Source organism: Manis pentadactyla, chromosome 5, assembly GCF_030020395.1.
Source record: "Manis pentadactyla isolate mManPen7 chromosome 5, mManPen7.hap1, whole genome shotgun sequence".
Taxonomy (NCBI): domain Eukaryota; kingdom Metazoa; phylum Chordata; class Mammalia; order Pholidota; family Manidae; genus Manis; species Manis pentadactyla.
Window position 1 is genome coordinate 167,932,456 of NC_080023.1, and position 142,793 is coordinate 168,075,248.

General features: G+C 48.8%; 3 protein-coding genes across 8 annotated transcripts; 1 reads left to right on the forward strand and 2 right to left on the reverse strand.

Moving 5' to 3' along the window:
- Positions 1-22,494: 22,494 nt before the first annotated feature.
- Positions 22,495-49,844, reverse strand: UBE2V1 (ubiquitin conjugating enzyme E2 V1). 6 transcript variants are annotated; one of them, XM_036901998.2, is made up of 5 exons: positions 49,719-49,817; positions 47,334-47,452; positions 34,496-34,644; positions 25,239-25,364; positions 22,495-24,016 (listed from the first exon to the last, which is right to left on the reverse strand). In XM_036901998.2, the coding sequence occupies exons 3-5, from the start codon at positions 34,538-34,540 to the stop codon at positions 23,870-23,872; spliced, it is 318 nt and encodes a 105-aa protein (XP_036757893.1). In that variant the 5' UTR covers positions 34,541-34,644; positions 47,334-47,452; positions 49,719-49,817; the 3' UTR covers positions 22,495-23,869. The 6 variants fall into 6 exon arrangements, with proteins under 6 accessions (XP_036757893.1, XP_036757891.1, XP_036757894.1 ...); XM_036901996.2 differs by lacking the exon at positions 47,334-47,452 and having other exon boundaries at positions 49,719-49,844; XM_036901999.2 differs by lacking the exons at positions 47,334-47,452; positions 49,719-49,817 and adding an exon at positions 49,345-49,485.
- A 6,947-nt stretch (positions 49,845-56,791) lies between these two features.
- PEDS1 (plasmanylethanolamine desaturase 1) lies at positions 56,792-78,269 on the reverse strand. Its single transcript, XM_036901992.2, has 6 exons — positions 78,051-78,269; positions 70,159-70,278; positions 63,133-63,224; positions 61,857-62,001; positions 60,300-60,512; positions 56,792-58,197 (listed from the first exon to the last, which is right to left on the reverse strand). Exons 1-6 carry the CDS (start codon positions 78,172-78,174, stop codon positions 58,076-58,078), a joined length of 816 nt encoding a protein of 271 aa, XP_036757887.1. The 5' UTR covers positions 78,175-78,269; the 3' UTR covers positions 56,792-58,075.
- Positions 78,270-99,817: 21,548 nt separating this feature from the next.
- On the forward strand, positions 99,818-101,876 carry CEBPB (CCAAT enhancer binding protein beta). The gene has a single exon (XM_036901991.2). The coding sequence runs from the start codon at positions 100,213-100,215 to the stop codon at positions 101,254-101,256; it is 1,044 nt and encodes a 347-aa protein (XP_036757886.2). The 5' UTR covers positions 99,818-100,212; the 3' UTR covers positions 101,257-101,876.
- The last annotated feature ends 40,917 nt before the right edge of the window (positions 101,877-142,793 follow it).

Consider the following 142,793-nt stretch of genomic DNA (forward strand, 5'->3'; position numbering starts at 1 on the left):
GAAGAGAAAACTAACCTGATGTCAGGACTTAATGAGGTAATTAAGCATGTAAACCACCCATGGCAGAGCCTGGCACCCAGTAGGCCTTCAATTAATGGTAGGGCTTCTTCCCAAAGAGGAGGCTGTGCTCACCATCTTGGCTCCATTGGAGGCTGGGGACGGGTGCCTGGCTGGGAAGGGTCAGGATCCAGCTGGGGTTCCTGGGAGAGCGAGGGATGGCCGCTGACCCACGGCTCCATGTGAACAGGATTCGGCTCTTCTGCATCTCGACCCTCCTCGCAGCTGGCGTGCTGGCTGCAGCCTCTGCCCTGTTCGTGCCCTCGGGTACCTGGCCCCGATGGCCATTCCCAGCTCGCCCTTCATCGTGCCTGCTCACTAGCCCCTTTCTGCTCCTCCGTTCTCCAGGCTCACGCCGGCCTCAACAGCCTTTGCACCTGCAGATCTCGCTCCTGGATCCCTTTCCCCCCACATTTTCCCTTCTTTAACAGAGATCTTATTTTTAGTTTCTCTCACTAGAATCTGAAACAGAACCTAGAATATTTAAAAAATTTTTATTTTGGTATCATTAATGTACAATTACATGAACAACATTATGGTTACTAAACTCCCCGATTATCAAGTCCCCACCACATACCCCATTACAGTCACTGTCCACCAGCGTAGTAAATGTCTTCTCTGTGTTGTACAGCCCTCCCCGTGCCCCCCCACCCTGTACATTATGTCTGCTAATTGTAATGCCCCCTTTTCCCCCTTATCCCTCCCTTCCCACCGCCCCCTCCCTGGTCCCTTTCCCTTTGGTAACTGTTAGTCCATTCTTGGGTTCTGTGAGTCTGCTGCTGTTTTGTTCCTTCAGTTTTTGCTTTGTTCTTATGCTCCACAGATGAGTGAAATCATTTGATACTTGCAGGACCTAGAATATTTTTGACATTTAATAAATATTCGTTCCATGCATAGATGAGTGAATTTTGATTTTTGACCTAAGACTTTCTTCTTTTTAAATAGACACATTCAACCCATTTATATTTATTGTTTACATGGATATGTTTGGTTTTATGTCATCCTGTGTTCTGTTGATCAGCCAACTGAATGAATGACTGAATCAGAGTGAATTCTAGGTTGCTGAGGTGGGCTGGAGACGGGCTTTTTGAAGCTGCCCTGGGTCATCCAGGGTAGGAAGAATGTGCGACTGACCCCCGACCCCTCCCTCTTGCCTTGGCCCCAGATAAGGGCTTATCTCTGCTCTCTCCCAGGTGTCCCTCATCCCTTCCCTCCCACCCCCATCTCCTGCAGGAGGTACCAGCTTTATGATGCGGGGCTCTGCAGCGAGGTCTGCACCACCATCCCAGATCCCCCGTTGACCTGTGGTAGGCTGTTGACTTCCCTCTCCAAGTCTTCATTTCCTCACTTGTAAAATAGTGCCTTAGTTTTAGCCTCCTACCACGGTGACTGTTGAAAGGAATAAACGAAATAACTTAGGTCAAAGGGCTTAGCACAGTGCCTGGCTTAGAGTAAGTGCTCAGTAAGCATTAGATTTTATTATTGTGGTGGCTGTACCTCAGTTGCCTTTAATTGTAAAGGAGGTTGCTTGTCATTTCCTTCTCAGCACCTCAGGATCCTGCCACAAAGTCTGGAGCTAGAGAACTGTTCGGTCCATCGTCTCATGGCCTCTTCCCCAGCCCCCAGAGAGAGTCACTGCCTGGGACTCTGGAGGGGCTCCACAGAGGCCTGACTGACCACCCAGAGGCAGGGAGAGGAGACAACACAAAGTATAAACAGCCTGCCTTCCTTCTCCAGGGCCACAGCATCATCCCCATCACACAGATGAGGAAACCGAGACTCCCTGGTCCATTGAATCCACAAACACCCCGAGCATCTACTGTGTGTGGGCTGTGCTGGGCCCTCTCCCACAGTGCTCACAGCCCAGAGGGGGAGACAGGAAAGCCAGCCCACACTGCAGGATTTAAATCCAGGGCCTTGCTCAGCCCCTGAAAGGCTCCTCGAGAACCTTCCAGCATCCCTTCCTGGCGCAGGGCACTGGCTCCCTTATCACAAAGGAGACAGCAAGGCCAGAGCTGTGCGCTCCTGAGCAGAGCCACCAGCTTCCGAGGGCCGTGCAGCCTTCCTGCCTTCGCACCAGCTGGTGCCCCTGTGGGGATCTCCTTCCTCAGCAGTCATCCCGCCTGTTCTGTGTTCGGGGCACTGCACGGGCGTCACTTCCTCCGGGACTCTTCCGGCAGGACCCTCTTGCTCAGACCCTGCGGGTTTCCTCTTTTTATAATGCGTTTCCTACTCACTCCCATAACTCTCCGAGCTTCTCAAGAAGGCACAGGCTCTGCCGCCTACCTGGCACTTAGTAGGTACCCAGTCCGTGTGTGCATGAGCTGCTCCTCCTCAGGGAGAGCCTCCCCAGAGGTCCTGCCACTCCCCTGCAGGTGTGTACAGCCCAGGCCTCTCTCCTGCCCCATCATAGGGGCTGCTCTGCATTGGTCTGTGGGCTGGCTGCTGTTGACCAGCATCCTCTCTAGAATGTCACCATCCAAGGACAGGGCTCTTTGACTGTTTGGTTCACCGTTGTGTTCCCCACACCTAGTACAGGGCCTGGCATGCAGTATGTAGATAATAGCTGTCTGTGGAGAAAGGCAGGAAGGGAGGGAGGGGAGGTTATAGTTCACTTGTCTCATTTTTCATTTGTTCAGTCAGCAAATCCTTATTGAGTGCCATCTGTATGCCAGTTTGGGGGAGAGAGTGTTAATGAAGACAGACACAATTCCTGCCCTCGAGGTACTGACCTTCTGGCCACTGCAGCCATGATGTCACGTAGTGAGACACCCTGGGAGGAAGGGTACGGCTAGAGGGTGTGCAGGCACCTCGGTCAGGCTGCCAGGAGGAGGGGGCATCTGGCAGAGGCAGGGGAGGCCCTGGGCTGCCCCTGCCCCCAGCTGGCAGATGCCGGGGCTGTCGTCACTGCGGGCAGTCTGGTTGCCAAATGCCACCACAGCTGCGTCACTGAGAGCCGGGAGGGCTGGCAGGCTGGCTGCAGCCCTGAGTCAGGAGGAGCTGGGTCAGAGGCCTGCCTGGTGCCCAACGCTTGCCACCCTACGAAATGTGCCCATGTGGCCACTTGCTGTTACGGACTACTTCCCACTTGCAAGAAGAGTTCAGAAATGGTGCCTGAGTGTCCATGTCCCCACCTCCAAGAGAGAAAAAAATTGTGGCCGAAACTGTAGAAGACCCCTGGGGTCCCCAGCCCATCCCCCAGAGGTGACTTCATCCTGAATTTGGCATCCATGACCCTGTGTGTGATTTCATAATGTTACTTTCCTGGGTTTACCTTTGTGTGTCCCTGTGTAAGTCAGTCACCCTCTCTGGGCCTCAGTTTCCTCACTGGTAAAATGGGAATGATGATACCCGATTCCTTCAGAGGCCTGGTAAGAATTAAATGAGCTCCATCCATGTCAAGGGCTTAGACGAGGGCCTGGTACACCGTAAGCTAGTTATTGTTCCTGCACACCCAGGCCAGGGGGCAGACAGACATCACTGGTATCAAGAATACAACCTTTTAAGCAAGCTCTGTGTGTGGTGTCAGGTTCACGCCAGTGGTGGCCTTGCAGTGGTGTTGGAAGGTGCCAAGGCACCAATTCTAGTTCATTCTATTCCGTTCCTAGTGAGCTTGCCTGCCCTGGCAGATCCGACAGACCAGGTCCCTGCCTGGCTTGTTCTCTGTGGTCACCCCAGCTCCTGGCTCAGGGTCTAGAGACTTGCAGGATGGGTTTCTGGAGTGAATGAAGGGACCCAGTTTCCTCATCTGTATGATGGGTCCTGCAGGCCATAGGAATGGGAAGGTGTCTGATGCACAGTACGTGCTTATAAACTCTTCTCTGTTTCCTCCTCCTCTCTCCCCGGAGCTAGGCCTGCACCCTGCCACTGCCCTCAGTGCAGCCATTACACCTACAGATCCAGGCTCCCTGCTGACTCATTCATTCATTCACACATTCATTCTTGCATGCAGTCAACATTTTTTTTGAGCACCTACTGTGCACCAGACTCTGCTCTCATCTCTGGGGATACTGAAATGAATAAAACAGACAAAAATCTCTATCATCCTGAGATTCTGTCAGGGGAAAGAGCCGTCAGATAACTGGGATCCCAGCTAAGAGTCACCAGGCCTGGGCAGTGGGAACCAGGGGAGGCACCTGCTAACCCAGTCTGGGGCTTTGGGGAAGGCTGTGAGCTCAGCCCGAGAGGAAGGATGAGAAGGAGAAGTTACTCAGATGGAGGGTGGGGAGGATGTTCCAGATGGAGCCATCGGCCTGCGCTGAGGCCTGCGGGGGAGGGAGGCGTGGCAACTTGGGGGCCTGCCGTGGCTTGGCCTGCATGGAGGGGAGGAGGCGGTTGGACCTTATCCTGAGGGTGGCGGTGGGTGAGCGGCGAGTCTGGCCTGACTTGGCTTTTGCAGGGCTGGCTTCTGCTATAGCGTGGAACCGGGGCTGAAGGGGTGAGGCTGGAGGAGGGAAGACTGGAGGGCAGACTGGTCTCCTGCCTCCCCAGCAGCCGAGAAGGGGAGGGCAGGCTTAGCACAGGCTGAGGAGCTAAAAACCCCAGATGTGCTGGGCCAGGCCTGGGTTTCCCTGGAAACAGGCCCAGGATGTGGCTGCTGAGGAGGCTTCCTCCCGCCTCCCAGGGGACTGGATCGGGCGTCAGCAGCACCTCCACCACAGAGGACATCTGGACAGTGGCCCTGTGACTGGCCAGGTCCTTCTTGGAATGGACCCCCCAAATCTACACAGCATGACATCCCACCAAGGGTGTTCATGACACAGTCGGCACCAGCCTAAGAAGGAAATAGCCCAATGGTGTGCCACCCCAGGCTTTGTCAGATCTGCCAGGATCCTTCAGGACGGCAGAATATTCTGGAGCCTTGGGAGAGGCAGGATGGCGCAGAGGCTGGGAGCACAGACCCGGGAGCCCAAGAGCCTGGGCCTGAATGCCGGCACTGCCAGCCACTGCTGTGTGATGCTGGGCAGGCACCTCACCGCTCTGTGCCTCAGTTTCCCCATCTACAAAAATGGGGGTGATGAGAATAATAGAACCTCCTAATAGGATCACTTCACCCCTATGATTAATGAATTACTCCATGTAAAGCATTTGGACCTGTACCCAGTACAGAGTGAGATCTATAGAAACCTTTGCTGCTGCTGTTATTATTGTTAACATGATGATTATTAGCAGTAGTAGTGGTAGAAATATAGACCAACCCAAGGGAGAAAAAAGGAGCAGGACAGAATGTAAAGTGACTTGTAGGATGTGCAGACGCTCACATCATCTCCGGGGGGGCCCCAGGATACTGGCAATGTTGGAGTGTCTGGTAGCGGCCTTGGGGGGATGGGGGAGGGGGCTCTGACTTTTCACTCTATACTCTCCTCACCCTCTGTGCTGTTTGAGGGTGTGTGGGTGGGTGGGTGTTTCCCCTATGACTTGTCTGTATATTAGAAACCAAACACATCAGAAAGCAGCTCCAAAGGAGGTTTCCTTCAGGAAGGTCCCATGTCTCCCCACCCCCCATTCCCTTTGCCCCACCCCCACATCCTGGCCTGTGTGTGGCCCAGTCCTTGCTGTGCTGCTGGTGTTCAGAGCTCTAGGCCTTGGAGCAGGTCCGAGCTGGAGTGCCCTGCAAGGAAGGGGGCTCCTTGGAGACCCCCAAACAGCCTTGGCTCCGGGTGGCGCAGGGTGTGGGGGCTGGGGGGGTCCTGACTGACTGATGAGAACTCCAAATGCTCCCCAGCCTGGGCTGCTAATCGCTTCCAGATTGGCCGGGTCAGGGCCAGGGCCGCCGCCGCCTGGCTCCATAAACAGCCCGTTGCTCCAGATGGCGGCTGGCTCCAGCCTGGCGAGCAGGTTCACGGGGGACTGGGGGGTGGCAGCAGGTGGAGAGCCCCCCCACCCTGCCTTGTTGGGCCAGGGAGGCCCCCATGAGCCAGGCTCGGCTGCCGCTCTTCCGCACTGCCCTGAGTCAGGGCCACTGGGCCACAAGAGGCTGTAGAGGTTGAACCCATTGCTCAGAGGAGAGAAACTGAGATCCGGAAGGGCAAGGGGACGGTTCAGCGTTGACGATAGAGATGTGAGAACGGCGCCTGAGGATTGACACTGGGCCTGCTTCATCCCTGTGAATCCAGGGCACTGGGGCACAGTCAGACCCAAGGGAGGGAGGGGGCTTTATTGCCTCCTATGTTCAGACTCTGGCTCTGAGCAAATACATTATTTTTGCTCTCTGGGCCTCAGTTTCTTTATCCATAAAATGGGGGTGGCCGTGGTACCCCGTCGGCTTGCTGAAGAGTCAGCGGTGTGGCTCACGTAGTAAACGGCTGGGTGGTGTGCCAGCTGCATACACTGCAGGCGCTCAGTTCTCCTCCCCCCTGGTACTCCTTTGATTCCTGCTTCTCCTCCCACCTGAGAGCACAACTGCCTCCTCCAGAGAGCTGCCCAGACTTCCACTCAGACCTCTCCCTTCGTGCCAGGCACTGTGCCCTTGCCCTGCCCTTGGCTTCTCTCATGGAGCCTTCCAACATGGGCATGACTGGTACCCGTGCGATTGGCCCTTGGCAGATGAACAAATGGAGGGCAGGGAGGTGCCTGGGCCGTTGTCCCCACCCCTAGGCCCCTGCACATGAAGAAACTGGTCACAGAGGCAGTAGGACATGGTGAGGGCCCCCCGCCAGGGGAAACATGGATCTGGGGGAGCCAGGGTGCCCTGGGGCTGCTTCTCCTGGTCATGCAGTAGTCGTCTGCAGGCAGGAGACCTGGCTGTTTCTCCTACACCCACCCACCAACCTGAGAGCCCACCTCGTGGCATAGGAGGTGAGGACCCAGGTCTGCTGCCCCCCAGGCTGGTGCTGGGTTGTGCCCCCTTTGCCCCGCACCAGGAAAAGGGCTGTGGATCCCTGGCCTGATCACCTGCTCCCACACCAGCCTGGAGCCCCGGGTGTCCCTGGATGTCCTATGGGTGGCTTGGCAGTAGCTTTGTTCCAGGGGAGCAGGCTGAGGGACAAAGGACAGGAGGTGCCACCTGTTCTGAGGGGTTACCCTGCTGATCATCCCCTCCTGCTCAGCTGACTGAGGATGCAGAGCCTCCATGCTGAGGCTGTTTTTCACCATCTCAGCGCTCGTGCTCAGCAGAGGACATCCTCAGTACAGCTTTGTTGAATGAGTGACTGAGTGGTTACATGGAGCATTTGCAGGCCAAGCAATGTCCTGAGCAACTAACTTTCAGTAACTTCATTAATATTCACATAACCCCTTGGGGGAGTGGTTATTATTATTCCCATTTAAGAGATGAGGAAACAGACTCAGAGAGGTTAAGAGTCTTGCTAAAGGTCACACAGCTGGGCCTGGGATTTGAACCCAGATCTTCTAGGTCCAGAGCATGTACTCTTAACTCCAGGTACTCACTCCCAGGGTAGCAATGACCCTGAAACGCATTAAGTGCCTGGCACGTAGTAGGTACTTTTCCTCGGCTTCCTCCACATCACCCGGTGCAGAGATTCAGATTCCAGCCCACCTCGAGGTCAGCAGCCCAGTCGGCCTTGTGCTGGGAGGAATGTTCGTGGTGGCCTCGGCCTGGGTCCGAGAAGAAAGGCAGCCTTGTGGGCGAAAGGTGAGCCGCTGGGTGGGCGCGGGCATGTTTACCCAGGGCCGGTGTGTGGCTGAGGGTGGCGCCGCCGTCAGCCGCGCCGGCTGCCCCGGGCCTGTGCTGGCCTCCAGATGTGCGCTGGCTCCAGCCGGCCGGGCCCCCCCACCCCACGCACAGAGGGGCTTTATCAAAAGCGGCTGTGAGGAGGCCCGGGAGGCCGCCTGGCTCCAGCCTGCTGGCTCCGAGCCCTGGGCCTGCAGAAGCCAGGCGAGCCGCGCTTGGGCTTCCATGCCCAGATCCTCATCTGCTCGGCAGCCCAACTCCTCTGCGCCCCTTGGGTCCTCTGACGGCGCAGGCAGGGGGTGCAGCCACCTTTTCCAGGAACTCGAAGTTCCTGGAGCAATCTGGAGGGGTGACAATGTAAGAAAACTTCTTTTTAAATGTATTTTTCTACATCCCCAGGGGGAAACGCAACCCATAGGAAAACCAAAAGTGCAAAACTCAAGAAAATTCAAGGGGTGCTAAGTGAGCAGCTGAGTGAAGACACTGGTGGGAAGGATAAATTGCAGACCCAGAAAGGCAGCCGCTTTGAGCAGGGAGGAGAGTAACAGCGTTCACAGGAGCTCAGTTCTCCTTGCAGAAGGGTCTCTCTCGGATTGGGTGAAGAGGACGGTGTTCTTTTTATCTTCTTTGTTGGCCTAAGCCATTTTGTATTAACTAAATATAGTAACTGGAGAAACAAAATACTAAGACTCCCTCTACTCCTGACCCTCAGAAGAGTGTCTTCTGATACTTTCTAGGGATGTGGAAGAACCTCAAACAAATCCACATACATTATTTTTCCTGTTTTATTCTTGTTTAATAAAAAAAATCAAACTGTACACTGTTCAGTACCTGGCAGTTGTTTTCTCTTCAAATACATGCAGGGCTCTCCCTGCAGCCTCTGACCTTTTCGCAGCTGCAAGAATCCCACCGTGGAAGGTGCTTCAGGTGCCTCTTGATGCTCACGTAGGTGCTGCTGCACGTGTCTTTGGGGAATCATGCACGTATTTCCTGGGTGATTGGCTCTCAGAAGCACAGAATAGGTGTGTTTACTCTTCTGGGAGCCATTGCGAATTACCCTTCCCTGAAGTTGATGTCCTTGTATTGCCCTACCAGCCATGCAGCCACACACAGAGAAACTGAGGCACAGAGGCAGTCAGCTTCACAGGAGGCTTTCCTAAAAAGCAAACCAAAACAAAACTTTTCTTGGTTTGTTTCTTTCTGATTGCAAAAGAGAAACATGTTCCTAGCAGAAACTTTAGACAATGATGCAAATTGCAAAGTTGGTTTCTTTTCTCCCAGTGGCCTCCTCAACCCACTTCCCCCAGGTCCCACTCTGATTGCACCAAGGGCTTCCCTCACCAGAGACAGAACAAAGATGGAGGGGACCACAAGGGCAGCTCCTGAACTACCAGCAGCGTTCAGGGAATGCCAGCTGTCTGGCCCACTCCGGACTGGGCAGCATAGAAACTGTATCTCAGTGGATTCCTGGGGGCCAGGAGTGGTGACTTAATCATCTTCCTGGCCCCAGGGCCCAACACTGGTCACTCATTGATTCAAACATTTACGAAGCACCTACTGTGTACTGGTGACTGCATCTACTTGCCAAGAGGGAGACTTTCCAAGTGGTGGATTTAGGGAGGGGAGAAAGTCAGTACACTTTGCTAGTGATGCTTTTCATTTTAATTTTTTTCTTTGCAGAAAGCAACCTTTTTGTAAGTAAATAGATGAAAAGAATTCTCAAGTAAGAAAAAAATACAACCCCACCACCTACTGACAGTGGCAGGAAGTTCCGGGGGCCCTGTGGGCCCAGGGGGCCCCTGTGGGGTCAGGAGAGGCTTCCAGGAGGAAGGGAGGCCTCAGAACGCTCGGGAGGTAGAGTTCTGCAGGAGGCCGCTGTGCAGACCTGCAGGACAAGGCTGGTCAGTGGGGGTCTGGCACCCCGGCCCAGCTGGAGGCCAGGCCTCCTGCCCAAGTGTCCCTGCAGCCAGCTTTTCTTGGTGGAACTTACTTCAGCATCGTTTCTGTACATCTGTCCAGGCCACCCTGGAGCTGGAATGCCTTGAGGGCCGAGCCCACCCTGTCCTGTTCACCATTGTCCCCAGTGGCACTTGAAGTGGTTGAATAGGGTTCCCCCAAATTCATGCCCACCGTGAGGCTCAGAATATGACTGTATCTGGAAATAGAGTCTGTGCAGATGTCATCAGAGCCTTGAGATGAGTTCACACTGGATTCAGGGGTGGGCCCCACGCCAGGGCCCGGGGTTCTAATGAGGAGAGTAGAGGACACAGAGACTCTGGGGAAAGGCCTCGTGAGGATGGAGGCAGAGATTGGAGGTCTGCCTCTACAGGCCAAGGCTCTCCAGGGGAGCCCCCAGGGGCTGAGACAGGCTGGGAAGGACCCTTTCCTGGAGCCTTTGAGGTGGCTTAACCTTGGCTAAGTGACCCTTGGAATGTCCACGCCCACGACTCATCGCCTGCACTCAGAACCCAGAGAAAAGCTGTTGGGAGGGAAGTGCTTCACTTGTCTGCCCTTAGTCTCTCTTGCTGTGGCTTCTGGGAGTTGGAGGGTGGGGGTTGGAAAGAGCCTGAGCCCCACTCTGTGATGGGTCAGGGGTGAGTGGCTGCTTCTCCTGCCGCCTCAGTTTCCGTTCCTATAATTGGAGGAATGTCACCTGGTTTCATAGATGTCGTTGAGGGGATGAAGTGAAGCCGGCCCCACTCTGGCGGAGCACTTGGACCCGACGACTGAGAGGCCCCCCTCTCTCAGGACATACTCATGATTCCCCAGCCTCAGATCCTTTCAAAGCCCCGACCCCTGCCCAGTGCGCTGTCCAGTGGCCCCAGAAGGCCACCCCACCCCCAAGGAGCCTGATATCTTTAGAAGGACCTAAGCTTGGATTTCATGTCCATAAAATACCTGAAATCTAAGCAGGGCTCAAGATATGGAGGGTTTTGAAGTTGGCTCAGGGCAGGAGGGGGCAAGAAATCCCAGCGGTCTTGGCCCCTTTCTGGGATTCACCATGAACAGGGGTCCCTGGCAGAATGTCTGGGCCCCTGGCAGGAGGGTGGTGGCTGGGTAAAGGGGTTACATTACTAAAAACTGGGTACATTACTAAAAAAGTAACTATCTGAATTCCAACAAAGACTTAATCCTACCAAGTTTTAGAGAAGATAATTAGGAAAACTCAACTGAAAACATCTTTTTTTCTGGTGTTAGAGGCAGTGAAGGAGGGTGGGGACTTGTGCCCTGAAGCAAGGATTCTAATTCTTGCTATGCCACTTTCTTGCTGTGTGACATCAGGCAAGTTGCCAAACCTCTCTGTGCCTCAATGTACTCATGTGCCAAATGCAGGATAATAATAGTGCCTCCTCAGGGTGGCAGTGAGGGTAACCCAAGTGATTTTATGTGATGTGCTGGCCCAGCTCCTGGGCGTGGTTGGCACTCAGCCACTGCCACTGTTATTTTCTTAATGATGCAAACATTAGCCTCTCCTGAATTGAATCAGGCCTTTCACAGGCATCATCTCACCAAAGCTTCCCACAGTTGGAGGACTGGTGGGCATCGTGAGTCCCTGAGGCCACAGCTGGTGATCAGAGACGTAAGGACCTTTGCCTGTGACACACAGCTGGTGAGACACAAAGCTCAGGCCTCCTCCGGCAAGGTCCATACTCCTAATCACTTCCTGTAGGAAATACGAGAAGCCAAAGGGAGGAAGGGTAAGTCCCCCACGTGCACATAGGCTGACACAGGCTTTCTCCACCTCCCCACTGCTGCTCTGAGCCGGCCTGTCCTGGGCTCTGCAGGGTGTTTAGCAGCATCCCTGGCCTCCACCCACTCGGTACCAAGCACCCGCCCCGTTGTGACAACTGAAAATGTCTCTAGGCCCCGCCAAGTGTCCCAGGGCTGGGGGGCCCCTGGTTGAGAACAGGGCTGGAGGAGGGTGTTAAAATGTTGGAATGTTTCCTTCTGTATATTTTTGCTGTCCATACGCACTCACACAGACCTACTGAAAAGAGTAGACAGGCATTTTGTGGGAATCCTACATTTTCCCACACAAACACAGCTGGGTGACATCACATGTGCATTTGGCATTGGCAAATGAATCTTTCTGGGGTTAAGAAGAGAGTGAAGTGGTAGGTGAATCAGGGGCACCCCTGGCACTAGTGAGCATGAACTGGGGATAGCACAGGCCCGCTGGCCTTGGCCTTTGGCATCTGCTGTGCTGAGTGAATCAAAAGTTCACAATCTGGGTTTTTGCCTCATATGCTCATAGGCCCTCTGTGAGGTGCAGCACAGAGTCAACCGGACATTGGAGGGCGGCTGCTGGGGGTGTTTGTGGCCTCCCACCAGGGCCTCTCTATGGGGCCACCTTGTTCATGGTGGTGGGGGCAGGGGCACCTTGCTGACCCCATACCCCACACCATGTGCAACGGGGGCCTGAGTCTCTTCTGCTTCTTCTGGACCCCAGAGTACCCCCTTTCTCTGCAGTGGGACCCCAGCTTGATTTCATCCTCTAGGCCAATTCATGGCATCATCTCATGGTAGGGAGGCATCACTCTTGCCATTGTACAGACAGGCAAACTGAAGCTCAGAGAGACCCCAGGGTTCCAGAGGTCAACCTCTGGAACCAAGTGGGGCTGCTGGGGTCCCCACTCTGTCAGGCTTGAGGGTCACATATCTATGATTTCATAGGAAGCACTGGCTTTGGGTAAAAATGTCACAGGCCATCAGCCCCATGGATGGTCCTGGGCGTGGGTGTGAGCAGTGGGGTGAGTATCCCTTGGGGCTGAGTTCTCTGGGGGGACTCAGGGTCCTGGGTCATGGCCTGTGGTCAGGCCAAGGGGACCGAGGTCACCCAGGTCACCAGCACCGCCAGCCCCTCCCACTACCTGAGGGTCAGTGGGGCAGCAGGAGCTGCAGGGGCCAGTGGACTCCCTCGGACAATCAACCCCATTTTCTTCTTCCATTAAATGGGTTTAATAAATAGTCCCTGGGGGATATTTTTTGTAATGCACCCAGCGTGCAGAGAATGCTCATTAAGTCTTGACTATTATTCTTAGTCCCTGGGAGGCCTTCCTGCACCCCCCCCCAGGGGGCCCTGAGGGAATGTGCTAGATGAAGACTGCCCAGGGTTTGGTACCAGCCTGGTGGGGCACCCCGAGATAGCACCTTCACCTCTGAGTCTCAGTGTCCTCATCTGTAAAATGGGGGCCCCAGCAATGTCATAGGATGGTTGGGAAGGAAAGTGACACTGTGGGTGTGACACACATCAGGCGTCTGAATTTGCTCAGTGACCTTGCCAGGCTGGTCCAGTAGCTGACACCCATTGTGCCAGGGTGGAGGTGGGCAGCTAAGGCAGTGTGATGGGCTCCAGGCCACGGTGGGCAGAGTCGAATCTCACTTTGTGCTCAGAGCTGAGTGATCTTGGCCAGTCTCTCAGCTTTCCTGGGCCTCAGTTTCGCCCTGTTAACACGGGACTGCTGCAGAGAGCGGAGTGGGACCCCGAGTTGAGCCCTGGCTGAGCTCCCAGTCATGCCCCTGGTGCGGGGCTGCAGCTGGGAGGGGAGGTGGTGAGGTGGCTCCCAGGTCCCCTGCCTAGGTGGGCTATGCCTGCAGGAAGGGGAACCTTTTCCTAATTTGAAAGCCATGAGCAGTGGAAGGCTTATGGGCCCTCCTCTCTCTTTCCATCCCCAGCTCAGACTTGGGCCCTAAACTCCATTTCCAAACAGGCCACTCCTCAACCCCAGCTCTCGGCTCAGCTCTGGACCCACGAGCCTCCTGATCCCTCTGTCTGGGGCCTCGCAGGCATCGCCGCAGGAAGACACACTTACAGGCACCCCCGGCTGCTTCCTCCCCACCCCGCACTCCACCACACACACAAAATGGCTCCTCCAGAACCTTCCCTGGCAGGAAACCGCAGCTCCAACCTCCCTGGGCTGGGGCCAGACCTGGGGGTCCCCCTGCTCCTCTCCTCTCTCCCCCATATCCACCCCTTGAGCAAGTCCTGTGGGTTCCACAATCTGAACATCCTGTGTTTCACTGAATCCGAGAGACCATGGAAAATGACCGGAGAGTCGTACAGTGTGAAACTCTGCATCCTCCAATGAATGAAACACAGTGCCCAGCATCCAACCACTTCTTACCTGCTCTCTTGGTAACAGCCCCATCCTCTCCTCCCCAGCTCCCCTGCTCCCCAGCTCCCCACCTCCCTGACCCCTGCATCACCCTCCCCCCTATGGTGTGCTCTCTGTATGCAGCTAGATGGACTCCATGAAAACCGGAGTCACATCCCATTCCTCCTCTGCAGGCCTCCTATCTCCTCCCTCAGAGAAAAAGAAGAACCTTTACAAGACTCTGCACCCTCTGTCCCTTGTTACCTGGACTTCAGCCTTTGCCTCCTCACCCTTGTTCACCCTGCTGCAGCCACACTGGCCTCCAGGCTGTTTCTCCAACAAATCAGGCATGCTCCTGCCCCAGGGCCTTTGCACTGGCTGTTTCCTCTGCCCCAAACATTCTTCCCGGAGGTGTCCATGTGACTCACTCCCTTACCTTCCTCAGGTCTTTGTTCAAATGCCACCTTCTCAAAATCAGGACTTCTCTGCTCCACTCCTATCACCCTATAACCCTTCCCTGCCTAATTTTCCTTTATAGCATTTATCACTGGTTATTTTCCACATAATTGAATTTTTACCTGTTTCTTTCTCCCTACCCCATCCACCATTACCACCCCAGAACATCAGTTTCCTGAGGCAGCTGTTTCTGCCTGTTTTGTCCCCTGCTGTATCCCCTGGGCCTAGGGCAGTGCCTGGCACAGAGTAGGTGCTCAGTAAACTCTTGTGGACTGGATGAATCAGGAAGTATGGATGCTGGCATGGCCGTGGGTTAACTGGGAAGCTCTAGGAGCTCTGTGACTTAGAATCAGCCTGTGGAGTGTAGAGTCTGATCCTCCTTGGATGCCACACAGCCAGGTCAGCGCGTTCTCAGTTGGAGTTTGTGGGAAAGGGGCAGCTGAGGGTCCTGGGTGTTTACAGTCAGATTCCCAGAGCTGGGTGCTGATCGGGGGCCAGGACAAGGAGGGGAGGCAAGGGGGCTCCTGGGCCTGACTTTAGGCCTCTGACTACAGTGCTAAGTCTGTGTAGCAAGGGGCGAGTAGGGCAGTAAGGACAGAGGGGCTGGAAGTGGCCAGCCCAGTCTTCTGGCCTCAATTATCTGGAAACAAAAACAATAACATCCCAAGGGATCCATGGCTTGGGCACCAGAGCCACTGCCGGGGTGGTGGTGGGGCAGGGCTGGTTTGAGCGGGTGGTGGCCCTGCCTGAGGCTCAGAGAGGGCAAGCCGTCAGGTCAGCAAGACCCAGGAGAGCTAGGATTTGGACGAGGCCAGGGGAGGTACCTCCAAATTATGAATGGCTGGGGCATGGCAGCGAGGGCCCAGCTCCTGGGGAGGAGAGACCGTCGCTCTAGGCCAGAGTATAGTTCAGGGACCCCTGCAGCTGGCTGAGCCACCACCGCATGCCGGGAGTGTGGATTCCCAATCCTCAGATCCTGGGTGGGGCAGCTGGGCCACCAGAGGGGGCTGCTGATTCTAGAAGCCATAGATAGAGTCTGAAAGACAGGACGGCTCTTCCTAAGCTGTCCTGAGCAGACCTGGGCAGGACGGTGGTTGATAATAACAGTAATAATGGTTCACATTGTGTTTCAGATGCTATCCTGTACCATCCCCCATAAGGAGGTCACACATTTTCCCCATCACAGCAGCCCTCAGGGCCTGCAGGATCTGCCTCCATTTCGCCCATACCACTTCTACCACTGACATCCTTGCATATTTTGTTCCAGCCACACTGAGCTCCTTGCTGTTCCGTCATCCTACCAAGTTTACACCTGCCTCAGGACCTTTGCACTTGCTGGTCCCTTTGCCAATTGTTTCTTCAGTCAGCTCTCAGCTCAGATGTCACCTCCTTACAGGTCTTCTCTGACCACCCATCTAAAGCAGCCCCCACCCTTTCTCTTCTCTTTCATATCTTCTCACTGTACTGTTTTTGTTGCCCCAATCAGTTGTGAAATTATCTTATTTATTATTTCTTTACTCTGTCTCCCCCACACGGAATGATGGCAGTGTGACGGCAAGAGCGTATTCTGCCCTGTCCACTTCTGCATCCTGTGCCTGGCACAAGGAGGCCCTCACAGTATTTGTTGCATGAGCAAGAGTCAGACAGACAGATGTGTCCTTTCTCTGTGCCACCATGCCTGGATGTGCCAAGTAGGCAACCTTTCAGGAAAGATCTCATTTCATCCAGGCTGGACTCCAGCCCAGGACAAGGGTTGGGGTGGTATAGCCCCCAAACAGCTGCCTTCCTCTGAGGAAAGGCCTGATGTTCCTGGAGCCTCCTGCCCATCCTGGCCCAGGGAAGTCAGCTATCATTTGCCCCTCTCTACTCCAGGGCCCTTGTCAAGCCACATGGACTCTGAGTCAGCTTCTAGGCCATAGAAAAGGGGTCTCAGGCCAGACTGGGAGGACATCTAAGCAGTGCAGGGGCCATTCCAGCCAGAGGTGGGACTGGAAAATCACTCCCAGCTGGGCTGTGTACGGGCTGGAGTGTGTGGGGAGAAGCCTGGGAACAAACTGATGAAGCCAGGGCGGCTGCAATGGGACCCCAGCAAACCCTGGGTCTGCTCCTTCCTTCCTTCATCGGGTATCACCTCCCCCATGCCGAGCTTGGGGCCCAGCACAGCACATTCAAATGTGCATGTATCCATCCATTCACAGAGTGACTATTATGGACCAAGCGCTATGGACGTTCAGTGTGATGATGTGCTTGCAGCTTCCCACCCCAGAGCCTTTGCCCTTCACCCAGAACTGTCCACCCTGCCAGGTTCTGGGTGTGGCCGGTTCTCTGCACACGTAGAGCCCTCTCCTGAGAGAGGCCCTCCCTGCCCCGTGCTGCCATCCCATCCTGTTCCTTTTCTGAGGTATGTGCCTGACGCTTCAAAAATGATGTTGTGAGTTCACTCTGTCAACAGGGCATCTCCCCCATTCAAACGTCAGCCCATGAAAAGGGTTTTTTTGTTTGTGTATTGCTATGTCTGTAGCTGAGCAGTCAGGACACAGAAAGCTTGTTTGAATGAATGAATGAATGAATGAATGAATGAATGAATGAATGAACGAACGACCAACCAATGAACAAAAGCCCCCCTGGGAGAGCTTGGGGATGTGGTTTGGCTCCTAACCCAGATGGAGGGGGTGACCTATAAACTGAGGCCTGAAGGACCAGGACTGGGTGGGTAGGTGAACAGAGAAGGGGAGATGGTTTTGTTTCAAAATACCTTCCTCCAAGGGAGCTCAGAGGTGGCAACTGGTGAGTAAAACTATAAAAAACCTTTAATACATTGATGCCATAAAAATCGAGATATTTTACTAAATCCAGGTTGTAGCTTCTTTCTTGAAAAATCGAAAGATGTGGCCATCGGGAGCCTGCATTCCAGAAGCCCTAGCCTGTCCTTGGTAAAAAATGCGCCGGCGGCCGGGTGCGGCAGATGGGGGGCTCTCCCATGCATGGGGGTGTTGCACACCGCCCTCCGCAGCTCTCCCGCAGGGTTGCCCTGCGCCGAAGGCACACGCCCAGACTCCCGAGAGCCCAGCTCTGAGGCGGTCCCTCCCTACACCGGTCCCCTCCTCCGGCCTGTCGCTGGGGGCGGGGCTGCGGCAGAGCCGGCCGTCGGTCCTCAGCGCGCGGTTGCCCTCTGCTGGCCGCAGTGGGAGCAGGTCTCAGCCGGAACCGGAACGCGGGCGCCGGGAGATGTGGGCGTCTCTCTCTACTCCTCGTGGAATGAGGTGATTTAACAGTAACCAGCTAACGTTTACTGAGGGTTTGCAGTATGCCGAGGGCCGTGAGAACCCCACTACACGTAAGGCCTCACGTAATCCTTAGACCGACCTTATGAGGTGGATACAGAGGTTAAGGGTCGCAGAGCCGGAGTCGGCCGATCTGACTCCCCACCCTGCGCTGGGACCCGGGGACGATCTCGTCTCCACTCGCTCCGTCGCTGTCCTTCCATCCACCCACCCGCTCACAAACTTCATCTGGAACTGCCAGACTCAGCCGTCCTTCTGTTTGTCCCTCTACTGAACTAACTACTGCGCACCCACCATTGAGTGAGTACCTGGCGGAGGCAGTGGGAGGCCTCAGGCCATTGCGACCCTTCCCTTACCACCACCGGTGGCCAGCGAGAGGAGGGCCAGAGCCACCTCAGGGAAATAATTAATGCACTTATTTAGCCCATTCTGATTTTGTGCCAGGCCCTGCTTTCCGCGTAAAGGGCACAACAGTGAATAAACCAGACGGCTACCTACCTGCATGAGGCCAGTGCAGTGAGGGAATGGGTACTGATGAAACCAATAAATCAGATTGCTAGATGTTAGTAACCACCAGGAGCAAAATAACAATCAGGTGACGTGGGCAGAAGGACTGGGGGCTCCTTTAGATGGGGCTACAAGAGCTGCTATCCAGGTGCTGGGGAGCAGCCATTCAGAGAGTAGAGGAAGAGGGAAGTCAGTGGAGGGGGGATGCCGAGTTCACGTGTGATGAGTGGCCTATGGGGGCGGAGGCAAGGCTGAGCCAGGGAGGTGACAGTGACGAGGGCCAGGAAGGTAGAACTGGCTCTTGGAAGCAAGAGGTCTCTATAATATAAACTTAGTGTACCCTCTCCTCAGCACAAGGCCTGTGCTTTTCAAAGCACTGCCTGGGGGCAGGACACATCAGAACAACCCCCACCCCCACCCGCAGCCTGCTATGGGTGGTGTCAGGAGTCACTGCCAGCCCCGTGCCCGTCACCAACCCTACTCATCCATGGGACTCTGAGGGGACAGGCCTCCAGGAAGGACTGAAAACGTGGCCAGCTGACCTTTCTAGGACCACTAGGGAAGGGTTTCCAGGTGGAGCTACTTGCACCATGGGCTTGGCTGGTGAGGGTGGCCACCCATCGCCCCACCCTGCCCAGCCATGTAAGGGCCATTTGTTTATGCTTCAGCAAGAACTCCTTTATGTAAGGCACTCTCACAAATCAGTAGGAAAAAGTAACAAAGATGACATAGTTGAGAGGAAAAAATATGGCTTTCAATTCAAGAAACGACATAGCCTTGCACGTAAGAGAGTGTGCATCAAATAGCATGTTAGGCTCAGAGTCCTGCAGGCCAAGAAGTGGGACCACAGACACAGGGAGGGGAAGCACCCTTGATGTTGTGGAGGGCTAAGTTGATGCTTCTTTGGTAGGTGATTTGAGCATGAGAATGCCCTCTTGTCTTCTGGGGTGCCGTGTATGGGGTGCTCAGCAGCTGCTGGAACTAAAGGGTAGTTGCCTTGGTGCAGCTCTGTGGGGTCCTTGAGAGGTCCTCTTGGGAAAAAAAAGGTCCAGGGAAGAGCAAAGTGGAGGCCTCATTCCCAGATATGGTTAAAACAAAAGTGGGTGACAAGGAAGGGGGCACTGCTTGCATGTGTGTGTCCATCTCAGAGGGACCCAAGACACACACGTGCTGGCCCAGAGAAGGCAGGGTCAGAAGTGGGAGAAACTTCACTGTCCATTCTAGCCCCTTTCTACTGTTTGAAGTACTTGCTAGGTTCGCGTACTGTCGTTAGTAAAAACAAAAACGGGGTCTCCAGCTCAGACTTACCCACCACAGTGTAAGGGGCAGATTCATTTTTTTTAGCAGGCATAGTGATGTGGTTGCCATCGTGCATCACCAGTGAGGCTGCCACCGCTGTCCTTACCACCGACACTGCACCATGCTTCTCGTCAACTCTAGAATGGACACTCTTGTATCTTTACGTTTCTGGAACTGGGACATTCCTTAAAATTGGTAGTGTTTTACACTTATGATTGGCAGCGTTTTATTCTGGTGGTACATAAAATAATGGTGCATCTCACAGAGGACAGCATCTGACTCAAACGTGGGTCCACTTCCCAAAGACCCTACAGCAATGCAGTTACTTGGCACCTTCCACCATGTGCCACAGGTGGTGCGGCCCATGCTCCAAGGACCCGCAGTACATCCCTGGGCAGAGCTTCCAGGACCGTGGGCCTCCTAGAGGGCAAAGGCCACCACGAGACAATCTGGGGAGGACCACGATGCAGCTGGGGGCAGAGCCATATGTAAGGCGCTCTCAGCTGTGGCCTGTAAGCTGCTATGGTGCCTTGTTCTACACAGGGAATGAGAGAAGTTTAGTCAGTTGGTGCAGTGCTGGGAGATTTCATATAAAAATCTGCATTCACAGCTTCTCTGGAGATCAGAAAGCTCTGGCCTTCACTGAGCCCGCATCCCTAGTGCTGAGCAGCACCTTCACACTCATGGTCCTCACCACCTGTGTGGTGACACACTCCACAGCCCCCACTGTGGCCAGTGCCCTTTCACCGCCAGTGCCAAGTCCAGCAGCAGCAATGAGGTTGACTCCAGTACTAGGACCTCCCTCTGCTAAGGTCAGCCTGCAACAGCTCTGACTACAAACAGCAGCAGGTAACCAACCTCATGTAAACCCCATAAGGCCTTTAGGTATGCCCAGCTATCATTCCCCAGCCCCCCAGCCAGCATCTCGTTTCTCTCAAACTGGAAAAAAGACATTTGATAAGCTGCCCTTAGAATTTCTCCTCTGCTGAAAAAGGGAGAGAAATCTGTAGTGCCTTGTGCCAAGTCCTTCACAGGGCTGTGATGAGGGAATATGGAGCGGGCACAGGCACAGAAATGGACACAACAGAGCATCTCATTCGCTTCAGGGGACACGGGAAGGGCAAGAGGGCAAGAGGCCAAGCAGGGGCCTGCTGGCAGCCAGGGTGACAGAGAGCAGGCCTGCAGCAGGTGTATTCAACATGGTCCATATTGCTGTATCACTAAGGTACCTCCATCAGTGGTGCCCCCACCCAAAGGGCTGAGGAACTTTCTTGGCAGACACAGCTCAAGGGTCCTGCCCTCACTCCAAGATTGAGGTCAGCAGTCATGGGGCAGCAGAGACCCATCGCTGGTTTGCAGGTGGCCAACCAGAAGGGGTGCTTTCCTCCAAGCTTTGCCAAGTCACTATGGACACCTCTCTGCACCCTCAGGCCTTACAGTTCCACACAGTCAAATTTAACAATGGAACTATCTTCTCTCAAGAGCAGACCTGGCAGGAGCTGGGGGCTGTTGGCCTGTGATCCAGGGGCCCACCTGGCAAAAGAAGAGCTCTCTGTGCACCTCAGAGGAGCGCTTCTTGGCCTGAAATCAGGTCAACTCAGGCCCCAAAGTTTGGACCACCTGTAAACCCAACCACAACAGTGAAGAGTAAATCACACAATCGTGGGACAAAACCCATAGACCATGGATTCAGACAGATGTCACAGGTTTTAGGTGAGCTTCCAAAACTTGCAGCCCAGTCCCACTGAAGCCCACTGAGAAAGTGCAGATGGCGGGTGGGACGCGTTTCCACTCTGGTGAGCACTCAGCAGAGCTGCCACCTTCGGGCTTAGCCCGGACTCCGCTCTGGGGTTTTCCAGCAGCACTTGGAAGTGATTTCAGAACCTTTCCTGTGCTACCTCCCCCTTGGGAGAGCTGACCGGGGGTGAAGAACCCACAAACGTCCGTTGTCCAATCCCTTTGGGGAAGCTGAAATGCAGCAATTCACTCCAGACCACTTGGCAGAGAACTTGGGCGGTGCTGTATGGAGGGCCCTGCCAGGGACAACCGGGCCCCTCCCAGGCAGTGAGGTTCGGACACCTGAGCTGGCCCCAGCAGCCACAAGGAGCAGCCTGGCTGCTGCCACAGGACACCCAGGTTGTGCCTGTCCGCGGTAGGACCACAGCAGGAAGTACAACTCCTGGGTAAAAACGGCCACAGGCAAGTTTCCACTCCTCCTATGGTAAATGGTAGACAAACTCAATCATCAGACCAAAATCGTTTCAAACACCAGAAATACATGTGAAAATCTGATTTTTTACCCTCCCAACAGACTACTTAATCCAGCCAGTAAATAGGTACTAGTGGGTATTCAATAGGCAGAGTCCCACAAAGCTACTTAAAGGCAGGCCCCTCCCCACCTTTACTATCATCTTTTAGGACAGGGGTTGGCAAACCATTGTTCATAGGCCAAATATGGCCCACTGCCCCTTTTTGTATGACCCCATGAATGATGATTTTTACAGATGAACATTTCCAATTGATTTGATAATTGGGAATGTTAACTTTGAACCCCAATTAAGCAAAATGTTATTCTCTAAAAGAATTCTATTCTTTTCATTAGTAAACCTGTAACATTACAAAACATTTGTACAAATTTTGAATTTATCTATTTATATAAAATTTAATATATAAAATTTAATATATAATTTAATAAATATGAAATTTATATATTTCATCAATAAAAAAATTTGTGGAAATTTGTTATATACTTATATAATATCTTCAGTTTTGCCTCTTGGCCCACAAAGCGTCATTAGTTACTAACTCAAAAAAAAAAGAAAATGTTTGCCAACCCCTGCTTTAGGATGCTGATTTGAATCCCAAAGCATCTAAAACATTAAATGCTGTTCCTAAATAAATTATATGCCAAGAGGAAGAAGAGCACAGCTTCTTAAATATTAATGCACACTTTTTTTTATTATATTAAAATCAGGCAATGGTCTGACAATAAAAAGGCTGCTTATGGAATACTGTTATGTTAAACTTTACTTACAGGATGTTAAATCCTTAGAACTAAGGTTTTCCCCAGACAAAGATTAGTGAAAACATCAATTGCTTTTCAGACTTGAGAGTTGCTGCTTCAAAAGGTGGTTTTACACAAACACTAAATTAAAAAAAATACTTTAGAATACAATGAATTGCTTTTATTTCGGTTTGCATCCACATCTCAGCACTTAGTGGTCCTGAACAGAAAAGTGGAAAAACGCAGCAATCTGCCAGGAAGTCAAGCCCGCCAACGTCGGGGATCTGCCGTCGCACCGAGTCCCTTCTTACTCCCTGCCGAGGACCGCGAGAAGCAGCAGCACCAAAGCCAAAGTAGGCACCGAATTCAAGGTTCATTTTGTTCCAGTTGTCAGATTCCAAACTAGACCCAAATGGATGCAAAGATGACCAAAGGAGAGCCCTGTTTAAACTTCTTCAATTTTTAAAAGCAAAAGCAATTACACGAAAAGAAAACAATTCATTCAGAGGGATCATGTGTGCTTACAAGTGTCTTCTGTGGCCTTTCTCCAAGTTTAACCACCAAGGACTTTGACAGCTGGCAGGTCTGAGTAACCCTGGTGACTGTTCTTTCCATTTTATCAAAACCTGAGCTAAAAAAAATGCATCAGCTGATGATGACAGCAGAGGGTGGCAAGGCTGAGGACCCAATATGCATTTCCCAGGCTGGGGAAGAGTAAATAAATGTGGTTTAAAAACTAAACGAGGGAAGTCAGACCCTTTCCAACCCTACCTGATGGCTTCTGGCCAAAGCAAGGAAGCGTCATGGCAAGTGTTGGGTGGTGACGGTGCAAAAATGGATTTGAGGAGGAAGGAAAAGCAGCACCCCTCGTAAAGGTGGAGGGAGAAGATATGGGGAAAGCCCTGAATTCCTCACCAAAGGCCAATTTCAGAGGGGAGCAGACGAGGTTACAATCTATGCTTCGGCCGAGGGTGGTAGTGGAGAGTGAGAGAAGGATGATGGCTTGGAAGGGAGGCATCATTTAAGACTTAAAGGAAACGGGATGCTGATGAAGCACCCCACACCCCCAGCAGTAGTCCCACAGGCTGTGACCTGAAACCTTCACATCTACTCTAACAAGCCACCCCAAGCTGGAGGGCTGCTGCAGGGAGGGAGGCAGGGGGAAGGGGAGGGGAGAAGGCAGAGACCCCAGGCCATGTAATCAGCAGCAAGGTGATTGTGTAATGTGTCTTTTCACAGTTGAGTTAGGTGTGCCCCACCAGTTATGATGGGAATCAATTTAAATATACTTTCTTGATCCCAGAAGTTCAACTATGTGGACAGTGGTTACATTTGACAGGATGATTTGTTATAGCACAACTTATGTATTAGTATCATTTACAGTATCTTAAGATAAACTGCCTTTGAATGGGAGCTTCCTTTCCAGTACTTTGAGGTCTACAAGACATATCTAGAAAATTTACTACTGTGGAAAATGAAGACTGCTTAAATCAAATGTGGGGGAATGGGGAGGGCCTGTGGTTTTTCTTTTTGATTAATTGCTGTAACACTGTCCTTCAGGTGGCTGAGGGAGTTTCATATTTTCTTTAGACATCATTAGGCGCCGAAGCTCTTGCAGGACAACTTTGATGCTATATGAATTCTGCCATTTTGCTAGCACTGATATGGCTCTTGGGTCCACCTACAAAAAGGCAAACAAGAACAAATTACTATCAGGCTCCCAAACAAAGGAACAGCTGTATGCTGGAGTTAAGCTGCAGCACAAACAAGTAAAATCCATTTTTCAAGTTGAACATGCCAGTCACACAATGATACCTGATGTGCAGAGTACCTGCCTGATTCTCTCCCTTCTGCTGCTGGTCTGTTTATCCCTTATTGTGCCCCAAATCCTCAGTTTGAGAGAAGGAAATTAGGGTTAAGTAAAGTCACCTTTAGACAAAGGCCCTGACACCTGGCAAGACTCAGTCTAATTGGCTCTGAAACAGTGACCTGCTCCCGGGCTGGTGCTGCCACTGCCCACGGCCTGTCCTTCCTCGACTCCACACCCAAGTGGTGGAAGACAAGGATCTACAGGACTTTCGGGAGAGCAAAGATGCCACCTCAAGAGTCACACTCTCTCGAGTTAGTGTAGCATTTCCCAAAAGAAATTTCCCAAAGTGTGAGTTGAGTTCTGGGTTCAGAACTTTAGGTGGAACTCAGGCACAACATTAAATACTGAACTTGCAGTAACAAGGCTCATCTCTGTTCAGTTTTCTTTCAGGTCTTCTGAATACCTAAAAAAGGAGGCTTAGCTCGCACGACACTAACACTAATGTGTAACACCCTCTAACCCTTGCTCGTCTCCCCTCTGAACAGGACAACAGGCCTCAAAAGCTCAAAGCCTTTGGTAAACAACATATGGAAGAATAATTTATTAAATTTGCTTTGTTTTTATAATATTTATTGTTGCTATTACTGTCTTATGACAAGTGAGGCTGGTTTTCCATTTATGGTAGTGAAAATGATCGTGAAAATTAGTTAAAAAAGCAAAGCCATTAAAGGAAAAAAATATTACATACCAGTGAACCACAGACATGGCCCAAGGGGTAAAAGTGTGACCTGGGGCAAGCTTTTTCACCTGTGTACCTCATTTTCTTCATGTCTAGCTCAGGGGGTAGAATCATGAGGACTGAATGAGCTCACATGTCAAAGTGACCAACACAGTGCTGGCCCAAAACAGTGAGGAGTGATGGCTAAATACCACTGGGAAAGAGGCTCTCACCCCAAATCTGCAGACGTTCACGCTGCAATAGATTTTATCATCAACTAACCCAAGAACATATGGGGTTAGGCCTAAAGTGGCCCTCATGTTTCAGTTCATTTCTCAACCCAAAGGAAAAGGTAGGGGCAGAAAATTAACTTACCACTCCATTAGAACTATTAACTCCATTCATATTAATTTTTGTTACAAATCTTACAAAGGGGGGTGCTTCTGGGTATTTAGGTCCACATTCTATTTTAAGGCTGTATATTCTGTTTTCATAAATTGTCTGGAAAAAAAGGTACAGAGATGTCAGGCAATTACAATGAATTAAAAGACAGAACTTCTGAAACCCCATTTATTCCTTACTGAAAACTGGTGCATCTGCTTCCATTACACAGTCTACTTGTTATCTGAGAAGTTGGCAGTAATTAGGCCTTACATTATAGTGTATATGAACCCTGGTCTGAGGGGAATAAAAAGACCGAAAATTTAAGGTAGTGTCACTGGAGTTTAGGTTATTCCTATGAAGTCCAATCAGATGCACTTGTTTTTATGTTAATTTCTCTACTTTGCAGACCTGTCCAATGCTCAGGGGACTAGTGTGTAAGAAGCCTTCTTTATTCTGGGAAGCCATACTAAATGTCTACTCACACCAGGATCACAGCCAATGAATTAAATACCACTGTGTGCAAAGCAGTGAACAGGCAATTCTTTACAGAACTTTAAAATTAAGCACATGTATGGGGTGAGGATGCCTTTCTACTTCATCAACATTTTGGAGTTGTACACTGTGTCAGGATATGTACACCTTTCCCTGCAGTCTTAAAGACGACCTGAGAGGCTACTAGCATTTAATGGGTGAGGCCGGGAGCCAAGGATGCCAGGCCTGCATAGGAAAAACAGTCCTTCAAACACCAGCTGTGCCTCTGTTGAGAAACACTGGAAGAGTCCAATCCCCCACACCACTGTCACTTCCACCCAATAAGAGCAAAACATGCTGACTTTGCCAGGCTGTTCCTTCTGCCTAGGGTTCCCTGCCTCCACCTGAACTACCACACAACCTTTCAGATCCATTTCAAAATCACCTAGTCAAATGTCACCCAGTTCAATCATCATACAGGACAGGCTAGTCCATAGCTTTCTATCCTGTACAAAGTCACACTTATCATTTGTGTGTCTGAAGACCACACTGAGAGGTGGCGTCTCCTCATTAGATCGGTCCCCTCAAAGGCAGGGGCCTCCCTCCTGTGGGTTCCCCTCTCAGACACCAGTGCCCCTCCTTCAGTGCTCCAAGCACAAGTAACAGTGCCTGTGCAAACAGTGTCATCTGGAGGTCTTTGGGGGAGGGGGATCAATTGCAGATGTGATTTAAGTCCTTGAAAACGTTATATGCCGAAACAGTAGCCTATCCCTAATAAAAAACCTGGAATATATTTTAAGATTCAGGAGATATTCATAATATACACATAGAAACCTTTCATATCCACTTAACAGGGACCCTCAACTATAGCAAACCAAAACTCAATTCTAGATTTCCACCTACCCTCAACCAGTGCCTCCTCTCTTCCCTCGTAAAAGGCACCATCATCTAGCAGTTAAAGCAAAAACCTCAGGCAGCCATGATTCCCTTTTCCCTTACCCTCTACTTTCCAATCACCAACGCCTCAGCTTCTACCTGCAAAACAGATCCCACACTCCTCCACTTCCCTCTCCACCACTGTTAACTCATCTGGAATTACCCCAAATCTTTGCTTTCTCTCTTACTCCCCTTACAATCTGTTCTCCACACAGCAGCCTGACTGACCTTTTAAAATGGAAAACTGTCCCTGCTGGCTTAACCCCTCCTATGGCTTCCCAGTGACCTGAGGAGGAAGCCCGAGTTCCTGGGTGGGACCCTGTGCACCCCTGCCCTCCTCCTTTTACTCTTCTTCCTCCCCATCCAGCCTCTCTGGCTTCCTTATTACACTTCAAACATGCCAAGTCCTCTCTTCCGTGGGCCCCTGCATCAGTTGCTCCTCTGCGTACTGCAGCTCAACTCAAGTGCACTTTCCTCTCAGAGGTCCTCCTGCCACCCATCCGCAGACACCCAGTCTCATGTGGGACCTCCCTTACCAAACTCAGGACAAGCAGGGCAGGGGTGTCAACAGAATTGGTACTCAAATGTTTGTTCAACTGAATGTTGCTCTTTACAAGTTTATAAAATGAACATCTTGTTGCAATTAAGATGTTTCCTAGAGGAAAAAGCGTCACTCACTCAACATAACAAATAGGAAGCAAACAGGGGCATGATTTCCATACAGCATGGAAAATATGGTAAGGGTCTATCCTCCACACCTAGCGCAGTCTCCATCGCAACCACACAGAGTATCTGGTTGATTGCACTGATCCCAAATTCGTCTCTGGGTGTGTTCTGCGTTCATGCTCAATGGTTTTGTCATACTATTTAAAGACAAGAACGTCTTACATAATAAAGTCCCTGGGAGCATGGGTTCAAGGTAATCACCAAAATCACAGTCTTTAAAAATATATGATACCACACTTTGGAGGCTCTGGTGCACCAATTTATTCATCAGCTGGCATGTTTTGTGGCTTATCAGTGCTGATTAAATTTCACTGATCATTCTACTAACAATAGTGTCAAAATGGCTAAGGTGGTCAGCTTAGTAATAAGATTCTGATTATTACACAGATTAAATTTACCATTACTCTTGACACTGTGAAATCTAATTTAAAAAATACATGCAATGACTAACTTGGAAAGAAATATTGAATTTCTGACTATTGTTGTTCAACTGGCAATTTCAGTGGAACCTAGTAAAAAAATACCTCAAGTCAAGTGAGCATAAAGACACCAGAAGGGTCATTCAAAGCCCAAAGCAAGACTGGGAAAACAGGGTTCTGGTTTTCTCCTTTTGTTTTGTTTACTGGTGCTCCAGGGATCTGCTAAAAAGGTTTCATTGAAGAAAGGAATTGTTCACTGAAGGAGAACTGCTAGAACATTCTGTCTCTGTAGAGAACACTGCTCTTAGGATTCATTATTTGACCACGAAACACTTTCCACTTCACTGATGTGGCCTGAGCCTCAAGGAGCAATTTGGGAATGCCTGTCAAAACGTTGAGGCAGGCACGCACAGAGCAGCAAGACCATTTCTAGGGATTTCCAGCAGACTCCTACTTGTGCACAATATAATAGCAAAAATAGTGGAAGTAAATGTACGTACACACACACACACACACACACACACACACACGTACACACACGTACACACACACGTACACACACGTACACACACACACACACACACAAACGTACACACACACACACACACACACACACACACACACACACACACACACACACACACACACACACACACACACACACACACACACACACACACACACACACACACACACACACACACACACACACACACACACAGCCAAGACATAGCTCTTGGTATAACCAGCAGGCCGCAGAATATATACAGACAGTTCCTTCCAACTTCAGGTACTTGGATGTGGACACAGGCTATTTCATCTGTTAGGCTCTACACGCCTAGAGCCTAGCTAGAGATTACAAACTTTTCCTGGGCCTAAAAATATATGAGATAATCCCAGCTTTATCATGAGAAAAATTCCAACAGAGAGACAACCTACAAAATACCTGACCAGTACTCCTTAAAACTGCCAAGGGCAATGAAAATTTTAAAAAGCCCAAAACTATCAGAGCCACAAAGAGCCCAGGATATGACTGTAAAATGTTATGTGGTTATATTGGACCAGATTCTGGAACAGAAAATAGACATAAGTTAAAAGACTACCTGAATGAAGTATGAACTTTAGTTAATAATAATAATAATATATAAACACTGGTTCACTGGTTATGACAAATGTACCATACTAACATGTTAACAACAGGAGAAACTGGGTGTGTGTGGAAACTTTCTATGCTACCTTTGCAACTAACTTCTTTGTACATCTATAGGTATTATACAACTTACTTTAAAAATGTATGAAATATGAGAAAAGGAAAAGGTATTGGCTATAAAACATGCAAAGAAAATTATAAAATCTTAATATGTAAAAGGGTGATATTAAGTGAACTAGTCAACTGCTACTCAATTTAAATATAGTTAAATAAAAACTAATTTTAATGTACAATGTAGGCACATACTATGTTAGAATGAAGGGTGGGCCCTCTAAAAAGTGAGACCATGCAGAGCCTGAGAAGATCTTAATGACTCAGGATGTAGACAGGTTAATTAGATGCACAGAAAGACATGGGAAAGGAGACGCACCAAACTGCGGCTCTGAGTTAATCTGGGGAAGAAAGTGGGGGTATGGCAGCTAGGGATAAGCCAGGGAAAAAGACACCACACTAGGTATTTTAACAGATAATTTAATATAGGAATTGGTTAAAGAGGTGTCACTGGACTGAAAAATGCAAAAGGGAACCTGAGCTAACACATAAGTAGTAATAAATGCAGGGGGCAGGTTAACCCTTAAAGCTGGGGAACAAAGGGAATAAGTCAGTTTATCAGAACTAGAGGCTCAGAGGAAGGGGTCTCCAGAGCTGAATTCAGACCTCTGAGTAGGGTGTGATTCTGGGAGTGCCCTAAAGAGCTGAAGGCTTGAACCCACTGCTGATGCCAGGATGAAGGGCCGTTGCCAGAGTGGAGCAGACAGACGAGAGGCAAACGAGGAGCAAGTCCCTTCTCCTTGCTTTCAGGCTCTCTCCCTTGCCCCTCACTGGAGGAACCTAACAGGAAGCCAGTTGATGAAAGAAAAATGAGTTTGAAGAATCCTAGCCTGAGAACCCAAAACAGAGCAGAGAAAGGTGGGCTTTGAGCTTACTAACCACCACCTGCAAACACCTTCCTAGATGTGGCAAGGCACGATTTTCCTTTGTACAGACTCTGCCTCCTCCCACAAATCAGGGCATCCTTCTGAGTGAGCCACTGGACCATCTCCAGGCAATATTACTTATTCTTTTCTCTAACTGAAGCCCAGTGCCAGCTGAATATTCTAAAGCCTACAGACTAAATTGTCAGGCGAACCACACAATCCAAATATAAAATACAAAGGAGAAAGGAGGTACTTGCTCCTTCCCATGTGTTTCCTGTTCCTATTGGCATCACCCTAGCATGAGTCCTTCATCATGGCAGCGAGAACTGCTCTGGGTCCCCAGCATCTCAGTGCTGCCTCTCCATCCTGGCCAGCCTCGCAGGAACCACCAGCAGAGGGGTACTGTGTTCCAAGTGCTAGTTTCTGATGGAATCTAGCACTGTCCTCCCAGCCCCAGAGGGTAGTTATTGTTTTCTGTAGTGTTACCACAGTGTGCTCTTGTTGCTTTTTCAGTCCAACACCTAGCTAATCAATGTCCCATATTAAATTAACTTGACTGAAATACCTAGTATGGTTTCTCTTCCTGACTGACACAAAGAGTTAAGAGGAACAAAATGAACTTCTTACCCTACATACTCTGTATTGTTTGAAAACTGTTATGAGGATATACTCATATATCAGACAAGCCACTTAAAGCTTTTTAAAGAGACAGGTCAACATGCACTGATATGGAAAAGAGGTCCACCATCTGTTAAGTGAAAAAAAAAAAAAAGAAGTTGTAACACATCCTGCACAGTAAGGTCTCATTTTCATTAAAAAGGGTATGTGCTCATGTTTGTGCAGCCACAGCAAGAGCCAGCAGAAACACACCACACACCAACTGACCAGTTTTCATCCTGGGGGGAGTATAATGAAATGGCGAAAGGATCTCTTTCCTTTTATTTCACAAATTCTCATAATTATGTTTTGTTCTTAAACATGCATATAGTACTTTTAGATGAATGTGTGTATAAACTAAGCTCTAACCCACACATAAAATCACTACCTTGGAGAACTCTGAAGGCATCACAAAGCTTCTCAAACAGGGCAATTTCTGCCTAGTGCCCCATTCCCCAAGAGGTGTGGGAATTAGGAAATATCTAGAGAGATTTACAGTTGTCACAAATAGAGGAGGTGGTATTGTCCTTGTGAGTAGAGGCCAGGGATGCTGCTAAGCATCCTACAGTACACAAGAGACCCCCCCCCGCCCCCCAGCAAATAACAACCCAGGCCAATGTGTCAACAGTGCTAAAGCTGAGAAACCCTGGCTACTGTTAGCACCTCTATGGGCAGAAATAGTCCCCATCTAATGTCATGGACAGCTGGACATTTGGCAGAATTTTACAAAGGGCACTTGGATAGGAAGCTTTGCTTTTAGGTTTGGAGGACTTGCTTTCCTAAAAAAAAAAAAGAAGTATTCAAATAGTTAACATGCTCATATGATTAAAGCACACTCAGAGAGTATAAAAAGGTGTTTGGTAAAAAAGAAGTCTCTCTTCCACCCTGGCCCCAGCCAGCCAGATCCCCACTGAAGAAGGCAGCCACTGGCACCAACTTCTTTCATATTCTTCCACAAGAATTCTGAGCACAAGGGAGCCCAAGTCTATGTATGTCTTCTTCCTTTTCTCCTACTTCCCCCACCCCAAATAGCAGCATATTCAGTACACTGTTTTGTACCTTACTTTATGTACTTAAAGATCATGGAGATCATTCCATATCAGCACACATGTATCTGTCTGATTCTTCCCAACAGCTGAAGAATACATCATTTGGTCTACTGAAAGACACTGAGGTGGCTTCCAATACTGCTACTACTGAAAACACTTCACGGAATAACCTTGTACCTACAGGTCTTTGGGCAATATATTCAAGAAAACTGAGTAAATACCCACCAGAATTGCTGGATTATATGGTATTTGCCTTTTAACTTTTTATGGAGCAATTTTGAGTAAAAATAATTGCTCATAGAAAGCACCTAGAAGCAGACAGTTCCTTTTATGACTTTGCTTTTAAATTTGGGGAGCTAGGACAATAAAAAAACTGTAAGGTATAAAGACAGACAATAATTAAGTATTGGTGAGGGTGTAGAGAACTGGAACACTCATGTATTGCTGGTGGGAAAGTAAAATGGTGCAGTCACTTTGTGCAGTCACTTTGGGAAACAGTTTGGTGTTCTTTAGAATGTTAATGTAGAGTTACCATATGATGCAACAATTCCACTCCTAGGTATATACCTATATACCTTAGAGAACTGAAACAGGTCCACCCAAAAACCTGTACACAAATGTTCACAGCAGCAGCATTCATGATAGGCACAAAGTGGAAAAAACCCAAATATCCACCAACTAATTAACAGATAAACGAAATCTGGCATATCCCTACAATGGAATATTATTCAGCCATAAAAAGGAATGAACCACTGATAAGTGCTATAATGTGGATGAACCTTGAAAATATGCTAAGTAAAAGCTAGTCACAAAAGGCCATAGATTGTATGATTCCATTTATATGAAATATCCAGAACAGGCAAATTCAGATATAGAAGATAAATTAGCAATTGTTACGGGTGAGGAGCAGGGAGTAGGGGACAGAATGGGAGTGAGTGCCAATGGATTTGTGGTTTCTTTTCAGGGTAATGAAAATATTTTGAAATTAGTGATAGTTGCACAATTCTGAATATAACAAAAATTACTAAACTGTAACTTTAAAAGTGTGTTCCACAGTAAGTGAATTCTACAGTATATGAATTCTACCTCAGTAAAGCTGTTATTAAAAAAAAAAGGTATGGAAAGCACCTTGTATCCTGTAGCTACTCATTAAAAATTAGCTTCCTTTGGAAAGAGATAAACTGAAACTCAGGGTACTCCAAGGTGTTACAGGTGGAACAGAATATTTTCAACAGGACTTAGTGGTTCATTTTGTTTGTTTGAACTGTATAACTCAGTGGTAGTGTATTCATAGTGTTGTACACTGCTTCATTCTTAATTTGTTAGATCCTAAAAAATCAGTCTGTTGATTAACAAATCTACTGAACAACTAACTCACTCTGAGTGATTTCCAGATGCTTTGGGGAGTAAGGAGGAGGAAAGAATGGTTCTCATCCTCAAGAAACCTAGACTATTCTTAGGAAGAGACGAAATGAAGTGAAGGAAGCCATCACCATACAATGGACTTTCAGAGAACAAGAAATTATCTCATGACAAAACAAGCTTTCTAGATCAGGTTTTCCCTGGTATTTAACAGATCCAGAAAATCCTGGTTTTCATCGATTTCTTAAAAAAAAGATAAAGAAATGAGGAAAAGACAGAAAAATGAAAAACAAAAAACAGAGAACAAAACTACAGGGTCATAAAAATGACTCCAGAAGTAACATTAAATGGTAAAGTCAGTTTCTCACCACGAGTGTTTATGACAGTCTAAGATGAACTTAATGAGCACAACCCTCTTCCTTGTTTTAGCCAGAGCCACGTCCTAGATGTCTTCCACTTACTGCAGAGCTACTGCAGAGCCTCATGTGCAGCAGAAGGAGTGAATGAGCACCATCACCTTTAAGCACAAGCAGACACAGGAAAGGTCCTGCTACATTCGGGCAGAATCTCCCACTGCTCATCTGAAACAACTGTCACATTATGGATATCTATTTCTTTGCTCCTACATCAAATTACTACTAAATACTACGGATTATTCTACAATGTGGACAGATGAAAACTCAAAATATAAACAGGAGGGAGACAATACTCATAGTGGTTGGAAGCACAGGGTCCGGGGTGGGGAGTGGTTTGGGAACTATCAGCTTTGTGACTTTGGCAAGTACGTTTACTTCTCTGAGTCTGTTTCCTCATCTGTAAATGGAACACAACCACACAGTAGTACCGCCTAACAATATGTTCTTGTGAGAATAAATGGCATTTCTTGGGGGTTTTACTATGTAGCCTAAAAAAAAAGTTAGCAGGAACTATGAAGACTGGGAACACTCACAAATCATGAAGCTGTAAAAGAGGGGTCCCTTTTCCCAGCCCCACTGTCTACGTCTTCTTTGCAAAGGCTCTGGGGCTAACAGTGCTTGGAAGAGACCAAAGCAGTAAGTCTCTGCTGAATGACCCAATGAATTAGGATACAGGTGCAAAGCAGAACTGGGAAACTGAATAAAAACCACAACTGTGAAAACTTCCCAAAGTTCATTTGGACACTGTCTTCAGAACATTGGCTGTATCTGAAGCCTTGCTATTTGATAAGCCCAAGAGTTTGTTCTAAACTGCATCTGAGGGTGCAGTTACCTCAAGCCTCACTGTCTACATTGTCACGTAAATTCACACTACAAGTCCAAACAGGGTTTTGCTTACCATTTAGAGGGATTAAACAGCATCAGAGGAGGCTCAAATATATAAACTGAAACTGGTCAAAAAAGAATAGCCACATTTCAGAAAATATACCATTGGTAAATTTTTTCCGTGATAAGGCTAGTATTTTTTAAAAGGAGGCACACTGAATTTAAGACATTGACATTTATAGCCGTAGCTCGACGCTTACTCTTGGAGGCCCAATTATCATCCCTGTCCATCTTGTAAGTGTCATGTCTTCGTCATCTTCTAGACCCCAGCTAACTGTGCCATCTCCTACTCCTTTCTGGCCTTCTTCGAGTTCTTCCAACAGTCGGAAATTGCGAGGGACTTTTACGCCTAAAATAAATGGAAAGAAATTCAAGATACTAGCAACTCCAGGGGAACTTGTAACCCTAGATCTAGTTGCTCATTATCACTACCTGGGAATAAAGATGCTAACATGCAAAAAGCTGCTGAAAATTGTCATTCCTCAAACTTGCTGCTTACAAAGCTATGTGTCAATCAGCACAACCAGAAAGAAGGGGCACATGGTTTTGTAACAGGTGAAGTGATGACTACACCAGGGCTAGATGATCGAGCCTAGCGACACCGCACTCCCATCCCCGCAGCTTTGACAAACTTCATGAAGAGTTTACTTGTCTAAAGGTTGATTAATTTGGGTCTACTACTGATGAAAACTACCAGTACCACTGATATTAAGTGCCTTGGAAGAGAAGAGGCTATTTCTTTGGTTCTGTTCTTATCACACATTTCTGAGGCTAAGGATGTGCTCACCTGTTGGAGTGACTTTCAAACTACCTTAGGAGGAAGAGCCACCATGGCCATATCAAATAAAAACAGTGACCTCTCAATTAACTTAGAGTCAACCGAAGCCTCCAGGGATATAATTTTTAATTATTTAAGCCACAGTTTCTCTCTTGGGAAAAAAGTTTTTCTGCTTTACTTGTTTCCAAAAATCTCAAAGCCTGGCAAGTAGCTCATGGAAGCAATTACCACAAACACATCTCACAGGTTCAAGCCCGTACAACTGAGTGGAGGCTGAGGTCTGAGCCATTTCTGGGGCTCTTCCACAACACAGTGTAAGTACTGGGGCCAGACAGGGGTGAGGCTGTCGGGGGGCAAGGACATGGTTTTCTTCCCGTGCTTGGGCACAGGGCGACTCTCCTACAGTTATTCTCCCAACCAGTCCTGCCTGCCTCTCTCTTCTTCCTGACTCTTTCCCTGGCATTTGGACTTTTTCCTCTGGAAAAAACCTGAATCCAGGCAAGTTCCAAGCTCTCTTTTGCCTTGAATGCCGAGTGCCCAACTGGCCAGACTCTCAGAGGCAAACAGCACTTACCATGTGACTGTGAAGAAAGACTCACTGGAGGGACTCAAGATGGTGGGAGGTACTCTCAGTATTTTCCAAAGCGCAGGACACATGCTACCATTAATTCAATTGGAATAAATATCTGAGCATCTGCTCTATGTCAGGCACTTTCCTAAGCAGTGGACAAAATAAAAACGTCTACCCTCATGGAGCTTACATTCTAGTGGGAAATACATAATTGGCAAACTAAATATGCAAATTAATAGTATGACAGATGGTGGTGTTCTGGAGCTGGAAGTAATGGGAGAGCTACAATTTTAAATAGGGTGACCAAGGAAAGCCTATTGTGACCACATGTCATGACTAAATATCTGAAGATGAGGGAACATGACTTAGGGACACTTGAGGGGAGAGTCTTCCAGGAAGAGGGAAGAGCAAGTGTAGAGGTATGTCCTAAAAGTAGGACCTTGCCCAGAGTGTCAAAGAACAGCAAGATGCCAGTTTACCTAAAACGTCAGCAAGGTGGAAAGGAGGTTAGGGACTCCAACTGTTCCTGAGTGATATGAGAAGACACTGAGGTTCTGAACAGAGGACTGACAGAATCTGACTTGTTTTTAATAGGAGCTTTGTACTACTGTATGAATATATGAGCCTACTGCAATAATCCTAGCAAAAGAAAATACTGGCTTAGCTGGTAAGATTTGCTGTTAGGGTGCCTGTGAAGCATGAGAGAAAGAAGAGTCAACTATAGATCCCAGGCTTTTGTCTGAGCAACCAGAAGGATGGAGTTGCTGCTGGCACATTAGATGATTTTAGGTGGTACATGAGTGAACACTTCATTTTGTAGTCATTTAATTATTTCTAAGAATAATTTATTTAGGGCTAGTAATATTATGCTAGCTTCCCATTTATGATGATGGTACAATTTCCCTTTTAAAATAAATGTAAGCAAGAGAGTCAGCTGACTGAAGAAAAATATTAAATAACACAGATGATACTTGAAAGGGAACAGCAAAAACCTGAAAGCATACCTGAATGGCTCGTTTGGAAAACACTGGCCATGTTTCATCCACAGAATAGTGAACTGAATTATTCAGCTATACTGGATTTTGTCTCCTCTAACAAACCCAAAACCAAAGGATGTTTGTGACATAATAAGCAAAAAGCCAGATGATACAATGTCTTTTGTTCAGAACATTAAATCTGAATCTAATAATCCTAACTAATTTGGCTTAGGGGGGAAAATCACTGTCCATTACGACTGCTGTTACTATTGGTTAATCTATAAGCCTGCGCTAGCAAAAATGAATACCAAAAGAGCACAGAATCATAATACTGATAAGAAGCTGATAAATATCTGAAGAACTTGTTTGTAGATGGTGTGACAGACTGAACTGTGTCCCTTCAAATTCATGTGTTGAAGCCCTAACTCTTAGTACCTCAGAATGTGACTATATTTGGAAATAAGGCCTTTAAAGAGATGATTAAGTTAAAATGAGGCCATTAGGGTGGGTCTTAATCCAATTTGACTGGTGTCCTTATAGAGGAAATTCAGACACACACAGAGACAACTGGGATACACATGTGCCTGGAAGAAAGCTCACTGAGGACACTGAGGAGGTAGCCGTCTGCAAACCCAGGGGAGACACCAAACCTGCTGACACCCTGACCTTGGACTTCCAGCCTCCAGAACTGTGAGCAAATACACTTCTGTTGTTTAAGCCACCTAGTCTATAGTATTTTGTTACGGCAGTCCTAGTAAATTAAAACAGATGGTAAGTGATATCTTAAGCAGCTTAAAAAAGTTGGACAAGGTAGGTTAAAGACCAAGTAGGTAACAGTGGTTATCTCTGGTTGCAAGGATTATAGCTGATATTCCTTCAGCCCCCTTCTACATTTTATGATCTGTTTTACCATGATCTCCTGTTATTTGCATAACAAAACAGGAACTGTGTCAACTACGCTTTAGGCAAGGTCCTACCTCTGGGCCTTTGCACTTGCTATTCCCTCTGCTTGGAACATTCTTCCCCCAGATATCTACCAGACATGCTCCGTTGCCTTCTTCAGGGCTTCAGTTATATGACACCTGATTGCAGTAAGGATTAAGAATTCTCTAAGAGTGGGAATCTAACTTAATGGTATTCCCTAAATGACTAACTTTAAGTGATCCACGTTTTTTAATGTTATTAAGACTTGTTCAAGACAAATGAGCAATGGCAAAGTACAGCAGCTTCCACAGCTGAGTCCCTCATTATTGAATATGGTATGACTATTTCTCCTGAAAACATTAGCAAAGACCATCTCTACAGCTGGAAATGTTACCTCTTCATCTAACAACCAGAGCTGATTAGGAAGTCTTACCCAAATATCACAAGCTCATTGCTATTAGTTTTAAAACAGATAGTGAACTCAAGTTATATTTTTCTGATGTGTGATTTTTATTTGTGAAGTAGGGAAAAATATATTAATCCTGTACACTTCCAACAGACATATCTATTGGGTTAGACATTTTATTAAAGCCCACATACATACACCACTGAACCAAAGAAATAAGCAGTTCAACTTATTTTAGGTTATTTGGAACAGTAACCAAGCGCAATAGGCATCAAGTCAGCTTTTTGCTCTTACTGCAGTGTTGTTACAGGATGATTCAATTTGATTCAAGTTATAAAATAGGCATGCGGAACAGTTTAATACATCAAAAACACTGCATCAGCCAAAATCTCTAGGCAAGCTAGAAATATTCCAAGCAGGAGTTGGAATATACATATAAATATTCAAATAACTGTGCTATATACTGATTAATTACAGTAAGCATTTATTCCATTTGAACAGCAGTTCTCAAACTTTTTTGGTCTCAAGAACGTTTTACACTCTTCAAAGCTGTTGAAAACTTCAACAAGCCTTTGTTTATGTGGGTTATAGTTATTAGAAATTAAATTAATTAGAAATTAAAACTAAGAAAATTTAAAATTATTTAATTCATTTAAAACTAACCACAACAAACCACTACATGTGGTTTATAAAGAACATATATTTTTCCTAACAACAAAAGAAAATCAGTGAGAAGTGTGGTATGGCTTTGCAAACCTCTTTTAATGTTTGGCTTAAAACAACAGGGAATATTAAGAACTGAGGTGAGGTGGAGAATACACATCCTGCTAAAGGGGGCAGTCACTCCCCTGCCCTGGCCAAATGTCTGAGAGTCAGATTCTGCATTTGCATATGAGTCAGTTATGAGACCACTTTGCAACATTTGGGGTCATGAAATTGTTCTTAAAAATCCTTCTACGCCCTCACATCCTAAATTTAGCCCAGAGAGTATATTAAACCTTTCCTTTGTCAGAAGGGTAAAGATTGATAAACACTGTGCTAATCTGGCATTGGTGGTTAAGCACTCTTTAACCTTTACTTAGCTAAATCTTGAAGAGGTTAAATCCACAAACTGGTAGCTTTTTAAAGGAGACTGTTACTTTTTAATTCATTTTTTTCTAAGCCATGAACTTTTATTTTCACTCAAAAATTGACTAAAAGCAAAGTTTGGGAAATAACAGCTAGCCAAAACCAAGAATTACAAAGTTTACCAATTATGGAATGGTTCATTTAATTGTTTTATTTTTTAAAAAACAGAAGTGGCTAACTAGTAGCTGGTTAGTTAGTATACTGACCACTACTTTAAGGGACCATTCTGACACTCACTATGTTTAATGTGTGTAACACTGAGCTCACTCCACATTAACAAGCAAAAAATCCACACCTCTCAGGACTGGAATTAAAAATTTACCTGCTTATCAAAATTTTTCTATGCATACAAATATATGTATCACATATGTACACACCTTCTTTCAATGCAATAATTATCTAACACCCAATACCATGTGAGACTTTATAGGGGCCATGAAAGAAATAAAAACAGGGGCCTTTCAACCAGAGTATAAAGTCTATGAAACAACATATATATAGTTCAATAAAACAAAACAGGGTGAAAACTTTGTATGACAGAAGTATAACTTATCACAGAACAATGCTTCTCAACCTTTGAGGGGGTCACAGACCCCTCTGAATTTGATGAAAGCTAAAGGGTGGGACCATGTTACTAAGAGGGACTGGACTTTATCCTGAGGGTAATCAGTGGGGAGCTGCAAAAGGCTCTGAGTAGGGCAAGAGATAAGGCAAATCTCCTGGTAATGTTCAGGATGGGAGGGAAGGAAAGCTTAGAGGCCAGGTTAAGGATGTGCTACCACTAACATGTCAGGATACAAAGCCAGAGGCATTTGCTTAGAGCAAACATTGTGACAGACATGTTATCACACTGCTCATAGGCCTAGATGGTGGAAACCAGAGGGATGTTAAGAGATTTAGGGTAGCATGTATTAATATGCAAGGCTGTGGAGGTAGTTCCCATTTTCACAATGTGACATAAAAACAACTGGACTGTACACAGTACACTTTAGCTAAGTATTTGTTGAAAAATCCATAATTGAGCAAAAGAGAATAAAAAGGTATGCAAACCCCTTTTTATAAAAAAGTCACCCATGCTTCCTTGCATATATATACTTCCATAAATGATCTTTAGTTGCCAGGCATAGAATCATGAGGATACCTGGTCTCCCATTCTATTTTTAAAAGGCTGGCCTGAGTAATAGCCAAGTTATCTCCCATAAAAAGAATCAGAGTACATATACTTCAGAGAAAATTCTATAATCTTCCAGCAGAGGATTAAGAGCACAGACCTGGGATCAAGTCCCGGCTCTACCACTTTCTAGCAATCTTAGCTGTGTGACTGCAGCAAAACTGGGGTACTAATACCCCCTGCTTCTGTGGGTGGCCAAGAAGAATCAATGAGCTAAAACCTGTACAACATTTGTGTAATGACTGGCAGAGTAAGCTTTCTACTGAATCATCTTCATCGGCACATTCTATTGTCCATCATAAAATAAAAAACAAAACCCCCCACTTGACCCCCAATATCCTCTTCAAGCTACCATCTCATTTCTTTGTCCTTTCTTAGCAAACTTCAAAAGGGCTGTCTAAACTCCTTGTCTGTAATTCTTCACCTTATTTGCTCCAATCAGGCTTTGTCTACCAAGTCACTCACCAAAAACTGCTCTCATCAGGGGCACGAGATAGCATCCTCTCACCAAATCCTGGGGTCAATTCTCAGCCCCCACCCCAAGTTCCTGGAGCTCTCAGTAGTGCCTGATTACTCCCTCCTTAACTCTTGCTTCCCTTAGCAGGTTCTCTTCCTACCTCACAGGCTGTTTGGCCTCACCTTCCTCAAACACTGGCGGCCCAGCCTCACCGCACAGCCCACAGCCCTCTGCTTTTCTTCTACTTTACTCCTCAAGTGATTTTACCCAGACTGGGGAAGCTGATGACTCTCCGATTTGTATTTCCAATCAACTGCCTCCTAGACATCTCCATTTAGATGCCTTAATAGGCCTCTCCAACTGAATACACTTCCAAACAGAACTCCCTTGCACTCCTTAAAAAAAACAAGAGACTACCCACTCTTCAATCCCAGTATATGGCACAAACATTTACCAGTGTTCTGGCTGAAATTCTTGGAGTCTTGATAAGAAATCTTGCCCTTACACTCTATACCTACCCATTTCCAAATATACCCCAAATATGGTCATTTACACCACCACCCCACTGTCATCAGCCTAGTCAATGCCACCTCAGCCTCCTAAATGGTTTCTCAGTCTAGTTGGTGTCTACCTAGGTCTGTTCTCCACAGTGAGCCTTTTAAAGTTAAATTGGATCTCATCACTCTACTCAAAGGCCTCCGCTGGACTAGCATACATCCAAACTCCCACTTCACCTACAAAGCCCCACCTGCTTCTCCAGCATCATTTCTTGCCACCCTTCCCCTTGCTCCCTCGCCCTCCTTCAGCCACACCATCCTTCTTTAAGTTTCTCAACAGGCAACCTAACTTTCTGCCTTTGCACTTGCTGCTCCCTCACCCTGGGATTCTCAGTCCGAGCTGTACATAGTAGGCTGGTTTCCTTAATCCTCACCTAAGGTCTACATTTTGATTCCCTTACCTTGCTTTATTTTTCTTCACAGCACTCATGACCACTTGATATTTTAAATACATTCATTTCCACTTCATTAGTTGTTTATTGTCTGTCTCTCCCATCTGAACATAAGCTCCACAAGAGTAAAACTTCAGTTTTGTTCACTGCTGAATCTCTTACATCTTAAGGAGTGTTCTGTCGGAGTATGCACTCAAATGCTTGTTGAATGAATGAATGGGTGGGTGGCTGGGTGTTAGCTAGGGATATTATTTCAGACTGAAAAATGCTCACTGTCACAAAATTCTAACTCTGATTTACTTCTGAAAACATGGCAGAGAAACATTCATAGCACTATTAAAAGGGATTCTAATATTATTAAGATCATCCAAGGGGTTTAGTATGGGTTTTAAAAAGCCTCCAAAAAGTGATACATTAAATTCTTGATGTAATGATCTTAAAAGAAATATAAATCTTAAGTCAGAAGCCAGGCAGTCTACAGAGGCCCTCTCAGCAACATCCTCCCAGCCCCCCAGCCCACAAATACACCTTGTCCCTCACACAGTGTCTGTGGCATATCTTTTCTTTCTTTCTCTTTAATTTTATTTTCTTGCACTTTTATAATCTGACTCTGTGAGCTTCTCAAGTTAGAGAAGTTACAGCTGTGACTCACTTAATCCTGTCTCCCAGAATCTGATATGTTGCCTGGCCTTTAATGGTACTCAACAAATGTTCCAATTGGAGACATGGCAGCATCCCTTCCTTTCCTACTATAAACTCTTTCACATGGCATACTGCAGCCAAAATACTGGGACACTGATACCATATAACTGAGATACCTAAGGCTTTCTGAGATAATTAAAAATTGATAACTAGTTTAATTTCTTAATGAAGTATGATCAAGACTTTCAGGAAAACTTAACTTTTTTTTTAAATGAGGGAAAACTGGTTTTTCACCCAGATCACACAAGTCAAAGAATTCTTCACTACAAAATGAACTTTGTTTCATAAAATATATATGAAAGCATGCTGATATTCCAAACTATTTATAACTACATACACAGTTAATATTAATGCATCAACATTTTTTACAAAGTAAGCACATTTAACTCCAAATGGCTGACCACTCCCTAATTCTAGAATTTCAGGCGTTGTACAGGGAGATAAATCCAGATACTTGAGTTCAAAGATCCTGTAGATCTTGTGAATGTATCAGTCAGTCACTTCATCCCATCCCAAATAGAGAGTATATGCTTAAAATCATGGTACATTAAACAAAAGATCTCAGGTGAAGACACTAAAAAACTAAATCTGCACATACCAAAGAAGAAAAGCACATCAAAAAACTCAAGAATACTCTAATATATGTATTATTTTATAGCCCTTTAATCCATTCAATCAAACTAAATTTCAAGATTCCTAATATTTCTGTGTGTATCTGACACCAAAAGGCAGCTGGAGAAACAGCTTCAAGGGACAATATAGATGATGTAAAAATGGACTCTTGTTAATCTTAACAGACTTTAACTATTAAAAAGTTAACTATAAAAATGTTAAGATAACTTCACCAAGGTGCTAAAATATCACAGTAATCCAAGATTTTTAAAAAGAAAATATTTGTTCTTGTTACTTCAGAATTCTTTCCAGAAGAATTTTTCCTGGATCTGTGTCAGTATCACAAGTCAGCCAGTTATTCTCTGGGCTAAATATAAACTGAAAAGTCAGCAGCCGCAGGATATTACAAAGAAAATATGACAACCAAGTTGAAAAAGCATGAATATCTGATAGCGTTTTACACCAGGTTACAGTTAAGACATTTAATGCAGTAATATGAAACACAGCAACATATTAAAATATTAGTGGCACAAAATGGATTTTGAAGCCCTTTAAAATATCTTTTGGAAAAATCATAGCCACAAAGCAGCGGCTATTACAGCATGCCAATCTTGGAAAACCGTGGCCTGGCTGAGCCTCCCAGGTTTCTTCTGAAAATAAAGCTGCCAGTTAAAACTGGTTGGGTTCCCCATTCAGGGAAGATAGTGAACTGAGCTAGGAGTCTGGTGCTGCTCCCATTCTAGAAAATAAAGAGGCCCTGGGAAGATGATGTACCAGATTCAGTGCTCCTGAAAGTGGGCACAAAGGGAGGGGTAGGTAACTCTTATTCCTCAGCAACCAGCAAGTGCAGTCTGGCTGCCTCCTCGTTAGTGCTTGCCCAGAGGAGCAGATTTTTTCTTTCTCCTACAGCAAGGGTTCTTCCAAGAACAGCCCCTGGACCTGCAGCCTACAATCATCACGGAACTTGCTAGAAATGTAAATTCTCAGGCCCACCCCAGAATACTACTACAAAATTACTCAACCTGAAACTCTGAGGGCGGAGCCCAGCAGTCTAACAAACCCTTCAAGTCATTCTGATGCAGACTCATTTAAGAACCACTGATCTAGGAAAAGAAACTGGCAATCTATCACTCTTTACAGTCCAGACAATGTGTCAACAAACAGCTGGTGACAAAATGCAAGACCTTGTGTTTCTCTGTTGCCTGGGTGACCAAGGACAAGCATCAGATTTTCTTTGACAGGGGTGGAGACAACGAATGAGGTATAGGAAGTACATTAGGGTAGTTAGGGAAGGAGAGGACAGAATTAATTCGATGGTAAAGTCCCTCAAGAAATACTAATTTACCTGGACAAAAAGCTTCCTTTTTGAAAGAAGACTTTTGCTTCTGCGCTACTAGATACATTGTTTTTGCAAATATGGCAAATTTATCTATTTGGCTACATCAAGGTGAGACCAGGGTTAATTTACTGCAACATTCAACAAATATTTATTGAGTACCTACTGTATGTCAGGGAATATGCTGAGTGCTGGGGACATAGCTGAGAACAAAAGAAAATCCTGCCCTAGGGGAAAGGTGTAGAAAATATGCAAGAAGACACGTAAAAACATTTCAAACAAGGTTAAGTGCTTTAGAAGAGAACAGAGGAGAGATGTGATTGATAATGACTGCAAAGACTATATTGAGTGGGGTAGTCAGGGATGGCTTTTCTGGAGAGCAGAGACCTGAAAAACAAGCAGCAGTCAGTCCCGTGAAGATCTGGGGACAGAGCATTCCCAAAGGCAAAGAGCAAGAGCAGAGGTGTGCGTGATACCACGTGAAGTCGGGGCAGGCAGGGCCAAGACCAGAGGACTTTGTAGGCCACAGAAAAGAGACTGATTTTATTCTAAGTGCAGTTTTCTGCAGGGGAGTAGCAGTTTCTGTTTTATGTCTATAAAAGACCAGTCTGTCTCTTCAAGAGAATGTACTGGAAAAGGGCAAAACTGGAAGCAGGAGGCAAGAGCAAGAAGGTTCTGTTTGGACAAGAATGACAAGAGTGGAGAGATGGAAAAGGAGGACTGACATCCTTGGGGTTACGCCTACTGGACTTGTGAGGGGGTGGGTGTGAGGATGAGGAAAGAATGCTAGTTGAGGGTCACTGCTATCTACCCATGAAAGAACTAATCAGCTAAGGTGGAAACGTCAGCAGACCTTCCAATGGCTCAAAGAACTTGCAATGCCTAGTTAGAGAACAGGCAAATGGGGGCTGGAAGAATGATAACATGGCCAAGAGCATGTGTCCTGGAACAAAACTGCCCTGGTTCTGTACCCTGGCTCTGCAAGTTATTGGCTGAGCCTCAGGCAAGCCATTTCTCTTCAGTGGGCCTCGGTTTCCTCACCTTCACAGCAGATACCTGTCTCAAAGGGTTGTTATGAGAAGCAAGATAATTAAAACAGCATCTAGCACACAGCAAGCCCTAAAAGTGCAGCTTAAAGTCTGAAGGGTTTGCATGTTAATGAAGACAAAGACCTACACTGTACATGACATGAGGGGCCTCCAAGCATGATGAATGTGTTATTGAATGTAAGGTATAAGAAAGCGCTTACTTAAAAATGGGACTCCACTCACTGGACAGCACATTAGCTACAGTGGGATAAGCAGTGTCCAGGAATGCTACAAAAAGGGTTTCTGCTACAAAGTGGTACATACTTCTCATTAAAGCCTTATCTTGTCCCAAGATAAAATGCTCCAAACCTAGGAAGTGCATATGTCATAACCCACACGTTTCCATTTCCTTCCTAAGGTCCTGAAGCAGGTTGGGAAAGGAACTGGAATCAAGACCCCTGGGCTCTGTCTGAGTGCTACCACTTCTCAGCCAACCACCAATCTCCCTTAGTAGTACTGTGGGGACAACACTTCTGTATTTCACTGGAGCCTTTCAGAATTAAAGAGGCTTCCTGACTTCACATTTTATATTCCACTTTTTAGTAAACTACTGTAAAGCTACATGTCAGGTGAGAGACAGAAAGGGAGGTAGAGGTAGACAGACAATGTGGTGGAGGGAAAAGGGTGATATTAAAGTTATTGTGAAGGGGAAAATCATAATCAACAAAATTAACCTTGGCAATCCCTAAGGAGAGCAATAGGTTGTACTGACCCAACAAAGCGCTTCCCCCTCCACCACTGGAACAGACTGCCATTTCTTCAGCTGAGCCCTCTGTGAAGCAGTTCTCTTGAATGCAGGGCACATGTGCAAAAGGCACTTTAGCCACAACCAGCACAACAAGGTGCTCACACAGTGAGACACACAGGAATAAGATCAACTGAGGAAGCATAGGTTCTCCAGCTCTCTGGGGAACACCCTTGAATGGAATGGAAGGTTTCTTAACCTCCCCTGCCCATATGGGTCAATTTTCATAAGCTAAATGTGTGTGTACGACACCACTCCAGTGCATGCAAATTTAAAATCATGCCCAGCTAGGGCGTTACCCTTCTGGTACTCAGTTTCTGGTCAGGGAAGCCTGTGGGATGCTGGGTGAGAGGAAGGACCTTGCTGCCAAGGGCTTGAGGTCCTACAATCCTGGGCAAGGCAGGAGGAATCAACTGTCACACATGAGCATCCTGAGGGATACTAGTGGGCTTTTCACAGCACCACCCCTCTAAGATCTAGGCAGAATTCACACACTGCAGAACCAAGGGAGGTGGGAAGGTGTTGAAGCCAAATGTTGAAAGCAGTGACCATAAAAAACTAAGGTCAGTCCTTACAGGAACTCAAAGGCTTCACAACTGTTTCCTGGCAACTAGGGGCATAGATTAATCAACAGGTTTGTTCTAAACCTGAGTAAGGAAGGCCCCATGGCCCCTGGCCACATCTGAAGAACTTCTCAGAAAGCAGAGGCTTGTACAGTCATTTTAGTTTAACTCAAAGTCTTTTCTGCTTCTACTCTTAGCACTCTGCACTACTTCCACTGCCTCAGGGCACAGGTCATTTCTTGTCATTCTTCTCTCTTAATACTCTCATTCATTCAACAAATATTTACTGAATGCCTACTTCATACTTGCTCAATGACTTCCCTTCACACTCAATAAAATCCAAAGCCTTATCATATCTCCCCACCTCATCTTAACAAGTCTCTCTTGCACAATAAGGCCTTTATTTTCTTTCAACACACCAAGCCTGCTCCTGCCACAAGGCCTTTGCACTCACTATATCCCTTCCTCCCCTGCTTGTGACACACATTATAGGGGTGGCTCTGTCCATCATTTGTATCTGTTCAAATACCTCCTCCTCAGAGAAGCCTTCCCTAATCACCTCTCCACACACCTTTTATCACAGCACATAATTTCCTTCATAGAATTTACTATACTACCTGAAATCACTTACTTATTTACTCCTTTAATGGACTTCTCCCTGACTAGAATGGAAGTTCATCATGGACAGAGGCTGCTATGTCCATCTTGTTCACGATTCACAAGAGGACATAACAGGTCCTCAATAAATATCTGTTGAATAAACAAAGAAGTTTTAGGAAACTCATTTAGGGCACCTCAAAGCCTGCTCTATGTTATCTAAACCATGCCAAGTGCTCTTGACACTAGACAGCAGCTGACGATATTTTATCTGACCGCCACAGCATTTATGAAGCACTCTTAAATTGGCAGGGCCTCAAGAAGTTAGAATTAAGTAGCTGTTAAACCGGATTGTTGGTAGCCAATCTCAAGTGACTGCAAAGATGGCTGAGTTGCAATACCACAACGCTGGCTGCCACAGGCATATTGTACTGCAACCTGACAGGGGTGCTATTCTAGTGAGAAGTTTCCCACAGCAGCCTAGCCTGACTCAGCCTCTCTTCTGAGAGTGTCTGTGGCAGTATCTTGGTACACGAATTGACTCAGCACTGTTCAGCTGAAACCAAAACCTAGGAAAAGGATGTGTCGTCTCTTCTATCCTTCAGGAAGGTACCACTGTTTTAAGTGTAAAAGGCAGCTTGTGGTAGATCACTTCAGTCAGATCCCCGACATCTAATTCCTTCTATGTCCCATCCTGACTATCAGACAAGGAGGGCTCCTTGGGATACTGGAGGAGCAACATCCTGGAAAGAGGGATCCCCTCACCCTGCTCCCTTCAGTCCACCCATCCTCTCCTAACAGTGCTGCTACTGTGGCCTTAAACAGCAGGAGGATTTTACCACCCAGGCTGGTGGCCCAGTTTGCATCCTCCATCAGAGGTCGCCCATCGTCACCCCATCTGGGAGGACCTCCTTGGCAACTTCAGTCAGGTACCTCAGGGTACAGCCTCTTCACTAAAAGAGGGACACACAGTCTCCCCCAAATCCTGCACTTCCAGAATGACTCTCCTGTCTCATCAGTCCCTCTGGGGGACTTGCCCCAGCCAATCATCATCTCACCTCAAGAAAGCCACCAGAGTCCATCCCCTGATGCCCATCTGTGGAACATTAACTCTGAACCAGATTCTTCAGGATTTGATCCTCTGGCCCATCTTAGGGTAGTGTAGAGCAGAGGAATCCAGGCTTAAAATAAATGTTGCTTCCCTTATTCTACTAGGGACTAGAAGAATTCCTCCCCTAAAAGTGTGACCCCCTCATACCCTGTTCCCCATCCTGGATTAGTGGGGGTTTGCTCAGCCTTTCTTCCCCTGTCACCCAAGAGTTCCCATTTCATCTGTTCCTCTCCCCACGCCCATCCTGCCAGTGGGGGAACTTCTGGGCTGAACCCATGTATCTATTACCAACATATAAAAGAGTGGTAGGGAGCAACAATCTCCACAAAACACACACTTCTAGGATATGCTTCCCTCACCCAATAAAAAAGGAAACTTTTACTCTCTAAAAGAAACATCTCTGAAAACTGACCTCCCATTCTCACCCATTGCATGGGGTTTCCCTCAGTTGATCTGCTTCTTCTCTTCTCAAAGTTAACACCTCCAGGGCTCCCAATTCACCCAATAGTGCAAGCTTCCATCAAGGGTCCCACTCAGAGCCTGCCTCCTAAAACCTAACAACTGTCTCCTCGATCAGGGGCCTTGATATGATAGGGCCATTTCTCTGCCTGCCGCCCCTGTCATATCCTCCGGAATCTCCTTTCCCCCTTCTCACCCTGTGGAGATGCCCTTCATCTCCCCCAAAGCAGCCACCCCACAGCTCCCCCTTTCTAAGCAAACTACAGACTTCCTCAGCTAGCCGCAACCTCAAAACCGTCGCTGGAGCCACCCCGGTAACCAATGGGCATCCTCCCAGTCACCCCTCGGGAGCCCGTTTCCTTCTCTCATCCATCCCGAGGGGCTTCTCCGAAGCCCCGCCAAACGGACATCCCCAGGTTCCCCCCTCACCGGAGCCCCAGCACCCAGTAAAGGCCTTCCATCCGCTTTAGGGCACCTTTTTCTCTAGGAGACCCCTCGATCTCCTCCAAAGAGTGGCCAGCCCCGGTCTCCTCAGGAGTGCATGGGGCTGGCCCCTAGCCTGCTCCGGCTGCTCGCAGTGCGGTCGGGCCCGGCTCTTCCTCTCAGCAGGGCCCTCACGCCGCCCGGGGGAGCCTCGCCGCGCCGCCCACAGGCCCCTTAGGCCCCCGCCCGTGCTTCCGGCCACCGCCTGCTCCTCCTCCCCCTTCAGGCCACCGGGTTCGCCGCCACGGAGCCCAGCGGACGGAGGCAGCAGAGGCCCTGGTCCCCCTGCAAGGGCCTTTGCGGGTCCCCGGACCCCGGCCCGGGCCCGCACCCCCTCGGCCAGCCGGGCCCGGCGTCCCCGCTCACCCGAGCCCGTGGTGGCTGCCATCTTGCGTCGCTGTCGCTCGAAGGCCGGCCCCTTCTTTACCCCCCCGACTCGGTTCCTCGGGTTCTTATGCGCAGGCGTGCGCGCAGGCGCAGATGCTACCGCTGACGCCCGGTCGGCGGGCGGCACCACCAGTACCGGGAAGGTGTATTTTCTACTCCCTTGGAGAGGAAATATTTGCGTGTGCGAGGCCCAGCAACCTGCAAGTCCTTACGCGCTCGGGTGCGAGGGAGGTACAGAGGTGTTTGGGGAGCAGGGCAAGGTGATAGACTTGGGAGGACGCGATTTGTGAAAGAAAAGGAAGAGGAGATAGCTTTTAAAAAGCGCCCATTTCGCTTCTGGCATTTTCCTGGAAGTGGGATCGTCAACAGCATTTGACTAGGTCAGGATTAATGTGAAAAATGAAGATGAAAGGGATTGAGCAGTTTATCTGAACTCATATGTTTAAGTGGCTGAGTCAGTATTTGAACCCAGGCCAAATCGTCTTGCTTCCAAGGTCGATGGTGCCTGGCCAGAGGAGGATTGTATGGGGCAGCTAAATGATTTGGGGACATTGAAGTGTCAGAAAAAGCATTCACTCATTCACTTTCTCACTCATCAATCCATTTATTCATCCAAACAAATATTTACCAAGCACCTACTATGTGCCAGGGGCTGTGCTGGGTGCTAGGGGTGGATATACAAGTATATCCCTGAGGTAAGTCTCTGCTCTTAATGGGCTTACATTCTAGTCGGAGACAGAGCAAGTAAACAAGTAAATAGGAAAGAACATAACTGTGAGAGGATAGAGAGTAAACCAGGAAAGGGATTGTAGGGGGTAGTCAGGGAGGACCTCCTAAGGTGGTCACATTTCAAGGGAGACCTAAATGATGAGAGGGAGGTGGCAGGAACATGTGGAACGGCCCTGGGAACACCTGTTTACAAATAAATGTTAAATTCCAGAAGCGATTCCTGCTTTATCATAAAGGTCTGAGAAGTCCATACTTGGATGTGGAAATAGGCTGAGAGAGATGAAGGGACTGCCTCCAGGTAACACAGCTAAACACTGGCTGAGGAAGGACCAGGATTTTCAGTACAGAGGAACAAGGAAGTGGAAACTCTCACCCAGCACATCCAATTCATCATCTTGTTCTGATAGTAATGTCTCCTAAGCATTTCTCAACTGTTTACTTCTCTGACTTAGGGTAGGCTGCCCGGTCTTCTGTTGGATGACCCCAGCAGCCTTCATTCTTGGTCCCATGGCCTGTTCTCTGTGTGGCAGCCAGAGTCATCTCTAAATACCCTTCAGCTAAATCAGTGACTCACCATTCCTTTGGGACAAAATACAGACTTTATAAGCTGAGTGACCATAGAATAATATAACAGAGACAATCATCAGACTGAATGGGGACCTGATATAATCTTGCTGAAACAAGTAGAAGCCAGACTCCCCAGGGCAAACCATGGAATGGGTACCCTCTTCACAAGGCCCTGTGTCCAGGGCCAGGACAAGGATGAAGCAAGTGAGTTGTCTAGTGCACCAAATTTAAGGAAGTTTTCACTCTCAGGTCCCAGCTCTACTTGCATGACCCTGGAAGTGAGTGCTTCCCTAAAATTTGCGCCCTGGGTGCCTTACTTTCCCCCTTCCTGGCACTACCTCTGAGACTTCCTCTACTCCCGGGTCACTGGCCATTTTTAAGGCCTCTGTAGCACATGCCTTTTCCCTCCTCAGGGCTTTTGCCTGTACTGGTTCCACTCTTCGGTCTCAGATCCAGCATCACCCCCTCAGGGAAGCTTTCCCTTATTTCTCCAATGAGGTCAAATACAGGTACAACTGACTCTCAAAGTGCCATGTGTGTCTCCTTTTCAGCCCTGGCAACAGGCAGTCATCTTCGTATTAGTCTGCATATCATGTGATTCAGATTCACCTTGAAGAGCACAGAAAGAATTTGCCCTGGACTTTGGGTCACTGTAAAGTATCAGGTAGCAAGTGGGAGGCATTTGGGCTCCTGAGGTGGCCCTGGTCCCACTGCAAGGGCCTTTGTGAGTCCCTTTTCACCTCTGGAGTGAAATTTTCTGGGTTTGAGCCCTTCCTCACTCACTTTGCTGTGTGACTTCAGGCAAGAGTTTTGAACCTCTCCTGGCATCAGTTTCCCTTTCTGAAAAGAGGGCTGGTAGAATTGTTGTGGTAAAATGTTTTGATAAAATCTTTTGGCACTGAAGAAGAAGGGGAGAATGACTAGAAGAGCTGACATTTACCAAGTCGTCACATCCAGCTTTTAATTCTCACAATTCCATGTGGCAAATCCTAGGAGTATCCCCATTTTAGAGATGAGAAAACAGACGCAGAGCTAACAGGCGGAGGGATGAGAATTAGGTCCCAAGCCTCTTATCCATGATCCTTATAAATGTTTACTCGTACACATTCCTTGATTCTTGCGGGGAATTTCTAGCAAGCAAAATTGACAATAGAGCAAATTGCTGCGCAGAGCGCCTCGCAGGAAGAAGAGGTTAAACGGATGTCCCGGGGCATGCCGATTATTACAGTTCAGCGGGGCGTGCTGATTATTTACAGTTCAGCGGCGTCGCGGAGCTTGCTGGGAGTTGTAGTCCTCCCCGCGCTCAAGCTCCCGGGAGAGGCTCCACCCCAGTCCACCGAGGTCATAGCCAGTCCCCGGAGGGATGCCTGCTTGCGCTGGAGCCGGCAACTTTAGCTTATGCGGACGAGAGTCCTGTTTCATGAGATTGTTGGGAAGATTTAAATGCTTCATAGAACCAAAGAATTTAGAAAAGGGCTTGGCACTGAGCGAGTGCTGTTTTAAGTACTGGCTGCTATCATTATTGTTATTGTTACTATTAAATCCTCAATGACCCTTGCCAAGTACCTATTACCTTCGTTTGTCAGATGAGGAAACTGAAGCTTCAGGGTGTTAGAATGCTTTCCCAGGGTCACACAACAAATCAGGTTTGGAATCCAGTTCTCCTAACCCTGGAGCATGTACCGTTTCCTCTGTGGTGAGGGGGAGGTATTATTGCCTGGGAGGTTTTGAACAAATCGTGCATGAGTTTGCATTTTTTGCAAAGTGTAGCCTGGCTGCCTCTGAGGAGATTGAATTTGGCGGCAGCAAGACTGGAGGTGGGAGTTCAGAGAGGAATTGTGTTGGATACTGTTCAACGCCAGTCCAGTCACCCTGTCCTGTGCTCACAGCAGCTGATTTTGTTTAGGAGGCGGAAGGTCCAGCTCCAGGTGCGAATCCAAGCCGATCATTGGCTCTACCATTTCCTTTTGCCAGTGATTGGTCTAGTGGTAGCCTATGACGTAGTTCTTTCTGGTCAATGAGTTGAGGAAGCAGCATGTTTGGAAAGTTTTCCTCCCCTGTTAATAGCTGATAAGAAAGCCTTTTTTGTCCCCTTTCCTCCTTCTGTAATGTGAGGTTGTGATGGTTGGAGCTGTGGCAATGATAATGAAACCATTAGGCAAAAGCCTGAGGCCAAAAAGCTGATATGCTAAGGATGTTAGCGCAGAAAGATGGCAAGAGCTAGAACCTGGATTATGTGGCTGAGCTGCTGAATGGAATCCCGGGGCTGTTAGCTAGAGGCTTCTGAAGACACAAGATAACCCTCTTTATGGCTTAAGCTGCAATTGAAGCTAAGTTTTTGTTATCTCAGCCAATACCATACCTAATACCTAATAGATACTGGAAGATGGCAGTGTTCCAGTCAAGAGTCATATAGGTGGGGACTGTTCCACAGTGTTTATTTAAAAACTGTTCTCAAAAAGGTGGGAAAACATGCAGCAGTTTTAGACTCTCAAGATGTGAAAGATATGAATAGTTTGAAGAAGTATATTCAGAATGTAAAAAATACAATATACTTTATAAAACCTACAATATTATTTTTAGAGCAATAGTTTTCAAACTCTTATGTGCACACAGACCACCAGGAATCTTGCTAAAATGCTGACTGTGTGTGTGTACTGACACTGCATTTCTCACAAGCCCTAGGGGGATGCCGGTGCTGCTCCCCAGACTACACTCTGAGTAACAAGGTTGTAGGTAACATTACATAATTTAATGTTTCTATTTCCAATTTATAGTTAAGAAAAAACCCCAATCTCATGCTATCCCTTTTATAATACACATTAGAGAAAGTAAAGCTAACCAACTATTGACAGAAAGAGTCAAGGGCACCCAGAAGACAGAGTAGAATCCCGAGGGGTCTGTGGTTGATGGGGTGTGTGAGACACATTTGCTTGTGGCATTTCATGGCACATACATGGAGTATGACCCCTGGGCTGTGAAGCATGGTATATTTAATGTTTGATGTAGCTGCTAAAATAGACAACCAAAAAGGGACGGGAGTGGGTGCGTAGGGGGTCATAGTACAATTCATTTACTCAGTCTTCTCTTCATGGACATCTGGGTTGTTTCCATTGGGTTCTTTCTATACAATTTATTTCTGTGATGTCTGAATTTTATATCATCTGTTACTTTTGTGGTCAGGGAAAAAAATCAAAACCAGGAGTCCGGGGGGGGGGTTGTGAATAAAATGGATGAGTTTCCTTAATGTATAAAGAGTTCTTGCAACTCATTAAGAAAAAAAGAAAAACAACCCAAAAGAAAGATGATAATTATAGCAAACATTTATGCAACATTTACTATGTCCCAGGAACATAGTGTTTTGTATAAATTTAATCTTCACAACTACACTCTGAGGTAGGTACATTATCCCATCTTAGAGATGAGGCAACAGACACAGAAAGGTTAACTTGCCCAAAGTCACAAGCTTTTAAGTAGCAGAGCTGGGATTTGAACACTAAGCTCTTAACCACTACTGCACTGTCTCCCGAGAAAAATAGGAAAAGGACATATCCACAATAAGCAATTGCAGTAAGGAAATGGAGTAATATACCCAATCTCATTTAACATATTGTATTTCAATGATTCTAAGATGCAAATTTTTATATTCAAACATCTCTGAAATGAGGATGCATCTTACAATCAATGGTATCTTAGATTCAATAAATGACAGTTAAAGAAATGCAAATTAAAACCACCTATCAGATTGGCAAAGGACAAAACACTAGATAAGACAATGTGTTGACAAGGATTTGGGGAAACCAGTTCTCTCAAAAGTTGTGAAGGTTTAAATGGGCACAAAGTATTAACATACAAACTCCCTTGACCCAGTAATTTGATTCCTAGAAATTGACCCATCATGTCTATTGGCCCTTATGAGCAAAGAATAAAGTCTGTATTACTTAAGAATGAAAACAAGAGACAAGTTAAAAAAAAGGGGCCATTTTGAAGTTGGAATGCTACAGATGTAAAAAATCAGCATTGAAATAACCCTGACTCCAAAATATATCGAGTGACAAAGGCAAGTTGCAGAACTGTGTATACAATATTCTAACTATTGTATGAAAAGTGGGGACAGACATACCTCTATGCCCATATACGGGACTTGCAAGGGTCTTGTCAAAATGATGGCCTCTGGGGAGAAGAACTGAAGGCTCAGGGGAACCTGAGTTGGCAACAATTTACTCTTCACTCTACACCAGGAGTTGGTACGTTTTTTCTGTAAAGAGCCAGATAGTAAATATTTTAGGCTTTGTGGGCCATGTGGTCTCTCAGCTCTGTTGCTATATTGAAAAAGCAGCCATAGACAATATATGAATGAATGGGTATGACTGTGTGTCAATAAAACTTTACAACCAACATCAAAATTTGAATTTCAGGTGTTAGAGAATATTCTTTTTCCCCCCAACCATTTAACAAAATGCTCATCGGGTCATAGAAAAACAGGTGGGCTGGATTTGGCTCACTGGCTGCAGTCAGCTGACCCCTGCTCTAGACCTTTCTGTATTTATATTCCTTATCTTACATGCATTACCTATTACAAAATAATGTTTAAAAGGGTAGTGAAAATTTTCAGTTTATCAATAGAGGCTGGGGTTAAAGTTGGAATAGGTGCCCTGCCCAGACCTCCTCTATGGAGAAGCAAGCAGGGTGGATGCATAACATTTCCAGTCAAGCCGGAAACCCACCTGTCTGTCCCACACTGCCACCTGCCATGTTCCACCACCAGATAGCAGCACAAATCCACCAAACACTGAGCCACCCCTGCACCAGCTGGGAAGTTGACGGCAGAAGTCAGCCCATATACTTGTTTTATTTTGTCCAGTCCATGTTTAAAAAATGGAGTTAGCATTTAAAAATCTGGATTTTCTGGCTCATCTTTCATCTAAGCTGATGTGAGTAGCAGCTGCCTTTTGGGCTGGATGTCTCCAGTGCATCCCAGTCCTTGGGATCAGCTGCTATTTCTCATCTCGCTGCGTTCCTGTTCTCTCGGGGGAGACACACTTCTCACTTGCCATACAATATGTTAAATTATTTTAGCTATGAATTTGTGCTTATGTTATAGTTTCTGCCACATATGAGTTGATTAATTCTAATACCCTTTCCTCAAAGATAGTCACAAATTAAAAGTCTAGTGGTGGGCAAACTTTAAGGAAAATAAAGTTATTGATCACATTAAAAAAATACTTTTATCTGTGACTGCTCTAAGGAGTCTTTTATTACTTCTCTGTCCCCAACAGACTTTTTTTTTCTGGCTAATATAGTAGTAACTATCTAGCCCAGAATGGATATTGATTGTAGTATCTATAGTGTGCACTACTGAATCTTAGTGCTTGGTGCATAGGAGGTACCTTGTAATTATTTAATGAGTAAATGAATGATACTCATTTGTCTAAAATGTCCAGTGTCTCCCCATTTCTCTCAGCCTGTGAGGCTCTATGTAACAAGTCCCTGTTTTTCCAACCTCATCTTTTCACTTCCCCTTGCTCACTTCAGTCCAAATACAGTCTCTTAAAAACCCCACACTTGCTGTCCAGTGAGGAGGCATCTTTCCCCTATTCTTTCTCAGCAGGCTCCATCTCTTCCTTTAGATCTCAGCTCAAACATCACCTCACGTGTCCCTCTCTGATCACCCTGCCAAAGCAGCCCCATCCTGCTTTTCCGACGTGGTCCATGCTGTTAGATTTTCTTTACAAATCACCATCTGAATGTCCATATGCATTTATTTATGTTTATTGTCTCTCTTCCCAGGAGGTCGATTCTACCAGGTAAGTCCTCATTTGTTTGTTCACTGCTGAGCTGTGTCCAGGTCAGAGCCTGGTACCCAGCAGGTGCCAATAACATTTGCTGAAGAAATTCACAAATAGGGATCAGTCTTCATTATGCTATCACCATGATCTCCTGCACAAAGACCATTCCTCACCAAATCATAAATTCCCTTCAAGAGAGTTTGGAGCAGATGTCAACATTAATTCACTGTCTTAGGTGACAAAGCCCCCATCCGAAGCCTAGGGCTGGGAACAGGGTAGAGGTGGGGCCTCATCGTTCAGGATCCTTGCCCCGCCTCCCCCAGCCAACCAGGAAACACGAGGCAGCCGAGGTTAAGTAGGCTCTTGCTGCTTTGTTATAAATATATTATGTACATCCAAAACGTGACATTAAATTATTACTCCGTGTTACAGAAAAGATATTAAGGCTTTCTATTATTTACATTAAACAAGCAAGCACCTTAAAAAAAAAAAACCACACAAAGCCCCACTCTTCCCTCTCTGACATCCCGGACCAAAGGGGACACTGTGTCCCCTTCCTAATGACCAAGACCCTTTGCAGGGACTGTGCCCTGCCAAGACATCCTCTGATTAGGAACAGCAGCTCTGGAATCACATGGGCAGATGGGGAGGGGCGTGGTCCAGACAGGCAGGCAATGCTGGCCTCTTTGGCCAGCCGGCCGCCCTCAGACCCTTGCTGTATTTTGCCATCCTTGGGTGGACAGGCTAGTCTGAAGGTGGTGGCTAGACTTAGGGGTCAGTTTGCAGGGAGATTCTCCAGGGATAATTAGGTGTGCCTGGGGGCTCCTGGACCACTGTGGGAAGACAAGGAGGGACAGATAAGACAACTCAGTGGGCCCAACGCCAGCCATGCTGAAGGGCTGCCCAGAGGGGCTAGGGGTGGTAAGAGTGCAGGGAGTGGGTGGACTCTCTCTGTCTTTACCCAAGGGATGGCTGGCAGGGCACGGCTCCTTTTTCTGCAGAGTCAGAAGTGGCAGACAGAGCAGCTCAGGTGGCTTGGAAGGACCAAGGAAAGAAAATGAAAAAAAGGAAATGAAAAATTAGTGGCTCAAGTATTCTGTGTCAGGAGGGGTGGGCTGGGGGTGCCTGGGCCCAGCCCAGGAGGTGTCCTCTCCACCTGAAGGGGCCAGTGCGAGGAGGCTGGAATTTGGCAGATGGCTTCGGTTTGGGGGGCTAGGGTAGGTTGGCAATGAGCTGGCAGGCTCGGAGGAATTATTTGATCTTCTGGGCCCATTTCATGTCATCTGCCCGAGGTTTCTCGCCTGTCAGGCCCTGGATGAGGTCCTCAAGGCGTCGCCAGAAGCCCACCTTCTCCAGAGGGTAATTGAGCCAGCCTGTAGTGGAAACACGGCATGGTGGGATAGATTGGATGGGAGAGCAGCAGTCGAGGGGATGGAGGGAGAGGCCTGGCCTTGCCTGAGGCAGGATCAGCTGGGATTGAGTCTGCAGAGGGCAGGGGACAAGGACTGACCAAGGAATATGGGTATGGAGCCTCCTACCAATGGGCTTAAGGGATGCTGAGACATGCCTTCATCCACTCACTCATTCACTTTCTTGCTGAGCACTTACTGTATGCCAGGCAGGTGGCCTCATTTCTAATCACTCATCTCCCAGGAAGCCTTTCCTGACTACTGCCTAAGCAGTGCTCCAAGCCTGTCACGTCACCCTCTTTTATTTTACAGCCTCTGTGATAACCTGTAACCATTCTCATTAATTTACTACTTCTGTTTTGTGTTGGTCCTTCCCACCTAGAATGTTAGTGTTGAGCAGCAGGACCCCATGTTCTTTCACTATTGATCCCCAGTGCCTAGAATGGTCCTGGCACATAGTAGGTGCTCCACAAATATTGCTCATAGTCTTAGTCTTACTTTATCTGTATTATAGCCTCCTACCCAAACCATGAGGTAGATACTATTTGTCACATTTTCTACATGAGAAGATTTGAAGGGAAGTCCCCCAATTCATGGGTGGCTAAACTGGGAACTGATTCCAGGCCTGGCTGAGCAGTTGACTAGTCTCAAAATGGCCTAAATTCTAACCTTTCCACCCGTCCTCAAAGAAAGTGATTTAGGATGCGTAAAAAAGATATATTTTTTTGTGGTTCTCAGTTCCGCCTCCAGAAGGACAAAAACAAAAGCCAAACCAAACCAAAGCTACCCCAAGAATAGCAGCTGTAGCTTACCAAGTACCCACGACGTGACAAGCACTTTGCACCTGCCATTAGACCGTCCACTTGCCCACCCTGTGAAGGAGGGATGTGAAGGACGTGGCTGCAGCCCCATTTTGTGGATGAGTAAAATTATACTCACAGAGGCTTGTGAGTCTCCTAAAGGCACATGGGGGAGCTGAGAGCTGCATCTTAGTTGGTCTGACTTGACAGCACCAATATACTAACCTTGAAAGATGCCTGGCTGGGCCCAGAAAACCACCTGTCTTGCCTTGCATCTCCTCACCTCACCTGTGGCAGTGGCCCATTAACTACCCATGGCATGTGGGCCTCCTTACTGTTCCTTGGTCACACCAAGCATGTTCCTGGCTCAGGGCCTTTGTACTTGCTGTTCTCTTTGCCAGGTCTGGTCTGTTCCTTTTTATTTACAGGGCCTCTCCCACACTTTTTTGGATTCTGATCTCTTTATACGAACAGTTACTCCCACTCCCCCACTCCTCACCTCCCTGCCCCATGACTCTCTGCCCTTCACCCTGCTTTGTTGTCCCCATAGCATTTCTCACACCTGGACTTTGTCATCCCTCCGTCATTCTGCTCTGTACACCCTTCACTCTGGCCACACTAACCTCCTTGCTGCTCCTCAAAACAAAACAAAACAAAAAAACCAAAACAGTCATGCGTGTTCCTGCCTCAGGGCCTTTGCAGTCACTATTCTTGCTGCCTGGCATGTTCTTCCTCCAGGTCTGCATGACTTTCTCCCTCAGTTCAGATTTCACCTTCTCAATGAGGCCTTCACTGACCACTCTGTCTAAAGGGCAAAGCCCTTTTTTTCCTTCTCCAGCTCGTTTTATTTTCCTGTGTAGCAGTTTGCATGTTAGATGTACTATTTATTTATTTATTGTCTGGAATGTCCTCTATTAGAATGTAAACACCATGAAGGCAGGGATCTTTGTTTTGTTCAGTGTGTGTCCTAAGCCTGGAGCAGTGCTTGGCCCATAGGAGGTGCTCAATAAATATTTGTTGGATGGATGGGTAGTTGGAATCACAGCTCCATGTGACAATGGGCTGGAGGGCGAAGGGTTGGGTTGTCTGTCTTCTTTATTTCTATGTCCTCTGCACCTAGAATGCCTGGCATATAGTAGATGCTCGATAAATGTGCTCTGAGAGAACATTCCTTTAAGGTAAGAAGTGCATGACCTCCCACTGTGACCTCTGCCCTCCCAACCCTGAAGCAGGAGCAGCCCACTTTATGCCACCGTGTAGCTGTACCTGTGGTGATACAGAAGTAGGTCTCGTGGGGTGAGACATGGTGAATGCGATGGTGTTTACGAGGCAGGATGATATGCCAGTCCTGCAGGAGGGTGACCCAGCATGGCAACCCAAAATACGTGTGTGACCACTTGTGGATCTGGTTGGTGAAGGTGCCGAAGATGGTCAGGCAGAAGACAAAGCACTCCCAGGGGTACAGCTGCTCCAGGGCTTCTGTAGGGTGGGAAGGGGGTGCCCACAGGGCTCACACAGCTGTCACATGGTTGTGGGTGCATCACCAGCCTGGCCCTCACCACTCGCCCTGGGCAGCTCCCACCCCAGGATCCCACCCAGGCCTCCTTCCAGCTTCCTACATGGCCTCAGGCTCCTCATATGCTCAGTGGGCAGATAATGGAGAAAGTCTAAGTAATACTGAAGAACATGGGTTCTGGAGTCAGGCATAGCTGGGCTGGGATCCCTGCTGACATTCCTTGGCTGTATGGGCTTAGGTCAGTGACTTTGCCTCTTTGAGTCTCAACTTCCTCATCAATGAAATGGAAGTCTTTGTCCAGGTTTCTTAGAGGCAGAGACTGTGACAAGGATTCACGTGCCTGTGATTTACCCACGGAGGGTGGGGTGGAACGGAGGGCAGGGGGAATCCTCTCTTCTGGAAAAACACCTGAGGGATTGAGGGAAGCAGGACAGGGCAAGGGAAGACCTAAGCAAACATGGGGCTGGGGGTGTCTTGCTTCAGCGTGATCTGGCAGAGCTCGGGAACCTGAAAGGCTCTGTAGAGTTGGTGCCACTCAGAGGTGAGTGTTTGCTCTTCTGTAGGCTTTTCCTGTCACTCGCTTCAGGCTTATCCCAAGGGGAGGGGGAGACCTGTCCTGGCAGTTCCCAGAAGGGGCAGCTGGAAGCTGGGAGCAGCCACCACACAGAGCAGCCAGGGATGTGGGCGCGCCCTGGGAAGAGGATGTGGGTGGGGCACCACGGATACTCAGCACAGCTACCCCCAGGGGGTTGCTCTAAGGATCCCCGAGGTGTCTGGCTATTCAAATAAGACCTGGCACAGAGGAAGGAGTCACTGACCCATCCCTACCTTCCCTCATCCTGGCAGTTGAGGAAACTGAGGCTCAGAAAGGTGAAGTGACTTGCTTTGGGTTAAGTTTCTCCCCAAAACAGGGAGGGCAGAGATCAGAACTCAGCCCTTACTGAATTCACAGCCTACATTCTTTCCACTAAGCCAGGGCAGCAAAACCAGAGGTCCTCAGGACCAGGCAGGTAATGCAGAGGAGCAAGGTTGGCCCAGTATAAGACAGCAGGGAGTAGTGGGAACTGGGGCAAACTGGGCAGCGGGCATCCATCTAAAGGGGGTGACTGCAGCATGGATCTGCCTAGTGAAGCAAAGTGGAAACAAGGACCCAGGGTAGCCAGGTCAGAGTGTTCAAGAAAAGCTGGAAATAAGGATCTTTACTTCAAATATCCCAGTTCTACCTCAAGATAACTACCTAAAATTTTGTTAAGACATTGTTGAGGGCCTCTGTCCCCAGTTGGCCCACTGTCAGCTGACATGCTCACCAGGGCTCTGAGTGCGGAACTTGTAGGCCATGTTTAGCAGAGGCAACAGTGTCACCAGGCAGTTGTCCCCATTGGTCTCGATGAAGTCGTGCCGTGTAATGGCCGTGGGGTCGATGTGATGCTCCCGAAATGGCCGAATGAAAGCCTGGGGTGGAGGCAGGGGTGTGCACACATCTGCCTGGTCGGCCACCCTCCACACCCTCCTGCACTTACCTCACTGGGGCTCACCTCCGTGCCTGCGGGATGCCGGAATATTCCACCATGCCACCTATACAGATCCCACCCAGCCTTCAGGGTCGAGGTCTAGCAGCTCTAGCAGAAGATGGGTCACAATGACCTGGCAGGGTTCTAAACCTGGTACTGCTCCCCTTTGGGCCTTAGTCTCCCCTCCTGGGCTCTGAGGGGGCCTGGAGACAATCTCCGCCTTCCTCCCCACCCTAACACAGAGGAGGAGGCCCAGCACAGTGGCAGGCAGGGCTCTTATCTTTCCTCCCAGCATGCAAGCCCCTCCGTCTGGCAACACCCTCCCATTCTAGCCCCTGGTTAACTGACCCTGGCCCGCCCAATCAGAGCATCCTGTTCCTCTGGCCACAGTGACTGGCTGAGGGATAGGCGTGTGAGCCAAGCTGGGCCAATGGGGGTAAGCCATGGGAACTGCCTGTAACTATGGCAAAAGAGAGTTTTCTTTCTGGTGGCAGGGTGGGCGTGAGCTGGGAGGATGAAGGTGGCTGGGAGCCATCACATCCAACTCACAGGGAAAGTCTCCATGAAGGTGAAGCCGACAGACAAGAAAGCAGAGACATGTAGAGAGATTGAGTCCGGGAATATGGGCTGACTATCTCTCCTGCTGGACCCAGCCGTGTTTAATTTGGCTCCACTCATGAAATTTTCAGTTACACAAATCAGTACCTTCGTTTGGCTAAGCAAGTTTGTTTTGGATTTTGTGTCACAACCAAAAAATCTGATACAAGATAACAGTTCAATTAAACAGTGAGGTGTAGCAGGGCAGGCAAAGGAGAGTGGACATGGTCTCCAAATGCAGGGCTTTCAAAGGTCTTTGACTATCCCACGCTTGACGTCTACTGCTTCCAGAAAAATCCCATGAGATTTCTATTCTAATCTTGGAGGAGGGGCATGGGAGTCAGGCTGGAATGATGGTTCCCATCTTTCAGAGGGGGAAACAGGCTCAGAGAGGAAAGGGGACTCTCCGAGGTTAGAGAGCCAGCCCCATTCTGGAGGAGACTGGCTGGGCTGCAGGGCTGGGTGTTGTACGCACCTTCCCTACAATGGGCAGCTCCACGGAGCCCCAAGTGTCAGCTCCCCAGTGCACCAGGCCAGACAAGAAGTCAGCAATGAGAGCCCCTGCAACTGTGGAAAAGAGGAGGGTGAACTGGGGGTGAGGGGGACACAGAGAGGGCCATCCCTACCCACAGCGCCACCCCAAATCAGACGCATTCACTCACACGCTTGCTCATTCACTCACTTGTTATGGGGGATGGTGTCCCTTCTCTACCTGGGCTTTCTTCCCTGTGCATGGAGCCTCAGGTGTAACACTCCCGGCTTTGATCTGTCCCTTTGCTCGCTCTGTCCCAGGGGAGATGCGGGGACTCATTTGCATGGTGAATCTGGAGAGAATAAACTGGGCATGCTCAGATCAGCCCAACTTTCCCGTTAGGAGCTGACTGTCCCCTTTCCTCTGACTCCCAGTCACTCCACATAGGGAAGCCCATTCTGCTCCAGTGCTATGGGTGACTAGTTAGATGTATCCTTCTGGGGTTTGTTGTCGGGTTGTACCTTAGGTGCAGAGATAAGCCACCTCCATTCCCTGCTTTATTGACTATAAACATGATAATTGGGCCTCCAACAGCCTTTTCCTTGTCTTTGCTCCCAATTTGTTCAGAACTGGAAGGGGTCTACTCACTTGAGGGTTAAGAGCTGTTACATCAGGACTGAAATTCAGACATTAAGCTCATTGTCTGTTGGGGCAAGGAGACAGGGTTGGGGGTAGTTGTGAAACGTGGCAGGGAATGAATACAGTTCTGAGTCATGTGTAGTCCATTGAGTCATGTGATCTCAGTTTCCCTTCCCCTCCCTGGACTCGGTTTCCCAGTGTAAAATGGTTGCTGAGGCCCTGCTGGGCCATGTCTGAGTCCAGCTAGAACCTTCACCTAATTGATGACAGGGAACCAGGGCCTTGGAGCACTGCGGAGGCTGCAGAAAAGCCCCTAGATGCCTCCCTGGACAGCAGGGCTCATGCACAGGGGGCAAGAGTGAGTGTGTGGGCCAGTGTGAACCTACAGTTCTGATGCCTGGCCCTGTTAAGGGGAGGCTGTGAATGGAGACTTTCCAGAGGCCCTGGAGCACTCAACCAATAGATGCCAAACATGGGAGGGGTGAAGGGACAGAGGAGATACAACTACCTGCAGACACCTGCAAGCTCATGGTGAGAAGGGCAGGCAGGCATGTGGAAGGCAAAGGATAGGTCACCGGGTGACACTGCATAGGTGCTGGGCAGTCCTGCTCCTCTGTGACAATGCTGGGAGGGTGGACCTGGGCCAGAGGAGTGGGGGGACACTAGGGAAATGGATGTCAAGGGCTTTTGCACTTGCTGTACCTGGCACCCCATACCCTCCCTGAAGCCCCTGAATGGCTGGTTCCTTCTTGGCCTTTTAGAGCAGGGCAAACATCACCCAACTCCCCTGGCTCCAGCTATCCTCCCAGACAGGTGCTCTTGGTCACACCTCCCTGCTTTATTCCTATCATAGCATATCCTTTTTATTGCTGAATAGTATTCCACATCTGGATGTATCATGGTGCATCATCTATCTGCCGGATGGATGTCTGGGTCGTTTCCATGTTAGGGCTGCTATGACTTAAGCTGCTGTGAACATTTACATACAAGCCTTCGTGCAAACATATGTCCTCATTCCTTTGGGTGAAAACAGCAGCTATTTACTTATCTTCTTTACTTGACATTGATTGAAACTTACAGGTACTAGGCCCTGTGCCAGCACCTTAAATGTTTTATCTCTTTTAATCCCTGAACTGTAACAACGCTGGTCATAAGCTGGTTGCACATCTTTTATCGCCTTAATTATCCTAAGCACTTAATCCTTATAGATGAGAACAATGATATTATGAACATTAGGGAAGCAGTACTTATGATAAAGGTTAATATTTATGAAGCACTTCCTGTGTGCCAGGTGCTATGTCAGAGGAGTTAAAAATACATACTTGGGGAGCCTAAAGCCCTACACCTTCAACATAGGCTGTGCCCAGTGACTTCCTTTCAAAGGGTGAACAGTAAGGAAGCAGGCAGGAGGGTAACTTTACAGTGGAGAAACCTGACCTACCTGGGCTAGGTGGTGCAGGTCAACAACACGGTGATAAGTCATGTTGGCAGCACCTACCCTTGCTATGATGTGGTGAAAAAATAGTACTCTACCTCTGAGCTATTGCTCCCCCAAACACATAACCCAGTCTAAGAAAACTACCAGACAAATTCCAGTATGGGGCATCCTATGAAACACCAGTACTCTCAGCACTGTCAGGACCCCTGAAAGCAAGGAGAGTCTGGGAAACTGTCAGAGCCGAGAGCAGCCTTAAAGCGACATGACAACCAAATGTGAAGTGGGTCCAGGAACAGAAAAAGGATTTAGGTTAAAAACTAAGAAAACCTGAATGAACTATGGACTTCAGTTCACAACAATGTATCCATATTGGTACACTAGTTGTCAACAAATGTACAATATACTGTACAATATAAGATGTTAATGGGAAATTAGGGGCAGGGGGTATGTGGGAACTCTCTGTACTATCTGCTCATTTTCTGTAAATCTAAAACTGTTTTGAAAAACAAAGTCTATTGTTTAAATCTCACTTTCCATCCATAGTGTTGAGCCCCAACACATCCCAACTTTCCAGAGGAGGAAATGAGACTTAGAGGGGGAGGACTGCCCAGGGTCAGTCAAGGCTGCTGGTGTGGCCAGAGACCATCGCAACGGCAGCTCACGACAATGCTGAGCCTTCATGCCCAAGTCTGGGGAACGGGGACATTATAGTACTTACTTCACTGAACTACAATCAGATACTAAAATGGGTAAAGCAGGTGAAGTGCACAGCAGGGTCCCTGGGCCTCAGTAAGCACTCCCCAAATGTAACTATAGTTAGCAGCTTAAATATGACTCCCCCCACTGAGACTCAGTCTTGTCAGCTGTCCAGTGACCAGCTCCTGGCCTTTTCGGGCTGCCGAACTGGGAGGGATGTTTTGGATGGACATTAGGAATTGTTTTTGGAGAGAAGGGCTCCTCTCCTGCCCTTGGGGAGGAAATGGCTATGTGATCCCCAGCCACTGCAGATGGCTGTTTCTAAAGTGGTGACCCAGGCCTCCAGGCCTGTTGCTTGGGCAGCTTTAATGGGGGCAGGGGTGGCATAGGCGGATCACAGAAGCTTCTTTGTCTCAGCTCCACTGCAAGGCTGGTGGCTGGCTCACCCTGGGGGTGCCTTTGGCCTGGTTAGTGCCCTGTCTGCAGGGCACTGGGACAGGCAGTGGACAGGGGATGACTCACTTCAGGCTACCCTGACTCACTGAGTGAGTATGAGATAGTCCCTGCCCTCCACCCTCTAACCCTTATGCCCCCAGGGCCTCCATTTCCCCACAGGTCACCCAGCTGGGACTTTCTGACCTCTGCCCACCTCAAGGCCTGGTGTGGAGAGAGAGAACAGCTGAGACAAAAGTGGCCAGTGCTGAGGGCTGGTCTCTACAGTCCCAGGGCTGAATCCTATCTTTACCACCTTTCATCGCCATGTGACCTCTGACCTCATCACCAACCTTTGCACTCACTCTCGCCCCTGCTCGGAACACCCTCCCCTCTGCCTGTCTGTCAGGAGACTCCTATTCATTCCTTCCAGGACCAACTTACAGGCCATTTTTCCTCCACTTTCCCCAAGCACAGTACACAGGACTCCCAGGGTCATTCATTGGCTCACTTCTTCATTCACGATAACACTGTCCTAGTCAAAGTCGCTACTGACCTCTACGTGACCAAATTCAGTGGTCCCCTTGCTGCCCCGTCTTGCTGGTCTGCTCAGTGGCTGCTCCTAGTTGACCCCAAGTCTTCTGGAGACACATTCTCCTCTCAGCCTCTGCAACCCCTCCAGGTTCCCTGCATGCCCACCTCCTGGGCTGGCTCTTCTGGCTCCTCCTCCTCCCCTGCTCAGGGAAGCACCAGGCCGCTTCGGGCCTCTTCTCTGCTTGTGGGCCACTCCACAAGCAGCTGAGCTTCAAACACCATCTCTACCATGAGGATGCCCAGATATCTATCTCCGGTCACCTTCCCTGACTCCAGACTTGGATTTCCAATTTCCTGTTCTACACCTCCCCTTGGTTCTCAGGCAGGTGTCTCAAGCGTCTCCCTTCAGCTCTGCTCCTCCAACCTCTTCCCGCCTCTGTTAATGGCAACTTCATCCCTTCCATGACTCAGACCAAAAGCCTGAGAGTCCGCCCCCCAACTCCACAGCCAAACTGATAGCATGTTCTGGCACCTCACCTTGCACAGCTCACCAGAATCTGACTTCTCACCACTGCGACTGCCCTACCCAGGTCTGGGCCACCATCGTTGCCTCCTCCTTGGTCTTCCCTGACCCCATCCCTCCTCCCTGCAGCATGAGATGTCAGCTTCCTGTGGGAAACTCACAGATGGCTTCTCACAGACTATAGATAAAACCCCAAGTCCAGGCCCTACATAATCTGCCGCCCACTGCTTCTCTGAGCTGCCACCAACTGCTTTTCCTTTGATCAATTTTCTCTAGCCACACTGGCCTCTACTCTATTCCCTAATGCACTAGGCACACACCAGCCTCAGGGTCTTTGCACTTGCTGTTACGTCTGCTTGGAATGCCTGGCCCCCTCCCTTACCTCCTTCAGGTCTCTATATAAATGTCACTTTTCCAGAAAGGCCTTCCCTGACCTCTGACTTCTTCCCTGCCTATTCCCCTATCTTGATTTTGCTTCCCAGCATTGCATCATCTGTGTTTATTAACTGGGCACCTTTACAGGCTCCCGCCTCCACTGGTTTCCAGGGCTTGTCAGGGGTACTGGAACCTCTTGGGAGATAGTGTTAGGCTGAGGGCAGGCTCTATAGGTTGGCACATTGCCCTGTCTCCTGCATGCTAACACACAAATCAGGGTGGCTACTTAAATTGATTAGGGACTGTGCAAATACCACTACCAGGGGATTGTCTGTGCTTATCAGCCTAGAGGCAAAGGTGTGGGCGGGGAAGCTGGCATCACATGCTGTGACTGGATAGCCAGAGACCTTCTGGGCTGGGGCCTGGAAGCTCTCCAGTTCCATTCAGGGCACAGAGGTGGTAATCTGCCTGAGATGCCTACCTTCTTGGCTCAAGCAATACAGACCTCAGCTCTGATGCTGTCATCCTTTGCCCAAGCTGGGCCCACTGCCTAGAACCCCCTCTCCTCCCAGTGAATGCTAACTGGAGGCTGCACAGTTCCTGTGGGGGAGGCCAGGGTTTGTGAGCTGGCAGGTCTGAATGTGTGAGCCCAGACTCTGCTGCTGCCGAGGTGAGGGACAATGGCCTCTCAGAGGACGGTGATTAGAATCTCATCAGGTTGCCAACAAGAGTTAAAAGTGCCAGCACGGGCCCAGTGCAGAGTAGGCACTTGGGAAATATCCATTGCTAAATAGATCACTGAGGCAGAAGGTCCACACCCTGGTGAGTGGTGTGTGTGGCAGTTATGCACACCAGCATTTTGCCCTCACAACTGCCCTACAAGGCAGGTACTGATGTGGATAATAAAGCTCAGGGATGTAATGACACTTGCCTAAGGCCGCTCAGCCACAAGGCAGTCGAACTGGGACTTGAACCCAAGTCTGCAGGGGTCTGCTTATAATCCCCAGATGGAGTTGCAGGTCTCACACCATCCATTTTCCTGCCCCTGAATGTGGCACTCTGAGGCAGAGAGGCTGGAGTACCGGTCCTCTCACCCCTGGGCAGGGGGGCACATCTGGCTTCTGCAGGTGGGGCCCAGGCTCCCTGGCACTGGTGGGTTAACCTCCCTCCCCTCCAGCTAGTCCAGCCCCCGACCCAGACCCAGATGGCTCAGTTAGCTTGTCTGAGCAGTACTGGCTTAGGCAGCCAGAATGCTTTTAATAAGATTGTGGGAGCTGAACCTTTAGGGAGGGCCAGGCGGACCAAGGGCACAGCTGCCCCCTCAGCCTGGGGGCCTGGGAACGGGGAGAGGATGAGTGCCTGAGCTGGAGGGAAGAGGGGAGAGGTATTACCAGGGGAGGAAGGAAACTGAGTCACCCCAGGGCCTGTAAGTGCAGACAGTGAGTTAAGACCTTCTGGCTTGAGGTGCGACTGGCCAGTCCCTTCTCTGAGTCTCAGTTTCCTCATCTGGAGAATGTTGACGAGGGTAGCATCTACCTCCCAGGTTGTGGATGGGTGAGGACTGACCACTGGAAAACCCTCGGCAGGTACTAAGTTATAGCTTGCTCATTCATTCATTCACTGATCCAGTAAATATTTACAGAGCACCTACTGCGTACCAGGCCTTATGTTAGGGGCTAGGGACACAGCAGTGAACAGACAAATCTCTACTCTCAGGAGCTGACATTTGAGTGGGGGAAGACATATAATAAACAAATACAAAATATATTGTATAGTGGGTAGGCTGAGGGGATGGTGTAGGATAGGGCTGCTATTTTTGAGGGGTAATCAGGGACAGCTTCCCTGAGGAGGTGACCTCTGAGTACATGAGGGAGTGAACCATGTCAGTTGTCTGCAGGAAGAGAGTTCCATGCAAAGACCCTGAGGTAGGAGAGTAACTGAGCACACGGTGGAGAAATAGTGAGGAGGCCAGTGTGGCGGGAGCAGGATGAGCCAGATTAGTGCAGGGCAATGATGTCTGGGGAGGAGCTGGGGCCAGGCTTAATCCAAATACACAGAGGAGAGCATGGGAGTGGTGTGACCTCAGAGGATCTAATGGGGTCCCTCTGGCAGCCTGTGGAGCAAAGGTGGAGGTGGGGAGAACAGGGAGGAATATCCCATGAGTCTAGGTTTTTAGCCCAAGTTACAGGAAGAACAGAGCCACTGAGTGATATGGGAGGTGGGGTTCCCACAGCACATATTCAATTCCTGTGCACACACACACTCACCCAGGAGCAGGTACAGTCACACACCATTACACATGTGTGAAATTGCCATTAGGGTGGCACAGACATCAGGTAGGTCCCTGACCCTTGGAGAAACTGAGGCAGGGAGCAGGCCCCTGGGCACTCACCGACACCCAGCATGACGAGGGGTGTGTGCTCCCAGCGGGCCAGCAGCAGGAGGTGAACCAAGTTGTAGGCAATGAGGCCGAAGCATACGACCACACAGCACCACTCCTGGAAGCGCTTACCTGCAGGGAGAGGAGATGAGAAGTGGGTGTGGGGGGCATGGGAAGGGGCCAAAGGATAGAGGATCAAAGACAGGCAGAGCTGGACCCCCAGGGACTCTTCAACGAGTCCAGTGCTGAACCACAGATGCAACTTAGGGACTGGCGTGAAAGGCCCCAACCTACCCATTACACCATGGAATCACTGAGGCCCAGAGAAGAGGGGAGCCTGCCGAAGGTCACGTGCTCTTGGCTGCATTAAACCTGGTGTGGCGCCTTTCTGAATGTAGTCCTCTATCAGGTCATATGCCCATGAAGGCAGTCTTCCATATGTCAAATCTTTGGCAGATAGGACCAGATCTCTGGTCCCCTGGGTCTTTTTGGGCTCTTTGGAGTCATGCGAGGGAACTTTAATGAGCTTCTTTTTTTAAAGGGCATCAAGTCCATTTTCATAGGTAACTATTTGGAGGTGGAGGCCACCAACAGCTTTTAATCCTGCAAGATCGGATCTGCCCAACCTCCAACAAGCAGGGCTCCAGGCAGTGAGCCAGGAATTCAGGAGAAACAGGGCCTGACTACCACTTCTAACCAGGGTCCCTGCAAGGAGCAGGGGGCCTGCAGGTAAGCCACAGAGAAGAGGCCGTGTAGATGAGGGGCCAGGCAGTGATGTGAAGGAGTAAGGTGGGCTGGGTGGGGACTCAGGGGCACTGCAGCACACATGCCCTTTCTAAAGGAGTGGCCACTAATGGGCTGACTACTGCCAGTGTGGGCCCTGGAGGCTGGAACTTATTCCTGAGAGAAGCCAGAAATCAGGACATGAGTGTGAAATCTGCTCTTTAAATGCCACCACATATTTTTAATAGGCACATGAGCTTGGACAAACCAATTCCTTCACTGCAGCTTTGAGGTGTTGAAATATTGGAAATAACCTAAGTGTCATCACTTGGAGGATCAGTCAATTTAATTTGGTCCATGACATCTCTGCATGGAAGACCCTTAATAATAATTTTCTTATTAGCATTTAATATCTACTAAGCAGTAACTATGTGCCAGGTACCTGCGAAGGTGATGCCATTTTGCAGATGAGAAATTGAGGGTCAGAGTGGTCTGGAAGTAGCCCAAGGCCAGCCAGCTAGTCACCTACAGACCAGGACCCTATGGCCAGAGGGTCTGGCTCCTGAAACGCTGATCTTACTCAAGCCCGTCTTGCTCCTGCTGTCCCTGGCCCCTCCCTCCCTCCCTTCCCGCCACCCTTATGGCCCTGAGGACATTCTGGGTTAGGCCTGCCTTACATGGACATGGCAGCCCCTTTGAGAACAACCAAAGGGAACAGAGCAGATCAAGAGGGTTCCTCCTGTGTCTGTCTTCTCTCTCTAGAGCTTTGTGCATGCTGTTCCCTTCACCCACTTTGCATCTGGTTGACTCTGGCACTGCTCTGGCAGAACCTCCACCTCCAGGAAGCCATCCATGTTGCTTCCCCTCCTGGGTTCCCCCAACTTGAGGCCCAAAAGGAGGGACTGTAACTGCCTGTATAATGTCCACCTTCCTCTACCCCTACCCAAAGATGAACTCAGGAGGCCTGGGACTGTGTCTGGCTTGCTCACCAGGGCCCTGGCACACAGTTGGTACTTAATAAAAGCTTGTGAAATGAACAAATCCCCAACTATGATCCTAAAGGGAAACTGCCAGGCTTTGTCTCTGGGCACCCCGCACAACAGCACCTTGTGAAGGAAATAATTTGGTGTGCAATTGTTCTTTAGAAGACAACAGGCTCAGAAAAAAAGAAAGGGCCTCGTCCAGGTCACACAACAGCATACTGCACCTTGAGCCAGCATCAGAACAGCTGCCCTCCCCTTATCCAGGAAAAGACCAAGGCTCAGATGGCAGAAGGACATGCCTAGGGTCACATCTCCTTGGCCCCCTCTTGTAGGAATGAGGACCCTGAGGCAGAGAAAGGGCAAGGAACTCAACAACAGTCACACAGCAGCAGAAGTGGACTTAGAGCCCCTCGCTTCCCACTTCCTAGTCCGGGGCTGCTTTTCTTGGGCCGGGGGCTGCTTTTCTTGGGCCGTATGGCCCTGCTGCCTCAACAATGTCCCCCCGCCCCCAGCACCCCCATGCTGGGGTCACCATTTTCATTGGCCCAGCAGAGCCTTCCCCTTTCTGGTTCCTGTTTGTGCCTGGTGATCAGAAGCAGGAAGCCTGGGAGGGGTGGCAGGAGAGGGTAAGGGACAGGTGACTCTTTAATGCCAACCTGCCTGCCTGTCCCCAAGCCTGCAGGGACAGCAATGGGACCAGAAATAATAACAACGGCTGGCACCCACTGAGGCCTATCACACTGGGGAGCCTGGTGCAGCCCATCAGAGATACTACAGACCTGCTCCCTCCAGCATATTTTGTGCTCAGTTAAAAAAAATATATCACATAAAATCCTTAGTTTCCTGCTTCCCTTGAGAACACAGGGCTCTGGCCATCCTGGGCCTGAGCAGCAGGAGTTGTCCCCTTCAGATGGGCCAAGAGCTTCCGGTTCACCCCAGTCTCTTCCCCTCCCTGTGGTCTCATATGGTGTGGCTTCTCTTGGTGGCAGTCCTGGCCAAGCAAATGGTCCCTGTCCACAGAGTATGGCCAGGGCTGACTGAGATTATCCTGGGCAAAGTGCTTGGCATGCAGCAGATGCTTACTGAAGGCTCTTTATTTTTGCACACGTGTTTTTTTTGGTATCATTAATCTACAATTACATGAAGAACATTATGTTTACTAGGCTCCCCTCTTCACGAAGTCCCCCTCACAGACTCCATTACAGTCACCGTCCATCAGCATAGTAAGATGCTGCAGAATCCCTACTCGTCTTCTCTGTGTTGTACAGCCCTCCCCTGCACACGTGTTTTTATAAATCAGAATTGAGGCACCTGGCCTGTTCCGTCCTTCAGAGGGGAGATGAGGCCTGGAAAGAAGTGACTTGTCCAAGTTTGCTCAAAGGTCACCAAGTCACAGCATGGACAGTCAGCCTGGCAGGGTCAGATGGCTAAACGATGTCATGTTACAGAAGGGCAGACTAAGGCCCAGGGAGGGGGAGAGCTTTGCTCAGGACATAAGAAGTGGGGGCTGCCCTAGAGGACTGGGGCTTTGTTCTTCTGAGTCAGCCCTTGGCCTGGCCAGGGCCCATGATCTGGGCTCTTCCAGCAGTGATTGCTTGCTGGCCGAGGGTGGGGTGGGGGTATGGGCTGGGCTCGTGTGGTGGCTGTGGAGGGCTGGGAGGCACAGGGGAGACCAAGTGCCAGACCTTGGCCATCTCTGCCACAGCCAAAGGCTTGGCATCAGGCCCGACTCTTCTCATTTTAGTCAGACAAGCCCTGAGTAACCTGTACTTCTGAAGGCCCTTGGCTACTAGGAGGCCCTCGGCCTCAGGCTGGTAGAGGGACAGGAGGTAGGGAGAGGACAGGGACCAGAGAGACACAGAGGAAGAGGCAGAGACAGACAGAGCAGGAATCAGAGACACAGAAAGAAGAGAAACAGATGGAAGGAGAGAACAGAGTCAGGGAGACATTACAGGGAGTCAAAGAGGAAAAGATGAGGAGGAGCATGGCCAGAGAGGAGAGACAAATAAATGGAAAAAGGACAATATTCAGGGAGACAGAGAAAAAGCTCGGCCCAGAGCACGGCAGGGACCAGGCCTGGCCAGGAATGGGGCCCTGGGCCCCTACCCTCTGGCTCCAGTCAGGCCCATTTGGGAGACTGAACCCAGGCTCAGCCCTGGGACTGCAGGCCAGGACCACTTCCCAGCACCCCTGACCCCCTCCACCTTTCCCCTGACCCCAGGCTAAGAGTCCTTTTGTCCCCCAGGGTAGGGGGCATCTGGGGACAGCCAGAGTGCATGGGTGACTAGCTCTAGGACCTCTCAGGACCCACCCTCGGGCCCTCCCTCCTCCATCCCCAGCCCGCTACAGATCCTCCCACCCCCAATCCAGATCAGGAGGAAGTACTGCCAGGCTTGGGGCACCGGGAGGCTGTCTGCAGCCTCAGATCCCCGGTGGCTGTACTTCAGAGACTGAAGGGCACCTGGGGAAACCAGAACCAGAAAGAGATGCAATCATGGTGGAACGGGGAGACGGCGGTCCCTTGGGGAGGCTCAGAATGCCTGGGTATGATTTGGTTAAACCAGCTGGGGTTTATCCAAGTGGGCAGAGCTGGTCACCAAAGGAGGAGGCAAACCAAACAGGAGGGACCTGAGAAAGCAGCCCCCACACAGCCAGGGATTCGCCGGTGCCTGATGGGAAGCTGGACACCTTCCTCACAGCTTGCCCACTGAGGCTAGGGTAGCCCTCTAGGCCCCTTATAAACTGGGTACCTGCTACAGGGTGGGCCGCTGCTGTGAAACCCAAGCCCAGAGTGGAGTGGGCTGTGGGACCCTGTATGGATGCTGGAACCTCTAGGATCAGGCCCTAACTCCTGGGCCAGACACTCAGGGCCTGGGGGAAAAGGCCACGGCTGTCTCGCCCCTCGCTCCTCACCATTCCCTTTACCCCCACGTGACCTGGATCAGACTCACAGCTCCCCGCGGATGCCAGGCCCAGTCTCTCTGCCACTGACCCCACTGCTCTGCTGACCTGGACCATTGGTCCTCCTCCCGCACCGCCCACCCTGGGCCGGCTCACTTCCACAGTGAAAATTAAGAACACGGAACCTAGGACACTCCCCACCAGTGTTCTGTTCTAGACCTACTACGGGCTAGCTGTGTGACTATGGGCAGTTTGTTATTCTTTGCTAAGCCTCAGGAAATGTCTTAAAGATGGACAGGGTGCTCAGGAAGTGCCAGGCACTTTAGACATACCAAATAGGCAGTCCCTGGCCTTGCTGACCTTCCCCTCTGGTCAGGGAGAAGAAAGCTTAATTCCAACAAGTGCAGCATGAGGAAGAATACTAGGGGGTGGGGGTGTGGCCATGAGGAGGCTGCCGGGGCCTCAGGTTCATCCCCTGTAAATCAGTAGAATCAATACCAGGGTGCATCTCAGACAACTGCAGTAAGGATGAAACGAGAGTGCTGAGGAAAATGCCCAGCACACAGTTAGTGCTCAGTAAATGTCAGCTGCCTTATTATTATCGTCAACTGTCATGGTGCCAAACTACTCTGGCCCCAGGAATCTCAAGAATTCAGTCCTGGATTCCAGAAACTTCTCCCACTCTCCCCTCACTCATTCTGCTCCAGCCCACAGGCCTCCCTGGTGTTCTGCACATACTTCAGGTATGCTCCCACCCCAGGTCTTTGCACCTGCTCTGTCTCTGGTCTAGACCAACCCTTCATTGAATAACTTCATGCCTCTCTCCCTTCAGATGTCTGCTCAGCGAGGCCTTAAACTGCCCCTCCTCTAAAATGTCATTGCCCCCAAATTCCAATTCGCCCTTTTCTGCTATTTGTTCCACAGTGCTTGCCACTACTGGGCAAGTGAGATATCTCTCTTGTTTGTTGGATTTACTAAAATACCAGCTCCATTTTTCTTGTTCCCTGCTCTGCCCCTAGCACAGGGACTGGGACTAAGGTGCTCAATATGTAGTAAACCTGGTCCCTCATTTTATAGGTTAGGTCTAGAGAGGTCAAGGTACTTCCCTATGGCCACACAGGGAAGGGACAGAGGCAGGCAGAGGGAGGCCTGTGGATTTTGGAGAAACCAATCTGGCAAGTCACTCCCTCCTCCATCCCCAACCTGCTATAAATCCTCCCATCCCCAATCCAGATCAGGAGGAAGTAAGGCCAGGTCTGGGGCACCGGGAGGCTGTCTGCAGCCTCAGATCCCCTGTAGCTGTGCTTCAGAGACTGAAGGGCACCTGGGGAAACCAGAACCAGACAGAGATGCAATCATGGTGGACTGGGGAGACGGCAGTCCCTTGGGGAAGCTCAGAATGCCTGGGTATGATTTGGTTTAAATCAGCTGGGGTTTATCCAAGTGGATAGAGCTGGACACCAAAGGAGGAGGCAAACTAAACAGCGGACAGTGACCTCCCCTTTGCTGGGGGCAGAAGAAAGCCTAACTCAGGTGGTGAGTCTGAGGACCAACGAGGTGAGGCAGCTTACTCCAAGACTCACAGGAAAGGCCAGACTATTGGGTTATCAGTAGGACGCACTGTTAATATTTGATCAACAATGGTAGGGAGCACCTACCGTATGCTAGGCCCTGCACCAAAGTAGACGATTTCATTTCCTCTCTCCCAAAACAGTCAGGAGCAGTTAAACTTTACCTTGTACCCATTTTAGATGTGAGAAAGCGAGGCTCAGAGGGAGAAAGTGGCTTGGCCCATGTCACATAACTAAGAAGCAGAGTAAGGATGCCCCGTCCAGCCTGCCTCAGAGAGCACACAAGGTTTTAAGTTCACAGGCTGGCTGTTTGTGTACAGGCTGAAGAAGCCATAGCAACTTGGGCCAGGTGCTCAAGTCAGGTTCAAAGAAATCACACCCTGAGCATAAAGCTGCAAGCCCTGAAAGGCTTCTGGTGATCTAAGACTCAAAGAGAAAGCAAACAGCCCAAGGTCACGCAGCCAGTTTTGACAGAGATGGTATGCAAACTCAGGCCAGTCAGGGCAGGACGCCAAAGGTGGTAGTGGACCCATCCATGCCCACCCAGGCTGTACATGGTGGCTGTCCCCTGGCCAAAGGAAAGATTTGAGAATGTTTGACAAAGCTTGGTGTGATGGTGACATCCAGATGGAGGGGTCTCCTAGAACTCCCAGTCACCTGACTCTATAAGTTCTTCAATGGCACTTCCTGAACCCCTGGGGATAGAAGCCTGGCAACGATATTCCTGGGGTTCACGCGGAAGTCAGAGAAGGGAGTGGGGGCTGGTGCTTGCCAGAACATGAAAGGTAGGCACAGCAGCAAGAAGCCAAGGACTTTGGCCTGAGGGCATTATGGAGGCCTCTAAACTGTGGTCCAATCTGGCAAATGTGGGGGTGCTACTCCAAGTTCTAACGGAGGGGGCCTAACACATGCAAATGGAGGTGGGGCTAGGGTTGAAGTTGGTGCTTGTGTATGGGAGGGGCCTAAACTGGAGGATATGCTATGTCCTCACCTCCGAAACACAGGGTGAGAGGGCTGTTGCTCCTCACTGCGAGGGGGGTGGGATGGGGAGGGGAGTGAGGGCGGAGGAGGCGAGGAGTGTAGAAGACAGTGGTCTGTAGCCACCGAAGCTATACTAGGATGAGACTGGCAGAAGGGCAGCGTCTAGGGTACTTGGTAGCTGGGGCCCGTGAGCTGGAGTTTCCCAGAGCATGGCGGCTGATGTGCCTAGATTTCGAGGTGAGGTCACTGTTTGCAGCCCAGGGCCCTGGCTGGGGCACAGATGGGGATTTAGGGTGTGAATTCCGGATATGGGGAACCTGGGACTGGATGTGATTTTTAGGGAGGTGGGGCAGTGCATGTAACTGAGAGGCTGCCTCCAGCTTGTGCCGGGTGCTGAGGTAGGGGAGGTCCCTAAGTCTAGGGTTGCTCTTTACAGCCCCGGGTGCCCCGGGGCTAGGATACGGATCTAGGAGTGCGATGAGAGCTTTGTTTATGGTCCGGGAAGCTGATATGGCAGTTCCCTGATCTGGGGACTGTCTGCGTCTAAAAGCCCTGGGGCTGGAGTTCTGTCTTGGGCTTAGAAAGGGCTCGCGGGGGTGGTGGTGAATTCCCGATCTTGGGGGAGCTGCAAGTTAGAAGCCGAGGCTGGAGATCTGCATCGGGGCTCCGATCTGGGAGACCCAGGGTAGATGTCCGCAGCCCTGGCTGGTGACCGCAGGCCTGGAGGGGGGCCCGGAGGTCCTACCTGGCGAGTAGAGCGCGGCCAGCTCCCGGGCCCCGGCGTGCTGCGCGCCCCAGCGCCTGGAATACGCCGCCTCCTCCTCGTCGAGCTCCGGCTGCTGACCCGACTCGTCCACTGCACCCGCCATGGCCCTTCGCCCGGCTAGCCCGGAGCGCTCTGCTGGTGGCGGCAGCAGGGGAGCGGAACCGCGGCCAGATCACGCCGCCCAATGACTGCCCAGAGTTGGGCGGGGCGGTGGCGCTAGCGGAGGCCTCTCCCGGCTGTGCGTCACAGCTAATCGGGGCCCGCGCTGGGGCCGCACCAGCCAATCAGAAGCCTCCGAGCCGCGGCCAATCGCGGCGCACCGGAGGCAGGGTCACAGCTGGGCGCGGGAGCGCAGGGCGGTAGCGAGTACCTGCCCGCCCAGCTTCTCCGCGGCGCCGGCTCCGGCTCTGGCTCCTGCCTCCGGAAAATGCGGTCCGCGTCGCCGTCCACCTCAGGCTTGGTTTAGGTGCCTGTGCCAGAGACCGAGGTCGTGCGCTGCCGGACCTAGAGACGGGCATTTCTTCATTACGCACCACCAAGAGCATACTATGTGCAAGGAACGCGAGTGAAGGGCGCTGGGCCGGGACCAGAGACACAGAGCTTGGTGGACACTTTGAACAGTGCTTTCTAGCTGGGGCCGCTTTATGCTGGGCTGGCCTGTGGAGCCCTATCGCGGGCAGAAGCTATGAGGACCGACCGTACACCTGTGTGCCCGCTTTGCGTGTGCCCCCATAGAGAAACATCGAGCCTGACCCCCAGGAGCGCCTGTTCTCCTAAGGGAGAGGACAGTAAACTGATGAGAATGACCCTGAGTCACTGTAAGACTTGGTGAGCGCTTAATATCGGTTAGGCGCCGGGCCAAGAGCTAGCATTTTATTTAGTCTTAATAACCAATGATGTTGCCTCTTCAGAGGCCCCTCCTGACCACCTGCTCACAGTGGCCCCCTCCTCCAGGCACTGTGACGTCATCCTGTTTTATCTTCGCTGTGCTTGTGGGCAATGAACTTGCATGACTCTCTCCCACCAGAGAACAAGCTCCTGAGAGCAGAGACTTGTTTTGTTCACAGCTGAATCCCCGTGCCTGGATCAGGGTAGGGCACATGGTTAGAAGCTCAGCAAATGATTGCTGAATGAATTAAGGCTCAGCCAAATGCTTGTATTCAAATTTTTTGCACGTTTAAAAATTGGGTTGTCTATTTATTGTTGAATTATAAGAGTTCTTTATATATTCTGGACATAAAACCCTTACCGTATATATATGATTTGCAAATACTTTTCCCTCCTGCTGTTGGTTGTCTTAGTTTGTTGGTAGTGTCATTTGAGGCACAAATTTGTTATTATTTTTCTCTTTATCCACTAGGTATCATATTTCCTCATTCTTCTTCTTTTTTTTTTTTTTACAACTTCATCATATCCCATTGTGTGACTGGACCATAATTCATTTAGCTAGTTGCCTATTGATGGGCACAGGTTATTTCCTGTCTTTGGATGTTATGAACCTTTTATGTAATGTCATTTTTCCATGGGAAGCTAGATCAATAGGACACACTCTTTGCTGTGACAAATCTTAAATGCTTTTATTATTTTGGTAGATATAGACAATCAATCAGTAGATAGGTAGGTACAGCCGTTGGAATTACATAGTAATTTATGCTCCCACCAGCTGTGTTCAAGAGTGCCTCTTTTCCACAGCCTTGCTAACAGTGTGGCTATTAAGGAATTTATCTAAAAAATTCAGTTCAGTTATACTACGCACATTTCAAAGAGCTCAATAATCACATGTGGCTGGTGGCTAATGAATTGGATAGTGCAGATACAGAGTATTTCCACCAGCGCAGCAAGTTCTACTGGACAGTTCTGATAAAGAATTGTATAGTCACCTGACTTTACATTTTAATAGGATCCCTCTGGCTGCATGTGGGGAATGGACTCAGGGACCATTGTGAAAGCAGGAGACCAGGGAGAAAGTGACTGCAACTTCCAGGTAGGAGGGATGGAGGGTCCCACCAGGGTGACTGTGGAGGTGGGAGGGGTGGTCAATTCTGGGTGTTTTGAAGGTGGAGTGGCCAAGATTTGCTGTTTGATGGGATGTAGGGGTGAGGGAAAGAAAAGCCAAGGGTGACTGTCAGGTTTCTGGAATGAGCCATTGGAAGGATGGAGGTACCATTGACTGAGTTGGGGAAGAACAGGGTGGGAGCAGGTTTGGTGAGGTGAGAGACCAGGAGTTTTGTTTTGGGCGTATATGTGTGAGATGCATGTTGAATATCCCAAGTAGAGATGTTGTATGGGCTTTGAGTCATTTTTCTGACCTAGGGAATGACATGTGATTTTGGTCAACAAGTTAGAGCCAAGCCAGAAAGGAGGGAAGGGGTGGAATTATATGCCTAAGACGGTGGGTAAAGTTAAGGGCAATGATGGGCAATGGAAGGAGCCCAGCGCCTGAAGCTTGGAGTCTCACAGCTGTGTTTCTGCACCTACACTGGTCCATTTTTCTTCTGTGAAATGGGAAAAATAATGCTTCATGGGCTTGGTGTAAAGTTCAGAGTGAGCACAGTGAGAGATAGGGGACCTGACAGACAGGAGACACTGCAGAAACACTTGTGGCCTCCCCCGTCTGTTGTACTTAACTGTGAAGTGGTGGGATGATGTCCACATCCTCACCTGGGATTCAGATCTCTGCTGCTCTGGGCCCTGCTGGCTCACCAGGTCCATGTCCTGACATCTCCCACTGTTATCGGCCACAGGGCCTTTCCACTGGCTATACCTGCTTCCTGGTGCAAGCTGTCCCCAGAGAGTGAGGCCTCTGCAGGCCTCTTCTCCAGTTCTCCGTGCTCTGAGACTCAGCCTGCAAAACTGTCCAAGATGGACACCTCCAGAGTACCATAGTATCAGGGGTTGGAGTCCCCTTCCTTTACCTCCAGTCATGTTGACCTATATTGCCCCATTCATTTATTCACCAAATCTTTTTTTTAAATTAAGGCATCATTGATATACAACCTTACGAAGGTTTCACATGAACAAGATTGTGGTTTCAGCATTCACCCATATTATCAAATCCCCTCCCACCCCATTGCAATCAATGTCCATTAGTGTAGTAAGATGCTAGAGTCATTGTCTTCTCCATGCTATACTACATTCCCCGTGACCTACCTATATTGTATTCACCAAATCTTTAGTAAGACCTGCTGTGGGTCAGATGCTGTGTAAAATGCTGGCAGTACAGCGGTGAACAAGACAGATGAGGTCCCTGTCCTCCTAGCTCCAAGAGGGACAGACAACAAACAGGTAAAAACATAATCTAATGTCAGCTAGGGACAAATGATGTGGAGAAATGAGGCAGGGTGCAGAGATGGATGGAGAATGGTAGGGAGTGCTTCATTAGATGGAGAGGTGGGGATGTCAGGGAAGGCCTCTCTGAGGAGGTGACATTTGAGCAGAGACCTAAAGGAAGGGAAGGAGCACCATGCAGAAATCCAGAGGAAAAGTGAAGAGGCTCTAGGCAGGAGCATGCTTGGTGTGTTTAAGGGATAGCAAGAAGGCTCAAGTGTCTGGAGAAGAGGGTGAGAGGGAGAAAGGGGGAGATGGGATCATAAGGAGCCTGATCATTATATACCTTTTAGGACAACTATGTGTTAAATTAATGAATGCATGAAAGAAGCAAACACAGAGGTATGGGGATACATATGTTATGGGGGTGACCTAGCCCAGGGTGAGAAATCAGGGAGGGCTTCCTGGAAGAGGGGATGATTGAATTGGAATCTGAAGGTTAAGTGGAAAGGAGGGAGAAGGTGAGGTGTGAGAGTCTTCTGGAGGGAAAAACATGTGCAAAATCCCAGAGGTGAGAGAATATTTTTACTCACTGAATTGGACAAAAAAAAAAAATTTGGCCAGGCTGGAGTATAGCATGAGAGGAAAGTTGTAGACAAATCAAAGTTCCATGAGGGCCTGCACAGACTTGGTGTCCTACACAGGAAGCTAGACTTTGCCCGAAGAGCAGCAGGGAGCCCTGCAGAACCAGAGATCCAATTTGTGCTTTGAGAAGATCCCTCCAGCTTCTGGGAAGAGGTGGGTTAGGGTGGGGTGGACCTAGAGGGAGGGTAATGAGTGAGGGTAATGAGCGGGGTCCAGCAGGGATACTGGGGGCAGGGGTAAAATCAGGACGAAGGCACAGACTTGAGGTCAAGGGAGGCTGTGATGAGGGCTCTTGCTAGCCAACTTCCTTCTCCCACGTTCTTCTCTATCTCACTGTGCATATGCCCAGTAGACATTTTCAACATCTGCTTGGAGCCAGTCCCGTGCTTGGGGAATTGAACCTTATTCCTGGGATGATGCACAGCATCCCCTGTCTAGGAGAATGTTTAATACCCCCACTCGTGCATATTTATGTGGGCTCCAAACTGCAAAAATTCACTGCAGAAATGAGATCAGTATGATTTCAGTGTTTGCCATTTGCTTATTCATTCATCCAGCAAATATTTATTGAGCATGTGCTACATGGCAGGAACTGTTCTAGGTACTGGAAACTAACAGGAACAAAAGAAGACAAAAATCTCTGCCTCTTGGAGCTGACACTCAGGAGTGGAAGGGGGACAATCATCAATAGGAAATTAAACCAGGTGACATGCTAGAAGGTGGTGGCTGCTTTGGGAAAAACACAGAGCATGATAAGGAGGATTGGAAGTTGAGAAGATGAGGGGCAGGTTGAGTTGTTAATGAAAAAGTGACATGTGAGCAGACTTAAAGGAGGGGAAGGAGGGAGCCATGTGAGACTGTAGGGGAATAGTGTTCCAGACCAAGCAACCACCCAGTGCAAAGGCCTTGAGGTGCAAAGGAGATTTATTGGCTTTTGATGATTGACTGTATGTATGAGCTGTTAAGAAAAAGCCAGCTTGGGATCCACAGAGGGCCAGACCATAGCCTGGTGGAAGAATCAGGGGCCTTGAAAAGAGTTTTCCAGGCTGAGAGAATAGCCTTATAGGAAAGTAGGGGCCACTGTGCAGTTATAGTGTTGGATCCCCCATGTGCCCAGCCAGGGCTGCTTGCTCCTCAAGTCAGTCTCTGGGAACATTTGCACCCTGTCTTCCCTATGCCCAGCAGAGTCTCCTACCCATAAGGAAATACCCCAGGCTGTGCTCTGGCCCAGCTGCTAGCTGCCAACACCATGAGGGCGCCTGCTTCCTGACCCCACACCACCACAGGGATGGGTGTGGACAGGAGAGCTTCCTTCCCTGGAGGGTCGTGGCGGGGCTGACCAGATGCTGCCCTCCTGGGCTATGGCACAGCTGCCCAAAAATTAAGCCTTTTTCTTTTTTCCTGCAATGTTCATTTCAGACTCTATTGTACATGTGAGTTGCGGGGATGAAGACATTGGCTTCTGGTTGCCTACATCCATTCCCAATTCTTCATGGAACCAATACCTGAATTTCTGGAGGAATCTCATGTCCTCATTCTCAGCCTGTGGTCTGTACAGATTGGACTCCACTTTGGTATAAGCCAAGCATCATTGCCCAGCTTCCACCATTGTCCAGACATGGGCATATGACTTCATATGGCCCACTCAGAGTGAATTTCAGGATCCTGGCATGGGACTGAGTATATATGCCTCTTTTCTGTTGGATGTAAGTGAGGAAGGAAGATCTCATCAGAATCTGGTGTTGGCTATGAGGTGGTAATGCTTAGGGTGAGTTGAACATTGGAGAAGGCAAGGAGGAGAGCTTGCCGAGAAAACCAGGTCATGGTGAGATCTTTGAGCAGCTGGCCCAAGCCTTACCTGAAAGAGGACCTACCTGTTCAGTCAGACAGATTTAGGTTTAAGCCTCAGCCCCACCACATGTGTGCTGTGTAACCAGGGGCAAATTAGTTTCTCAGGATGTCAGTGTCCTAATGTGGGAAATGGAGATAATAGCAGTATGCCCACCTCATGGGGTTGTTGTGAAGATAAGTGAGCTAATAAATATATGGAGTGCATATTGCAAGCACTCAATAATTCTAGCTATTATTAGCATTGAGCCCCTCTAGCAAATGTTACCTGAATGGTTTGGTCTTGCTCTGGACTTTGTAGTTATAGAAAACCAATACATTCTCTGTTTTTATTGTGCTATCTTCTTTCATACTTGCAGTATTTAGGGGTCAAGATCAGGAAGGGGTTGGAGAGAAAAATGTGAGGGACTGGTGTTTGAAGGTGGCTATTACTGTCTGCCAGGATTTTTACATACACTTGTTCCCATTTTACAAAAGAGAAAATTGAGGCTCAGAAACTTTTATGAAAATGAGTAAGATTTCACTTGGGAAGGTAAGGGAGGGAACACTGGGCAGGCACGGCAAGATCAAAGGCCAGGGGGTGTGAATGTACTTGGTTCCTGTTCAAGGAACCAGAGAATGTGGAGTCCAGGGGAGGCAGTGGGTAATGGGAAGCCAGGAGGCCAGGAAGCCAGGAGGGGTGGGGCCTGGCTCAATCCTGTTGGGAGTTGTTGAAATTGTTATTCTTTTTCTTTTTTTTTTTTTAGATAATTATTTTTTATTGAAAGGTAGTTGACGCACAGTATTACATTACATTAGTTTCAAGTGTACAACACAGTGATAAAACATTTATATACATAATTCTAGGTTCCAGCTATCACCCTACCAAGCTGTTACAATATCTTGACTATATTCCTTATGCTATACATTACATCCCGGTTACTTATTTATTTTACCATTGGAAGTCTGTCCTTTTTTTTTTTTTGTGAGAGCATCTCTCATATTTATTGATCAAATGGTTGTTAACAACAATAAAATTCTGTATAGGGGAGTCAATGCTCAATGCACAATCATTAATCCACCCCAAGCCTAATTTTCATCAGTCTCCAATCTTCTGAGGCATAACAAACAAGTTCTTACATGGAGAACGAATTCTTACATAATGAATAAGTTACATAGTGAACAGTAGTACAAGGGCAGTCATCACAGAAACTTTCGGTTTTGCTCATGCATTATGAACTATAAACAGTCAGTTCAAATATGAATACTCATTTGGTTTTTATACTTGATTTATGTGTGGATACCACATTTCTCTCTTTATTATTATTATTTTTAATAAAATGCTGAAGTGGTAGGTAGATACAAGATAAAGGTAGAAAACATAGTTTAGTGTTGTAAGAGAGCAAATGTAGATGATCAGGTGTGTGCCTGTAGACTATGTGTTAATCCAAGCTAGACCAGGGCAATAAAACATCCACGTATGCAGAAGATTTCTCTCAGAATGGGGGGGTGAGGTTCTAAGCCTCACCTCTGTTGATCCCCAATTTCTCACCTGATGACCCCCCTGCGACTGTGCCTGTCTTAGGTTGTTCCTCCCTTAAGGAATCTTACCCGTCTCTGGCTAACCAGTCATCTTCCGGGGCCATACAGGGAAATGTAAAGTTGGTAAGTGAGAGAGAAGCCTTATTGTTTGAAAAGGTTAGCTTTTTATTTCTTTGCATATTTATGCCCTGTGGCTTCTATGCCCAGCATTTGTCTTGAGGTATCTTTACCACTTGGAGGAGTTCTGATACTCGGTAAATTTGATATGAGGCACGAATTCTATTTAAGGGTTGTAATTAGGAAGGAAGAAGAAAAGCTATAGAAGTAGCAGGCGGAAGAAAACATGGGAAGATTGATTATTTCTCTGACATATCTTCTTGTAGAGTAACTTCAGCATGTACAGGTTTTAAGCTACTACTTAAATTGCGCACACACATTAACATAATAGGAGTATAGTTACATAACCAAAGCATATCTGTAATTACCAGCCATCTCCAGTGAAACCAAGAAAACCAGTTAGGCACCCTAGGCATTTGTGAAAACTTATCTATGATATGGTGGATATTGTCCAACTGAACTTGAACAGTCTGATGAAGTCGTTATTCTTGTGTTGTAGCCACAGCTCCTGTCCCCTTGCACCAGTTTTCTCATCTGTGAGAGGAGGACATGGAAGTACATAGATGTGTAGTAGCTTGAACATAGCCAGATGCTTTTTTGCCTCTCAGGCAGGTATAGGAGCTCAGTGATGGTATGGCGGGTCCACAATCACGAGGCTCTTCCCACCTCGTCGCTCCACCATCCTTAATAGTAATAGGTGGCTTCCACCTTTTGGACCTCATGGTCCTGTAAGATTGTTCCTGCTCCAGCCATTTTGTGATGCTCCAAGGAGCAGGAAGGAATAGAGAGCAACTCTCCTTTGCTTCTACCCATTGGTTAGAACTTAGTCTTAACTACATGGCACTCTTTGCTCTATATGAGCCTAGGAAATGTAGTTTTTCTCTTAAGAGACCAACTAAAAAGCTAGTGTTCTAGTAATAATAAGAAAAGATGAATATTATTTGATACCTGTAGCCTCTGCTACAGTGGCAGACATTAGTCCTTCTTTTTGGCCTCCATTATCTCAATTTCCTTCCAAGGCTTTCCAGCCCTCCCAGTGTTCCTGGGAGTTCCTCAGTATCCTTCTAGTAAATTCCTTGTGTGTTTACCAGAGTTGGTCTCTTGCCTCCGACCATGAGCTCTAATAGTTCCTCTCCAATGGAGGGAGTGGTTGGTGTAGGGGATGAGAACGGAAATGCATGGTCAACAAAAATGATCAGCATTTATTGACTACTTTCTGCATGACAGGTCATGTTATAACTTCACTGAAATTTTACAACCATCCCTAAATAGTCACTTAAAAGAGCTCTGCCTCATTACTTCTCACAGCTGTGCGGACTGGCTGGCGGTTCCTCTGCTGGTGTCACATGGGCTCATGCACTCGGCTTCATTCAGCTTCCCGCTGTGCTGGTGGGTCCACGATGGCCCCCTTCTTACGTCCTGCAGCGGGTGCTGGTTGTTGGCTGGAATGTCTCAGTTCTGCCCTTGGCCTCTCATCTTCCAGAATGCCTGACTGGCTTCTTTACATGGCATTCTCGGGGCAGCATCCCAGAGTCTAGGCTCAGGAGCCTCATAAAGTCACTTCCTCACATTTCATTGACAAAGCACGTCAGAGAGTATTCTGGAGCCTCCTTGTTCTTCCCTGGTTCCCTTGCATCACACGTTCATTCCTGGAGTAATAACCAGCCGGGGGATCAGATCACTCTTTGCCCCATCAGCCTTCCCATGGCTCTGGGGATGGGCCATTTCCCTGTGCACAGAAATCTTACTCAGAGACTCTGTACTCCAAGAACAGTAAGTTCTCAGTGGAGGTGATGTTGACCCTCAGAGGATATTCGGGAATGCCTGGAGACATCTGTGGCTGTTACAACAGATGGTTGTGTTATGCTCCTGGCATCCCGTGGGTAGAGGCCCTCCACCCCCACCCAACTGATGGCTGGCCCATAATGTCAGTAGCGCTGAGGTTGAGAAACTGATCTCTAGGTCGGTTGGGGAGAGATACCTCACCTCTGTTGCAACTGGAGCACCCTATGGGTCTACAATTCACTACCCTGGAAACCCTGCTTCTAATGGCACAGGGAGGGCTAGCCAAGTCTGTTTATGACCACTCCCAAGTGGAACCAACCTGCAGCCCTATTAGGAGGAGACTGATAAAACAAAACAGTGTAATCACTGTTTGTGCAGCCCACCTGGGAAAGGAGGGATTGCTCAGAAAATGGTGTTGGGGAACTGGCCCAAAATGAAACTGGATCCTTACCTCATACTGCCAAGTGGAATCTAGATGGATTAATCTAGATCTAGAATCTAGATCACATGACATGCAAATGATAAGACTGGTAAAGTTATATACACATGATGGAATACTATTCAGCCATAAAAAGGAATGGCATTTTGATAAATGCTATAACACGGACAGATCTTGAAAATATCATGCTAAGGGAAATAAGCCAGACCCAGAAGGACAAAGACTGCCTGATTCCACTCAGATGAAGTGTCTATAGTAGGAAAATTCAGAGAGAGAAAGTAAATCAGAGGTTTCCCTGGGCTGGGATATGATTTAATGGGTACAGAGTTTCTGTTTGGGATGATGAAAAAATTCTGGAGATGGATGGTGGTGATTGTTGTATAACATTGTGAATGTATTTCGCACTACTGAATTTTACCTTTACCAGTGGTAAATTTTATGTAACCTATATTTCACCACAATAAACTGTATAAAAAGCAAAAATTACATAAAAATTAAGGAATTCTGGCCAAAGGATACCATGGACAAAGTAAATAGATAGACTTCCAAGTGAGAAGACATTGCAGTGTCCAAATGCAGTGCTTAGACTATACAAGAAATGCAAATGAACAACAGAAAAGACAGCAGCCCCAAGGAGAAAGGACAACAGATGTGAAGAACAATCCACAGAAGAGGAAAACCACAGTGTTATGAAGCATACAAACTCATTAGTAACAGGAAATGCAAACAAAAACCAAAGAGGAGATATCACTTTAATGCCTGTTAGATTCGTAAAAATGAAAAAAAGTTGGACGGCACCCAGATTTTTGTTTCAAAATGCCATCCTCCACTAAAAAGAAGCAGGGCAGGGATAAGCAAAACAGATACTGAGCCTGGAACATCTTGTGCCAGAAAATAAGGAAATGCTCAAAGAATAATGGGGACATGGTGGAAGGGCACAGAAGCCAGCGGAAAGGCACTTACACCGGCCAAATCTTGGCCAGTTTGAGCATCAAAATAAATAATGATAGTGCTGGATTTATAACCCATGGAATGAAATACAATTCATGAGTCCATACTGATATAAATGAATAAACAAATAAATGGGGTGGGGTCATTTTAAGATATGTCCACCAGTTCTTTGACGTTCTTCTCTTCAAGAGGTGGAATCTAATTCACTTCCCCTCGAGTGGGGGCTGGACTCAGTGATTTGATTCTCAGGAACAGAATATGGCAAAAACGAAGCCGTGTCAGAAAACAAGGTCAGTAAAAGGCGTTGTGTTCCTTTCCCCTGTCTCCCTTCACTCTCTCTGGGGAAAGGCAGTTTCCTCGTCATGAAGACCCTCAAGCAGCTCTTGAAAAGGCCCCTGTGGTGGGGAACTTAGGCCTCACACAACAGCCATATAAGTGAGTCCCCCTGTCTAATGCAATAGCCACTAGCCACAAGTCCTCAAACTTGTGACTTGCAGTGTGGCTAATCCAAATCAGACTGTGCTGTGTTAAATACTGAATCACATACTGAATTTCAAAGAAAGCATGAAAAAGAAAATTTCAAATATCTTGTTAATACTTTTTTATATTGAGAATATGTTGAAAAGAGATTTTTAGGTGTATTGGGTTAAATAAAATATATTACTAAAATGAATTTCACCCATATCTTTTTCTACTTTTTAAACTGTGGCTCCTCAAAAATTAAAAAATAAATGTGTGGCTCACAGTTATAGCTCACATTATATTTCTCCTGGACATTGACGCTCCAGCCTCTGTTGAACTTTCAGATAACTGTAGCCCCAGCCAACATCTTGACTGCTGCCTTTTCAGAGACTCTAAGCCAGAACCTTCCAGTCAAACTACTCCTGAATTCCAGATTCTCAGAAACAGTGAGAAAAATGAATGATAGTTATTTGAAGCTGCTAAGTTTTGGGATCACTTATTACATACCGATAGATTGACTCACTGAGGCAAGCATCATAAGCAGATGTTAAAATTAGTGAAATTGTAAAAAAAAAATAGGAAAAGTTGGGGGAATAAAAGGATATTTAAATCATTTAACCATATCTCCCCAGAAGATATTTATTCACTACAAAGAAAAAATATAGCACCTTAATGCAAATCAAACCACAGTGAGATATCACCTCACACCAGTTAGAACGGCCACTATCCAAAAGACAAGAAATAATAAGTGTTGGTGAGGATGGGGAGAAGTGGGATCCTCCTGCACTGTTAGTGGGAATGTAAATTGGTGCAGCCACTGTGGAAAGCAGTATGGAGGTTCCTCAAAAAATGAAAAATAGAAATACCATTTGATCCAGTAATTCCACTTCCAGGAATTTACCCAAAGAAAACAAAATCCCTGATTCAAAAAGATATATGCACCACTATGTTTATTGCCACACTGTTTGCAATAGCCAAGATATGGAAGCAACCTAAATGTCCATCAATAGATGAATGGATAAAGAAGATGTGGTACATATACACAATGGAATATTACCTAGCCATGAAAAGAAAAGAAATCTATGTTGTTTGTAACAACATAGGTGGAGCTAGAGGGTATTATGCTCAGTGAAATAAGCCAGGTGGAGAAAGACAAATAACATACGATTGCACTTATTTGTGGAGTATAAATACAAAGCAGAACAGAAGGAACAAAACAGCAGTGGACTCATGGACACTGAGAAGTGACTAGTGTTTACCAAGGGAGAGGGGTTAAGGGGGAGGGGGAGGGGATAAAGGAGCACAATAATACATAATCACAATGTAGGTTGGTCAAGGAGACAGTAGTACAGCATGGGGAATAGTCAGTGATACTGGAACATCTTTCTGTGTTGATAGTAACTGCACCAGAGGGGTGAGGATTTGCTAATGTGGGTAACTGTTGAACAACTGTGTTGTACATTTGAAACTAACATAAGATTGTATATCAACAGTACTTCAATAAAAGAAAAAATATAGCATCTTGAGAATGCTGAAATCTGGCAGACATCATCTTGACCAAGTGATCAGTGTTAACATCAACAGTAATGGGATCAATGGCAACCAGGTGCCTCTCCTGGTGGGATGCACAGGGAGGACCCAATACCACTTGTGTGGTTACTGACAAAGGTGCAGGGTCTGAGTCCTTCAGACAGAGCCACAGGAGGGACATTCTGCAAAATAACTGGCCTGTTCTCTTCAAAAGTGTCAAGGTCATGAACGAAGAAGACTGAGGAATTGCTCCTAATAAAAGGAGACCAAAGAGATGGGGTAACTAAAAGCAGAGTAAGTTGCAGACACCAGTATACTTTAATCCAGACATTTGAGCATGTGTAACATTAGCTAAAGCTCAACATTTGTTTCTCTGTAAAACTTACATTCAGTGAAATGCAGAAATCTTAGGTGTACTTTTGATTATTTCTGACAAATCCTTCTACCTGTGTTATCCAAACTCTTTCCAAGACATAGAAGACAAAGTGGGTCAGATCGTGTCTCTCAAAAAGATATGTGCAAGTCCTAATGCTTGGTACTTGTGAATATGCCCTTATTGGAAATAGGATCTTGTAGATGTGACCAAGTTCAGGTGAGATCATATTGGACGGGCCCCAAATCCAAGGATGTTGTTTTTATAAGCGAAAGGAGGAGGAGACACATGTAGGGGAAAGAAGGCCATGTGGAGACAGAGGCAGAGACTGGAATTATGCAGCTGTAAGTCAAGGACTTCAAAGGACTGCTGGCAACCACCAGCAGAAGACGCAAGGAGGGATTCTTCCTGAGAGCTGCCAGAGGGAGCCTGGCCCTGACCTTAGACTGCTGGCCTCCAGAACTGTTGGAGATAAATAGATGCTGTTCTAAGCCACCTAGTTTGTGGCACTTTATTGTAGCAGCTCTAGGAAACTAACACAGAACATTTACCATCATCCCCAAAAAGTACTCTTGAACTTTCCCACTCAGTCCTGCCCACCCCCAGCCTGAGGTAACCACTGTTGTGATATTTTCCATCATAGATTAATTTAGCTTATTCTAGAGTTTCTTATAAATGGAATCATGCAGATGTATTCTTTTGTGTCTGGTTTCTTTCACTTGGTGCAAGACTTTGGAGATTCATCCAGGTTATTGCATCTGTCAGTGGTTGGCACATCTATAGTTTAAGTCAATTTGCTTGACGGGCAAGAACATTTTGAAGTTGAGGAGGGCAGTGGGCAGTAAAGATGGGAAATTTCTCTTCAAAACTGGGCTTGGAGTCCCTGCTCTGGGGTCTGTGACCTCCTGGGTTCACGACCTACTGGAAGGAGCTTTCTAAGCGCAGAGCCACCAACGCAGGTGGCAGTGGTGGTTGGTGGCTGGGCACCATTGCCACCTGGTGGCGATTCTAAGTATTGCAGCCACAGGTGTCCGCACGGGGCACAGTTGGGTGGGGAGATCATGGGTCAGCCAAGTGTGTATTTTTCTGGGTTGGTCCCCCAAATCACTGAACACCTACTTAGCACCTGCATGATTCCATTTTTTTTGTGTGTGTGTGTACACAGATGACCTAGATTGGGCTGAATGTGGGGGCCCCCAGGAGAGGGAGATGACACAAAACTAACTCCAGTAGGGGTGGAATAAGAGACTAGAGGCACAGAATGTAGGGAGCACAGAGGAAGCGGAGGGTAGTTTGCCTTGGGTACCAGGGAAAGTTTCTCCGGGCATTTCGCATCTGGAGGTGGAAGGGAGAGTGTTAGAGGCAGAGGGAACAGCATGAGCAAGGGTGTGGAGGCAGGACCATGTAATGCGTGGCTTTCTAAACTCAAACAAATAGTAAGGGAATGCATATCCATGGTGAATATTTTACAGTTAGAAAAGGATGGATGCCTCCCTCCCACCTCAGGCCCCCAGCCCGCCTCCTGCGGTAGACTTACTTTAGGGGGCTTCCTGGTATGAGTGCCCATGTGTGGGCCTCTGCCTTGCATCTGGGAAATAGAATGTGACAGAAATAGTGGTCCTTACACCTAACAAAGGCCCACAAGCTCTCATTTCTGGGGGAAGCAGGCTGCTATGTAAGAAGTGTAGCTACTGTGCCGGGGAGGCCACGTGGAAAGGCCACGTACAGAGGCTGTGAGGAAAGGCCATGCAGAGAGAAAACCTGGAGAGATAGCTTGGACCATGTGCAGGGCCATGTAAAGATACCACATGAAGAGGCCACCTGTGCAGCGGTCACTTGGAGAGGCCATGCAGGGGGTGGAAACTACCTAACGAGGGACTGAGAACTAAGCTGGCAGGCAGATGCTCCAGCCAAGCCCCTGCCATTCGGGCCATCCTCGCGGAGGTGCCACACATGGGTGTGAGGAAGTCGCCTCAGATGCCCCAGCCAGCAGCCAGCACTGGGCCAGAACCAGCTGTCCACTGTGCCCTGTGCAAATTTCTGACCCACAGAATCACAAGTGAACAAAACGGTTGTTGTTCAAAGCCACTGAGTTTTGGGGGATTATGCAACAATATTCAGAGCCCCCTGGGTCCCGGGCTGCCACCGTCGCCTGTTTCTTACAGCCCTTCAAGCAGGAGACACCCTCAACACACATGAGCAAATCCCCGTCTCCCTTTAAGTACCTTGGGGTTTTCACATCACACACCCTGGCCTGCTCTTGGCTCCTAACAATAGATTTTGGAGATGGTTCTAAGTATGTGCTGTTCAATGCAGTGGTCACTAGCCACAGAAGGCTATTTAATTAAAATTGAATTTAAAAAAATTCAGTTCCTTGAGTGCTCAATGGCCACATGTGGCTGGTAGGTCCCATGGGGTGCAGCACAGATGTGGAATAGTCCCCACCTTCAAGAAAGTTCTATGGGACAGCATGGTATACATCTTCTCCCATAGAGCTGCCTCTTCTCTTTAGCAGCTGCATAGTTATTTCCTGGTAACAATAACCACGGATGTGATCTCACAAGCTTTTGCTATTACACCATGCATTCTTTGTGCAGGAGTGCCTTTGTGATATAAACACCCGGCTTTTCGGGGGCCCAGTGATGCTTCCCATTTTGATAGTTATGGTCAGATTACAAGTAGAGGTTATACCACTTCATGCAACCACCAGAAGTGTGTGAGAGTGCCTGTTTTCCCACACCTTCATCAACAGTATGTGTAATTCATAATAAACACATTTTAACCTAACGGTGAAGTTTTCAAGACAAACACCTCTCTACCAGGATACTGCTCTGCCCCATCCTTCTTTCACCTCAAATTGCCACTGGGCATCCCTCCATGTTGACATACGAAGAACTAATTTGTTCTTTAAAAAAGTTGTGGTAAAATTCACACAACATCAAATTTACCATCTTAACTATTTTTAAGTGTGTAATTCAGTGGCATTAAGTACATTTATATTGTGGTACAGCTGTCACCACCATCCATCTCCAGGACTTCATCTTTCCAAACTGAGACTCTGTCCCCATTAAACACTAACTCCCCATCCCCACCTTCACCCCCAGTCCCTAGAAACCACCGTTCTGCTTCCTATCTCTATGAGTTTGACTACTTTAGGGACCTCATGTAAGCAGAGTCACAGTATTTGCCTTTCTGTGACTGACTTATTTCACATAGCATGTCCTCAAGGCTCATCCGTGTTGTAGCCTGTGTCAGAATTTCTTTTCTTTTTAAGGCTGGATAATAGTCCACCATGTATATACACACACTGTGTTTATCCATTTTATGCATAAATAGACATTTGGTTCCTTCCACACTTTGGCTGCTCTGAATAATGCTACCATGAACATGGGTGTACAAATACATCTTCAAAACCCTGCTTTCAGTTCTACACCTAGAAGTGAAATTGCTGGATCAAGTAGAAATTCTACTTTTATTTTCCTGAGGAATTGCCATACTGTTTGCCACAGTGACTGTAACATTTTACATTCCCACCAACAGTGCACAAGAGCTCCAGTTTCTGCTTATTGTCGGTAATACTTGTTTTTCTGAATAGTAGCCACCCTAGTGGATGGGAGGTGGTTTATTATTGTGGTTTTGATGTGCATTTCCCTAATGATTAGTGATGTTGAGTATCTTTTTATGAGCTTATGGGCCATTCGTATATCTTCTTTGTATACATGTCTATTTCAAGTCCTTTGCCCATTTTTAATTAAATTGTTTTCTGTTGTTGAGTTGTTGGTGTCCTTCCTGGATATTAACCTTTTATCAGATGAATGATTTGCAAAGTTTCTCACATTCTGTAGGCTGCCTTCCACTCTGTTGATTTTGTTCTTTGCTGCACAGAAGTTTTAATTTTTGATGTAGTCCAGTTTATCTACTTTTTTCTTTTGGCTGCCAGTGTTTTTGGTGTCCTTTGTCCTTTTAAATGGCTATGGAGTGGTCCATTGTGTGGCTGTTTTATAACTGGATCTATTAGCAAACTTGATGGTTCTACTTTTAAAAATAGATTCAGAATCTAACCACTTCTCACCACCTCTAAGGCCACCACCCTGATGAAGTCCACATCACCTGGCCTGCACAACTGCAGTTACCTCCTCAGTGGGCCCCATTTCTGCCGTTACCACCAGTACAGTCCATCCCCTACATGCAACCAGAGGGATTCTGTTACAGCCTAAGTTAGATCCTGCCCCTCCTCTGCTCAGAACTCTTCATGGCTCCTGCTAACTGAGAGTAAAAGCTGAAATCTTTATAATGGCCTATGAAGCCCTGTGTGAATTGGCTCCCACTATGTCTAAGGTAATTTCCTACTGGTTTTCCTCTGTTCCACCCACAGCAACTACATGGGCCAGGCATGTCTCAGGGCCTTTGCACTTGCTGTCTCCTTGTTTGGTACACTCTTCCCACAGCTATCTGCATGGTCCACTCCCTCACTGCATTCATGTTTTGCTCAAATGTTATCTCAGTGAGCTTCCCCCAACTACTCTTAACGTTAAAATAAAATCAATCAGCATTCCTTATCCCTCTCCTCTGCTGTATTTTTCTCCATGGGGCTTACCAAAATTGAACACAATGTATTCTTATTTATCTTGTTTGTTGTTTGTCTTCCTCAAGGGGAATATCAACTCCATGAGAAAAGGAATTGCTTATCTTGTTTTATGTCCCCAGGGCATGCACTAAAGTTGGTGCCAAAAAATATATGATGAATGAATGAAAATGAGCACCTTTTGTCTGTTTGTTCGTTGGGAATTTTTATTTCTTTCAGTGACCTGCTTGTGTCTTGGGAGCATTTATCATACCCACAGTGCTGACCTCTGTATCCCAAAGCAAGTTATCCAGTACGCCCTTAATCAAGAGAATGCATTTAAATCATTCCTGCATTCCCAGGGCCTGCCACGTGGTGGCAGCATATGCACAGGCAAGTTTCACTACCTAGCCCTGAGCGTCTTCCAAGACTCCAAAATTCTGGATTCCCAAGACACTGATTGGGCCTGGCGCACTTCAGGTATCTCATCTTGGCCCCCGTTTGGCAGATGGGGAAAGTAAGGCTTCAAAAAAGAAGCATGGCAGGGAAACTCTCAGACATTGGAATCAGGGGATCTGGCTTTTAAACACAATTCTTTTACCAGTTTACTGTGATCTTGGGGGAAGTCCTAACCCTCTCTGGGTCTGTTTCTCATCTTCCTGCTTTGTGAGGTTTTCATGACTTGCCAGGGCTGGGCCCTTTGTGGGGCTAAGGGCAGGTACAATTCACTCCCGTGTGTCAGGGGGGCCAGTGTGAGGGGGAGCAGCAGGCCCAGAACACCCAAGAGAGGGGCTATTACTACCCCCATTTTACAGATCGGTGACTGAGGGCTAGAAGGGACACCAGAGGGCCACAGCCAGGATACAGAACAGGAACAAAAACCCAACCCCTGCAATCCCCACACTGAAAATCCACTAGAGACAATGTCCATGGATCATCTCTGATGATTCCTCTTTCAGCCTTATTTTTCTGTCTGCTGGTGGATTTCTAAGCCCCTCTGCAAACACATTTGCCACTCTCCATCAAAGAAGCAACACTGGAGATTCCTTTGGGAAAGTCTCTTTGGTTTTCTCCTCCTGATAATGGTGCGAAGTGAAGGCTACAGACTGGGAAAAGGCATTCTGAAAGCAGTTTGGGAACAGAGGTGGATGTGTAATTGGACAGGAAAGTGTCTTTTGCTCCACAGCCCCTGCCACATGGGTGCAGCCCTCATCTTCTGACTTTGAAAGAGAAGCTGCAAATTTGAATTTTGACAGGAAGTCTACTGATTTTTAAATGTTGGCAATGAATTCATTAAAAACAAAACAAAAAGTGAAACACTGTGGGGTCAATCAAACTATGGGTTTGCATTTGGCCTCTGGCTGCCAGTTTGAGACGCTCCCTAACTCCAAGTTCCCAAATCTATGTGGGACAGTAACTGGAAAAGGTCATTGTGGGTGGTGTCAGGTGGATCCTGGTTTCTGGACTCTCACTGCCTACAGGGCTACTGGGTTGTGCTGTGGGCCTCTGGGCCATTGTAGCTTAGCTCCCATTATCCCCTCCTGGGGGAATGGCTGAGCATTAACGGTGGGGCAGCAGGCAGGTCCTGTTGAGCAAGGAGTCTATAAAAACAAGGGCTTATGTCACCCATGCATGCAGCCTTCATGCAGGACACCTGGGGAGGCACTGCTACTGATTTCACTGTCAGGACCAGAGTCTGGTCCATGGGGGCTGGTCCCCATGATCTGAGTTGCCCCTTGACTCACCATGCGACCCCAGGGCATCCTTTTTTGGGCCTCAGCTCAGAAAATGGGGTTCACATTGCTAGACCTGCTATAATTTATTTAAAACCCGAAGGGGAAGGTGAGGCTGGAAAGACTCATCTGTCCAACCCATTTAATGAGACCTTTAAGGAGGCATGCTTAGCTCTGCTGGGCCTCAGTTTCCTCATTTGTAAAGTGGAGATAATAATAGGACCTGCTTCCTACAAATTATCAGGAGAATTAAATGAGTTAATACATGCTGAGAGCTGGAAATATGGTTCAGAGAGGGTAAAAGATCGGCTTGAGGACACAGAGCAAATCTTCCAATTAACTTCAGACCTTCCAGGTCTCACTGCATCTCCCCAGAATCCTGAGATGTTGGGGCGGGGGGTGCTGAGGCTCAGAGAGGGGAGCCATCTTGCCTGAGGTCCCACAGCCCAGCTAAGGGGACCTCACCTTCTCAGCCTCCTCTATTCATCGAGCACCTTTGGTGTGCCAGGTATTGTTATAGGCACTGGGCGAACAGTAATGAACAAAACAAATAAAAAATCCCTGGTGGGACTGACATGGTGCGGGGCGGAGGGGGCAACAGAGACAGAAAGCAAATAGGCAGGTGAGATAATTTTGATTATAATGAAAATAGTGTAGGAAATAAAACAGGGAGATGTGAGAAGAGTAACTGAGGTTCTGGGATTTTCAATAGGGAGGTCAGAGAGGGCTTCTTGGAGGAGGTAACCTTTGGGCTGAGCCCTGAGGAACTGCCTTGCACAGAGCTGGGGCAACAGTGTTCTCAGTCCAGAGGGAACAGCAATGCATTCGTTCATTTTTGAGCATGCCCAGTCCAGGAGTTCCAATATTCAAGGGCCAGCCCTCATGGAGTGGGTAGTCTGGGGGGAAACTGAGGTAGATAAGACAACTAGGATAGTGGGAGCTGGAGATAAGATCTGGGAAGGAAGTTCACTAGAAAGTGGGGCAGGGAGGGCCTCTTGGAGGCAGTGGCCCTCAAGCTCAGCTCCAATTGTCCCTCTTTGCAGCCTGGAAGGCCTGGCTAGGTGACCCTGGGACCTCAGATCCCAACCTGGCCCAAAGGCTGCTGGGAAGGCTCAGAAAGCCAGCCTGCCCTGTCAGTGTTTCATCCCTTCCCTCTCTGACCCCCAACCCCCAAGGGCACTTGGAGATGTCATTTCTCCAGCTCTCTGGGGCAGAGGTCACCTTGGCTCAGCAGATAACGCTGAAGGTTGAGCAATGCCCGCCTGCCCGCCAGGGCCAGTGCTGGGGTCAGTGGGCCGGGGGTCATCCACAGGCAGCCTGGGCCAGGAGTGGCATTGGGGTGGGCCTAGGAATGGGGCTGGAGAGGGGAAGATGTTGCTTGAGCCCACTCAGCATGGAGGGTCTCAGGCCAACATTCAAATCCAGAACAGACAGTGGCTCCTTTCCCCATCCATTGAACAGGGTCAGCATAACATCCTCCTGGCAGGGTGAAAAAGTGAACCCTAGGTGCAGGCCCACCCTCAACGCACAGTAGCAACTGGGTAAAAATGAGGGAAGTCCTCTCTCTGGTATGGCCTTCAGTGGGGCCTGGCTTGACCCCCTCCCACCTACCTTAGAAACAGGTTTCTTGGCCTTGGGTTGGCAAATAGGTCTTAGGGCTTTTTTTTTTTTTTTTGAGAGTAATAGAGGACCTGAGGCCATGTGACTTGGGTGGGCTATGCTCCCTCTGGGCCTCTTTGTACCCTCTAGCGGAGGGCCCATACTTCTAATGTGCATCCCAGGGTGGACTTAAAACTTAAGTGTTATGTTTGGGAGCCTACAGTGGAGATAGTAACACAACTAATACGTCCAAGGTTACAGAGTGGCAGTCGCGCACTCCCCCCGCCCCCCCTTCCCACATCCATCCTCCTGGGGGCCTAGGTCGAGGGGGGGTGGGGCTGGGGAAGACCCAGGTGTGGTCTACAAGTGCGGGCAGGCAAGGTGCCAGGGAAGGGGCGCGGCCGGCCCGGCGGGGGCTCCAGGGGTGTGAACCCCTGACGTTCCCCCCTAACCTCCCTAGGATCCTCGTATTGTAGATGGCTTTAAGTGGAGGCGCCGCCACAGGCGTGGTATCTCCTCCTTGCCAGAGCTGGGGATGGGGGCAAGTTTAGGGGCGGAGCCGCGCCCAGGGCAGGACGGTGGAGATGGGTCACCTCTTCGGGAGCAGGAGCTGGGGTCTGGGGTCTACAGGATCCTGCCTGGGCAGCGTTCCCTTCTGTACGGCATCGGAGCTGGGCACAGCCGACCTTGAAGCCACCACCTCCTCCAGCAGGGGGCGGGCCGTGGCCATGTTTGTGGGGTGGGGGAAGACGACCGCGTTGCCCCCTCCTCGGGTTCCACCCCCATTCCAGTACAGCCTCCAGCCCAGAGGAGGCGGGCCGGGGGCGGGGTCGCGCCTCCCCTTCTCGCTCCCAATCCCGGGGCCGTCCGGGTGGGGGTGGGCAAGGGGGTATGAGGCTGCCCCCGGGTTCCGGGGACCCCCGAGGACGCGCACCTGCACCCTGGTCTGGACGCCGCGCCCTCCCGCCACCCTCCCGGGGGTCTCGATGGCCAAGGCGGTAGCCCCGCGTCCCCGTGGCGGTGGCGGGAGGGACCGGGGCGGCCGCCAGGCGTGACGCAGCCGTTGCCATGGGCCGCCTTTATAAATAACCGGGCTCGGGAGAAACTTTAGCGAGTCAGAGCCGCGCACGGGACCGGGAAGGGGACCCACCCGAGGGTCCAGCCGTCAGCCCCGCGCTAAGAGCGGCCACCCCGGCGGCAGTGGCAGCACCAGGGACACAGCGGCGACAGTTGGGAGCCGGGAGGCCGCGCCACCTGCGGCCGGCCGGAGCGGGCAGCCCCAGGCCCCTCCCCGGGCACCCGCGTTCATGCAACGCCTGGTGGCCTGGGACCCAGCATGTCTCCCCCTGCCGCCGCCGCCTGCCTTTAAATCCATGGAAGTGGCCAACTTCTACTACGAGGCGGACTGCTTGGCTGCTGCGTACGGCGGCAAGGCGGCCCCCGCGGCGCCCCCCGCGGCCAGACCCGGGCCGCGCCCCCCCGCCGGCGAGCTGGGTAGCATCGGCGACCACGAGCGCGCCATCGACTTCAGCCCGTACCTGGAGCCGCTGGGCGCGCCGCAGGCCCCGGCGCCGGCCACGGCCACGGACACCTTCGAGGCGGCTCCGCCCGTGCCCGCCCCCGCGCCCGCCTCCTCCGGGCAGCACCACGACTTCCTCTCCGACCTCTTCTCCGACGACTACGGGGGCAAAAACTGCAAGAAGGCGTCTGAGTACGGCTACGTGAGCCTGGGGCGCCTGGGGGCCGCCAAGGGCGCGCTGCACCCCGGCTGCTTCGCGCCCCTGCACCCGCCGCCGCCGCCGCCGCCGCCGCCACAGCCCGCCGAGCTCAAGGCGGAGCCGGGCTTCGAGCCCGCGGACTGCAAGCGGAAGGAGGAGGCCGGAGCGCCGGGCGGCGGCGCCGCAGGCATGGCGGCTGGCTTCCCGTACGCGCTGCGCGCCTACCTCGGCTATCAGGCGGTGCCGAGCGGCAGCAGCGGCAGCCTGTCCACGTCCTCGTCGTCCAGCCCGCCTGGCACGCCGAGCCCAGCCGACGCCAAGGCGCCCTCGGCTGCCTGCTACGCGGGGGCGGCGCCGGCGCCCTCGCAGGTCAAGAGCAAGGCCAAGAAGACCGTGGACAAGCACAGCGACGAGTACAAGATCCGACGAGAGCGCAACAACATCGCGGTGCGCAAGAGCCGCGACAAGGCCAAGATGCGCAACCTGGAGACGCAGCACAAGGTCCTGGAGCTCACGGCCGAGAACGAGCGGCTCCAGAAGAAGGTGGAACAGCTGTCGCGCGAGCTCAGCACCCTGCGGAACTTGTTCAAGCAGCTGCCCGAGCCCCTGCTCGCTTCCTCCGGCCACTGCTAGCGCGACCCCCGCGCGCGTCCCCCTGCCGGCCGGCCTCCGCGCTGCCAGGCGCGCCGCGGCCGCTGAGACTCCGGGAAGCGCCCGCGCTCCCCCGCCCCCGCCCCTGGTGGCGCCGGCAAAACTTTGGCACTGGGGCACTTGGCAGCGCGGGGAGCTCGTCGGTAATTTTAATATTTTATTATATATATATCTATATTTTTGTCCAAACCAACCGAACATGCAGATGGGGCGCCCGCCCGCGGTGTTATTTAAAGAAGAAATGTCTATGTGTACAGATGAATGATAAACTCTCCGCCTCTCCTCTGCCCCTTCTCCGGTCGCCGGCGGGCGGGCCGGTTTCGAAGTTGATGCAATCGGTTTAAACATGGCTGAACGCGTGTGTACAGGGGACTGACGCAACCCACGTGTAACTGTCAGCCGGGCCCTGAGTAATCGCTTAAAGATGTTCCTACGGGGTTGTTTTGTTGTTGTTGTTTTGTTGTTGTTGTTTCGGTCTTTTTTTTTTTTGTATTATAAAAAATAATCTATTTCTATGAGAAAAGAGGCGTCTGTATATTTGGGAATCTTTTCCGTTTCAAGCATTAAGAACACTTTTAATAAACTTTTTTTTTTTTTGAGAATGTTTAAAAAGCCTTTTGGGGGCATTAGCTGGCTTTTGATTTTTTTCTTTATTTTGGGTTTACATAATTTTATATTTGCTTTTTTGCTATGGGGGGTTGTATGTGTGTGTAGGGGGCTGCTATTATTTTTGGCTTTTTTGGTGGTTGGGGAAGGGTGTTGCAGCTGGTTTTCCTCCTCTGCTACTCCAAGGTGGGGGGCTGTGTTTGAAAATGGGGGTATTAGGCCTGGGGAGGCAGAGCAGAGGAGAGCTGGGTCAGGATTTCAGGGTGACTCAGTGCCCCTGGGTGCTGGGGGGGAGTGGCTGGGAACCCCATGTGGGGAGGGCTCCTGAGTGCCAGGCTTGGGTTTAGAGGGGCTTGGAGGTCTGTGACCTCTGCAAAGAGGGGACAGACAAGCAGGCTGGATTATGTAGGAGGAGGGTGTACAGGTATTGGTCCCACTGAGCCCAAGTTGGGGCAGATTCTTTTGTGTGGTGGGGCTAGCTGTTCAAAAATACTTTGTGGTGTGTGTGTGGTGTATTTAAAGAGAGCTTGAGTGTGTGGGTGACTTGTGTTTATCTGTCCCTGGCCTATGGAAGAGAAAAACCTGGCTAGGTGGAGAGAGGTGGGGGAGGATTCCTACACATCCACGCCCTTTACTTGGGATGGGAGATTTACCGCTTGCCCTCTTTGCCCAGGTGTGGACACAGAGGCTCAGCCTCACCTGCTTGCTCAAGGTGGCTCAGGTCAGGTTTGAACCTGGGGCTGCTGTCCCTGATTCTCTGGGGCAGAAATGGCCCCTGGCAAGGCTTCTGCGTCCCTTTCCCCCGGTGCCCTCTAGCCCCTCTGCACTGCACCCCCACCCCATTGCAGTCCTGGACAGCATTCCTGAGAGAACTGAGGATGTAGATGGAGGGGTTAGTGGATACACACACAGAGCCCTGCCGTGCCTGGCACGCAGGAGGTGTTACATAAGCGTTTGCTCTTGTTATTATTTTTCACCGGGAGGCTCCTGGCATTTGGCACCCCAGTCTTCAGTGCAGCGCCAGTGTGGCGAGTACTTGCCAGGGGTCGGGCGTCCGGTAAACCCTGGACCTGCCGAATCTCATTTAAACCTCCTGACAACCTTTGGAGAGGTGGGTACCATTATAAGGCCTGTTTTTAAAGCTGTGGAGCAGCCTGTAGGCTGTCATGTTCCTACAGGCAAGAAACTGGTTCAGGATCCCCCTGCCCTGGGAATTGAGGGGTGGATGTACGGAATAGGGGGCTTCATGATTGGTTTGTCAAGGGCCTGGGGCAGCCTGGGGTCTTGGGAGCAGCTGCTGTTCTTGTGGTTTGAGAGTGGGGAATGCTTTTCCCCTCCCTTTCCCTTTGGGGTCCCGGAAGTGCTTTTCCTGTGGGAGCCCAGGGTAGGATCGACAGACATTTGGCCCCCACCATTATTGAGCTGAGGATCAAGGTAAACACCCCCCCACACACACTAGTATCTGCCATTTGTGGAAGGAGGGCTGTACAGAGCACTGGGCAGATAACCTCACTTTGGCCCTGGGCCTCTAGTGTGGCCCTCAACAGGTCTCCTCCCTGCCCTGGAGGGCCAGATGACTGGTTGGGATTCTGGAGCTTCAAAGTCGGTCCAGTACCAGTGACAGCATGACTCAACTGCTGCTAGGATTTACCTGCTGAATAGCAAAGGTTTGGGGGCTGAACCTGGGGGATACCTCTGTCTTTCTTGGGGTGGGGTGGGGAGGGTCATAATTTAGAAACAAATCTCTCTGACCCCCACTCTCCCCTTTGTCATGGAAAGTTAGCTGGTGGCTGATGCTTACCTATTTGCAATGACGTCAAAGAGGTTGGAGAGAGAGGCCTGGCCACCACAGCCCTTTCCTGAGCCCTGGCTCAGAGCCAGCATTGAGTGCAGCTCTTTACACTTTACACACTCACATCCTTCTGTAATTTACAAAAGCACCCCTTGGAAGATGTTACACCATTTTACAAAAGTAAAGTGAGGTCCACAGAAGTGGGGTTAGTGCTCAAGGCCAGTTACAAAGCTGGGTCCGGCTCCCGAGTCTCTGGGGAAAGTCTGGAGCCGCAGCCTGGTTGTAACCCCAGCCGTGCCCTAATGCTGGGCCTGCCTGTGAGGACTCCTGGCCCAGCCCCAGGTTCAGGCACCCCAAGCACCAGTTAAATTACTTGCACACAATTTCACAATCTGGAAGCAACAGAAAGGGGATTTAACCTCAAGCCCATCTGACTGTCCTTGGAGAGGGCTGGGAAAAAAACTGTAGTTAACAGGCTGAGGATACTGCAAGTGGTTTGGGTGGTCTGGTATGGGAGCATCGTGAACAAAGGACTTGGGGAGATGTCATAAATGGGGGGCCATCCAGTCCATGGATCACTAGGCTAGGGGGGGCTAAAGGCTTGCAGGGAGGAGGGACCAATCCATTTGAACGTTGGGAAACAAATAGAATGGGGTAAAGGCAAACGGTGCTGGGTGGTAGGGCCAGGAGGCCAGAGATGGGCCTTGAGGAATAGTAACAATAGTGGGTGTGAGTTCAGTGCTCATGATGTGCTAAGCACCACTCCAAGGCCTTGGCACAGGTGGACTTGTGGGGTCTTTCCATCTGCCCAAGAAGACCGGTTATGTTAACCGCAGACCCATTTAGTGGGGTTGACCACTGAGACTAGCTGGGAGATCGAGGACAGGAGAGTTGACAAAACACATTCACGCCTCATAATCTTATGCAGCTGCCGCACAGCCTGGGGATTTTACCATGGAGAAAAGTAAATGCCAGAAATGAAAGCAGGGGACACTGTTGGGTGCTGGGCTCTGTGCTAAGGGCCCACCTGCCAGTTTAATTGGCTCCTGAGCCTCTGGAGGCCTTGGCTTTTGTTATCAGTGTTTTCTTGCCAAGCAAACGGGCTCAGAGAGGGAACATAACCTGTCCAAGGTTGCACAGCTAAGAATGGTGGAAGTTGGGGTAGGAAAAAGGGGAACTTGCCCATCTGAACACCTGAAGAATGTGCCCTCCCCCAAAGTCCTGTTCACACCTCCCTGGGACTATTTTGTCCTTGTTTCTGAGACATTTATTTGTCTGGTTAATTTTTTCATTTATTTGACAAGTATTTATTGAGCACCTGCTGTGTGCCCTCCCTATGCTGGGTGTTGGGGTCCTGTGGTAACTGAGATGGAGGTGACAATATATGGGGAGAGACAGACACCAAGTATTCAGTAGCTGGAACAAGATAATGACAGATGGGGCCAAGGGCTCTGAAGGAAGGCAAGTGGGGCAGGGAGGGGCAGAGAGGCCCGGGAAGGCCCCTCCTAGGGGACGGCATCTGAGCGGACACCTGAGCCAGCTGGGCTGTGAAGGGCAAAGGACCTCCATTTACTGAGCGCTCCCTCAGTGCTCGGTCTTACTGTGCATGCTTTATATGTCATCATCCCTACAGTAACCCAGCGACTTGGGTGATGTTTATTATTCCCCTTTCCCAGTCGGGGAAACAGAGGCACAGGGAGTTGAAGTCACTGGCCCAATGGCTGCTCACTGACTAAGAGGAAATTTGAATTCGTGCCTCACACTTGAACCTGAGAGGCCTTCTCCTCCTGCCTTGCCTCCTCGGTTCCTGCCCAAAGCACAGCCACTTTCTGGCCTGCCAGTCACTGCACCAAGGGGAACCGACGGGCAAACCCTGATTTTACACTCTTTGAGGGGTAGGATGCTGGGGTCAAAAAAGCTCCAAGCTTTGTCCCGTACTTCCTGGGTGACCTTGGGCAAGGTGCTTGGCCTGGGCTTCCATTCACACATTCAGCCAGTATCAAGTGAGCACCTACCACAGGCCCAGCGTAGTCCCTGTGCTCCCGGCGCTGACCTGCTGCTGCGGAAGGCAGGAGACCGATGACGAACAGTTAGCAACTTGGCGAGCTAATTTCACATTGTGACAAAGGCTCTGAAGGAAACAAAATGGGACTGAGAGAGGGTGACCAGGGAGGGTGTTTACAGAGCATTCTGACAGAGGGGCATCAGGTGCAAAGGCCCTGACACAGGGCTGAGCTCAGTGTGTTAGAGAAAGAGCAAGGAGCCCGTGAGGCTAGAGCAGAGGCAGCCAGGGCTGGAGTGGAAGAGGATGGCACAGGGTGGCAGGGTCCTTCATGCAGGGCTGTGGAGGCCAGGGTAAGGCTGAGAGAGGCTTTGAGGATGAGCAAGCAGATGTCCCTGCCAGGGCCTGGCACAGGAAAGCCTTTGACGAATTTGTTGATGGAACAAGACAGGTCCCTCAGGAGAAGGCAAAGTGCAGTGGGTGAAGTGTGCAGGGAGGCTGCGTGTCTGGGCCCAGGAGGCCTCATGGGTGATGAGCCTCTAACCCAGGGCCTGGAGCCATGGGGAGTTGTTCACCAGGCAGGAATGAAGGGAAGGAGGGTACCAGGGGAGCGAAGACTGGGAGCCAACCGAGGGAGAGTTCCTTGGGAAGCCGTGACTGCAGGGGAGAGGGCATGGAGGAGGGAGAGGCCAGGCTGGAGAGGGAGGTGGGCCGAGGCCTCCCTGAGGTCTCAGGGTGGAGCTGGTGGGGTGGTGGACCCTGGAGGCTGGGCCTTGGGAGGACTGTTTTCTTTTTTCTGAGGACTGATTTCTTTATATTTGATGTCCCAAGTCATGCATAATTGTGGTGGGTGGCTTGGAGGATACAGAGTTTCAATAAAAGGAGGAAATTAAAAGCACCCATAATTACACTACCTAGAAGTAAACCCATTAACCCTTATTGTGTGGCCTTGGCCAAGTCACTTTATCGCTCTGTGCCTCAGTTTCCTTGTTTATAAAATGCAATCATAACAGTACTTTCCTGATAAAGTTGTTGTGAGGGTTAAGTGAGCTAACCCATGCAACATGATTTGTACATTTCCAGCACATGGTAAGTATTAGCTATCCGCATTATTATTAATACATCCTAATCATTTTGGTGGCTTGAGAGCCCAGGGGCTAGAATTTGGCTGCTTGTGTTCTGGTTCTGAATCCACCATTTCCTGGCTGTGTGAATTGGGGTATCTTATTGTGCTTCAGTTTCCCTACCTGTAAGGCAAAGATAACAAAATTCCTCATAGTATTTTGTAAAGATCTGACAGGTTGATTCATTCAGGGTGATTGTAGAGAGAGCTCTGTATGTGGCTGTTAATCTTCCAGATTTTTGTTTTAGGTGTTTTTTTCTTCATTGTGGCTAACATTGCCTATTCAGTCTTCACCTCTGTCCTTCTTCCTTAGCAATGGGACCCCTCTGTTGTGGGGTCAAGTGCCCTACAAGAGACTACATTTTCCAGCTTCTCTTGCAGCTAGAGATGACCAATGAGATATAAATAGAAGTTCTAGCTAAGGTTTCCAGGAAAGCTCTTTAAAGGGGGCTGATTCAGCTGTGAGGTACATTCCCTTTTGTCTCACTTCTCTGCAACCCCTCCCCCCAACTTCTTTCTACTTCCTGCCTAGAACTCGGATGTGATGGCTGGAGATTTAGGGGCCATCTTGAACCATAAGGCAAACATTGAAGCATGGAAGCTACACACTGAGGGTGGTGAAACAGAAGATAAAAAGCACTTGGTTTCTTGATGGTGGTAGAACAGCCACACCAGTCCTTGCCTACCTTGCTCTGGACTTGTTTTACATGACAGAAAAATAAATCTCTCCTTATTGAGGTCTCTGCCATTTTGGCTTCCTGTTACTGGCAGCTGAATTGGTTTCTAACTGATACATTTGCCAAAATGGAATCAACCTGTATGAGCTGCTTTGAGACCTGCACTTCTTAGTGATGGCCCCCGTGCTTCCTTGTCTGAGAATGTTCTACTGACACTATTGTACATGAGTGCTGAATGAGGGGCTTGCTCTTTGCTTAGGAAGAATAATTTCCATCAGATGTGGTGGAAGGATTTCTTTTAATTCATTTTAATTACAGAAGTAATGCATGAAGACATCTGCCATGAAAATTTTCTGCCTATCTTTAGGTATCTCCCCTGAGACTTGGAAATCTCAGCTTGCATCAGGAAAGGCTTGAACCAGGCCCCAGAAAGGGCAGAATCCCTTATGCTAACCCCATCAAGATGAAATCTTGCTTCTCACCCTCGATTTGTGATCCACGAAGGAGACCCTCAGTTTAGAAATGGAGAGGGCTGGCCCCTGCTGCAGCTTGCAGAGCATGTTGGCAGCTGCGCTGGGACCAGACAACCCACACCACCCCAAGTGACCCCTCTGCCCCATGTTGCCACCACCACCACCTGTTCCACGGAGCCTGTGGCCTGCCAGGGCTGGGAGGCACCTTTGCTAGCCTGCCTGGGGCCAGCACAGCTGGGATCTCTGTGAGGTGAGTCTGTAGGCCAGGGAGCCAGGCTGGATGAGCTTTTATTTTTATAGCTGTCACCAGATCCCTGCTTCAGAGGCCCAGCCCTGGAGCCCTGGAGCCCTGGCAGGGACAGAGGTGGCCAGGGAGGAGGATGGCTCACTCCTCAGGGAAACAGGTGGGTGGGGGGCAGTAGGCTGTGAGGAGAGAGAACTGGGGCAGGGGCTGCCTGGGTTGCTTCATTCTAGCCAGGCTTCAGAGGATGTCAGCCTAGCCTGGCTGTACCCTTGGGGGTTGGTGACAGACATATGGATAATGGGGACCCTTTCCTTCCTTTAGTCTTGAAATTTAGGGGCAGACCATTAGCTAATCATGCTTCCCAGTTCTTAGGTGTGATTGCCATCAGTCCTTGAAGGGCCTGTGTGGCATTTTATTTTACCCCTTAATCTGGGCTCCTCACATCCATTCCACCTTCTCATAGTTCCCACCCCAATGTGGGTGATATCTGTCCTTATATACATATCTCATTATTTTCTGTCTTTTCTTCATAGTGAAATACACACACACAGTAAAGTGCACACAACATAGGTGTACAGCTCAGTGGCTTTTCTCTGCTTGTATCCATGCATGTAACCAGCATCCAGATCAAGAAACAGATCACTCCAGTACCCCAGAAGCCCTTAGTGCCCTTTTTGTGACCCCCTACCTCACCTAAGGGCAATCATCCCGATTTCTAACAGCAAACATTAATTTTGCCTGTTTTTGTACTTTATATAAATGGAATCACACAATATATGCATTCTTTGGTGTCTGACTTCTCTTACTTGATATCATAGCTGTAACATTCATCCAAGGTGTATGTATCAGGCTTTGTTCCTTTTTGTTACTGAATAGAATTCCACCGCATGGATATGCCAAATATGTATTTACCTGTTTTTTTCTGTTGATGGACATTTAGTTCGTTACCAGCCTTTAGCTCTTTGGAATTGGGCTGTGATGAGCATTCTAGAATACATGTCTTTTGGTGAATATATGTACATATGTCAGTTGGGCATATACCTAGGAGTGTCTTGCTGAGTCATAGGAAAAGCTATGAATATGTGTTTTTATTCCTGTTAATGGTATTCAACCCTAGATATTTACTCTATTTCTTTTTTCTGTTTTAAAAAACTTTGTCTTAGTCAGTTTGGGTTGCTATAATAGAGTATCATAGTCTGGGTGGCTTATAAAACAACAGAAATTTATCTCTCCCAGTTCTGGATGCTGAGAAGTCCAAGATGGCTTGCCAGAGATTTGGTATCTGGTGAGGATCTGTTTCCTGATTCATAGATGCCATGTCTTCACATGGCAGAAGGGGCAAGGGAGCTCTCTGGGATCTCTTTTATAAGGGCACTAATCCCATTCATGGGGTTCCATGCCCATGACTTAATTGCCTCCAAAAGACCCCACCTCCAAATACCCTCACATTGGGTTATTTTAACAGATCAGTTATGGAGGACAGAAACATTTAGTCTATAGCACTTTTTATTAGAAAAGGTCCCAAATTTATAGCAAAGTTATAAAAACAGTAGAGAACATTTTTGTCCCCTGAATTATTTGAGAATAAATGGCTGACCGGTTGTCTTATTACCCCCTAATACTTGATATATATACAAGGAAGAAACATTTTCTATATAGCCACAATATAACCACTCAAATCATGAAAGTAACATGATACATTACTGCCATCCACTTAGACCCATTCACATTTCACCAATTGCCCTAATAATGTCCAGTGAAAGGATCCAGTTCAGAATCACATATTACATTTAGCTGACATGTCTCTTTAGTTTATTTTAATCTAGTTTAGTTTCCTTAGTTTTTCCTTCATGTTCATGACCTTGACACCTTTGTGGATGACAAGCCAGCTATTTTGTAGCATGTCCCTCCTTTGGGTTTGTCTATTTCCTTGTGGTTAGATTCAAGTTATGCAACCGTGGCAGGTAAATCGCAGAAGTGATGCTGTGTTGTTCTCTTTGTGCCATTGTTGATGGTGCTCACTTTTTCCCCAGCTTTATTGAGATGTAATTGACCTATGTAAGTTTAATGTTCACAAGGTAATTTTATATATATATATATATTACATGAAATGATTGCCGTAATAAGTTTAGTTAACATCTGTATCTCACACAGGTACAATTTTTTTCCTGGTGATGAGAATGATGGTGTTCACCTTGATCACTTAATTGGAGAGATATGTGCCAGACTTTACATCTGCAAAGTTACTTTTTTCCCCTTTGCAATAATAAGTGTTTAAGGGGAGGTACTTTGAAACTGTGTTAACAGCCTTATCAGACTTTCAATGATTTGTTTGTTTATATCAGTATGGACTCATAGCTTTTTATTTTATTCTTCAGTGGATTGTAGTATGTTATTATTTGTATGCTCAAGTTTTCCCATATACAGCCACTGAGAGCCCTTTCCAGTTGGCTTCTGTGCCCTTTAACATGTCAGCATGATTCTTTGAGTGCTTCCTCACTTTCTGGCATGAGGTACTCCAGGCTCATCTAGTTCTTTCCCTGTCCCAGCCCTGGAACCAGCCAATTCTCAAAGGAGCCCCAGCTACTTAGTGGAGAATGGCATTTAGAAAGGCCTCAGAATGAAGTATATCATTGCTGCTGGGGTGTCACTACTCCCAGACCCTCTCAGTGGACAGAGTTAAGGACTGCATGTATGTATATATATGGATATACACATATCTCTATTATTTCTGCATCTAATAATTACCTGTCTATCAATGTATCATCTATTTAGAAAACCATGAGTTTATACTGATGACTCCAGTTCCAATCCAGTACCACAGAGCTTATTCTAATTTTTTTCTCTTTCCATATTTGGAACTCTCTTTTCTGACAATGAGAAAATTGGTGTCTGTTATTCTTAATATATTTACTTATTTGGCCAATCCCCTGTTTGTAGCCAGTTTCCCATCTCTGCACACCTCCCCAGTTGGACACCCTCCTCACCCTGCCTTGGCACCCACAGTGTGCCACCTTTCTGGTACATGATCTCAGTTCAACTCCCCCATAGCCTCTATACATTTTTCTCTTTGATTTTTAAACTTTATTTGAATATATAATATATGCTCACTGTTCAAAATTCAAAAGGTGTAAAAGGGTTTACAATGAAAAGTTGATCTCCCTCCCCCATGACCTTCATGTTCCAGTTCCCTTACCCAAAGATCACTGCAACTCCCAGAAGTTTTTGGTGCTTTAGAGGGTCTATGTGAGCACACACACACATACACACACACCCAATATTTACATTGCACATTGCAGAACTTTCCACACTGGTCTGTGCTTTGCTTCTTTCACTCAACAGTGTGTCTTGGAGGTTGCTCATATCAGTACTGCAGAGCTATCACATTCTTTCTAATATCACAAACATTCCATTGCATGGATGTACCATGATTATTTAACCAGTCTCTTTTCATGGACATTTCCTACCTCACCCAATGCTGCAATGGACGACCATATCAAATAGGTCACATTTTGCACAAGGGCAGCATACGTTCTTGGAAGACTTAGAGATGTTTCCATGTTACTCTGTGTTCTTCTAATGATACATAATGTTCCTCTGTGTATCTGCCACATTTAATGAACTTTTGCACTTGCGACAGACACTTACGTTGCCTTCAAGTCCCCACACCCACAACTGCTGTTATGACGAATGTTGTTGAACATGCCTCTGTCACAGGTTAGGTTGTCTGGGTACTGAGATGGAGTTTGTGGAGAGGGTGGCAAAGGGATGAACTGAGGCTGACTGTCCATGGTCCCCTGCCAATGTCAGATAGCTTTTCCTCGTTGCCCTTTGTTCCTTCTCTTTCTCTTTGTTGGGCTCATATGTCAGCTGGGCATGGGCTCGTATCCCAGCTTTGTCACTTAGATGTTTGACCTAGAATAAGTAAGTGACTGCCCCTTTCTGAGCCTCAGTTTCCTCATCTGTGCAAACATCTAGATGGGGACTGGTATTAATTAATTCATTCACTCATTAATTTTCTTCTTAACAGTTTGTGGCTTTGTGCAAGTGACTTCTCTGTGTCTTAAGTTTTCTCTTCTGCAAGATGAAACTTGGGGATGGCAATAATAGTGCCTATCTCATAAAGTGTGATGAGATTAAATGAGGCGATACATGCATAGTGTTTAATAGTGTCTGGTACATAGTAAATGCCCAACAAATATTCATTATTATCACAACTCATTTTTCAACAAATCATTTACTGAGAATCTGCTACATACCAGGGTTAGTTGTCTCTCTCTGCCTGGAACTAGAAGTACCTGGAGCCTCAGATTCTGTAAAATCAGAGTCCAGAAAAGATGACATGATCTTGGGAGTGTAACCACCCCCAACAAGCAATCTGGCTGTCAAGGGTGACTCAAGATATCCTGCTCCTTGCATTTCTAGGCCAGGGCTTGTGACAGCCCTGTAAGCCCCTACCTACCCCCCAGTCCTTGGAAATTGTGACGTCCTTGAACCTTCTCCTATAGTACTGATCTGAACTCTTGTAGACTCAGACTAAAACAGACTCGGGTAGGAAAATTCCAGTTTGTGCAATGAGGACTCCCCTTCTTAAACCCTAGATGCTGCTAGAAGCTCTGAGCTGCCTTTTTTTTTTTGCACTCAGTTGGGCCCTGGGAGAAAGTAGGCAGTGTAAGTTGGCCAGGGGCTCACCTATTACCTGCTATTATTCGTTAAGTGTGGACCAGGGCTTCTCAATGTCAGCACCATTGGCATCTGGGACAGGATCATTCTTTGCTGTGGGTACTGCCTTGTGCATTGCAGCACCCTTGGCCTCCACCCACTTGATGCCAGTAGCACTCCCAGCCCAGTTGTGACAAGCAAAAATGTCTTTAGACATTGCCAAGTGTCCTTTGGGGTGTAAAATCACACTGGGTTGAAATCTCCTGGTGTGGAGGGTGCTGCAGCCACAGGGAGCCCCTGAAGGCTGAGTAGCTGCTGTGTGATGCTGGGACACCCTCTGCACTCCCAGAGCCTCCAGTCCCCATTACTTAGTTAGGAGATCAGGCTAAGCCGGCATCAAAGGGCCTCCAGCCTAGTCTGATGGGAATTCTAGCTCCTATATGTTCCTGTATCTCTTTGCACCCTGGTTGCAAGTTCTAAGAGGTGGAGTGAGGATTGGGGCCCAGGAAACAGGTCTGGGCGGGGAGAGCCCTGTTTGTTCTTCTACCCCATGCTTGGCTGTCTCTCCAAATGCAGGAGAGAGAATGATTACAAAAGCAGGTCTTGGGCTTTGTCTCATTTAATCCTTGTAGCAGCTCCGTGAGGTAGGAGCTTTTTTTATCCCCATTTTCCAGCAATGGGACATACCACAGTTGTGTGCCACCTGACAGGACACACAAGAAGAATACAGCATCATTTTATTATATCCCTGCAAAGATGCATGACCTGAATCTAACCATGAGGAAACATCAGACAAATCCAAAGTGAAGGACATACTACAAAGTAACTGGCCTGTCATCCTCCAAAGTGACAGGACAAGAAAGTTAAGGACAAACTGAGGAGCTGTTGAAAAGAGCATAAATACAATGGAAGGAAGCTAGGTGTTATCCTGGACCAGAAAAAATCCTAAAGACCTATATGAGGACAATCAGGAACATTGAATGTGGCATGTGGATTTGATAGGAGTGCTCTGCAGATGATTAGTGTCTTGGATTTGATTATAGTACCTTGTGTATGTAATGGGGGGTCAGGAAATACATGCTGGAGAGTTTGGGGCCCAGAAGACATCATGTCTACAACAGACTCTCAAAACAGTTTGGGACAAGAGAGAAATATAAATAGAACGAAAATGATGAAGTGGGACAAAACACGAACAATCTGGGCAAAGGATACCCTGAAGTTTCTTGTAACTCTTGTAATTTTTCTGTAAGTTCAAAAGTTATGCCAAAATAGTTAAAAAATAAATCAAAACATCTGACCTTCCATAAACCCAAGAGAAATGAAAATACATGTCCAGAAAAAGACCTGTAAGCATATTCAGAGCAGTTTTATTTGTAATTGCTCCAAGCTGGAAACAACCCAGATGTCTTTCAGCAAGTGAGAAGATCAAATTGTAGTACATCTGTAAATGGAATCTGATTCAGCAGTAACATAGGTTAAGCTATTAATTCATACACTATGGATATACTATGGATAAATTTTAAAGCATTAGGCTGAGGAAAAGAAGCCAGACACAAAAGACCACATACTGATTCCTCTGTTAGGAAGTTTGAGAACAGGTTAGATGAATCTAGAAGTCACAACAGTGGTTCGTTTTGTGGGGAGAGTCTTCTGGGCTGCCACAAAAGCCCTATGTCTTCACCTGTGTGGTGGTCACATGGATTTACACGTATATAAATGTTCATTGAGATGGAAATTCAGTGAGATAAGTTCCCTTTCTTCACCTGATCAAATATAAGTTAAACTCAAAATTAAGGTAAAAAAATTAAAAAATTAAAGGTGTACATTAAACAGGATAATGAGTTGGGCAGGGAGAAGGAATGAAGGGAATAAATAAATAAAGTCAGAAAAGAAACTTGGGTGAGCAGTGATGAAAACATGTCCTGAGTTGAGGAGTCAGATAACTTGGTCCTTCATACCTGCAGTTCAAAAGGAAAATCTGAAAAGGAAATGAGCTCAGAGAGGGGGATTACCTTGCCTGAGGTCACACAGCTGGTGGGTGGCAGAGGCAGGATTTGAATCTGATCTGGGTGACCCGAGAGTATGCTCCTTACCCAGTGCTCTCTCTGGCCTGGACTCGCTGGGCTCGACTACCCTGTTTGGCACCCAGTGGCTCTCCTAAGCCTGGCAGGGATGGTGAAACCACTGCCTGGCAAAGACCATTCCAGCCCAGAGCTTGAGGCTCCAAGTGGGGAGTGGAGGCAGTGGGACAGGGGGTGACCCAGCAGGCAGCTCCTATCCCCACACCCTTGCTCCCCGGCCTGGGGTGGCCCTGCCAACCTTGCCGCCTCCTGCTGGCCTTTGCCTTCCTTCCCGAGCTGGCGTGTGGGCTTTGGAGCCCCGCAGGCTTGGGTGAGGATTCCAGCTCTACCCCCATCTGGCCATGTTACCTGGACCCAATGGTTCCCTACTGTGTGCCTCAGTTTCCAGTACTCAACAGTGGTAGCTGCCTTTATTATTATTGTTGCTTGAGGGAAGTCAAGGAACACCTGTAGGAGCCCCTTTAGGCCTCACAAACACCAGCATGTGAACAGCTGGCATGGCATAGAAAGTTCTGGAGGAAGGAGACTGCCTGAAGGTTACTCAGAAAACTCTTTAATTTCCACTCTGGGTTTGAAAGAGTTCTTGATAAGAACTTTGGTAAGGTGGTACCAGGCAGGCTTCCTGGGCAGTGGCACAGGGCCTGCGCGCAGAAGGGCCCTGCACTTGGTTGAATGCTCCGCTGTTGTGCCTTGAACTGCTTCGTGATTTGGGGATGAGGGGCTATACATGTTCGTGCAGCTGGCTTGGGCAGGGCCGTGGTTTCTGGCGAGGTCACCAAGTGCTTGCACCTGAGTTGTCTCCTTAGATGTCCAGGAACATTCTTTGAGTTGAGGTGTCCCCATCGCTAACCTCGCTGACCTCAGTTTCCTCATCTGGGAAGTGAGAAGAAAAGAAGTGCTTGGTGCCAGGCCACAGGGAGACCAGAGAGGAACCCAGATCTTCCAGTTCCCAGCTCCCACCAGTGGCTGAACTAAGGTATAACTTGGGAAAATAAGAATTTGGTGGGCCTCACTGTGCCCATGGACTGCATAGTAGGTGTGCAATAGTACGAGTTGCTCTTTGATTTCCTGGTTGGCCTTTTGGAACTTTTTGCTATTGAAGTTTGATTTAAAATAATGCTAGTAGTGCACAGATCCACTCTCTTAAAACATGAAAACATTTCTGATCAGGCTGAAGTCAACCTTGGACCACCCACCCCAGGACCAGCCCTCCTCACCCTTCCATGGTGGTTTTATGATTTGGGGGTGTGAACTTTCAGACCTTTGGCTATACATTTCTGTCACTGGTGTGCCCATGTATATTTTCCTTCCTTCCTTTCTTTTTTTCTGTTATGCTTTTTAAAATGTAAACTTTTTATGGAAGCATAACCTGGGTCCAGAAGAGTTGATAGATTTTCACCAACCCAACCCACCCAGTGCCCACTCAACAAGCATGTCTTCTGTGGCTTCACTTCCCCTCCCCAGTTTCTGGCCTGTCTCTCTCTGTTTCTGAGTTCCTGCATATCAATCCTGTCTGTTAGTGAGGTGTCCGTTATGCTCCATGATATTCACATGCTTGGTGCCCAGTAAATTAATGACTGGCAGATGAATTAATGAAGCAAAAGGGAAAAAAACAGAAGAGCAACAACAAAACCCAGTTTGGGGTAACTGAGGGTTTCATTGAGGTAGGTTTTGGTCAATTGGAGTTTCTTGTGAAACCTGTAAAAGCACAGACCATATAGCATCAGCCATAACTGAGCCCAGCATTTTCTGGAGAAGAGTAACGGTGCTGTGGATGCCACAGGGTCCTTGGGAGGAGTCAGTGGGGTGGCACTGGGGACACACTGGTCTGTGAGGTCAGCTACCCCCCCTTAGGCCTCTGATATTTTTCTTAAGTCCCACAACTGGGAAGTGGCTGCATGAGGTCTTGGACCCGGGGCCTCTGATGCTGCTTTCCACAGTGTTTTCTTTTATGTTTTTTTGCTGTTATCTGCGATCCCCACCTGGCACATAGGAGACTCAAGGATGTGCCCCAGGAATGACTTCATTGAGCACTAACCATGTGCCAGGCACCGTGGTAAGCCCCAAAATACAGCAGAAATAATAAGACAACCCCAAATCCTGTCTTCATGAAGTTCACATTCTCATGGTGAGGGGACAGTAGGTCAGATGGTAAGCACTGTGGCGAAAAATAAAGGAAAGAAGGAGAGAAGTGCTGGTGGTACGCGCGAGCGTTTGTGTGAGCAATGCTGCGTTTAACTGCAGAGGTCCGAGACGACTTCCCTGAGAGAAGGCGCTATTTAGGGGAACACCTGAGAAAGGTAAGGGAGGAACCATGGGGATATCTGGGGAAAGTGTGAAGAGCAAGTGCAAAGGCCCTGAGGTGGCACTATGCTTCCTCTATTCAGGGAGCGGCAGGGAGGCCAGTGTGGGGAGGCTGTTGTGAGTTGGAGGGAGAGAAGTAGGAGAGGAGTTGGAAGGTGGTGTGTGGATGTGCTAGTGGGCAGGTGGGGTTCTGAGTAGAGGAGGGATGTGATTTGACTGCTTCCTCCCAGGGTTGTGGGGTGGCAGCAGCCAGGGAGAAAGGAGAACAAAATGAAAGAACTGGTGCAAAGTGCTGAACCCAGGGTCTGGTACACAGTAGGCACTCAATAAATAGCATTGTGTTACTGAGGGGTTTCTGGAGGGCTGGGTTACACCTGAGGGGCCTCGTCTGCCCCAGCCTCCCCCACGGAGGGCTTGGTGCTTCTGAGGAGCTGGGTCTGGGAGGGAAGACACCCCTGCAATGGGGCAGGATTGGCAGGAGAGTGGGAGGCACGGCCCGGCCAGGTTGGCAGGCAGCTGGGATCTGGTGGGAAGCCAGGGAGTCAGCGTTCTGACTGGGAGGGCAGGCAGGGGCTGGTTTCCTGGGGAGAGAGGCAGGAGGTAGACCTGGTCTGAATGCAGCATCCCAAACTTCCCAGTGCTTCTTATGTGTGGGCTTCCTAGGAACCTGATTCCTGGCTTAGCGGGCTCTGCTTTGTGGCTCCTGCCCTGGCACCTCTGATCCTTAGAGGATCCAGTCATACTCCTCCCTGTGTCCTGTGTCCCTTCTCATACCCACACCTCAAACCCCTCCTCGCCCCCTACCCGCTACCCCCCTGACTTCCCCTCATCCCTCTAGGTGGCCACCCTCCATGCTGTTCCCTCCTCAGCAAATGCTGTTCCCTTTCCTTTTTGCCAGGCTCATGCCTACTCATTTCTTAATTCTTAGAGGACAGGGTCCTCACCCAAGGGGGCCCTCCCTGACACCCCTCCTGCTCCCCTTCTTCCATGCATGGTGTTCACAGCCAGGACCGCCATTTGGGGGTCTGTGTATGTGATTATCTGTCCATGATCAGTGTCTCCCATAGACACTGAGGTCCTGGGACGGGAACAGGTGTGTTGTATTGATGCTGTGTTCTCAGTGCTTAGATGGTACCTGGCACATAGTAGGTGCTCTGAATCCTGGATGGAGGATGAAGGATGGGTGGTTGGGTGAATGGTGTTGTCTATGGACAGAGAGGATGGACAGATGGATGGGTAGGGGCAGGCTGCTTGAGTGTGTGAGCAGTGAACAGGTGGGGGAGGGAAGGGTGGGTGGGCAGATTACGGGGGGGTGGGGAGTGGGAGCACTGGCTAGTTGACAGGATACTGGACTAGGGTGGGGTGGAATGCAATAGAAAACTCCTGGCCTAAGAGTCAGGAGACCTGGATTCAAGTTGAGCCTTGTTGCATATTAGCACCAAGGCCTTGGGCTTTCCTATTGCCTCTCTTTGCCTGTTTCCCATCTATTGGTGTTTCAGCCTCACTGTTGCTTTTATTTCATTGTATAGAACACTTTTTATTCCCCTCCAGTTTTTCTGGAGCCTAACCATATGAATGCAACAAAAGGGAGCAGCTGAGATGGGGGCAGGCATCCCCCAGGAGCCCTGCAAGCCGGTAACACTGCTTGAAAATCCAGCTGGACCGTCCACCATTCTGCCACGGCCCCTGGCTCTATGAATCCTTGCTCTCCGGGGGGGTTTGCAAAAAATGCAGATTCCAGGGTTCCTCTGCCCAAGCTCCACTTCAGGTGCTTTGGAGCAGGCCCAGAAACCTGCATTTTCAGCAAGCTCCCCTCCATGATTCTGAGCTCAGCCTTGGGTAAGACTCACTGCCATCTTCCAGGAGGACTGGCTCCTGCAGGTCAGCAGCCCAGAGTGTGCACACATACCTGTATGTTGGGGGGATGGGGGTCACTATGACATTTTCTGTATTAAATAAAAGACTGAAAACCATCAGCATGTCCATTGGTGGGGCTGGTTAAATACTTGGGGCTGGTCCACTCCCTGGAGGACTCAGCAGGTGTTAGAAATAAGGAAGAAGGTTCTGACAGGACAAGATCGCTAAGATACCGTTAAGCGAAAAGCAGGTGCAGAACAGTGTGTACTGTTTCAATGTTTGTGTTAAAACGTTCATAAAGAAGAGAAGTATGGATATGCATGGACAATTCTGGAAGGACGCACAAGAAACTGGAGCCGGTGTGGCCTCTGGGGAAGCAAACGGGAAAATGGGAAGGAGACCCTTGGTTTTGTCTGAATCCCTTCCTGAGTCCTGGATTCCAATTCTAACCCTAATTAGCTGTGACTCTAAGCTGTCTCTGAGCCTCATTTTCTTCATGTGTAAACAGGCCTGTAAACTTCCCAGCTTGGGCCTGTGCTGGTGTGGAGGGCCCAGGCAACCTGATCCTTCTTTGACTTCTGTTTCCCAGGATGCTACCGGTCAGGCCTCACCTTCTAGCAGCCCTGCTTGGCTCAGAGAGGGTGGGTCTCGGGGAGGGGATGGACCAGTGGAGGGTGGGGCTGAGCTGGAAAAACCAGCAGGGTTGGAGCAGTTTGTACAGGCACCATCTTCACTCCTCTGCCTGGAGGCTGCTCAGAGACAGTCACCCCCACCCCGTGCCCCTGGGGTGGGGACCAGAAGGGCACCACCCCCATGCTTCAGGTTGGAGAGGCAGGGGTGAAGGGGAGAATGACTGGGCATTGAGCCAGGGCTGGGGATGGGGGGCAAGGAGACAGACAGACAGGGAGAGACAGAGACAGAGAGGGAGAGAGAAACAGAGAGCAGGAGAGAGACAGACAGTAAGAGGGAGAAGACCAGGAGTGAAAGAGAAAAAGAGAGAGGCAAGGAAAGAATGAGGGAAAGAAAGAGACAGAGACAAAGAAACAGGGAGTGAAAGGGAGAGACACACAGAGAGAAAGAGACAGAGGAAAGAAAGAGAAACACACAGACACGCACACACAGACACACCCACACACGCGTGCGCACACACACACGGCCAGACACAGGCTGGGAGAGGCAAAAAGTCAGAGTGAGGACGAGGAGGAAGGAGCCAGCCGAGCTCTGGGTGGGGTGGGGGCTGGGCTGGCTCCGGCCGGGTGCCTGAGGCTGGCCAAGGTGCAGCAATCCTGGGGAGGCGGGGTGGGGGGCAGGGGCAGAGGGTGCTGGAGATGGCCCGGGCAGGGCGTGGTCCACACCTCTGAGCTGCAGCAGGTCTGAGTCGGTCGTCTAGGAACTAGCTCAGGGCCTCTTGCCTCTTGGCTCTCCAGTCCTCCCTTGAGACCTCGTACCTGGACGCTGCCTGTCCAGGGGGCCCTCTCAGAGTGGAGCTGGAGGGCCTGCGGTGAAACCAGGCTAATGAGTGCTCAGAACGGAGATAATCGCTGGAATGTTCCCTAGGAGGTCCAGTAGGGACAGGCAGCCAGGGGACCAAGGGGTGCCTGGGACTGGCCCAGCAGGGCCTCTGGCTGCTGGCTACTAGAGCCCTAAATTGGAAGTGGGGAGACCCAGAAGGCCTGGATCCTCAGGGCTTAGACCTGCAGTTGCTCAGCACCTGCAGGCCATCCTGGATAGCAGGTCCACTGGACTCCTGTCTGACCATGTCTACTCCAACCCCTGCCTAAAGCCTTCCACGGTTCCCCATGGCCTGTAAGCCAAAATCCAAGCTCCCCACCTTGGCCGAGGGGTGTCTGCTGATCTGTTCTTGCTCTTGCCTCCTTTCTCTGGCCTTTCCTTTCCACCCTTCACCCTTGAACATTCCACACTTGGCCTACCTCAGGACCTTTGCTTGTGCTGTATCCCCTCCTCGGATGCTCTTCTCCACCCCATCCCAGGGCTCTTCCCTATTCATCTTGCAGGCCTCAGCTCAAAGTCGTGTCATGGGTATATACCAGTCAGTCCCCTGCACCTCTCCTTCCCGGTGCTCAGCACTCTCCATTCTCCTAATAAGATCCCTCCTTTGATGCTTGCCCCCTCCATGCAAGCATCAGCTCCCTGACGGCAGGCACCAGGTCTGCTTGGTTGCCACTGTGTCCCACAGGGCCTGACACACAACAGGTACCCCTTGAGTAGCCAGTGATCATCAAGAAGTGGCCTGGACGTATTTTTGCTGTGTGGCTTCCTGCTGGGAAGGGACTCTGTGGACTCCTTTGCCTCCCTTCACTATCCCTGCCCCTCCCCCAGTCCCAGCCCCAGAAAATTCTGCCTCTGAGGCTTCAGACTCCATGGGGCAGCCCAGGCTGTGATGTTGTAATGAATCACTGGCCAGAATCTGGTCTTGATTATCTCTGGGCTGGGCATGACCTGCTGTCCTCATGGGGGCTGGGGCCACAGGCCACCATATCAGAGGCCCCAGATGTCCCACTGGGCCTCTTGCCTCTGGCCACAGATAACAGCACAGTCCCAGTGGCCTGTGCTAGGGACTTGCTGAGTGGCCTCAGGCACGTCCCTACCTCTTTCTGGGTTGTCAAGTCACATAGGGCGGGGGTCTTGTGCTGTAGGAGGGAGTGAGGAACCAGGTGGAAGTGGGGCATATGACCAGGAGAACTTGAATGTAATAATAACAGTGATTTCTCAAGGAGGGTGATAGGAGAAAGTATTGGTGACACATGATGGGATTTCCATGTGTACCCAGTGGGGGTTGAGGATAAGTCCAGGGTGACTGACTAGCCCCAAGGTACCCTGGATGCCTGAGGTTTGCAAGGGTCATGGGGTCCATTGAGGCGGGGTAAAAAATGTTGGCAAGTGAGGGTTTGAGCCATTTCTAGGGTATTGAGCCCATCATGCCTCAGTTTTCTCATTATGAAGCAGAGATAATAAGCATTTCTACTTCACCAGGATATGCTTTAAAGAAGATACTCTCTGTGAAGTACTTGGAACAGCACCTGCCTCATGGGAACTCATTGATAACTACCATTATTATCACCTTCTAAAGTCTCACCTCATCCTGTCTCCACCTCTCTCTGCTTCCTACCCCTACCAACGTCAGGCTTTGGGCTGGGCGTGACCTGTGGAGTCTTTTTTTTAAATTTTGGTATCATTAATCTACAATTACATGAAGAACATTATGTTTACTATGGGTTAACCTCTTAATCATGACCTTCACGTGCTGCATGATAGCTGACCTCTCTCACCTCATCTTCTGCCACTCTCCCTCTTATTCATTCAGCGAAAACCACCTTGGTTTCCTTTCAATGAATCTGACTCCTGCCTGCCTCAGGGCCTTTGCACATGCAGCTTTCTCTACAGGAATGCTTTCCTCTCTCCTTTTCACTCAATGCCCAGATCTCATATCAGGAGGACCTCCTATAGTGGGTGCTATGGGGGTGTCCCACCCAGATTCTCTTACACTGGGCTCGGTACCCATCTCCCAGCTGCCATGCAATGTTGGCAGCTCTGGGCTCCTAGTGAGAGCTCCTTTCTGGAGAATTGCCTCACCAAGCAGGAGTTGCCTTATTTGGGAGGTCCTCTCACCCCAAACATAAGAGGTAGACACAGCCAATGGCTGATTAAGTCAGGGGAACAAAGCTCAGCCTTCTTGTTCAAGGTGGGATCAACTCTGTGGTGCATTTCATGCTCCGGAACTCCCTGCAGGATCAGGCAGATGTGAGACAACATCCGAGCTTAGCTCTTTGCCAGGCCTTGTTCTGCCTCACTCTCCTTTTCTCCCAAAAGCATTCCTCAGTGAATTACATGCAATCCAGTCTCCATTTCAGGCTCTGCTTCTAGGCAACCTGACCTAAGACACACCCCCAGGGAGCCTTCCTTGATCCCTCTTTCTGGTCTCATCTCCAGAATCTTTCCTTGCAGCCCTCGTTATGGCCATATTTTTACATATTTTTGCTCAGATGATTATTCGATTGAGGTCTGTCACCTACCCCAGAATGTGAGGCAGAGCTCATGTTGATTCTGTTCCCTGCTGCATCTGCAGGACTTGGCACACAGTAGGTGCTCAGTAAATATTTGTTGAATGACTGAATGAATAATTACTAGGTGAATTGGAGGTTGGGGGTGCTGGGCATCAGAGAGGCTCCAGTTTCTTCCCATCTCGTGGTTGTGCCACATCCTCTGAGCCTAGCTTCTCCTAGCTCCATGATGGTGCCAAAGCTCCTGCCATCTCCTCCTTCACATAGCCATGGCCAAGGCAGGGAAAGGCCCTCAGATGTCCTCTTAAGAATGAAGAAACTGTTCCCAGAAGTCCCTTGGCAGACTTCCCCATTAACTGGCCACAGATGCATTCCATGTCTGCTTCATCCAGTCACTGTGGGAGGGAGAGAGCCATGTTCTGCTTGGGCCAATCAGCACTCGCCCCAGGCGCCATGGGCAGTCTGCCCTTGCCCAGTAAGAGGACATCCGGCTAGAGCCAGGTCCACCCACAAGCTGGACCCCTGAAAGGGGGGCATTTCAAATGTCTTAAGGCTGTGAATCCTCCACCTGCCCTCCCACTCTGGGGAGCCCATTGAGTGGTGGTGTGAGGGGGGAGGTGGGGCTGTGTGAAGATTTCAAGCAAATTATGTGGCCAGATACCGCCCCCTCAGTAAATGTTGATAGAGCCAGGAATGGAGAGGAGGTAGGTGGGCCCAGACGGTGAGTGTATAGGGAAGAGGTGGTCTGGGCCAGAGATACCAAGGGAGAGACAGAGAGACATGATGCAGAGACACTGAGGGAGGGACAGGGAGACACTGAAGAGAGATACACAGGGAGAGACAAAGACACACGCTGAGAGTTGGTCTGAGAGACACAGAAGGAAGAGAGAGGCAGGGAGATAAAGGGGGAGAGAGACTTTACCAGGAAGCTTTTTACAACACCTTGAGCAGTCAGAGACCCTCATGGTAGGAGCAACATCCCTGTCTCCTTCTCTTTGGCTTGATGTCCTGGGTGAGCCGCATGTCCAGCCTGGTCCTTGGTGTCCTCCTCTTCCAGACCAGGTTAACGGCCCTCTTTCTCAGGACTGTCACAGTGCCTAAACACTGGGATCGCTGCTGACCCAGTGCCTCCTTTGGCCTGTCAATGATCTGGAGTGGTGGCAGCACATGTTGCCCCAGTGGACGGGGGAGATGTGCCCATGGTCACGGCAGGGAGGGAGGAGGGATCTGGGCCACGGTGTAGTTCTAAAGCCTGCGTCTGGTCGTGCCCTGTAGGGCCAGGTGGGGCAGGGATAGGGGGAGGGGGTATTCTGGTTGCCCTGCATCCCTAGGGTGGCACTGACTGGTAACACCAATTCTGGTGATAATAATAATGGTCACTGTGTTCTGAGGGCTCCCCAGGTGCCAGACATCAACCCCATGAGGAAGGTGCTGTTTATTTCCATTTAGCTTATGATTCCCATTTTATAGATGAGGAAACAGCCTCAGAGAACCATGGCAATTTCCTAACCGCAGAGTTGGGGTTTGGGGTCAGCAGGCTTGGGTCTGAGCTCCTGTTCCATACCTGACAGGCTGGGTGACCTGGGCAGTCACTTCCTTCCTCTGAGCCTAGTGTCCCATTTATAAAGTAGGAAAATAACAGTTTAGCAGTTAACATGAGGATTAAATGAGCTGATGTATAGAAAGTGAGCAGCACAGGGCCAGGTACTCAACAGGGGTTCAATAAATGTTAAATGGTATGTTGGGTAACAGTTTTAAAGTAATTTAAAAATAATTCCTTTAATTACTCCCCTTTTTTCAGTGGAAGAGTTGAGGCCCAGAGGGGAAAATAGCTTGTCCAAGGTCACTAGCCCTGTGGAAGAGCTAGATTTTCACCTGGTGGGCTCTGAGGCCAGTGCTCACGCCCAGCCCTCCATGCTGCCAGGATGGTTCAGCCCTGGATGGCCTATTTGGGACTCAGTCCTTGTGGGTCAAGAAGGTGCCTATGGCCCGGCCGGATATCTCTCTAGCCTGGCACCAGCCACGATCACTGGGTGGTTGCAAAATCCCATTCCCTTCACCAGGCGATAAAAGGTGCCAATTGCAAAATGCAGCGGAGAAATTATTAAGTGTTGTGTCATCCTGCGGCTAGGCTCACGGTGCCCCTTTCCTGCCCAAAGGCCTGGGTGGGGCCAACTCCTCACTCTCTCCTTCCATGGCTCTGACCCAAGAGAGGCTGGGGTGGGGGCTAGCAGGGGGCTTCAGGAGTGGGTGGAGGACAGACCCAGGGACTGGGTCCACCCATAGCTCTCCACTTCAGGAAATGGCAGGTCCATCCATCCAGATGCTCAGACCCAAACCTTGGATTCATTTCTTGCCCTACATCTGAAAATTGTTCAGGAAATCCTGTCAGTTCCACCTTTAAAATATATCCAGAATCCAACCTGGCTTCCCCATTCCATCTCCACACTGGATTCCAAGCACCTCCCTGCTGGTCTCATAGCTCTTAACCTTGACTTCTTGTAGTTCATTCTCCACACCTAGCCAAAGGAATCCTGTTTGATCCAGGTGAATCGTAAGTCAGATCTTGTCCCTCTCTTACAGCCCTCCACGGCTCCAGTTTCAGAGCACAAGCCAAAGTCCTTACAGGGGCCACAGGGCCTTGCCTCACTGGCTGCATTGCCTTTCTGACCTCATCTCCATCATTCTCTCTTCCTTTCTTACTTTGTTTCAGCCATACTGGCCTCTTGCTATTCCTCCAACACACCAGGCATGACCTAACCCCAGGACCTTTGCTCTTGCTGCTCCCTCTGCCTGGAATGCTCTTCCGCCAGCTCTTTCACACAGCTGGATCCCTCACTTTATTCACATCTCATCTCAATGTCCTCACCTCAGGGGAGCCTTCCTTGGCCACCCTGCTAAAGTTTCACCCCTGCTGTCACCTCCAGCCCTTCAATCTTTCTTCCTGATTTGCCATCATGTTATACATTTGTTTACTTAACATCTATCTCTTTCCTTAGAGTGTCCCCTTCCTCAGGGCAGGGACTGTTGTCTGTTTTGTTCATGGAGCTCCCTGGGTACTCAGCATGGGCCTGGCACATAGTAGGTGTTCCTCAAGGATTTGCGGGCTCAGTGAATGGTGGGCAGGAGGGATGACGTCAGTGCAGATCATGCCTTAGCAAACCTCATGAGTCCCCCTTTTTCTGGCCAATGGTTCAAGGATGGTGCCCAGAGCACACTTCTCCCTCCTTCAGAGAGCACTTGGGGGGGTTTCCCCTGCCACCCTATTGAGTGGCCCCCCACCTCAACTGCCCAACTCCCACCCTAGCCCTCTGCCCATCTCCTGACAGCACTCACTGTGAACCTGCCTTGTTTTGTTTGTTTCCATACTTATTGTCAGCTGCTGCCCCATCCCGGCTCTGAGTTCTCTGAGGATCGCACCTCACCTGCCGTGGCTCCCCTCACACCCTGTGGGCTGTGTCAGTGGCTGGCTGATCAAGGTTTGCTTCACTTGCAGGGCTGGTCGTGGCCAGGAGGGAGTTAAGAGGAGATGTTGTGCCTGAACCTGCAAAGTCAGGGAGAGAAGGGTGCCTGCTCTGGCCTTAATTATAACACATCGCATAATGACATGGTGTTATAATAGGCACACAAAATGTACTAATCTGATATTATATCTGGGCTTTTTACAATAGATACAATCAACCGGCCACAGTTGCTAACTCATTCTCAACCTATCTCCATGCTCCACCTAGATTATTATCGGCTTCCTTAATTAAGTGGAAGGCAAAACTCTGCAGGCGATACCCACAGCCCCAGCACTGACGAGTCCAGCCCAGCCCTCCCATAAGCCGGGATAATAGCTACTCCCACACGGGGTGAGGCTTGTGCTGCCTTCTCCATCCCAGCCCCTTGTTCCAGGCTTGGGCGTGACAGACCTTTTCAAGGCCTAGTGAACCACTAAGGCTAAGCACCAAGGACTCAGGCTGGTGGCCTGTGGGCCAGGTCAGCTCTAGGTGTGTTGGTTCTTTTGCTAGAAGTCAAAATGAGTTGCCAACACTGAAAATCAGGACACTGTACATGAACATCCAGATTTATGGCTTTTCTTGAGAAATGGGAAGATCCAGGAACTCTGGGCACACAAGTGCTATGGGCACACTAGAGCTGAGGAGTGGTGGTCCCCACAGACAGGACATGGCCACAGTCACTCTCAACCCATTGCACTTTTATGTCCTTCCCTGGCGCCTTTAGGGAGTTCAGTTTGCAACCCTTGCTCTAGGGTTAGAGGTCAGTTACTCATTTGCAAGATGGGATATTGAGGCTCAGAAAAGGCATGTGACTTAACTGATTTTGCACAGTAAGCCTGGAACTCAGGTCACAATCATTAACAAGTCTTTACTGAGTACCCACTATATGCCAGGCACTGGGGACATAGACATGATATAGTCCCACCTTTGTGGGTGGCGTGCTTCTGCTCCACAACCACATTGTTGCCTAACAGTATCTCTTGGGGACAGGTCGTTTTTTATCCTCTTGAAGTAGCTGGAAGCAGATTCCCCATAGCTGCCGGGCCCCATCCCAGGACAGTGACTGGAAGCAGCCATCTCAGAAGGAGGCCCTTGGTAAGAGTTCCAGCAACAAAACTGCCCCTACTCCACAACCTGGGCTTTCAGAGAACAGGAGGGGTGAGCAGGGTGGGCTGATGGGTGCGGGAGTAGGGTTGGGGAATGGGGAAGTGAGCAGAGAATGCACACTAGTATCATCTAGACAGCATGAGGACTTTACTGGTTGAACCAAAGTGAATCAATTAGGCTTCTCCCACTCCCTTTCTAAAGGCAAGAATTAGAAGCACAAGCGGCTGAAACACCCACGTTCCCCACTTGCTTGTCCAGGGAAAAGGCATTTGCTCAGCCAGTTTGGGAGAATTTCTCCTCCCCCCCAACAGCGCCACCCCTGGTTAGGAGGAGAAACTGCATGCTGGAACCTCTATCTTCAGTCCCTCCCTATTGAACCCTGAGGCCACCAGGGCTATGGCAGATTTGCTGGCCTTCCAGGAGCCACATCTGAAGAGCATTAAGCAGCCCGCATGCTCTGTGGCTGGCTCCCCACTGACGCGAGGGGGATGAATAACAGTCCCAGCCATCATGTGCGTTTGCTAAAAATAAACTTGACATACTTTTGCGTTGGGAAACAATGTGGATTCCAAACATTCTCAAAGGGCAGAGAGGGGGAAAAAAGGAAGAATGGAAATCAAGTATTTGAGCTTAGTAATTAATTAGCCTGTAAACAAATGACTCACGCTCTTTCCTGGCTATTTTTCTTTCCATTTTGCGTGGATTTTCGCAGGGGCCAGGGGAAGGAGGCCAAGTGAACCAAGCTGATGGGCAAGTCGAGTCCTAGATTGTCTCCTGCAGGTGGAGGGTGGCAACTCTCTTGAGGAGGAGTTGGCCAGTTTGAGAGTGAGAGGAAGAGTTTTGGGTGGAGGGAACGGCATCTACAGCTGCCCTGAGAACCAAAAGAGCTTGGCATGTTTGAGGACCAGTGAGAAGGCCTGTGTGGCTCTAGTAGAATGGGCAAGGGGGTGAGATCAGACAGGTCATCAGGGGCTGGATCACACAGAGGCCTATCTGCTGTATTAAGGCATCTAGACTTGATCCTGGGGACAGTGGGAGCTGTGGAAGGTATTTGAGCTGAGAAAGAACATCATTTTACTTAAACGGTAATGTCATCTAAGAATGGATGATCAGAAAAATAAATTATAAATGTTCTCTGTTATTTGGATGCTTCTGGTATTTAGATTTACCAAATAAATGATTATCTAGTGGCTATAGTTCTTAAAGGTTTCTATGTTTAATGTCTGTCCCTTCTCTGTAGAACATCAGCCCTATGACATCAGAGACTTTTTTGGTCTTATTTACTTCTGTGTCCCCAGTACCAAGACAGTTGCTTGGCACACAGTAGGAGCCCAGTAAGTGTTTGCCAAGTGACTGAACCCTCTCTGCAAGGTCAGCAGCCTCATTTCATTTCATAGAAGAGGAGCAGAGGGCAGGGAGGTCTCCATAGCCAGCCTGGGATGGTCCCAGGGAAAGGCAGGCTCTATTTAGTTCAAAATAATGAGAAGTTTTATGGCTGAGAAATCTGTTCTGTAAGGAACAGAGACCCCTAGAAATGGAAGCATTTAAATAGGGCCCACACTGCCCACTCATGATACTCCTCTCTTATTTGAGACAAACTCTGTGCTGGTTTATAGATGCCACCTGATAATCTATGAGGTTGGCATGTTGTTATGTCCATTATGCAGGTAGAGAAACAGGCCCAGAGGAAATGGTGACATACCAAAGGGCACATGGTTACAAGCTGGGGAGGCCCAATGGGAATCCAGGTCTGACTATAAAGACTGTGGTTTTAGCCTCCTTTCTGAGCCATAGACATTGATTCAAATTCCAGCTCCACCACTTAGGTGCTGTGTGGTCTGGGGCAAGTCACTTCACCTTTCTGAACTTGAATGTCTTGCTACATCAAATGGGAATGAGATACCTGCGTTGCAGGGCCGCTGGGCAGTCAGGGAATCTTGAGTAGAGAACAACGGGTGCACAGGTACTTAAAACATATGCATCCCTCATCCCTGCTGAAGTCCTTCTGTCTTTGGCCTCCCTCTTTGGCTGTTGATCCCCTGAGGCCAGCAGCCCTGTGGAGTCTCCTCTTCAGGCCCCCACCCACCCGTTGTGTGTTGATTCACCCATGCCATGAGCTTCTTGCCCTCTGCCTGTGTTTTCTTCCTCCTTTTCTTGGAAAACCCACTGCCTTCTCTGATTGCCAAAGCTCCTCTCAGGGAGCAGACGGGTGGGGGGAGACTTACCATCTCAAAGAATGTCTCTGTTGCTTCCCCATCCCACCCACCCTTACCACGCCCGACTGAGGTCACCAGGCATGAGGCCTGAAACAGGGACGCAGGTCACAGAGGGGGGCTTAATTACTCATCATGGGGCAGATGGGGTCCAGGGTCCCCTGTAGGGGGGGCAAGATGGTGGGGAGGTTGGAGAGGTGACTGTCAAAGGAAAAATCTAGGAAAGATGGCACTCACGGCCCATGGAAAAGCCCAACTGAGCGCTAAGAGGGTATGCACTAATGGGGTCAGGGGTGGTAGAGGCTAGAGGAGTCTTGGACATGGCTTCATGGAAGAGGTGTGTCTTGAGCCAGGAATGCAGAGGGGAGATGAAGGGCATGGCTTACCTGGGCTTGAATCTCAACTTTGCCCCTTTCTTGTTGTGGAACTTGGTTGAGTTCATATCTCTCTCTGAGCCTCAGTTTCCTCATTTGGAAAACGAGGAATAATGACAGTATCCTGCTCACAGGACTAAACAAAATGATGCAGGTAAAGTGTCTAGAGAGGGGCCAGGCATACAGCTAATGCTTAATACATGACTTATTATTTTTTATTCTTATTATCAGCATAGTGGCTTTGCATATATGGGGGCTGGCTTGGGGTCTTGGTGAAGGGGCCACCTACCAGACCCAGCCTGGGCCTTTCTCCTTCTATGCACTCAGTCCCATAGCACTCTGAATGTTTATCTTTTTGTTACCATTGGGCACTTTGGGCCATTTTTTTCTGTCCAGAATCTGAATCTCCTTTTGGTGTTTGGAGAATTCCCTGCTCTATGAGCAGATTCTGCATCTTACAAAGGATGCTGAGAATATGAGACTCGTCTTCCAGCATCCCTTGCAGCTAGAGCATGGACTCATGACTCGGCTCAGCCAATCAGATACACCTGTGGGGAGTCCATTCTGGCTTCATCCAGAGGCTTTAGATCCATCCATGCAGGTCATGTTTCTCCCCTCCTCAGATTCCTCCATGGCTTCCCTTTGTCCATAAGATAAGACCCAAACTTTCCCCCATGTCCCACAGTGATCTCACCTACTCCTGCCCTTCTCCCCACTCCTCCAGCCACAGGGGCCTCCCTCGGCCAGCCTCAACATGGCGAGCTCACACCTGCTTCAGGGCCTGTATGGTGCTGTTCCTTTTGTTACGGTAACTTCACTTCACAGGTGAGGAAAAGTGGCTGAAGGGAACTGTGCAGGGTGGAAGGGGAACTGGACTGAGGTTGGCTTGGCCTCTGCCTTAGCCTCGTGGTGTCTCAGCCCTCATGAGGGACCCCTTTCTGGAAGACAAAACAGATCCCCTTTAAAGAAGTGCCCCTCTGCTCAGCCTGACTTACACAATCCTCAAGGGCAATGGGGTGGGTGTAGTGGGGGTGATGTTTCCCCAAGAGGGTGAAAACTGATTCTTGAGGGGTGAAAAACTTTTTTATGTATAAAGCACAACTGTATATACAAACCGTAGGCATATATACAGTGTATCTGTGGCATTAAAATTTCACAGGGAGGTAATTAGGAAAAAGATGTCTAAAAATTCTCCTTGGGGTAAAATAAAAAAAAAGATGAGAAATGGTGGTTTAATTTCACTCAGTTAAAAACTCATCTAAACTTGATTTGATTTAGTTCACCTCAATTCAGCAAGAGTTAACTCATTTAAATTCAGTTTAACTCAACTCAGTTTAATTCTTCTCAACTCAACTTGTCTCAGCTCACTTTACCTCAGTTTATACCAGTTCTGTGCACCTCAGTTCAATATAGCTTGACTCCACTTGGTTCACTCAAGTTGACCTAACTTAACTCAACTCACCTTACTTTAACTAGTCCAGTTTACCTCAATCAACTCAGTTTAATTCACCTCAACTCACCTCAGTCCCACTCACTTCAATTCAGCTCAAGTCAATCCCACTCAATTTAATGCTCAACTCATCTCACCTCAACTTGTCTAACCAAATTTAACTCCACTCATCTTGACTTGACTCAGTTCAACCATCTCAACTCACCTTAAATAGTCCCTCCGTTTGCTACCTGTCCTCCCCAGACACCCTCCAGGTCTTGCAGAAGAGAGATCCTCAGACTTTGTTTTTGTTCCCAACATGCTCCCAGTCTAGCTGGGGACTCTGACATGTCCCTTTAACAGGTGCTGTGACGCGGGAAGACAGGACACTAAGAGAGCAGCATATGGCAGCCCTAGGGAGCTCCAGATGATTTCCTACAGGAGAAGGAGTTAGCTTAGGCAAAAGTGGGATGAAGGACATTCCAGGCAAAAGAAGCAGCATGTGCAAAGGGCCAGAGTCAGGATGGATGGAACCCTCAGAGGACTGGAAGTCACTGAGGCTTGGAGGGCAGAGTGGGAGGATGAGGGTGGTACAAGAAGTGGCTGGGAACATGTGCAGTCCCTCAGGGAGACCCTGGCCTGGGGAGGCATTGCAGTGTTGAGCAGGGGAAAAACATGATTTAAAGGATCCATCTGGTTGCTGGGAGGAAACAGAGCTGAGAGGAAACAGAGCTGATAGGTGAGACTGGACTTGGCCAGTGGCTGAGCTGAAAAATCCAGCATTGGGGTATTGGTGGGGACAAACAGGTGGGGAGCTCAAAGAAAGAATTTAGGAAATCGATTACAAAAAATGACTAAGAATTGAGCACCTACTCTGGACCAGGGCTTGTCTACTTGCCTTAAATGTATTAACTAATTTAATCCTCACAACAATCTCATGAGATAGATATTACTTTTAACCCTGTTTTACCGATGTGGAAACTGAGGCTCAGAGAGGCCAAGAAATTTGCCCATGGCACACAGCTCCTGAGGGGCAGAGCAGGGATCTGAAATTAGGCAGTGACACTCCAGAGACCTCAGGACAGCTGTGTGTCTCCTTCAAAATTCCCGTGGCAGGTGCTTCCTACAGGTCTCCACTCTACAGAGTAGGTGCTCAGAAAATTCTTGCTCTATGAATTTCAGGGGATTTAAATCATCATTGCCATCTGAGTTGGGAGTGCCCATCCGGTTTTCAAAGGAAGTATCTGTTATCTTTGTCATTTCACAGGAGAGGAAACTGAGGCTCAAGGTCACATAGCCAGGAAGTGATGGGGCTGGGGTTTGAACATCAAGTAGGAGACTATTCTATGAGCAGGAAGGGTGATCATCATTAGGATCTGCAGCCATTTGAATTTTAATTCAACCTACATGCGTGCCTTGAGGGGGTCCTGCACCCTGCGCTGGAGAGAGGATGCTCCTCTTGTCTCTTCCCTGCCCAAAATTGTCCCATGGTGGTCCATTGGCCTGAGGGTACAGTCCAGGCTCCTTGCTGCGTCCCCAAGGGCCCTGCCTGATCCACGCCTCACCCTACCCACCTTTCTGCCTTCACTTCCCACAACTCTTCCCTTCTTGCTCTCTGCTTCAGCTTCCTGCAGCACAGCAGTTTCCTATCCCAGGGCCTTTGCACATGCAGTTCCCTCTGCCTGGAACATTCTTTCCATGTCAGCTCCATCTCATCCTTCTGTTCTTAGTTCTAATGTCACCTTCTCAGAGAAGCCCTCCCTGATTACTTGAGTCTAAGTCCTCTGAGTTGTTCCATATCACATCATTTTTCTTTTTTTTTTAAATATCCTGCTCCTTTCCTGGAATTTTCTCATTTATCACCTACCTCCTTCCCTGGGCTGAGTGCTCACAGGCAGGGACTGTGTCTGTTTTGTTTGTTGCTGTACTGCCTGGCATACAGTAGGTGCTCAATAAACATTTGTGAAATGAATGAACAAGTGACGGAATGGATGGCAGTAGTTGAAGGTATGGGTGCTGAGATGAGGGACAGAAGGCTTAGGGCCCAGGCTGGGATCCAAGACCTTCTCTTCCTGGGTCCCCCTGCCCTGAGGAGGGGCCCTGCCAGGGCAGGAGGGTGGGCGTGGGGGCCAGTGGCCAGGGCTGGGTGGCGCCTCCTGCGCCTTGCTGTTTTCATCCTTTCGGTAATTATGGGCTCAGACACTCCTCGATGCCTTCCCAGAATAATAGCCGGGCCTGTTATCAGCAGCATCTAGCATCTCCAGGACCTTTTCACAAACAGTCATTAATCAAGTCTGGCTGCCACCCTGCCCTCCCTCCTGGTGGAAACTGTGGCACAGAGAGGTGAGGCTACTTCCCCAACATCACACAGCTGATGTAGGGAGGATGAGCTGTTTTGCCCCCAACCCTCTGATGTGAGACGGGGGCTTCGTCCACGTTCCACCTGCAGGGGAGCCTCTGAGCCTACCATTGCTGGGGGGCCCTGCTCCCGGTTCTGGCCCCCAGCCTTCCTTGAAGCCCCAGGGGCCTTCCAAGGTGGCCTCTTAATCACTGCCAGTTAATGAAGAAGGATGAACAACCCTGTGGGGCCCATGAGGGCCTGCCCAGGGAGAAGGTGGCAGGGCGGGCTAGAAGCAAGGCCCCTGTTTGCCAGGCCTGGCAGGGCACTTTGCTGCCTCTGCCCTCTGAGGGCCTGGGGGGTCTCTGGGGAGGGGGTCATAGAGCTCTACTGTTGGTATGTGCCCCCTCCCCTCCTTTGGGTGGTGTGTGGGAGGTGCTGGCATCACTTAATGAGGCCTCCATGGCTGCCAAGGAGAGCTGGAGGAGTTGAAACAGGTTCTGGGTGAGGTGAGTTTCGTGGGCTGGGCAGAATCTGTGGCTCTGTGCCATGTGGGCGCTCCCTGGGGCAGTGGGGGGTAGTGTGGGACCCCCACCTTCTCCCTGTCCTCCCTCTACTCCTATGGGGTGGGAGCAGAGGCAGCTTGGGACGGGACAGCAAGAATGACAGAGGATGGTGGTCTGGACTGGAAGCTCACATCCTCCACTCTCACATCCCCCACCAAGCGTGTGGGAACCACACAGACAGGACCATAGCAACAGGGTCTGGGGTTTCTGAAACAGTGCTAACCTGTCCTCTGACACAGATTTAGGCCTCAGTCTTCTTATCTAAGAAATAGGGGTCGTTGGATTTGACCATCTCCAGCTCAAAGCTTTTGTTTAGAAATGATCCACCCCACACAGAGCTGTCTGACTTGCTGTGTGAGTTTGGGCAAGTTGCTTTCCTCCTCTGGGCCCCTATAGAGCTGGCTGTACCTGGCACTGGTGAGATAGACTAAGTGATGATGAGTGGTCACTCTTGCTGACCCTTTGTCTCTGCTGAACCCTTGTGAGGGATGCTCAGACCTGCTTTCTGCAGGAGATACAAGGAAGTGATTCAGTATGTCTCTGCTGGCCCTGGGGAAACTGAGGCCCTGGACTCAGGCCAACAAAGCTCCCAGCTGGTACCTAGATGCTCCCAGGTCCTGGAGGGCCAGCCCCTCTGCATCGCTGAACCCCTGGGGTCCACAGTGAGATCAGGCAAGGCTGGCTCAAAGCAGGACCCATGGGGTTCTCAGAGCTTGTGTGGGTGTGGGGCCCCCTGTTGGCTCTTTGTTCCTCTGTAATTTTCATCTTTAAAGTCACCTTTTTGGAACTGTAATTTACAAACAGTAAAATTCACCCTGTTTTGTTGTACGATTCTATGAATTTTTACAAACTTTTACAGTTGCATAACCACCACCACAATCAAAATATGGACTATTTTCACCACTCCAGAAAGTTCCCTGGTGCCCCTTTGTAGTCAGTTTCCCCACCACTAGTCGCTGACAACCACTGATGTCACCCAACATTTTTTTTGAAAATTTTCAAACTTATGGAAAAGTGCAAAAATCTTAGATTGAAATTCTGTCGTCTTTTCACCCATATTCCCCAACACTTAGTCCCATGTACATTCTCGGTCATTGCCTCTGTCTTTCTGCATGATTTTTGCTGAACTGTTTGTAGGTTGCAGACATTCTGACTCTTCACCCTAATTACTTCAGTGAGCATCTCTGAAGCACAAGGGCATTCTCTCACTCAGCCTCAGTGCCGTTATCACACCTGAGAAGTTTAACATTGATCCAGTCATATTACCTAAGATCCAGTTCATATCCATATTATGGTGATTGCTTCAAAGTATCCTCGGCTGCTGCTTTTTTGGGTTTATTTTCGTTTTGTCTTTTCCTGGTCCAGACTCCAATAAAGGATTGTGCCCTCCATATGGTGGCGTCTCTCCAGTGCCCTTTTATCTGGAACATTCTCTCTGCCCTTGCAGGTATATAATGCGCTTAAAAAAAAACTGCCCTTGTGGTTCTCCATCCCTGGAGCTCAGGGCAAGTCCCAGGGGAACATGGGTACTAGGAAAGGGAGCTGCTGACTTGCGGACATGGGGTGTCCTGAGGGTCTTTTCTTAAAAACTTTAAAAGGAGAGGGAGGGAGAGACAGAGAGACTTGAGTTCATTGTTTCACCTTCGAGCAATGATGAAAAATTCCAAGCAAAACGTAAAAATCACTATTTGAATTGAGAGGGATTTGTAGCCCCGTGGCTGTAGTTCAGATCCCTGCTCTGCCTCCCCCTGGCTGTGAGACTTGAGGCAGAAGATTTCAACTCTTGGGTCTCAATTTCCCTGTCTGCAGAATGAAGGCGATACCAATCTGTCTTCCTGCGCCCTACTGCTGTGAGGATTACATGGATTAATGAATAAAGTTCATAAAGAGCAGCAACTCTGTTAACAATTTGGTGACTGTCCAGACATTTTCTCTATACCTACGTGCATGCCTATATGTGAATATTATATAAATTGGGTCATCACCATTTCCCCTCAATAATTTTTATCATAAGCATTTTCCCACAACCAAAAAAAATGTAACACTCTTCCATTATTAAAAAAATTGTAACTTCTCTTAACTTTTGTTAATAGATAATACATTTTATCATACCAAATACCAAAGGTACAAGAAGTGTACAGTAAAAAATCCATCTCCCTCCTGTCCCTGATTCCTCAGTTCCTCACTGAGACATTTTTTTGTTTTGCTTTCCAGAAGGGTTCTCTGCATATATAAATAAAAACATACGTTTGCTTTCTTGTTTTCCTACAGCTATTAGAAGACTATACACACCGTTTCTGTGCTTTGTTATTTATACTTAACAGTAGATCCCATAGATAGTCTACATGATTTCTTCCATTTTTTTAAGGCTATCTGGTAGTCTCTTGTGGAAATGGACCATAATTTAACGAACCAGTTCCTTATTGATAGACATTGTGGTGCTTGCAGGCTTTCGCCACTACAAATTGCAACAGATAGCCTTGTGCAAACATCTTGGTGCCCATGTGCAAGTCTGTAGGATATATTCCTAGAAGTGGAATGAATTGCCAGGTCAGATGTCACGTATATTTTGAGCTTTGCTCAGCAATCATTTTTAGTGGCTACATGGGTCCCAGTGTATTTAACTGTCCTCTACTGGTAGATTTTTAGGTGGCTCCAATTTGTCCTCCCCATAAACAATGCCACAATGAACATCTTTGTGCAGCTGTCTTTGTGTGCAGGAGCAGTCAGCTTTTGGGGAATTCCCAGGAATGTGAGGACAGATCAACAGGGAGTGCTGAGAAGAGAAAATTGAGCCAAGGAGCCAGTGTGGCCTCAGGGCCTGTGGGTATGGATGGTGGTGGAGTGGCTGCCGATTGGGTCCTCAGGGTAACAGGCTCCTCTAAACCTTTGCTACTGGAGTGTGGTCTGGGACCCAGAGCATTGGGCCTGCCTGGGAGGCTGTTTGAAATGCAGAGTCTTGTCCCTACCCCTCTCCCAAGGCTTCTGAATTAGGACGTGCATTTGGCTGGCTCAGCCAATTTTGAGAAGAGCTACCCTAAAACAAACCCAGAGATCCCAAGAACTGTTACTGGAGGAAGTGGTTCAGCCTTGGATCTGGGACCCACCTAAGGCCAAAACTGGCTTCATCACCTATTGGCTGTGTGACTGGGGGTGAGCTGGGTGACCTCTCTGTGCCTCAGTTCCTCATCTTTAAAATAGGAATGAGAGTAGCACTCACTTCACTGGGTGGTGGTGAGACTCAAACACAATCATTCACATGAAAGGTTTATCACATAGTAAGTGCTCAATAAATATTGTCATTGTTATCGAGGTGCATATTATGTAAGGAAGGTGGAGTCAGACCTCTGAGTCTGTTTTGGTCTCTCTGCCTCTGTCATCATCATGCCCTTTGTTTCTCTCTCACTGTCCAGCTGTTTCTCTCGGTTCTGTCGCAGTGTCTCTCCGCCTGTCTTCATCCCTTTCTCCCTTTCTCTTGGTGTCTGTGGTTGTCTGTTTTTATCTCTACCCTATGTGGCTATATGAGCTTTATAAGCATCTATGAAAATGTTAAAAGCCTGGAAAAATGTAGCTAGAATTCAAAGAGGAAAATGCAAACTAAAAATCAACAATAAGGGCAAAGTCATACCATTACATAAACTCAGAAATATTAACAACAAAAATATATGTTTTCAGTAAAATGTGGGGCCCTTTCACCCAGGCGGCACAGCCTGGCCTGCTACTGCCTCTCTTTTCTGTTTCTTTGGACCCGTGGCAGCCTTGGACCTGGGTCGAGCTGAATGAGGCAGAACAAAGATTCTGGTCCCAGATGGGCACTAAATCTCTTCTCTGTAACATCCTTGCTATGTGACCCTGGGTAGGCACAGTCAGTCAGTGATCTGTGTTCTTCCAGCCCATTTACTGAGCATCTACTAGACCAGGCCCTGGAGTACAGTGAATAATTCAGACAAAAGCCCTGCCTCATGGTACTTATATCCTAGAGGGGTGTGCATGTGACTGATTATATAGAAGTGAATGAATACATATGCAGAGCCATTTCAGATGGTACTAAGTTATCCTACTCAAATGAAATATGGTTATGTGATAAAGATAGGAGTGGGGCTATGCTACACTGGGGGCAGAGGTCTGGGAAGGCTGCTGTGATCGGAATTCGGGAACTAAAATGTTGAAAAGGGACTGGGCATAGGAAGTACTGAGAGAAGGGCATTCCAGAAGAGGGAATAGCAAATGCGAATGCCCTAGGCAGGAACAAGCTTGGGGGCCAGTCATAATTGGAAGCTTTCAGAGGAAGAAAATATCTCAGGAGCAAGACAGTCTTTGCAGAATATTTTCAAACAAGTCACTTGCCCTCTCTGGGCCTTAGCTTCCACCTCTGTAAAATATGAGTGAGAAAGACCTACCATCCTTTGGGTGAGTGCAGATTAAATCCAATGGTGGGCCAGGATTTCTATATTGGAGGGGATCAGGGAGAGGTTGGAATTTAGGAGGATTTGTCTTGAATTTGTGGGTGCAGCCAGACTGTTCTTCATACTTGGGTTATTTGGGGTGGATTTCGGGTGGTGATAATAGAGATTTTGGGGGGCTGTAAGCAATGCCCTGACCTCCCCATGGCTCAGCCCCTGATGTCAGGAGTTAATAGCCTAAAGTGTGTGGCATAATGCCTGGCACAGAGCAAGCAGACAGGAATGGGGAGGCATTCCAGGTGGGAGGAAAGGCGTGGAGATGGGAATGTTTAAGGCGTGTTAGGGGAAGAGTGCAGAGACCAGCTTGGCTGGTGGGGAGGGGTGAGAGAGGAGGCTGGAAAGACAGGTTGAGGCTCAGGATAAGACCTTGAGTGGCACGCAAAAGGAGGGTGGGCCTTGGCTTGTAGGCAGAGGGGAGCCATTGTATGCTGTGGAGCAGGAGAAGCCACAGAAATGGCTTTTGTTTTTGGTTTGGTTTTCAGTGAAATATTTTGGACATTCAAAACCTTTTAAGGGATAATAAAATAAGCTTCCATGCAGCCATCACTCAGCTTAAGAAGAAAACACCCCAATATAAGTGATGCCCCATATGCTCCACCCAGTTGTAACTCTCCTAAAAGTCACTGCATGCAGCCCTGGATTTGGTACTCATGATTCCATGCGTATGTTGTCCTCCTGTTGTTTGCTTGGTGGTAGTAAAATGCACAAATCATACAATTTGATAGTCCATGGAATGCCCACCCATGGGACCACCACTCTCGAGTCCTAAGCATCTCTAGCCTTTGGTCTTGCTATTCTCGAATTTTGTATAAAGAGAATCATTCCATATGCTGTTTTATATCTGGCACTTCTCTCAACATTATGCCCAGGAGGTCTATCCTTGTGTGTGTCCACAGTTCATTCCTTCTCACTGCTGGGCAGTATTTCCACTGTTTAAATAGACCACAGTTTGTTTAATCACGCTACTGTCTGTGGAGATGTACATTTTCCCAGTTTCCACTATTTTGAGTAGTGCTGCTCTGAACATTTTCATACATATCATTTGGTGGACATAAGAATGCATTTCATTTAGTATATATTCAAGAGTGGAATAGCTAGATGATGGGGTGTGCACATACTTAGTTTCTGTAGCTATGGCCAATTTCCCAAAGTGGTTGTACCACATCTTTATACTTTTGTGCACACGTGCATGCACACGCACACACACACACACATCCCTGAGGGATTCAGGACCCTGCTTTGGCTGTGGTTTGATTGTACAGACAGCATTGTTCATACATTTGCTTCTGCAACTGGCTTTTTTTCCACTCAGTTCTGTTTTGGGGATCTCTCTGCGCTGGTGTAGCAGCTCGAGTGCATCTATTTATTCTCCATGTAGGATCTGTCATGTGAACAGACCACGGTGCTCTCGTCCGAGCTCCTGTGCATGGATGTTTAGGTTATTCCCTTCTGGGCTTCTTTTCTTGGGTTTTTGTGATCATCTGTCATATGTTGGGTGAGGCCAGTGAGTATGGGGGTCCGCTGCATCCGTCCAAAAGGAAGATGAGATCCTGGGTTTGTTGGTGGAGGTGGATGTGAGGGACATTTAGGGAACTTGGTGACAGAGAAGGAAGGAAACAAGCCTGGCACCTGGGGGCTAGAAGTTCAGGGTTGAGTCCCTCTCCTCCCCCCACCACTTTCTGGCTATGTGACCTTTAGAATGTGACTTTGCTGCTCGGAACCTCAGTTTCCCTACCTGTAAATTTGGGATCATTCACCCTGTCAGGTAAGGTGGTTGTGAGGGTCGAGTGGGCCAAGGCATTCAGTGGACTCCGCAGAGTTTAAATTTATATATTAGCTTTAGGCAAGTTACCTCATCTGAGCCTCAGTTTCCTCATCTGTAAAATGGGGACAATGATAGTACCTGCCTCCTAGATATTGTGACAGTGGAATGAGATTTTGTATGTAAAGCACTTACTGACAGCTTGATAACTGATAAAACATTTGCTATTTCTGTAGTTATTGACTTTCTTTCCCACCAGAAGGTGGGCACCGGGAGGGCAAGGCCTGCTCTTTTGCCTCCTGTTCCTCCCAAGGGTCATCAGAAATCTTTGGAGTCTAACTATATACAACACTGTGTCCTGGACCACTCAGAGCTTTGGTTTTCTCCTTAAAATGGGGTTCATGGCAGTGCCTACCTGGCCAGGTTGTTTCCTGCTGGGCACCTGATCTTGAGAGGGGAAAGAGCTCTAGAGCGGGTCAAGTGGGGCCCTTTGAGGGGGCGATATTTTCCTAGCAATGCTGTGGCTGATGCAATCTTGGGGGACATCCCAGCAATGGGGGGTGGGGCTTCTGGCTGTGTGACCCCTTTGGAAAGGGGGTGTAGGGGTGGTGAGAAGAGAGAGAAAGGGGGATCGTGGCTCTGCTGATCCCGAGGGCAAGTCCAGCAGCAGGGATATCTAAGCCCCTTGCGGCAGAGTGGGGACGCTCAGGCCACAGTGAGAAGGAGGCTGGTGTCCCCAGGTTCCCTGTCTGCCTCTGATGCCCATGTGCTGTGTGGCCCTGGGTGCCTGGTGCACCTTCTCTGTGCCTCGGTTTCCTTTGCTGTGCTTATCTCAGGGAGGCCTCAAGCCCTCATCTGCTGGATTCCCCGGCCCCCGCAGACCCCCTGGCCCGGCCCCCTTGCCCGTGTGGAGGCTGAGGCCAGGGCTCAGGGCCAGAGCTGCGCACCTTGACAACCCGCCCACATGGGGCACAAAGGCCCATTGTTTGGGCCCACGTTGGCAGGGAAGCGGGCGGGGAGCAGCCGCCTTTCACCCAACCCGCTTGTGGTCGGCAGGGACTGAGGAGCAATTCACAGAGGCCCCCGCCCCCGACCAGGCACCTGGCCAGACTGCCTCCTGGGCAGGCACCCTTGTCAAGCTGGGCCAGCTCCTACCCTGTGCTGGGCCTCAGTTTCCCTGGCTGAGAAAAGGGAAGCAGAACAGCTCCAGTCAGGAGGATGGAGTTTTCTGTTTGGCCCAGCCACCTTGAGATCCACGGGGCTGTGGCTTCTCCTGGCACAGGGAAGCTGTCCCTGCCCTGCGTGAGGGGTCCATGGGCACCTGGGCTTTGGGGCCCAACAGGCCTGGTTTCGGGTTCTGGGTGATATTGGGGTGAGTCTCTTCACCTCCACGAGTCTTAGTTTCCCCACCTGTAAAAGGAGACTTAGCATCCATGACTCTCAGGGTAGAATGAGAGGAGTGATGCCCTGAGACAGCATCCACTGGGTGTTCATTCAAAACACACTGGGTGTCAGCTATGTAAGGGACTGGTTATAGAATTTGGTGGGGGGTCCCAGTGCAAAACTAAATGCAGGGCCCCTTGTTCAAAATTAAGAATTTCAGGACGGCTCCAGCACTAAACCAAGCATGGGACTTGTGAGCATGGGACCCTGAGTGACAGCATGGGTCACATGCCCATGCAGCCCACCCTGTGTGTGCTGGGCACTGTTCCAGGCACAGGGACATAGCTAATGAAACAGAAGAAAGCCTGTGCCCCTGTGGAGCTGGCAATCTGTCAGTGCGACCTCGGACTCACTTGGGGTTGCCTGGTAGATCTTTCTGAGGCCAGGTGCCCCTGGAGGCCTGCTCCTCCAGGGTCGGCTGACCGGGCCATGCAGGATGAACTGGGGTACCCAAGCTTCCCTTCGACTTTCCGGTGTC

Coding starts and splice junctions, on each gene's coding strand:
- CEBPB (XM_036901991.2), top strand. CDS start 100,213: ATGCAACGCCTGGTGGCCTGGGACCCAGCATGTCTCCCCCTGCCGCCG.
- PEDS1 (XM_036901992.2), bottom strand. CDS start 78,174: ATGGCGGGTGCAGTGGACGAGTCGGGTCAGCAGCCGGAGCTCGACGAG. Junction 60,513..61,856: donor GTTCCGCACTCAGAGCCCTG/GTGAGCATGTCA, acceptor CCCACCCTACAG/AAGCCCTGGAGCAGCTGTAC. Junction 58,198..60,299: donor CTACTTCTGTATCACCACAG/GTACAGCTACAC, acceptor TTTCCACTACAG/GCTGGCTCAATTACCCTCTG.
- UBE2V1 (XM_057503079.1), bottom strand. CDS start 46,149: ATGGCAGTCTGTTCCAGTGGTGGAGGGGGAAGCGCTTTGTTGG. Junction 34,645..46,106: donor AGGGGGAAGCGCTTTGTTGG/GTCAGTACAACC, acceptor CATTTATTTTAG/GCGTAAAAGTCCCTCGCAAT. Junction 24,017..25,238: donor TTAATAGTTCTAATGGAGTG/GTAAGTTAATTT, acceptor GCCTTTTTGTAG/GTGGACCCAAGAGCCATATC.